We start from the raw sequence: 136,550 nt of genomic DNA on the forward strand, positions 1-136,550 counted from the left end.
CTATCTCAAACTCTTATAATTAGTTAGTTGCATTGGCTTAAGACACATTTTAACCCCATAAACACTAACATAGCTGTTTACAGCTTCTAAGCAATGTTTTCTTGGTTTTAGCATGTTTTGGGACAAAATGGTTATAAGTGGCTTTTAAACTCTCCACATCTATCTCAAACTCTTATACTTAGTTAGTTGCATTGGATTAAGACACATTTTAACCCCATAAACACTAACATAGCTGTTTACAGCTACTAAGCAATGTTTTCTTGCTGTTAGCCTGTTTTGGGACAAAATGGGTATAAGTGGCTTTTAAACTCTTCACATCTATCTCAAACTCTTATAATTAGTTAGTTGCATTGGATTAAGACACATTTTAACCCCAGAAACACTAACATAGCTGTTTACAACTTCTAAGCAATGTTTTCTTGGTTTTAGCCTGTTTTGGGACAAAATGGGTATAAGTGGCTTTTAAACTCTCCACATCTATCTCAAACTCTTATAATTAGTTAGTTGCATTGGATTAAGACACATTTTAACCCCAAAAACACTAACATAGCTGTTTACAGCTTCTAAGCAATGTTTTCTTGGTTTTAGCCTGTTTTGGGACAAAATGGGTATAAGTGGCTTTTAAACTCTCCACATCTATCTTAAACTCTTATAATTAGTTAGTTGCATTGGATTAAGATACATTTTAACCCCATAAACACTAACATAGCTGTTTACAGCTTCTAAGCAATGTTTTCTTGGTTTTAGCCTGTTTTGGGACAAAATGGGTATAAGTGGCTTTTAAACTCTCCACATCTGTCTCAAACTATCTCAAACTCTTATCATTAGTTAGTTGCATTGGATTAAGACACATTTTAATCCCATAAACACTAACATAGCTGTTTACAGCTACTAAGCAATGTTTTCTTGGTTTTAGCCTCTATTGGGACAAAATGGGAATAAGTGGCTTTTAAACTCTCCACATCTATCTCAAACTCTTATAATTAGTTAGTTGCATTGGATTAAGACACATTTTAACCCCATAAATACTAACATAGCTGTTTACAGCTTCTAAGCAATGTTTTCTTGATTTTAGTCTATTTTGGGACAAAATGGGTATAAGTGGCTTTTAAACTCTCCACATCTATCTCAAACTCTTATAATTAGTTAGTTGCATTGGATTAAGACACATTTTAACCCCATAAACACTAACATAGCTGTTTACAGCTTCTAAGCAATGTTTTCTTGGGTTTAACCTGTTTTGGGACAAAATGGTTATAAGTGGCTTTTAAACTCTCCACATCTATCTCAAACTCTTATACTTAGTTAGTTGCATTGGATTAAGACACATTTTAACCCCATAAACACTAACATAGCTGTTTACAGCTACTAAGCAATGTTTTCTTGCTGTTAGCCTGTTTTGGGACAAAATGGGTATAAGTGGCTTTTAAACTCTCCACATCTATCTCAAACTCTTAGAATTAGTTAGTTGCATTGGATTAAGACACATTTTAACCCCATAAACACTAACATAGCTGTTTACAGCTTCTAAGCAATGTTTTCTTGGTTTTAGCCTGTTTTGGGACAAAATGGTTATAAGTGGCTTTTAAACTCTCCACATCTATCTCAAACTCTTATACTTAGTTAGTTGCATTGGATTAAGACACATTTTAACCCCATAAACACTAACATAGCTGTTTACAGCTTCTAAACAATGTTTTCTTGGTTTTAACCTGTTTTGGGACAAAATGGTTATAAGTGGCTTTTAAACTCTCTACATCTATCTCAAACTCTTATACTTAGTTAGTTGCATTGGATTAAGACACATTTTAACCCCATAAACACTAACATAGCTGTTTACAGCTTCTAAGCAATGTTTTCTTGGGTTTAACCTGTTTTGGGACAAAATGGTTATAAGTGGCTTTTAAACTCTCCACATCTATCTCAAACTCTTATACTTAGTTAGTTCCATTGGATTAAGACACATTTTAACCCCATAAACACTAACATAGCTGTTTACAGCTACTAAGCAATGTTTTCTTTCTGTTAGCCTGTTTTGGGACAAAATGGGTATAAGTGGCTTTTAAACTCTTCACATCTATCTCAAACTCTTATAATTAGTTAGTTGCATTGGATTAGGACACATTTTAATCCCAGAAACACTAAAATAGCTGTTTACAACTTCTAAGCAATGTTTTCTTGCTGTTAGCCTGTTTTGGGACAAAATGGGTATAAGTGGCTTTTAAACTCTCCACATCTATCTCAAAGTCTTATAATTAGTTAGTTGCATTGGATTAAGACACATTTTAACCCCATAAACACTAACATAGCTGTTTACAGCTACTAAGCAATGTTTTCTTGCTGTTAGCCTGTTTTGGGACAAAATGGGTATAAGTGGCTTTTAAACTCTTCACATCTATCTCAAACTCTTATAATTAGTTAGTTGCATTGGATTAAGACACATTTTAACCCCATAAACACTAACATAGCTGTTTACAACTTCTAAGCAATGTTTTCTTGGTTTTAGCCTGTTTTGGGACAAAATGGTTATAAGTGGCTTTTAAACTCTCCACATCTATCTCAAACTCTTATAATTAGTTAGTTGCATTGGATTAAGACACATTTTAACCCCATAAACACTAACATAGCTGTTTACAGCTACTAAGCAATGTTTTCTTGCTGTTAGCCTGTTTTGGGACAAAATGGGTATAAGTGGCTTTTAAACTCTTCACATCTATCTCAAACTCTTATAATTAGTTAGTTGCATTGGATTAAGACACATTTTAACCCCATAAACACTAACATAGCTGTTTACAGCTACTAATCAATGTTTTCTTGCTGTTAGCCTGTTTTGGGACAAAATGGGTAAAAGTGGCTTTTAAACTCTTCACATCTATCTCAAACTCTTATAATTAGTTTGTTGCATTGTATTAAGACACATTTTAACCCCAGAAACACTAACATAGCTGTTTACAACTTCTAAGCAATGTTTTCTTGGTTTTAGCCTGTTTTGGGACAAAATGGGTATAAGTGGCTTTTAAACTCTCCACATCTATCTCAAACTCTTATCATTAGTTAGTTGCATTGGATTAAGACACATTTTAACCCCATAAACACTAACATAGCTGTTTACAGCTTCTAAGCAATGTTTTCTTGGTTTTAGCCTGTTTTGGGACAAAATGGTTATAAGTGGCTTTTAAACTCTCCTGTTTTGGGACAAAATGGGTATAAGTGGCTTTTAAACTCTCCACATCTATCTCAAACTCTTATAATTAGTTAGTTGCATTGGATTAAGACACATTTTAACCCCATAAACACTAACATAGCTGTTTACAGCTACTAAGCAATGTTTTCTTGCTGTTAGCCTGTTTTGGGACAAAATGGGTATAAGTGGCTTTTAAACTCTTCACATCTATCTCAAACTCTTATAATTAGTTAGTTGCATTGGATTAAGACACATTTTAACCCCAGAAACACTAACATAGCTGTTTACAACTTCTAAGCAATGTTTTCTTGGTTTTAGCCTGTTTTGGGACAAAATGGGTATAAGTAGCTTTTAAACTCTCCACATCTATCTCAAACTCTTATAATTAGTTAGTTGCATTGGATTAAGACACATTTTAACCCGAAAAACACTAACATAGCTGTTTACAGCTTCTAAGCAATGTTTTCTTGGTTTTAGCCTGTTTTGGGACAAAATGGGTATAAGTGGCTTTTAAACTCTTCACATCTATCTTAAACTCTTATAATTAGTTAGTTGCATTGGATTAAGATACATTTTAACCCCATAAACACTAACATAGCTGTTTACAGCTTCTAAGCAATGTTTTCTTGGTTTTAGCCTGTTTTGGGACAAAATGGGTATAAGTGGCTTTTAAACTCTCCACATCTGTCTCAAACTATCTCAAACTCTTATCATTAGTTAGTTGCATTGGATTAAGACACATTTTAATCCCATAAACACTAACATAGCTGTTTACAGCTACTAAGCAATGTTTTCTTGGTTTTAGCCTCTATTGGGACAAAATGGGAATAAGTGGCTTTTAAACTCTCCACATCTATCTCAAACTCTTATAATTAGTTAGTTGCATTGGATTAAGACACATTTTAACCCCATAAATACTAACATAGCTGTTTACAGCTTCTAAGCAATGTTTTCTTGATTTTAGTCTATTTTGGGACAAAATGGGTATAAGTGGCTTTTAAACTCTCCACATCTATCTCAAACTCTTATAATTAGTTAGTTGCATTGGATTAAGACACATTTTAACCCCATAAACACTAACATAGCTGTTTACAGCTTCTAAGCAATGTTTTCTTGGGTTTAACCTGTTTTGGGACAAAATGGTTATAAGTGGCTTTTAAACTCTCCACATCTATCTCAAACTCTTATACTTAGTTAGTTGCATTGGATTAAGACACATTTTAACCCCATAAACACTAACATAGCTGTTTACAGCTACTAAGCAATGTTTTCTTGCTGTTAGCCTGTTTTGGGACAAAATGGGTATAAGTGGCTTTTAAACTCTCCACATCTATCTCAAACTCTTAGAATTAGTTAGTTGCATTGGATTAAGACACATTTTAACCCCATAAACACTAACATAGCTGTTTACAGCTTCTAAGCAATGTTTTCTTGGTTTTAGCCTGTTTTGGGACAAAATGGTTATAAGTGGCTTTTAAACTCTCCACATCTATCTCAAACTCTTATACTTAGTTAGTTGCATTGGATTAAGACACATTTTAACCCCATAAACACTAACATAGCTGTTTACAGCTTCTAAGCAATGTTTTCTTGGTTTTAACCTGTTTTGGGACAAAATGGTTATAAGTGGCTTTTAAACTCTCTACATCTATCTCAAACTCTTATACTTAGTTAGTTGCATTGGATTAAGACACATTTTAACCCCATAAACACTAACATAGCTGTTTACAGCTTCTAAGCAATGTTTTCTTGGTTTTAACCTGTTTTGGGACAAAATGGTTATAAGTGGCTTTTAAACTCTCCACATCTATCTCAAACTCTTATACTTAGTTAGTTGCATTGGATTAAGACACATTTTAACCCCATAAACACTAACATAGCTGTTTACAGCTACTAAGCAATGTTTTCTTGCTGTTAGTTTGTTTTGGGACAAAATGGGTATAAGTGGCTTTTAAACTCTCCACATCTATCTTAAACTCTTATAATTAGTTAGTTGCATTGGATTAAGACACATTTTAACCCCATAAACACTAACATAGCTGTTTACAGCTTCTAAGCAATGTTTTCTTGGTTTTAGCCTGTCTTGGGACAAAATGGTTATAAGTGGCTTTTAAACTCTCCACATCTATCTCAAACTCTTATACTTAGCTAGTTGCATTGGATTAAGACACATTTTAACCCCATAAACACTAACATAGCTGTTTACAGCTACTAAGCAATGTTTTCTTGCTGTTAGCCTATTTTGGGACAAAATGGGTATAAGTGGCTTTTAAACTCTTCACATCTATCTCAAACTCTTATAATTAGTTAGTTGCATTGGATTAAGACACATTTTAACCCCAGAAACACTAACATAGCTGTTTACAACTTCTAAGCAATGTTTTCTTGGTTTTAGCCTGTTTTGGGACAAAATGGGTATAAGTGGCTTTTAAACTCTCCACATCTATCTCAAACTCTTATAATTAGTTAGTTGCATTGGATTAAGACACATTTTAACCCTATAAACACTAACATAGCTGTTTACAGCTTCTAAGCAATGTTTTCTTGGTTTTAACCTGTTTTGGGACAAAATGGTTATAAGTGGCTTTTAAACTCTCCACATCTATCTCAAACTCTTATACTTAGTTAGTTCCATTGGATTAAGACACATTTTAACCCCATAAACACTAACATAGCTGTTTACAGCTACTAAGCAATGTTTTCTTTCTGTTAGCCTGTTTTGGGACAAAATGGGTATAAGTGGCTTTTAAACTCTTCACATCTATCTCAAACTCTTATAATTAGTTAGTTGCATTGGATTAGGACACATTTTAACCCCAGAAACACTAAAATAGCTGTTTACAACTTCTAAGCAATGTTTTCTTGCTGTTAGCCTGTTTTGGGACAAAATGGGTATAAGTGGCTTTTAAACTCTCCACATCTATCTCAAAGTCTTATAATTAGTTAGTTGCATTGGATTAAGACACATTTTAACCCCATAAACACTAACATAGATGTTTACAGCTACTAAGCAATGATTTCTTGCTGTTAGCCTGTTTTGGGACAAAATGGGTATAAGTGGCTTTTAAACTCTTCACATCTATCTCAAACTCTTATAATTAGTTAGTTGCATTGGATTAAGACACATTTTAACCCCATAAACACTAACATATCTGTTTACAACTTCTAAGCAATGTTTTCTTGGTTTTAGCCTGTTTTGGGACAAAATGGTTATAAGTGGCTTTTAAACTCTCCACATCTATCTCAAACTCTTATAATTAGTTAGTTGCATTGGATTAAGACACATTTTAACCCCATAAACACTAACATAGCTGTTTACAGCTACTAAGCAATGTTTTCTTGCTGTTAGCCTGTTTTGGGACAAAATGGGTATAAGTGGCTTTTAAACTGTTCACATCTATCTCAAACTCTTATCATTAGTTAGTTGCATTGGATTAAGACACATTTTAACCCCATAAACACTAACATAGCTGTTTACAGCTACTAAGCAATGTTTTCTTGCTGTTAGCCTGTTTGGGACAAAATGGGTAAAAGTGGCTTTTAAACTCTTCACATCTATCTCAAACTCTTATAATTAGTTAGTTGCATTGGATTAAGACACATTTTAACCCCAGAAACACTAACATAGCTGTTTACAACTTCTAAGCAATGTTTTCTTGGTTTTAGCCTGTTTTGGGACAAAATGGGTATAAGTGGCTTTTAAACTCTCCACATCTATCTCAAACTCTTATAATTAGTTAGTTGCATTGGATTAAGACACATTTTAACCCCTGAAACACTAACATAGCTGTTTACAACTTCTAAGCAATGTTTTCTTGGTTTTAACCTGTTTTGGGACAAAATGGTTATAAGTGGCTTTTCAACTCTCCACATCTATCTCAAACTCTTATACTTAGTTAGTTGCATTGGATTATTGATGTTCATCCACAGAAAACTTGCTATGAAAAACCGGAAGAGATGATACGTACAGCGGCTGACCAGGGAGAGTGAAGAAATCTTTTGCGTCTCCGGTGAAAGCAGATACAGAGCTGTCAAGCTCAGGGAATGATAAGTGTTGACGGTAGTCCAAAAGCGGAGAAACAATATTTCTCTGGAGGATTCCTCACCAACCGTCGCCTCTGTCTCCGCCTGCCAAGGCTCGGGTGACTTTGGGGAAGAGGAAACGGCAGAGGTGATTGCCATTCCGGATCGATGCTTAACGAGACAAGGGAACTTGATTTCCATCGTCAGTGAAGCTGGATCTGGTTGATTGAGGGAGGTTTGCATCGGTTGTAAAAAGAGAACCAAAAGGGGAAAACAAAAATGAAACAGAAATCTAAGAAAGTAAAGAAAAGATAGAACGGAGCTATGGTCGAGATACCCCGACGCCGGCGAGCAAAAGCTCCACCGGTGTCGGTGAGTTTTGGTGATGACGGCTCCTCGATATTCGGGCCTGGGAGAAAAGGTTTTAGGGCGAATTCCCTCTAATTAATGACTCCATCCAAAGATAAGTATATACTTTTCTTCGCCTTCAAGTAATTAGTAAAAGCACCATTAAACAGTTTTTGATACCGTGAAATTCGATATTTTAATATATCATTACATGAGATTGAGTAATGTTTGAGTCGTTTGACCGAAGTTTTTAATTTTGTGATCTATCGTATCTATCTTAACATGGGTTCAACTTTAAAAGTATAAGTGCGAGTCTTCGACATAAAAAAATGGTGGTATGCCGTATGCGTACTCGCGGAAAATGGTGCATTTGCACATCATTTCTTATTTTTCAACTATAATTAAAACCTTCGATGATTAGATCATTTTCTTATTGCACTAATTTTAACTTTTAATTAAAAATATGTGCATATATTTTGAGACGATTCTGATTGGATATATTATATGGAAGGTATTTTAGGATTCACACAAGATGAACGAACATCCACAAACCCAATACTAGTTTTGCACCATACGGTAGTCGATAAAACACTATCGGGCTGTCAAATCTAAAACCCAAAGATACATTTGAAAGCAATGTGCATACAAGGAAAAATAGTAAAATATATATAATGGATACTGGACGGTAACAAAATGATTAATTGAAAGAGCTCTTGTAATTACATTAGTAAAATATGTATAATATAATGGCACCTTAAAATAATCTCTTTGACCAATGAGATTAGCTTGCATTAAGGTAGTTAACTAAACTCGACAAGACGTGAAAGTAAAGAAGGATATGTACATGCATTGTCGTCGATCTTATCGTATCTTCTTTAATTTCTTGCTCAAGATTACAACATATTTGTCGGCTCGACCACAATAATTCCTCAGATAAAATAATTGATAGTTTATTTGTACTTTTATAAATCGCAATGATTTACAATTACATTGTGAAAATATGCATGATTTGGTAAAATAAACTTAAGTTTAAATCCGATTATAAAAAAATTCACACAACAAATAGTTTCTTAATGATTGCATATTTACAATATGTATATGTTTATACAACCTCTTTTTACATTAACTAAAATTATATTGTATTTTCTATAATCCTTCGATATTTGATAGATTAAAATTTTAATTGTAAAATTCAATATAGTAGCATATGTGAAGAGTATTAATACTTTATTTATGTCACTGAAATACAATATTTTGTTTGTTTGCACAGAAATGCAAGTATTTATTCAGTTAAATTATGAATTTAAAGAAAAAAAAGAATCATCAAAAATTGACTTCTAACAATTAATAATCAATGATATAATAAAAGTGATTTAATTTAAAGTAAGCAAAAACGAACACAAAAAAAAAATATGTGTAATATATGTAGTATATGTATATTTATACTACATTCACCTTAGTAACTTTGTCAAACTGATAACTATGCTAATTTTTTTTTTTTTTGGGTCAATCATTGGGCCACAACTGGCCAGCCCATTAGCCAAATTTCTACGTTCATAGGAGCCGGGACTCGATCCCGGATGTGATGGTGTCTTCTACAAATGGATTTACCTCCTGCCACTGCACTAAGGTCACTTCACTATACTAATTTTTTTTAACTGGACTATTTTTTTTTTTTTGTTAAAAAAAAAACTGTAGTTAATAACTGGACTATTTCAGTTTTTTTAAATAATACTGTAGTTAATAACGTTTCTATTTCTATTTCTTAGAAAATATTTTATCATTCCCATTTTTAAAACTTTTTTTACATAGTGGAGTATCTTATCTAGTATTTTGTTGTGCTGACCTAATCATTGAAGTAATTACTTACTGAATTTGGTTTATGTACTGAGAAACTCAAAGGTTGAGAATTTCATTATTGTTGATATATTTTTCACATTATGCTTAAACGACAAGGCACTAAACTCTCCATGATGTAAACCCTCCAACAATTATGTTTCCAAATTCACCATTGCGGTCACCAAAAGCTAAATTTTCTTCTTCTATTTATCTCAATACTGAAAAAAGAAAGAAAAAAACTTCCAAAAGATTCCACTTCCCTTCAAAAATATATCGACATATCTTCGATAATACTAAGAAAATAAAAAGTAGATGGCATTGAAGATTTTGGGGTTTTGACTTAGATAATTATTTAATTAGATATATATATATAATTATCTAAGTTAAATATAACTTATATTTATAATTATCTAAGTTAATGACATAGTTTTTAACTCTACAATGTAAGAAAACAGCTTAACCAACAATTTTTTAAAAAATCAGACAACGTTATATAAACAAGTTATTAGTTGAATAACATCCGGCTTGACCTAAAGCCTAACTAATTGGAGCTTTAACATTATTGTTTATTAAATATATGAGGACATCAAATTTTTAAAAATATATATGTTGTGGAGTAGTGGTTGAGTTCAACTTTCTTGACTATAAAGAACACATTTCGAGTCTAAAATTTGTAGATTTGAATTTTCTAAAAAATTATGTTTCTAAACTGAAAATGCCTTGTATTAAGTATTATGTGTACGCTTGTTTTCTGGCGAAAGATCAAACAAACATTGCCAAAGCAACCACAACCTTGACCACTATGGCAAAATTAAGATATAAGACTTTAGTTAGATTAATTGAGTTTCAATTCAGAATAAACCATTGAAATTTACTTTGTTCGAGCTTGATTTTGTATACTTTATATGAAATATGAACTCATGAGTCATGACCGTAAAGGATTATTTCAATATGTGCGTAGTCAACAACGATTAGAATGCCTAGAATATCCATGTAACATTTATCAACGACACTCTTCAAAGCTCCGTCGAATCAAAATTTAGAGGTATATTTAAAGGTGTTTAGGAAGAAAGTGAAGTATGGGGCTCAATCTCACGTACGTTCACTTGATGAACATGCATGTAGTAATAGTCAGATAACGCTACAAACATCCCTACTTTGCTTTCAGAACTTAGTGAGACTATAGCAAATATGGAGTCTCCAAAAAGTGTTAACGTGAAGAATGAGCCAAAAAATTCCAGCATGATAGTGTATCTATATATGACATTTTCTTTATTTTTTGTTCATGAAGGAGCAATGAGGTATCACAAACTAAATATACTGTAGGATTTAAATCACATATATGAGACTTATTTTATCCTTTTAGCATCTTTGTTATCAGTTAGTAGTTAGCCAGTTCATTTTTTCTTGATTGTGCCAGTTATACCTCCCAAGTTTGTTTGACCAATAATCGTAGTAGATTGATAAGGGACTGGGACGATACAACAAAAGTTATAAAATAAAATGTATGATATCCACTTATTTGTCCAAGTTGTGGCTTTTGCTCACCAAAGTATAACCAAGTTAACAAAGTGCCTTTGGCCTAGTGGTAAAGGGGCTCCAGCTGGAGCTTCCGCCCTGGGTTCAAATCCCCTTGGCCACCCAGAGACGCCTTAAGTGGTAAGAAAACGTGGATTTCTCGTGGGCTTCGTGGGATTAGTCTTTGGGCCTAGAAAGCTTTTAGGATCCCCACGGTTAACAAAAGAAAAAAAAAAAAAAAAAAGTATAACCAAGTTAACTGATGATTATTGGACCGTCAATCTTGTTTTTTTTTTTTTCTGAAAGAATAAGGATGTGACTGAATATACTTTTTAGAAGGAAAAGGAAGAAACGAAAACAGTGTTACTAGTTTGATTAGGATCAGAAAAAAAAAAATTACCAAATACAATTATAGATTTATATATCCAAATATTATTTGTTAGATTTTATAACATAAATTGTGAACGTTAATGCTGTCGACGAAAACTTCATTGTGAGGTAGGGACCATAACGATATGGAAGTGATCTTCTGCTTAATTAATTGCTATTTTAAAATCTACGACCAATTCTTTCCAATCTAGTTCTTTTTTTCATATTTTTGTTAATTTATTTATATAAATTTCCATCAACCGAAAGAGCTTTTCTTTTAAATTGCTTTATTTCTTTTTTCATGCTCTTTCAACCGTCAAAGTAACGTCTCTAGTCTCTTTCTCTTCTTCAATTAACAGTCTTCTGCTCTCTCCTTTTGTATCTTTTCTCTTTTTTTGTTTGAACCTCTTGCCTTGAGGAACCAAGTGTTGAAACATATAATACTAAGAGATGTATTCCGTAAGATATTCTCACACACACAAATATAGTCTGAACATTGTATTATGATTTTTATTTTTAAGAAAACGAAACGGTGAAGTATATATGATTAATAAATATCGTGAAGGGTTTTCTAAACCATTTCTTTCATTTGAATAATTTTTTGTTTGATGTAATAAAATTTAAAGGGAAGCTAATGATCAGTCTCATGCTGAATATTTTGATCATGAGCGTTGCTTTTTGACTTATATGTATAACTACCTTCTTGGGATGATTTAAAACTATAAAAGAATTTCATTTTAAAAACGGTTTAGTTAGAATTAGAAAGGAGCACATTAATTTAGCCAAACAAAAAATAAAATAGTAAGGAACATTAAGTCAGGGAGAGGTTACTAGAAAAAAAAAAGAGAATAATAATAGGTAATCAGTAGGGTTGTTGTAGAGGACGTTCTTAACTTGACAAATTAACTACCACTGATTTCTATAATTACAGCAAGAGTTGACCTGTTGTAATAATTAACACTCATGATGATGTATGTACAAATTATCTATTGCATGAGCAGTTTTGCTGTTTGTACATGAGATTTCGTAAAAATGACTTATTCAAGGACCCCTTGTAATGATATATACATATAATCTTCTTAAGTATACTTAAACCCAACGGTTGTCACAAAAATATTAAAAAATGTTAACATAAAGTTTTTAATACGGTTATAACATAAATATTTCATGGATTCTAAATCTAAAAAAGTCACGTACGTTGCATATTGAATCATACGTATAATTCTATATATGTTTAATCATATGTTGTCTATTTGTAGATTGTTCAATATGGAAGGTGTTAAACTGTTAATAGTAAATCATTATTTTATAACAGTTTCAACGAAAACGAGTAGCTACCTGCCGATGCCAAATTTATATTTTTTTCCAATTACAGACAAATCAAAGATTTGGGATTGGAGAGGAAGAGATCTATTGAAACCGACACATTCGGTCCAAAACATTACATCTTATAATTAAGTATGATTTTGTTCAAAAAAAAAAAATAATAATTAAGTATGATTTAACGAAATAGTAAAATACGTAAATCAAGCTTTTAGGTCATGTCACTGTTCCTATACGTCTGTGATCATAAAGCATGGAGTAAAATGTTTAAATTATACAAAAAAGACTGATTAAATTCATTAGTGAACTTTAATTTGTCGATGACCAATAAGAATGATGGAAAAGGGGCAAAAGCTACATAAGTGGTTATCGAAAGAGTCGACCGTTTGAAGTTTTGTCGGAAAGACACTCCACCATAATATAAATACAAATCTTATCACTAGTGGAAACTGTCGAGTGTGGAGTTCTCTTTTATGCCTTCTAAATAAAACAATATTATTTTTTTAAATTCTTCCAAAATAATTTTGGATTTTTTCTTTTCTTTCTTGTTGACATGAAAGTTTTGGAGTCTTCTATATATCGACGCCAATACAAAAGTTCACGGTGACTATAGTATGCTCTAGAGCAAATTCCGAATAGAAAACGATATTTATAACATAGCTCTATTAAATACCAGAAATGATAAACACAAAGTTTAGATTTACAACTCAGAGAAAATAGAAATGTTCTCCACAATTCAACGTTCTTCATTTTCAGGCTATATATATATATTTGATATCGAAAGCTGTGGGCGTCTTCTTTTCTAAGTTCTTGTTTATCTTTATTTTTGTCTTTTTCTACGAAAATAATAGCGTGCACTGTAATGTTTCTTTCAACTTTGTTTTTTGACTAGCGGTAGCGGATGACGAGACATATGGTTGCCCCCATTATAATCTTTGTGTGTTTATTTTAAGGTTGTTTTCCTTTTTATAATTTATGACCTTTTATAAACAGTTAAAAAAAATGTTTACAAGTTAGAAAAAATTGTATGGTCACAATTTATAAGAAAACTTCATATTTTAGAAATATGGGAACATGTGAAATGAAAATAAAAAAAGTTTCTTATATAAATGAACTCTTTTTTATGTTAAAGTTTGCACATGGAATTTAACATATAATTCGTTCATAATATTTTTGCATTTAGAAATATTTTAGGTTGTTGTCCAAAAAAAAAAAAAAAAAAATATTTTAGTTTATATTCATATAGATGGACGATATATACATCACACGTCAAATAAAATCCAAAAAAACACCACAATAATCTACTTGATAATTTTGGATGTCTATGAACGCACACAAAAATGTGGCACTTATGAAATGGAACATGCTTTAAATTTTTATGATCAAAATATAAAAGCGTCTAGCCTAATAAGTAATAAGCGTTCAGTATTTTCACTTTGTATGGAAAAATCCGTTTTGATGTTTTAGAATATTAATATTTTGTCTTTTATACTCTCTCCGTTTTAAAATATAAGATGTTTTGGAGAAATTTATTGTTTCATAATATAGGATGTTTTCAAATTTCAATGCAACTTTTAGATTAGTTAGTATTTTATATTATGCAGTATTGTTTCTGATTGGTTGAACTTGTTAAAAGTAAAGACTTTTTAATCTGCGTGCTTTGCTTAAAACATCATATATTTTGAAACGGAGAGAGTATATAATATCAAAATAAATATTTCCGAAGGTTATGATCAAACTGAAAAATTTCGTTGATAAACACTTCCAAATTTTATACCTACTCTAATTCCTTAAAGTTGCTTCCAACAAATCCTCATTTCACCCTTCTCCGATATATTTAAGCAATTGAAAAATAAGTTTTTATTTATTAATAAAAAGTTTGATTTCGAGTTTTTTTAATATGCCCTTCCTATGCAAATTCGAGGGACCACGTAGAAAGCTGTGAGAATCTCAATACACAAAAAATATAAGAAACAATGATTACATGCACAAGCACGAGGCCTTAAATTTCCTTATCCTATACATATATTATATACACATTTTTATATAAAAGAGATGTAACAACATTCCAAAGAAAAAAACCTCCTTTAGCTAGTAGCTCTCTACATAAAAACAGAACCAGAATAAACACAGACAAGTAAGAAAAAAGTTATTATGTATATATAGGTCTATATGTCAATAGAAAGAACTCCAAAATTGAAGTTCTCAATTCTAAACAAATTTCCACGAAAAAAAACTGATAAATATTTCTTATATCTCATTTGTAATTTATTTTAGGTTTGTAATTTGGTAAAATTAAAGACCAATGAGAATAGAGAATAAAACAAATACTCCCTCTGTCTCACAAAGATTGAAGTTTTAGAGAATTTTCTTTGTCCCAACAAGATTGATGTTTTGAATATTTTTAATAAATTTTTGTTTTAATGATTACTGATGCTGTAGAGTGTATGGAGTGTAAAAGTGGGAAGGTGGGAAAATGAAAAAGTATTAGAAAAATAAATCATATATTCTCTCTGTGTGTAAAATCCTAAATTTCAATCTTTGTGAGACAGAGGAAGTAGTATTTGGCGCCAAAAGAAAGAAAAAAAAAGTGGTCGTGTCACGTGATGTTAATTAGCTTATTAACTAGGACCAGAACAAAAAAAATTGAAGTGTTTTCCAAATCTCTAGGTCCCACTCTCAGATGTGCTGACTTTTTTTTTTTAATTTTCTTGTCTTAAATCATTTTGTATTTTTTTTTATATATATAAATTAAAAAAAAAATTAATTCAGTTTTAGCTCACTCTATAAATCTCCACAGATCCATCACACTTCACCCTAGACCCTCTTCCCAGTTCCCACACAAGCTTTTTCTCTGATTTGACGATTGTGTTTTTCAATCCAACGGTCCATAACAAAAAAAACTTTCACAATCCGAAGGACACGTGGGGCGTAGCAACGAGTGATGAAAGAAAGTAGCCGGAAGCAAGGAGCGGCGTCACCGTGTGCGGCTTGTAAGCTTTTGCGGCGGCGGTGCGCTCAAGATTGTGTTTTCTCGCCGTATTTCCCGGCGGATGAGCCTCAGAAGTTTGCTAATGTTCATAGAGTGTTCGGTGCTAGCAACGTCAACAAGATGCTTCAGGTTCTCTTCTTCTTCTTCTCCTAAGAATAATTGAAACGTGGTTAATCATATTTTGGGTTAGGTTAATTAGGATTATTTTCTTGTTTCTTATGTTAGATGAGACATTAGTATCATTTCCATAACTTTTTATTGACAACTACCACATGGTCCGACCCATTTTATATTATAATATAAAACTAATTGAAGGATTTTAAACACTCAATTGTTGAATTTGCATTTTAAGAGTTTAAGAATATGTTTAGTGACATATACAAATTGTTAGCTGATGTAAATTTCAACCACTTCTGTTAGCTGATGAAGTATTGTAACCACTTTAACTTTTGTTAAATAGTGTAAAAAATGATAGTTTTTTTTTTTTTGTGCAACCTTGTAAATGATAGTATGATCTAACATTTTTCTTAGCTAGCTACTGTATAATCTAAACTTGAGATGAATAGTCTTGCGAGATTGGTTGGTTTAAATGGCTAACAAGAATATTTTGAAACTCAACAGGAGTTACCCATCCACCAGCGGGGAGATGCAGTGAGCAGCATGGTTTACGAGGCTAATGCAAGAGTGAGGGATCCGGTTTACGGTTGCGTAGGAGCAATTTCTTCCCTCCAGCAACAAATCGATGTGTTGCAAGCTCAGCTAGCTCTAGCTCAAGCTGAAGTGGTGCATCTACGTGTGCGTCACTCGACTAATTTCCAGGGCCACGGACTGTGCCCGGATAGCCCAAGTAGCAGCGGCTCACCTTCGTCGAAGCAAGTGAGTCCACAGGACAACAAGGGCATGTTTAGCCATATGGACATTGTGGATGAGGCCAGTTTGGGAGAGTCTATGTGGTCTTGCTAGTCAACAGAAAGCTCTCCTTTTGCTACTACATTTCCTAATCTTTTATTTTGGAAATTTCGGGATTTATATATTTAAAGTAGGGGTAGGAAATGAAAATGCTCTGTTTTGACTAACAGAGTTAAATTATTAACATGATATATATAGAGATACATATAAAATACTACTAAGTTTATATTATTATATATGAGTATTTGTAATTTTGTATTTCGGGGGTATTTGGGATTTGGTGTACTTGTACCGTCTACGACTTTGGACCATGATCGTCTAGGGTTATTATGATCATTTCAACTGAGGAGAGAACTTTGTTATTGACCTAATGTATATTTTGTTATTTGTGAAATATATATTTATCTCTTTCATATATACAGTACGATTTTATATTTAAGGAGCTTGTTGGTGCGGGATTTAGCACCCCCATCATACCGAGGTAAACCAGAAATGTTAATTGATTATCTAACCGGGAATCCGGTTAAGGGATCGATTAGGTTTTCGGGAATCAGTTCGGATAAAGAATAGTCTTGGAGAAGAAGGAACCGACATCCACTTCGGTGCGGCGGCCGACTCAAGCAATAGGGCAGTTTTCCATATTTCACTTCGTCTGTTAAGGAAAGTTAATATATTATGAGATCTCTGAACATGTATAAATAAGGGAGACTTCTCCATTGTAAATCATTCAGAATCTAATACAATAACTGAGTTCTCTTTTTGCTCTTTGCAACAAACTCTAGTTCTTTCGAGTTCTTCTTCTTTACCTCTAATTTCAAGGCTTAGATCTATTTTCCAGAGAGATAGCTCTATTGAATTTGTTTCCCTCCATAAACAAATTCATTGTGGAAACCTAGTTTCTACAATTGGCGCCGTCTGTGGGGACGCAAATCGTCTCTAGGAAACTCTCCTGAAAGAAGCCTTGCAATAATATCTTCCGTCGTGAACGAAGTTCCAGAAGAAAACCGCACGCCCGATCTCACGGGCATCACGCCTTCTCAGGATGACACCGCGACACTGGGTGGGTCAACTAGGCCTGTCATTGCCGTGTATTCCCGTCATCGCGTGAACACAACGGCAAATCCGGTCGGAACCTCCACCGAACTCCCAGTCGGGGTCAGATCTGATGGGGAAACCAGCCAGGGTGCAGGACGAACTCTCGAGGAGCCAGTCCACCTCGACGCAGAGCCTTCTACTGAACAAACCCACGAGGAGGCGGATGCTCGCGTAACGGAGCAGCAGAACAGCGCACAGAACGGGAACCTCCCCGTTCATACCACACCAGCGGCCCAGAATCCGCAGCTCGTTTCCATGGAGGACTTCAGAATCCTGTTCGGCACCATGACAAAAGAGATCTACCAGATGATCTCCGAAACCAACCGCAGAGTTGATGCCGTTGTGACCCAAACAACCCCATCACAGATCTCTGCTGGACAATCGCTCAACGTAGATGGTCTCACTCGTCGTCTCGATTTTTCGGAAGCACAACCGGAGCGGAGGAATCCTCCCCCTCGGACCACGTCCAGTATCCGACCAACGAATCCGAACTCACGGATACACGAAAGCACGACCGTCCCAGTCACCCGCCACGCGAACTCCGGATCTTGCTACGAACTCGAAGAAATCAGGTCACAGATTAGTGGCATGAACACTCTCCTCCATCGAGCTATCAGCACCGCTCCGGAAATCGACAGGATCGTTGAGGTAACTCGGCAGTCGCCCTTCACTCAACGGATAGCACGAGCCGTCATACCACACGTCAAACTGAAGCTGCCGGTCTATCAGGGAGACAAAGATCCGGTCCAGTTCATGACATCCTTCATGGCGACCATGTCAAAAGCTCGGTTCACCGAAGAACAAAGGGACGCCGGTTGCTGTCAACTGTTCGTGGATAGCCTTTCCGGCCCTGCCTTGGTATGGTTCACGAGGCTCGAGCCGAACTCGATCGACAACTTTGACGATCTGTCCAAGGCTTTCCTCAAGAACAACCGAATCCTCATCGAACGAGGCGTGACAAGTTCAGACCTCTGGGAGATGGCCCAGGAACGAGGGGAACCTATCGCCAACTACTTGAACAGGTTCAAAGAAAAGCTGACAAAGGTCAACGTCCCGGAAGACGCAGCAATGGCGGCCTTCAGAAAAGGCTTAATCCCCGGATCGCCGTTACGAAAAGACCTTAACATCCGGGAACCCAAGGATCTCGATGATGCGCTACATCGGGCCTCCAGGTTCGCACTCGACGAGGAGGAAGAAGCCCGAATAGCCGCAAAAACTAATGACGAACAGCCGTCGCATCCCGCTAAGACTAAAAACCGGGTCGAACACCACGAACCCCGCAAGCACCACGAACCTCAGGATCGAAAAAAGGGCGTCATCCACGCAGTCTCCGAGGTGGACGGTCAGGACAAGCAGCCATCTGACCCGAAGGAACTCTACTGCGATTTTCACATGTACCCCGGTCACTCCACGCAAGAGTGCGTCCATCTGAAGAACTAACTGTACGCAAAGTATCTTTCTGGCGAAGTCGAAGCTACTTATCAGCCAAAAAGCGCCCGTGGAGGCAGAGGTCGCCGAGGTGGATGGCGCGGAGGACGATCTAACCGAGGCCGTGGCGCAGGCGGCAGACGGGGTTACGATGGACCACCCAACGCAGCCCAGCAACTAGCACCCGTGAATCACCAGGAGGAGGCGCCCCAAGCAGACGAACTGCCTGGCCCTCCCAAACGACAGAGGGGACAAAACCCGGAGCGGGCTAATTCTCCTCCCCGTGGACGAATAACCATGATACTTGGTCCACCGGAGGACTGCGCGGATTCTGTTCGCGCACTCAAAAAGAGAGCACGGCAAGTTTGCGCCCTCCAAACCGCTCCGGGCGAGCCTCCGCTATGTGCGGACCCGATATCATTCACCTCAGAAGACGCCAAAGGAATCCAACACCCCCATTCAGACCCCTTGGTTATCGAAGTCTCGATGGGCGACTTCGACGTCGAACGAGTTTTGATCGACACTGGGAGCACAGTCAATGTACTCTGTTGGCAAACATTGGAAAAAATGGGCGTCACACCAGACCAACTGAAACCCGAAACTCGAACGCTGACGGGCTACGACGGGGTCGCCAAAATGTCGATGGGCGATGTGAAGCTACAAGTACGAGCTGGCGGAGTGACCCGGAAAACTAAGTTCGCAGTCGTTGATGCACCACCAATCTACAACGCTATTCTGGGGGTACCTTGGATATATGCGATGCAGGCCGTACCGTCGACCTATCACCTCTGCCTCAAATTCCCAACTCCTACAGGAATTTGCACACTTTACGGCGACCAGAGGGTGGCCAGAGTCTGCTCTGTTATCGAAAAGAAGCAGAGGAAGACGGAGACCGCATAGCAATTACAGAGCGGGGACCATCTCACCGGTCCCCGAAAGCCGGAGCGGGATCGCCTCAAGTGTCTGGAGTGCAAGATCCTACAGGCGAATATTGACCCCTCCGACCCATCGTGAACTGTTGGCATCGGGGCCGAACTCGATGAAAGCATAAAGGCCAAGCTGATCGCTTTCCTGCAATCTCGGGCTTCCACATTCGCTAGGTCAACAAAAGAAATGGTCGGGATAAGCCCCGAAGTCATGTGCCACAAGCTAAATATCGACCCCACGTTCAAGCCGATCAGACAGAAGCGCAGGCGCCTAGGCCCGGATCGAGCCAAGGCGGTCCAGGACAAAGTGGAACGACTACTCAAGGCGGATCAAATCATGGAAGTCCAGTATCCTGATTGGTTGGCTAACCCGGTCGTAGTCAAAAAGAAAAACGGCAAGTGGAGAGTTTGCGTGGACTTCACCAATCTCAACAAAGCTTGCCCTAAGGACAGCTTTCCTCTGCCGCACATAGATCGTCTCGTTGAAGCCACGGCTGGAAACCAGCTGCTTTCGTTTATGGATTCTTTCTCAGGCTACAACCAGATCGCCATGAGCTCAGCTGACCGCGAGAAAACGGTATTCATCACAGATAGGGGGACCTACTGTTACAAAGTGATGCCGTTCGGATTGAAAAACGCCGGAGCAACCTACCAGCGCTTGGTAAACATGATGTTCGCGAATCTGCTCGGCAAAACCATGGAGGTCTATATAAACGACATGCTGGTCAAGTCTCTGATCGCAGAACAGCACGTCCAACATCTGGCAGAGTGTTTCGACATCTTGGATCAATTCCAGATGAAACTAAACCCAACGAAGTGCACATTCGGAGTAACTTCCGGAGAATTTTTGGGGTACATCGTCACTGAACAGGGAATAGAGGCAAATCCCAAGCAGATCGAAGCCATACTAGGGCTCCCGTCGCCGACCAACAAGCGAGAAGTACAACGCTTGACTGGTCGGATCGCCGCTCTGAACCGTTTCATCGCGCGCTCAACAGATAAGTGCCTCCCCTTTTACCAACTTCTTCGCGGGAACAAGGATTTCCATTGGGACGAGGAATGCGAGATCGCCTTTCGTCAGTTGAAGGAATATTTGACCTGTCACCCAGTATTGGTCAAACCGGAGGACGGCGAAACATTGTATCTCTATGTCTCGGTGTCCAGCTCGGCCGTTAGCGGGGTGCTAGTCCGAGACGATCGCGGGGACCAGAAACCCATTTTCTACACAAGCAAAGCACTAAACGACACGGAGTCGCGATACCCCACGCTGGAAAAATTGGCCCTTGCAGTGATCTTCGCAGCACGGAAACTACGACCCTATTTTCAGTCCCACTCTATCGTCGTGTTTACTGATCAACCACTCCGAACCATCCTTCATATCCCCCTCCAATCCGGACGCATGGCAAAATGGGCAGTCGAACTTAGCGAGTACGACATCGAATACCGTTCTCGCCCAAGCCTGAAGTCACAAGTTCTGGCTGACTTCATCACCGAATTGTCTCCCGAGCTTGACGATCCCACTCCCACGGTGGAGCAATGGACAATGTTCGTCGACGGATCGTCAACAAATCAAGGATCCGGGGTCGGGATCATACTTCGATCTCCCACCGGAGAAATTCTCGAGCAAGCGTTAAAGCTCAATTTAAAAGCGTCGAACAACGAAACTGAGTACGAGGCCGTTCTCGCAGGACTCCGGCTAGCCCAGGGACTTGGAGTTAAACACCTGCAGGTCTTCTGTGACTCCCAACTCGTAGTCAGCCAGTTCAGCGGAGAATTCGACGCCAAAAACAAGCGAATGGGAGCATATCGACAGTTGGTCCGTACATTATCCGGCGAGTTTACGTCGTTCTCCCTGACGAAGGTCCCACGGAACAAGAACGCATCAGCCGACGCACTCGCAGCTCTGGCAAACCGCTCCGACCCCGAGTTACGGCGTACCATTCCCATCGAATGCATCGAGGCTCCCAGCGTTGACCCGGACAGCCAGATCGCCCTCATCAATGACGACCCAATCCCGATGGAAGTCGACGAGCCAATAGAAGATATGGCAGACGTCGTCGAACCCCCCGAGGATTGGCAAACTGAGATCAAGCTTTACATCTCCGATGGCACCGTCCCGGCAGATCGATGGGCAGCTCGACGACTAAAGGCTCGGAGTGCCAGGTACATCCTGTTGAACGGGGAGCTATTTCGCCGGAGTGCTTCGGGAGTGTTCCTTACCTGTGTTACTCGGGACGAGGCCGAACGCATCATGATGGAAGTGCATGAAGGCGAAGGTGGCAACCATTCTGGCGGACGCGCAATTGCTCTCAAAATCAAAAAGGACGGACACTATTGGCCCACCATGATGGCCGATTGCGAGACTTTTGCGGCCAAATGCGAAGCTTGTCAGCGCCATGGACCCATGCATCACGTCCCGCCCGAACTATTAAACACCGTCACTGCTCTGTATCCCTTTATGAGCTGGGCCATGGATGCCATAGGACCTTTGCCGGCATCCAAATCCAAGAAATATGTTCTGGTTCTGACCGATTACTTCACCAAGTGGGTGGAAGCAGAATCTTTCATAAGGATCCAATCCTTAGACGTGACCAATTTCATATGGAAAAACATCATATGTCGCCACGGACTCCCATATGAGATCGTCACCGACAACGGTACCCAATTCACTTCGATGATCACCAGACGCTTCTTGACAAAATGGCAAATCCGTCTCAGCACTTCGACTCCTCGATACCCGCAAGGCAACGGTCAAGCTGAAGCTACGAATAAGTCGATCGTTGATGGGCTCAAGAAACGACTCGGTCGAAGAAAAGGAGCATGGGCAGATCACCTGAATGGTGTGCTGTGGTCATACCGCACAACCCCGCGGCGGAGCACGGGACAATCCCCTTTCTCCCTCGCATATGGTCTTGAAGAACTCGCCCCAGCTGAAACAGGGGTCCCGACACTTCGTCGCACTATGATGGTCGATAATCCTAAACTTAACGATGAGATGCTGGTCGACCGCAACGATCTCGCCGAAGAGTTGCGCGACAAAGCTCTAGTTCGGATGCAACACTACCAAGACGCGGCGGCTCGTATTACAATAAGACTGTTCGTCAGCGGCGCTTCAACGAAGGTGATCTGGTTCTAAGGGAAGTCTTTGAGAACACCAAGGAAGTAAACGCCGGCAAACTCGGCGCTCGATGGGAAGGTCCATATCTCGTATCTAGAGCAGTTCGCCCGGGAGTTTACGAACTCATAACCATGGCTGGGGAACGTATCAAAAACTCGTGGAACGCAGCCCACTTGAAACGCTACTACAGCTAAGTCGTTGTCACGACTCTACTTAGGAGTTTTCGGGAATCCGAACTCTATTTATCTTTCCTTTGTAATATGAACTACGGTTGGCTTGATCCCCAATTCAGGGTACGTAGGCAATTCCTTATCTTTTAAAGACTAAGCAAATGCAGCTAATATATTAATAAAGTTTTTTCCGGTTTAAAAACTTCCTCAACTCGGCGACAAGCCGGCGTGCAAAACAAAATATCCAAAGGTTACTTGCATTTAAATTTCTTTTACACGGTTTGGATAATTCCAAACAAGTTAAAAGCTTCAATAACTAAGTCAAATTCCCATTACATGCTTTGGATGTTTCGACTAATAATAAAAACAAAAAAAGAGAAAAGAGACGCAAAGGGAAAAGGTCCCTTCGACGACTCGGGGTCCTAGATGAGAAAAGAAAAAGACCGCCCGAATTCAGAGTTCGGAACGGTCGAGCTCCCACACTCAGCGTCTAGGTTGATCCTGCAGACGAAGTGGAGGCCGCGGACCCGATAGATCGTCTGCCAATGGTTCCTCCACCGCTACCTCGTCCAGTTCGGCGCGCCAGAACTGACGCCTTCCCCTCAGGGCTTCCAATCTCTCCCTTGGGACTTCGACACCTTTTGACGCCAAGTCTTCTAAGAAAGCACACGGGCCTTCAACCAAGTGCCTCTCGCGGAGAATCGGGCCGGCCGACTCCAGGAAGGTAGCATACCGCCTTAACCTTTCTACGGAAGCTCGGTAGGCCCAGATATCCACGTTAAACGGGTACGCAGTATCTTCGAGAGGCTGACAATCGGCCTCCAAGAGGACGGGCACCCCCATACCTTCCAGCAGTTCTAGGCACGCCGTTCGCGCGGCAAACAGGCCGGTCATACGCCACCTCTCCAAGTAGAAACCATTGGAGATTAGTTTGTTCAGGACCCGAATGGTCCCGTCCAAACGATGAAGCCGACAGATCTCGGCCAATCTTCGGCGTCTTGCCATAAGATGAGCCCCCAGCCTATAGCGGGGAGCTCGACATCTTCGAAGTTCCTGACACACAGGACTCCCTTCTGCACCCGTCATGTCAACGTACGGGACAGGAGCGCAAACTCGGAACGTCTCCGCGCTCTCGTGGGCGGAGGAGCTCTCTGAAGCTTCAGTTCGTCTCGAACTGCTTGCCGAAGCGGCTATCCTCTCCCGAGCTTGTCTTAGCCACGCTGATCGAGTAGTCACCATCTCTTTTCTCTCAGTGATTCTCGCAAATAATGGAAGTGGTTAGAATGATCACCCCTCGTTGACACCCTGGCCAGGTGATCAGCTCGCATAAAGACCCACTATTTTCAGGATAAGCCGAACCGAGAGTCGCCCCTGACCTTCCTACGTAGGGATAAGCCGGACCCAGAGTATTTATTCCGCACCCGCTTTTTGTTTTTGGGGTAAGCCAAACCCAGAGTATTTATTTCGCACCCAAACTTTAGTTCGGACGGAACGGTTAGCCGAACCCAGAGGATATTTTCGCAGTCCGGCATCCGAGCTAAAGCCAAGGAGATAAGCCGAGCCCAGTATCTCGCTCTCCGATTAAACACACTTTATTAACACTTCGTCCCGAATTGATGTTTTCTACCATCAATTAATAAAAATTGTCTGTTGTAAGCCGGGAGACGTCTCGCCTCTGACACATTTTTCAGATAGTAAAACAATGATTAAAGCAAATCTCTTATTATAAAATTTTATTCCAAGCGAAATTCAAGCTCGTCCGTTACATTGCAGCTAGGTATTATTAAATGATTAAATAAAACATCTTAATTCCGAACTGGTGCGCCATTCGCAGCGATCTCACGAATGCTCGACTTGAGTCGTTTCGGCATTGGCCATAGCAATTGCAACCCAATCTTTTCCCAATCCTCCGAACGAGTCTCCAACGCTCTGGCTTTTTGTTCAGACTCGTCAAGCAGATCCGTAGTCCTTTTCCTTTTCGCCTTGAGCAAGACAATTTCGGATCGATTCTGCCTCTCTGCCTCTCTTCATATGAAAGTACTGAAGATCTTGAGTCAGTTCTTGGTGCGAACCCTCGATCTGCATACGCAAAATCAACAAACGTGTTAGTACGAGGAAGACAAGTTTCGATCGCTTACAAGGAAAGGAAAAAGGAAAAGAGGGTAACGGTTACCTGACGGAAAAAGGCGTCCGCCTCGGCAAGTTCGGCATCGGTTGCGCGCCGGTTAATGTAAAACGGTTTAACTTTGCCCGGAATGAAGTCGCCAATTAAGGCGGGATCCATGTGCACTGGCTTCCGATCTGATTCACTTCGGCATTCATTGCAGTATGCAACAAGACATGGCGGCAAATCAGCTATCTTGCCAAACCCATTCTTAATCCAATCCTTTGGGTGAGATTCCAGCATCTCAAGTTTGAGTAGCAGATCTCGCTGTGCTTGTTCTGATGCGGCAAGACGATTGGAATATTCCGCATGGCGATCCTCCACCTCATGAAGAAAATCGATCAGCTCGCGTCTCTCTTCTGGTCTAACGCGGGACATCAACATCCAGGGCGCTCTGATGTTCGGGAAGTACGCCATCCCTCTTTCGATAGCTTCGGCATTCGAGAACGTTGGCACATCGTTGCCAACCAACGGGGATTCGACGCTGCTAATCGAGCTCGACATTGTCTTTGGTTGAAAAGCTTTCTTGGATGTTTAATCCGCAGGCAGCATTGGTTAGATTTATACACGTCTTGGGAGGTAAACTACTTAGGAAAATTGGGAACTTTCCATGCCGAATTGGAAAGTGTGCATCTTTCTCGAAATTTCAATTTTCTTTTTCAACAAAAAGGAAACAATCTTGACAAATAAGTTCCAAAAGAAGAGTGGGCCGAACGAGTCGGCAATGTTCTACAAGGGTATTCAAACCCATACTTAAATAAAATCTGAAGCGAAAGCAAAACCAAGAAAAATATAATTTTAAACGTTCACGTCACCGGATAGATCTGCTTGAAAACTCCCGGCGTTTGAGCCGAAGGGATGCTCAACGGACTCTGGAACCATCGTTTCATCGGTCGCTGGGGGAGGAAATCCATAACCGAGCTGGTCCGGGGACATGGTAAGGTCATTTTCATTCAGCTCAAGGACATTGATCGCAGTGACAGTCTCCTCGGCTTCGGCCTTTTTCTCGTCGATCTCCTTTATTCGCTCCTCAGGAATGACGGCCCCATTCTCAATCAGATATCGTACAGCTCCCTGTACTCCGGTGGCTTCGTTCAGCAGGTCTTCTAGAGGGCGAACTTTCGCCTGTTCAACTAGAGAGGCCTTGACCTTGTCTAATCGGTTTTGCGCTTTCTTCGCTGTCCACTCCACCTTATCCCAACGATCTTTCTGAAGTCTCTTAACTTCGAATTTGAGCTGAACTTTCAGCCCTTCGCATGCCTCTTGCAGGTCGGCTTTCTCTTCCTCCAGAGTAAGCGCTCGGGAGTTCAGTTCGTTAACCTTCAGATCGGTATTGGCAATGATGCCATCTTTTTCTGCAATAAGCGCCTCGAGTTCCTTAATCCTCTCATCCTTCGCCCTGCTAGCGGCTTGGATCTCTTTTGCGCACTCTTTCACCTTTTCGAGTTCGAGATCGGACCCCTTGCTGGTTTTGACCCGCCTATCGTATTTTTGAACCAGCGTATTCATCTTGGCGGCAGTCTGCGGATCCAACGAATATGCGTCAGTCTGAAGCGTAATTGGACAAATGAAACTTTAATAAGAGTTGATAGTAAGACGAACCATTAAGTGCGATTCAGCGACGTCAAGGAATGCTTGCTTGAATTCCAGTTCGTCAGCTGACGGAAGAATTCGGTTGGAAATCTTCAGAGCCCGGAAAGTTCGCCTGAAGCCTCGCGATTGGTCACCAAGGGATAATTGCCGAAGTAATTATAGGCGAAGTGATTCGTCTTGTCATCTTTTCTTTCAAGGCGAAATCGATCGGCGGACTCCAGTCCGGCTTCATCGGCTGAACGTTTGCGGCTCGGTAACGGATGAGCATCGGTGGCTGGCTCGACATTGATTTGTTTGTCTTTGTTCGTTTTCCTCTTCCTCCTTCTAGATCCAGCTTCAAGCTGGGGAACGTCTTGTTCTTGGTTCGGTGGATCGGCGTTCTCTAACGCCAAAGGAAGGTTTTCTTCCTCTGCAACATTTGATGGCTCGATATCTTCTCCGGGAGCCTGAGTAGGGTCGGTGACGGTCTGATCTGGGGTAGGATCTACTTTGGTTAAACCCTGGGATGGACCGATCTCGGCCTCAATGGCAGCTTGAGTTTCTCGGCGAACGATCTGAACATCTTTTGATTCCATGACACGGCATCCGGCAGGTCGTCCTAGCGAACTGGCGAAACTTGGAAAATTCGTTCTAGCTTTGCCCATTGCTGTTTCGACACGGATACGGGTAATAAAGTCCCACCGACGATTGTTCCCGGTTAACAAAGCGTCTCTAACAAGAATATAGTTCGGAGCTAGGCGCGTTGCACAGAACGGACGATCTGGAAGCAGAGACACGAAAAAATTAAAACTGGTCATCAGTGCCGAAGTCAATTAAAATAATAGAAATGTAAATCTACCAGGATTTTCATTCCACACTCTCCGGTAAAAACCCAACGGGTTAGCAAATGAATACTGGTCGACGCGGACGAAGAAGTATTGATTCATATACTTCTTGAATTTATTCACTCGTTTGCCGACGAGGAAATTATGAGCCGGTCTCATGTTCACTTCCCAGCGATTCGGACTCTTCGAGAGCTTGAAATTTGATAGCTGTTCGAAAGCTTGAACTTTAAACTCGACTCCGACTTCGGCTGCCACGGTCAAGGCAGCCATGAAGTTACAAATAGCTCCGGGTACGAACTGCGAGATCGCTATCATCCGTCTTTGAGCATAAATTGAAATCAACTCCGGGATTGGGAATAGGAGGCGACACTCGGTAAAGTAACCCTCATACAAGCATCCATACCCTTCCGGGGGGCTCCAGGGGCGTTGGTCGTCTCGAGGAATCAGAATTGTGACGTTGCTATTGAACAAGCCACACGAATTTAGCATTTCGTTCACAGTTGTGGTCGAACTCACACTCTTTTCGCCTCCAATCCGTCCTGCGTGGTCAAACAAAGGGTCAATATCCTCGATCGAAAATCCTAAAGGTACGAACCGATCTTCCTCCTCTTGACGAACTGATGACGGCAAGGTTGGGCCCACCTACGAAGAAGAGGCTCCTGCTGTACAGCGGACCAAATTTCGCGGGACTTCGGAGGCCAATCTACTTGATTCCCCGATCTGCGCGGAGTGATAAGGGTTGAGCATTCTTCGTCGGGAAGTACGACGAATTAATTGTTCGCTTTCTGGCGAAGAGGCAGGTTCCGAGGTGCTCGCCATATCTTGAGTTCGGAGAGTGTGGAAGAAAAATAACGAAATAAAACGGAAGAGAGATCGGAGCAGATTACCTGTCGCTGTTGGCGAAAAATAAGAAATGAGGAGAGTAGAAGCGTATTTATAGAGCCGAATGGGCGGCAACCCTACGAAAAAGTAATGATGACCTGCGCGACTCTTCGAATTCCGAGCTAGCGGATGTGACGGAAACGACACGTGTCGCCTGGACAGAATGCGGTGAGATGATTCGGATATCTGAATAAAATCAATTAAAACTTTATGGATTAGATCGGATATTTTCTTTCCATAGTTCAAAATATTCGAATTAAATCTCGAATATACTGAACTGGGGGGGACTAATTGTTGGTGCAGGATTTAGCACCCCCATCATACCGAGCTAAACCAGAAATGTTAATTGATTATCTAACCGGGAATCCGGTTAAGGGATCGATTAGGTTTTCGGGAATCAGTTCGCATAAAGAATAGTCTTGGAGAAGAAGGAACCGACATCCACTTCGGTGCGGCGGCCGACTCAAGCAATAGGGCAGTTTTCCATATTTCACTTCGTCTGTTAAGGAAAGTTAATATATTATGAGATCTCTGAACATGTATAAATAAGGGAGACTTCTCCATTGTAAATCATTCAGAATCTAATACAATAACTGAGTTCTCTTTTTGCTCTTTGCAACAAACCCTAGTTCTTTCGAGTTCTTCTTCTTTACCTCTAATTTCAAGGCTTAGATCTATTTTCCAGAGAGATAGCTCTATTGAATTTGTTTCCCTCCATAAACAAATTCATTGTGGAAACCTAGTTTCTACAGAGCTCACAGCTCACAATGTGTGTCAGTGTGTATATGGACATATTGATCGTTTAATGGTCGTGTTTAATACATGCTGGCTAAGTCTAGCTTAGCATTTAACACCTTAGCATTTACCACTTACCACTTACCACTTACCACTTACCACTTACCACTTAGCACTTCGCACCACTTAACACTTAGTCTGCGCTCCTTGGCACTTAGACCATGTTTATCGGTGGTATATTAGGGGTTGTTAGTGGGGTTTTAAGTATTTTTTGGAGAAAAAATAAATCAGAAAGAAATAAAAAACTGAAGAGATCCTCTTATATAGTAGAATCTCTTCGGGTGTAAGAGATGCTGCGTGTCTCTCTTTGGTTGGACGAGAGAATAATAGAGAAGGCAAAAAAAAAATTTTGTGTCGTGATTAATTTTTTTGGTTTCTCTCTTTCTCTCTTTCTTTCTTTCTCTCGTTGTGTCGCGATCAAATTCTCGATCCGACAAAGGAAGTTCTGCATGAATCGGAGGTTAAAGAATCAGTGGATTGTTGGGTCGGAGGCGATTTGAAGCGGCGGAGATCTTATCGGAGGCGACTGCAGGGGTAGGGGAGGCGATTTGAATCGTCATGGAGATGGTATCGGAGGCGAATTGAAGCAGAAGGTGATTATATAAAGGGATTAGGGTTCTTGAGAACCATAGATTGATCTTTTCTGTTTGTGTTGTTCTTTCCCTTGTTTAAATTGATTAATAATTCTCCCAAGATTTCGTTTGATCCGTCTTGTTTGCTTCGTTCTCGAATAGGATTGATATGATTCTGCGTTCTATTTTCTTGTTTGTTTATGGTTTCGATGTCTGATCTTGAATGAATCCCTTTAAAATTTAGTGATCATCTCATACAGGATTCAACTTGAATTTGTTAGGGTTTTTGAGAAATTTTGATCTCGATGGAGAATAGTTTTTTAAAGTTCTTTTGTTCCAATTGATCATGTAAATGACCTATTAGGATCATAGATCATATATGTTCTATTTGGTAATCTTGTTAAGTCATGCTCTGTACTTGATTATATATGTTCTATTAGCTTGTAGCTCTTAGCACTATCTTCTTAATTAGACGACGAAAAAATCGGCTAATTTCTACGGCACATGTACTCCACGCGCATCACCTTCATGTAAGTCACTGATATGCTTTTCGTATTTCCAAGTAAGTATGGGCCTGAATGTATTACCTAAGCTTATGACCCATTTGTTCTTTTTTGCCTGATAGAATCTCACATCAATACATAATACTCTTCACACGAGTCTTTGCCTGATCAAAGACTCATGTACCAAACTACCAATACGACTATGGCCTCTTGCCAACTTCGATAAACCAAAGTTGAAGATGTACTTATGAGTTATGACAATTGGTGAAATGAAATTTACGGTGAGCTTCATAGAAGCAAAGATTTTTTTAACCATGGTTCATTCTAAATGCGGCAATCCAAATATCAATAGTTTTCGACAATGCATTGTTTTTTCAATAGTTACAATGGAAAAGAAAACATAAGAGAGATTAGAGAGATAAGAGTAAACAAAAGCAGAAAGCAAAAGTTCTCTTAAACATCCTTAGCAATGAGATCGCCATTGATGAACTCTCTGTAGGCAGCAACGGGCCAAATGAAACCACGGAAGACGATCCGACTAGCCAAAGGAACATCGATGATGATCTCTTTCATCGCTGGTTTCTTCTCGCCACTAATAGCTCTCAAGTAGCTTCTTCCAACCCACCCGATCCATCCTGCAATGTAAAGGAACAGAATCCCTGGAGTAATGAACTCTCCCCAATGCCTCTGGTCTCCGTTCACTATCAAATGCGGTAAACCATCTGACCCGCACAACAGTCCGTACTTCCCGTAGTTGTCGAACCTAACCAAACCAAAACATTTCTCTTTAGCTATCAGATTCTTCCAAAACAATCCAAACAGTTTCATACTAACTAACACTAGAAACAAGAACAGAGGAAATTAAAAAAAGCTCTGTTTCAAGAAAGAGTACGACGAACCTGCGTTTGGTTTTCTCGATCTGAGCGTTGAGAGCAAGAGCAGGAGCACTCTCAGGAGCGTAAAGCTTGAGAGAAGATTCAAGCTTCTTGACCTGTTGCTTCTCCCTCTTAGCGAACTGTTTCGAGTCCTTGCAAGGAGTCAGACCAGAGATGTCAGCAACAGCTGGCATGGGAGCTGAGAGGAGGATGGAAGAGAGGGCGACGGCCGCGGAGAAGGCTTTCATGGATTGTGGTGTCGATTTGTCATCGGAGCAGACGAATCTTGCGGAGGATTTAGGTACGGATTGAGTGAGAGATTTGTTAGATCTCGGGTTGAGAACGAGATTCGTCGGGATCGTGAGCGACATCTGCGCTTTCGGGTTCTTTCGGATACTACTAGGAGGGGTTTGTTCTTGAGTTTAGGGGGAAGTGTGGAGAGAGGACTTATGGGGTTGTGTGGGAAGCAGAGAGATGAGATTTGGATTCTTAGAAAGAGATTAGTGGATGAAGAGGAAGATAAGAGAAGTGGTTTTGTGGTGATGATATGGCGTGATTTTATTGGTTGGAAAGTAACATGTCACTGGATAAGAGATTTTGCCGCGGATTTGTGTAATTTTGTCATTTGATCTTCAAGATCAAGATATGTGGACTACACACGACACGACTTATCTTTATTTTCAATATATATTATACCTATCAGGACATATAAATATATTATTCAACAATTAGATACATATAGGGATGTTAATATGGGTCAGCAAACCCATTTAATAAATGGGTATGTTGAACTAAAATGAGCCCATTTATACCCATTTATGGGAAAAAATTAAATGGGATTAAATGAGTTTCCCCAATTAGTCCTATTAATTATATGGGTTTTATCATAAATAAATAGGTACCCATTTAAACTCATTTATGTTGATATTTTTATTATATATTTATCATATAAATATTTTTTTTTGCCAAAATTGTAAAATCACATTTTCTCATCAAAAACAGAAAATTATATTTTTTTCAAAACTGTGTTTTTCCGCAAAATTCATAAAAATGCGTTTTTCTACCAAACCGCAAAAACGTGTTTTCCCGCCAAAAACGTGTTTTTTCGCCAAAACCGCAAAACGTGTTTTCCCGCCAAAACCGCAAAACGTGTTTTCCCGCCAAAATCGCAAAAACGTGTTTTCCCGCAAAACCACAAAACGTATTTTCCCGCCAAAACCGCAAAACGTGTTTTCCCGCCAAAACCGCAAAATGTGTTTCCTGTCAAAACGTGTTTTCCCGCCAAAACCGCAAAAACGTGTTTTCCTGCCAAAACTGCAAAAACGTGTTTTCCCGCCAAAATTGCAAAAACGTGTTTTTGCGGTTTTGGCGAGAAAACATGGTTTTGGTGGGAAAACACATTTTTGCGGTTTTAGCGGGAAAACACGTTTTTGCGGTTTTAGCGGGAAAACACGTTTTTGCGGTTTTGGAGGGAAACACGTTTTTGCGGTTTTGGCGGGAAACACGTTTTTGCAGTTTTGGCGGGAAAACACGTTTTTGCAGTTTTGGCAGGAAAACACATTTTTGCGGTTTTGGCGGGAAAACACGTTTTGGCAGGAAACACGTTTTGCGGTTTTGGCGGGAAAACCGTGTTTTCTCGCCAAAACCGCAAAAACATGTTTTCTGTCTAAAAACAAAATTGTTTTTTTATCAAAATGTTTTTTCCCAAAACCGTGTTTTCCCGCCAAAACCGTATTTTCTCACCAAAACTGAAAAATCTGAGTTTTTTTTTAATTAAAAATATTTTCACAAAAACATTTTTTCCCGCCAAAATTACAAAGGCACCAAATTACATAATAATATATTTTCACCAAAATTATATATGGGTTCAATAGGTTAAATGGGGTCATGTATGTTTAATTGGGTATGGTTAATTGGGTTTCAAATATATATGGGTTTAAATGGGTTTATATTTAAATGGGGTGGGATTAAATGAGATGGGTTTAAATGGGGTGGGTTTATCCATTTTAACATCCCTAGATACATATAATATCAAATACAAATACAAATACATAAATAATGTAGATGAAACAAAAAAAAGATGTGTAGTGTTTAATTATAGTTCTGAATGAGAACTTCTGATTTACATTCACACTGCAAACTTGAAGGTGTAATTGGACAACCATAAAATCCGATGAGCTAGTCATATAGTTCATCCTTTAACTTTTATGGGGTAAATTCTATACACGTTTGTAAAAATGAAGGACCAAAATTAAAGACTGAAAGTATTTTTCAATTACTATAGTTATTTTATTTTTAATGTACCAAAAGAAAAGAAAACGAAAAAATAGGTTGAATTCAGACTAGTAGTAAATAAAGATTGGGCCTTTAATACCCACAAAAGCCTTTTAACAAGAATGGAGATTCAGGTATCCCACATCGGAGACTAAAAGAGTTTGACAGTTGAAACGTCAATATAAATGCACTACACTCTCCTCATTATCAAATCACGCAGCCATGTGGTGAGCACAAAGCGAACTATTCTTTCGCCTTTTACTAAAGAATACCGTGTGCTCTCCACGCTTAAGTGGCATACGCCTATTTTTGGAGGGTTCTGCCTTGCGGTAGACCCAACATTATTTAGTCTGAATTTTCTCTATTCTCTCAAAAATGAGAGCTATCACTTCTAACTTAGTACTGGTGCACTAACTAAGTAGTTATAACTAAGGAGTTATTCTCTCAGTAACTTAGAGACCTACTTCTCAGTGCAGATGTTTTCATCTCAATCTTTACCAAACTCGTTACTATGAAACTTGAAAGCAATTATCTCAAGATTTACATACCGGTTTCTGCTTAATGGTAAAACCAGAGACCTTCACCAATGAAGAGAAAACGCTTCTGAACATCCTCTCTAGTGACACCAGTCACTTCTAGACAAGGCTCAGCTGCTTTTAGACTGAAGACAACCTAACTTTATCTTTCTGTACTTGTTAGCTTTGATTATCCACTTCACACTTATTGAAGAAAATTACTCAGATACAGATATAAACAATTCAATCTATAACACAATCCTTCTTAGAGTACTAGAATCCTTAGCACACTTACATCAACCAATTCTAATTACAAAAAGCAATTCCCACAATCTTTCTCTTCAAGATGTTTCAAAATTTCCTACCACAATATCTCTGGTTCTAAGTCAATTCCATGTTACAAGTAAAACATATTAAGAAATCTGCATAACCTTCTTCTTCTACTTCCAGAATTCGAAATCACATTATCACAATTCATGTTTATTTTTCTTTTTTCTGGTAAACATATCACAAGTCAGGTTAACCAGTGAACTGTAAAAACATGAAGTTCTCATAGAGAAATTGAAAGGTTTCTTATAAAATTCATGTTCAAACAAATTATAAGGAACAACCATACTAGGCTTTCTTTATTATTTACATCAATCAAAGAGATAAAGGAAAAATACACAAATTACAGAAACAAAGATTACAGCAATTCACATTGGATCCAACAAAAAGCAATAGAGACGAACAATAAGAGAGAAAAGTATCAGACGTTGTGAGAGTTGTCGGGCTTGGCGTGATGAGGAGACAACGGCGGAGAGGAGGATGCGGCTATTGCACCTGGAGGTGGAGCAGGAGCTCCATACACTTGTGGATTTGTACGGATCTCACGCCGGCCGCGAGATTTTCCTAGGAAGTAGCAGCCGAATCCAAGAAGAAGACAAAAGAAAATTAGAGGAAGAGATATGATCACCACCAAACCCATCTTGAGATCTTAGCTACAAATCTTTTTGTTTTCTGATTGTTTTTGTCTCTTGAACTCTTGGTATTGCTTTGATTCTACTTCTTCTAGATGTATTTATATGTGGGAAGCTCTGGAAGGATCTGATTCTGTCCGCAACGTTTATGTCTTGTAAAGCTTAACGTTTAGATCTCAACGGTCATTTTTTTGTGGTCCCTATAATATGTTTTCTCCCTTTCTTCTATAGTGTTTTGTTTAATTTTGTAATTTGTACGATTAATTTTCTTTCACTGAAAAGGAAAGGATTATTCATGAGCAGCTTTGAACTTAAGATTAACAAAATAAATCCCAAGTAAATACATGCTTTATTATGTTGTGATATTATTAGATAATCAACTTAGGATCATCCTATAAATTACTCCCTCTATTTCATATTTAACTGTCATTTTAAGATTTTTCACACCGATTAAGAAAATTATTAAATTTTCTATTTTACCCTTTATTAATATATTATATATTTTTTCTATTGGTTAATATATTAAATTGGTAGGGATAAAATTAGAAAATTTACCAAACATTTATATTGGAAATACAAAATGACACTTATTTTGTAACAAAATTTTCAGCCTAAAATGACACTTAATATGAAACAGAAGGAGTATAGTTTAAGAGAACTATACAAAGAACAAAGATTGACACATCATAATGCCACATTTAATATTTATTTATATTTAGATTAATACAATTAAAAAATTAATATATTAACTCTCTGTAGTGTTATTTATAAAAAACAATTAACAATTAGCGTCCACCGTGGAGTTCGAACCACGACCACAAAGTTAAGAGCTATCAATTATTGATCAAGTGATCACTTGAACCCAAGACCCATTTGGACGAAACATCTGAAATTTGGTTAGGCGCCAAGTGTTAGATCAAGTGATCGACCTTTATAGAACAAATATTAAATGGGACGAAACAAAGGACTTTTTATTGAGTTTGACAATGATTGGTATGGTAAGGTTACAATAATGTCACTAAATGTCGATCGACTGGTTACAAAACTGTATACACACTAATACAACTTAAGCACTTAGAATTAGAATCAGATAATCTCATGATTCCTACTCCAGTTCACTCCTTCTTCTCGCTTGCTCGGGGCCCTCCCTATTTATAGCTGATAGGAAGTATCACCTTCTTATCTCGGGATCGATGTAGTACCGCTTTATTGCTTTGGTGACAGTCGTTTGTATTCCGGTCATTGTCTAAATGGGCCGAGCTCCCTAACGAGCCTTCTAGGCGTGTTGTCGGTCCAACTCGCTTTATTTGGTCGGTCAACCCTTATAGAAACCCCATTGACTATTTGCTAGATGGGCTGAGTGAGGGTCTATTAAAGTGGGGTGAAACCTATATCCAACAATTAATTGTTGATCAAGTGATCACCTTTATAAAACAAATACTAAATGGGACAAACGAAAGACTTTTTATTGAGTTTGTCAAGGATTGGTAAGGTTACAATGATGTCACTAAATGCCGATCAGCCGGTTACAAAAATGTATACTCACTAATACAACTTAAGCACTTAGTATTTAGAATCAGATAATCTCCTGACTTATACTCCAGTTCACTCCTTCTTATCTGCTTGCTCGGGGACCTCTCTATTTATAGCTGATGGGACGTATCACCTCCTTATCTCGGAATCGATGTGGTACCGCTTCATTGCTTTGGTTGTGGTCGTTTGTATACGGGTCATTTTCTAATGGCCGAGCGCACTAACGGGCCTTCTAGGCGTGCTGTCGGTCCAACTCGCTTAATTTGGTTGGTCAACCCTTCTAGAAACCATGTTGACTATTTGCAAGATGGGATGAGTGGGAGCCTGTTTAGGTGGGGTAAAACCCATATCCAACAATCGTCCCCCCTTTAGTTCGTTGAGATCGGCTTTGACCCGAGCCGACAAGCTAATTTGGATACTTCGCTCAGCTCATCTCAAAACGTCGTTTTAGGTTTTTCCACCTTCACGGGGTGGAAACCAAAGCGTCACACCTCTCAGTGTTGTTTTTCTTGGAAAAAAGATGGTCCGCGACACATAATATAGCTGAATACATGGTCACACATCCCAACTTTAAAAATATATTGCAAACTACACCAAGTAAATGTATTGCATGGTCACATATACCAACTATATGATGACATGGCTTAAAATCACAATAATTTTATTTCGGTACACCGTTTGTCAGAATCTAGCATTGACCAGGTTTCACTGCCATTGACCGATGTTGACCAACAAAATTTTATTTTATTTTCTTTTATTATAGTATTAGAAACAAGAAAATAAAACTGTTTTATAGAATAATTTATGGCCTTTTAATAATTAACAAAATATATTTATTCATTATAAAGATACATTTTATATTTGTTAATGCAATCAATCTTATAATAGTTTTTTCTTCAATTGCAAAACTTAACTATAAATAAATTAAAAATCAATAATAAAATTTTCAGATATTAAAACTTTTATTTTACCATATATGTATGAGTAAATGACTTTTATTTCAGTATTTCTAATGATTTTGATATAATTTGGGTTTGATTCTAACAAGTTCAAATAATGAATATTTTTTTTTGTATTTAAATAAATTGAAGAAAAAGTTGTTGTTATTTGGTTAATAATGTATAATAACTTAATAAGTAATTTCCATATTTTTTTATTGTAACATGAATTTTCCGGTTTTGGTTAAGTTTCAATATCTTAACAAACTGTTAATGATTTTTATTTTCAGTTTTATAGAAGTTTTGAAATTTTTTTAAAAAACTAACTATTATAAGATCAAATGAATCAATTATATATAATATATCTTTATATTGGATAGAAATATGTTTTTTTAGCCATAAATGATTCAATAAAACAATTAATTATTTTTGTTTCTAATATTATTTTTATTGTCAATGCCGGTCAAACCTAGTCAACGCCGAATTATGAGAAACGGTGTACCAGAATAAAATAATCGTGATATTGAGCACATGCCTAGTCAGTCAAACCTAGTCGGACTGCGGTTACACAACTTTCGGTTCATACTATTCGCAACGTGGTTGGCCTTAAGCATCTTGCCGATCAGTGCGGCGTCGAACTGATGGCTTACTTTCTTGAGGTGGTGACGCATTTCACTAATGTGTCGATTAACTATGGCTGATCTCCAGTGAGGCCTCATCAACTCTAGCATAGAAATATTTGTTGTCCCAAGAATGAGTTTTCGATGGTGGATGATAGAAATATTCCTTCTTTCACTATACAGCCGGGTTTTAACGGCGTGTACCACACGCTAGTTTGGTTCCCGAGTTTAAGCTGATGGTATCCACCATCGAAAACTCATTGCTATCCACCATCGAAAACTCATTCTTGGGCCAACAAATATTTATATGCTAGAGTTGATGAGGTCTCGGTGGAGATCAGCCATAGTTAATCGACACATTAGTGAAACAGGTCACCACCACAGGAAAGTGAGCCGTTCAGTTGTATTAGTGAGTGAGTATACAATTTTGTAACCGGCCGATCGACATTTAGTGATTTTACTGTAATCTTACCAATCCTTGACAAACTCAATAAAAAGTCCTTTCTTTCCTCCCATTAAATATGTTCTATAAAGGTTGATCACTTGATCAACACATTGTTTATTTTCCTCCTTAACAAAGAGACACAAAATTAACTCCTAATATTTTGAAAAAAAATTGTAAGCAACTCAAACAATCATGCATTTATCAAGGTTTTTTGAAAAAAAAAAAATAGAGCTAGCTTGTGTCTCTTTGTTGGGAAGAAAATAACAATCTCAAAATGAAAAAAATCATAAATCACATATAATGGGGGACTCCATTCTATGAAGTGAATGTGGCATCTTTTAAAGATAATTGTGAACACGTTCACGGACGGCAGTCGCAGAGGTCACAAACATGCTTGAGAGCATGGTCAAGGAAGAGGAAGATTAATAATTATACAATACATATAGCAAATAAAAGAGCATAAAGAAAGTAACTGTTACAGGTGCATGTGGGAATGTGGGAATGTGGGATGGAAGGTCCCGTCATGTGCTAGTCGCGTTATGAATGTATTATAGAATCAAACTCGGGATCATTGATATAAGATGAGATGTGAGGAATGTAAAACACTATGTGCAAAAAAGGAATCATCCCTATTTATAAAAGATAAACACAAAACGTAACTACTACAAAATTAAGTTACTGATGTTACTCGGGAAATTAAAGTATAAGTTAACTTGCAACTGATGTTACTCGTGGTGTGGACATTCACAGGATTTGTAACCACTAATCAAATTCGTTGTAAATTAAATTTCGTTAATAGTTTTTGCTAAAATATGTTACTACTTTGTTGTATTACCAAGGGACTCGTTATACAACATAACACAAGCAACCAGCAATCTAAATCGGTCTGGTCCGATCGCATATCTAGTTGTTTATCTAACGACCTACGAGCCTCTTTCTTGAAATAAAAAAAGATATTCATCATAAAGAGCTAAATCCAAAAATAAGTAGTGATTCGATACTGAACAGATTATTGGCAATCTAATCCAAACCCACTAAAAACAGCAATTAGTCTTTATCAGCACCATATCCAAATCTAACAAGCCATTACGAGAAACTAAAACATAAAAGAAAAAAGGTATCTTCAAAAGAGATTACTTCTCAGAGAAGACCAAGACCACCCCTAAGAGCAAGAACCAGATGAAGAACAGAGCCTCCTTCAATCGCATAGTCTTTCGCCGTTTTGTCATCAGCCAACTGTTTTCCAGCATAGATCAGCCTGCACAAAAAAAAATCCATAACATCTTCTTATAAGCATCCAACCAAAATACAAAGTTACAACCAAACTTATATGTAACATCCTAGACAGGCAAAGAGTATATAGAATCAGTACTAAACAAAGAACACCTCTCAACTATATCACAACCGAGACAAGAACAAACATAAGAGCTACAAAGAGCTGGAGAACTCAAAACTTTGAAACTAAAAACCTAATAATACCTTTGTTGAACAGGAGGGATGCCTTCTTTCTCCTCAACACGTTCCTTGATACGATCAATAGTATCGGTAGGTTCGATATCAATCTCAATCTCTTTACCAGTAAGAGTCTTGACCTTAATCATAGTACCACCCCTAAGCCTCAACACCAAGTGAAGAGTCGACTCTTTCTGGATGTTGTAGTCAGCTAACGTTCGACCATCTTCAAGCTGTTTACCAGCAAAGATCAACCTCTGTTGATCAGGTGGTATCCCCTCTTTGTCCTGTTTTTATAATCAACAACAACAAAAATTCACATCCAAATTAGAACAACACCATAACCTAATCTTCCAATTCGTAACTTAGATCTGCTCAACAATCTCAGATAACCTAAGATTCGGAGAAGAGAAAACCTAAGATTATCCAGCTAAAATCGAGAATTCGAGAGTCCAAAACACTAAGAGGATGTGGAAATCGAAGAGGGAGGAAGAGATTAACCTGGATCTTGGCTTTGACATTGTCGATGGTGTCGCTGCTCTCGACCTCTAGGGTTATGGTTTTCCCGGTTAAGGTTTTGACGAAGATCTGCATCTTTTTTTTCTTTTTTTTTTTCTTCCTTCAATATTTTTGCGTCTTTGGATTTATATATATTGTATAAATATAAATTTTTGGGATATAGTTTTGAAGGATTTGGAATAAATCGTTTTTTTTTTTTTTGGGAGGATTTATATTGGAATAATTCTTATCGAGAAGAGATTTTTTTATAATTTATATGCGTTTGGACTACGCTATTCACTTTTTTAATTTTTTTTTTATGCCAACTTTAGAATATTTAACTTTTTCTCCATTTTTGTTATAGCTTTGTTTTAATTAGAAAAGGAATAACGAGAATGAATGACCTATGAAGTATGTTAAATCAAAAATTTTATTGTGGCTTTGAATATATTGAGATTTTTTTTTTTGATTTTTTTTTTTAAATATCAATATGTATAGCCACATTAAAAAAAATATTGATATTTTTGGCTTAATTTTAGGATTTTTAGCTTTTTAAAGTTTAGTTTCTGAAAACTAGTTTTCCTAGCTAGATTTTAAAATAACAAGAAATTAAAAAAAAAAAAAAAAAAAAAAACTTTAAATACAGGATGATACATTGAAATTTAAAACCAAAAAAAACTGAAACAACAATGGTTGTCATTCAATAATAGTGTGAGATTCAACCAAGATTTCCCAATATATTCCTCTCTAAATATTATGGAGCATGTTTTTAGCATGGTGGAAGACGTGGTTTGAAGCAAAAACCTTGGAAAGACTATGATCAAAGATAAAGCAACAAGTTGTTTGTTACGTTTCCTTCAACATGTCACAGTTGGTAACCTGAAATGTCAAACGGATGAATCTTAGAAGCTCGACAACATCTCCATCGGACTTGAATTAATGGATTTGCCTCTCTAGCTGACGTTTTCTTTTTGTAGACGCAAAAAGAATTCCCATCCCTTCTTGTGGAGTTGGAGCCTTGGAGGAGCCTTGTTTGGACCATAAGAGTAAGAGCCATCCCAGTCGCATACCAAAATTTAAACACATCGCTCTAGTCTCTCTAACCACTTTCTCCCAACCACTAATAAAACCCTCCACACCATCTTTACTCAAATGTGTTCACATCACTTATACAACCCATGTGTTTTATCACCATCATATGTTTTCAACTATAGATTTCAAACATTAAATGTATATATATATATATATATATATTTTTGATAACCATATGATGTTTGTCTATAGTCAGTGTCTTAATCTAGGTGAATTAGATTGATATGACTACGACCTCAGGAAACAATGGTCTTTCATTTCTTGTTTATGTAACACAAAGAGGTCTTTCAATGGCCCAATGGATCAGGTATTTTTAAACCCAACCCAAACACTCTTTTTCCCAATTCTCTTTGTTTTAAAACCTCATGACGATTTTGTTCTTTTTTTATTTGTTTATTTGTTTGTATACATAGTGATAGTTCTTTCAAATCACTTAATTAGGATTTTCTTTTGATAATATTATTTGATTTTACTGATATTGTATGTGAGCTTTTCTAAAGTTGGTCTATTCAATTGAAATCAATTATTTAATACATTATCAAACTACACCCACAGGCCACAGTCCCACAACAAGATGCAACGAAAAAAACAAAAATAAGTTACACACACGTAGCTTGTAATAATGCATGTATAAGAGAACTTAGAAATAGGTGGTTCTTAACTTCTTATCCATAATTTGTATGTCTACATCTTTGATTTGTTAAATACTATATTAGTAACGTGGCTTGCTCTCGTTTCCTTCAAATTGGTGAGTCTCTCAACGTTGTAGCATCACCACTGGTCAGTGTTGGTATGCTTCGACAATCGACCATTTCCATGAAATCAAGCAGCGCGATAGGTTAAACAACTGTCAACTGATCACTATAAATAATAAATCTCATCAAACTTAAAAATATGAATGGATTCCTCTTTCTATCAATCAAGCTAACATGTATAAAATCTTATTTCTTTCAGATACGAAATTTCTAAGAAAAAAATTGATTATATTTGTGGTGATTCCACCATATTTCCAGAACCAAACAAATAAATAAAAATAACGACAAGATGACACTTTTCCACCAGAAAAACGGGAAAACAAAGAAAAAAAAAGTTTCCGTATACAAAAAGAAAAGAATAAATATCACCAAAAAAAAAACCAATTACATCAGCAAAAAATCCGGTTTACTCATTCTTGGCAAAACATGAACCGAAACCGGTTCAAGCCCTTGAGGAACCTCAACATTCCAAATCATCGCCGGCTCCGCCACAATATCCACCACAACAATCTTCCCATCAACGGTAACAACACAAAGCTTCCCGGAAACCGCCGTAACTTGCGTAGCTCCTTTAAGCAACTCCTCCCCACCTTCAGCCACCACAACTTCACTCCACTCTCTCGTCTCTTCATCGTATTTTCTCACTGTCCCTCTCCTCTCATCCACCGAATAAAGAATCTCTTCTTCCATCGCAGCCACCGGACCTCTCCATCCAGCTACCATCTCCTCCGGCATAGCTTCCCATTCATCTCTAACGACGTTATAAATAGCTCCTTCTTTAATCGCATCTCCTTTTACGTTCACCATTAAAAGCTTTCTTTTGTATCCAACGGCATCTATAGCTTCTCGACTAAACCGTAAATCTCTCATATCTCTCAATTTCTCCCAATTAAACCGCCGGTTATTGCGGTTTTGATCGGTTAGATCTAATTTCTCGGTAGCTTTAGCAACGGACGATGAGAACTGCGAACTTATCCCGCTCGCGATGTAGATAGCTCCGTCGCAAGCTCCGGTAGCGCACCACCGTCTCGGAGATCCGATTTGAGGACCTGAGCTCCATGATGATGAAACTGGATCAAAAATCAACGGGTGAGAGATCGCCGGAGAGAGCTGTTGGTTACTTCCGGCGATGAGAATGAGTTTTCCGGCGGCGGAGACGCATTGAATCGGTAGATTAAATGAGATAAAAGACGGATGACGGTAAAGAATCCGGTGAAGAGGCGGGTCGGGTGGAGGAGGAGGAAGCGGATCCCATTTCGAAGAAACCGGGTCGAAACACATAAACCGAACAGACGGGTTAACCCGACCCGGATCCAAGGTCGAGTCGACGAAAAGCGCGTAGAGAGACGGAAACGGAGGAAATTCCGGCGAGTAAAGGAGACGGCGCCACCGTGTACATACGGCGGAGAGTAGCGACGGACGGCGGACGAGAGAAAGACAGATCTCTGAGATGTGATCGGGAAGTCCTTCGATCAAAGCGGAGTCTTCGTTACCGGTGATTGTTTTTCTTCGTTTCGCCGGCGGTGATTCTGCGGCGGCGGTAGCCATTGAACACGGCGGTTTCAGATTTTTTTTTGAATTATTATTTTTCATTTATATTTTGGTTTGGTTTGTTTATAAATTGGGGAAGATAAAGGAGGCGTGAAGCTGTAATGAATGAGAGGGAAAAGTAGTAGTCATGTGTAAGAGAGAGCCATATATCAAAAAAAATCGAAAAGGCCAAAGTTGGAAAGTGTTAACATCTCTATCATTAATACGTAAAGCTAACTCATATAGTAATAAAATTTATACATATATAGCATCATTATATGATTATATTAATCAAGTGGGTATTAATTTAATTTAATTTAATTTGGTCAGGGAGTTTGGCTACCTAAAATCGTACATTATTACATTTTCTTTATTTTCAGCCATGCAAATCTATATTTATATACTTTTGTTCTATGTTTTTATATAGTTATATTTTCTAACTATTAATTTCAATGTGCATCTCATTCAATTTTTTTTAATCCAAATTTCAAATAGGTCTACACTTAAAACGTGATTTTTGTTTTGTTTGTTTTAAAACCTTGTCCCGTTTCTATATTCGGATGAAACAGTTTTTTAGAGTTTATTTTCCCAACATATTCTTTTTATTTTATTTTTTTTATCCAAAATTTTGAGTGTTAAACACCAAATTTTTGGCATAATTAATTAGTCAATAATTTTTTAAAAAAATTTTTGAGTAGTTTGGAATAAACATGTTTTGAAAATGGTTGTTAATTTTGATTTTTTTCAACTCTTCAGTCTTTACAATATATGAATTTGCTGAATTATTGAATTAATTCAAATATATATAATAACGATTATTTGAATAAATTTCCAATAATCATATTTGTGTATAAAAGACCCATGTTAGTATTATATATGTGTACGCATATTATTGAATAATTTTGTAATCATTTACTGATAATTATGATAAGGTCCAAAACTTCCCTTTAAGAGAAACTTCTATTATTCATTTTTCTATGGAAGATAAAAAAAAAAAGAAAAAAAGGAAAAAAAAAGCGACAGAGACATCCGTATGGTGTCGTTTGGTTCCGTTTGGGTAGTCATGTGTGTGATCCAGATTCAGCATTCTTTCCCCAATCTTCTCAATAATGAATATGCTTTGGGTTTTAATGTACATCAATCCTTTCTTTCTCCTGAACGATAAAATTGGAGTAGTTTCATATGTGATGCTAATTATTAATTATTCCATATGTTTAAAATATATTTTCAAGTCTTTTTCTCATATAAGTTTTGTACTTAACATAAATTAATATAATTTTTTACAAACAAAAACTATATCTAAAGCTATGTTGCATGGAAACTCTTTTTGAGGTATGTTTCCTGTTTCCGAAACGTTTCAGAAATAGAAACTCGTGGAAACATAGAAACAAGTCATGAAAACACGATTCATAAAAATCTTAGTTTGGAAACATGATGGAAACTCCGTTTCTATTTTGGAAACACGATGAAAAATCCGTTTCCGTTTTGGAATCATGAAAAAATATTTTTTTTAGCTTAGAAACTTAATAAATAAATATTTTGAAATATATATTCATGGTACATATAAATATATAATATTATTAGTGTTTTAATTCAACAATTTAATATTTATGTTTTGAATTTGTGTTGTTTCAAATATTACTTTTGATATAGATTTTATGTTTGGTATTTTATTATGTATATACAAATATATATATACACATACGTTTCCAAAACGTTTCCATTTCTTAATTTTAGAAAAACACGTTTCACGTTTCCGAAACGTTTCGTTTCCGTATATCCGTTTCCGTTTTCATGCAACCTAGCTCTAAAGCAAGAAAGTGTTTCAATCTACAAATATTGTATTTGGTTTTAGCTCAAAAACACTTAATTAAGATAGTAGTCAATTTCTAGTGTGCAGTGGGGAAGTAACTTAAACAAGTAGAATATAGTTGAAGAATTGAAAAAGGATACCATGTAATTAACAAGTTAATGTTCATGCATAAATTTCAATTGTATACACTTTTGTTTTGATATTTCCGAAGATCAATTATTTAAGAATATATATATTTGTATCACATGTGATGGTCAAGGCCGGTCCCGGAGGTCTTTTTGACATTAAATCATAACGATTTCGAAAGAGAGATTAAATAGGTTAAAGAAGGTGCCAAAGTTTATTGTAAAGATGGAAACTAAATAAATGTTATGCTTTTAAAAAGTGCATAAAACATGTTTCCCTTGTAAACATAAACACAATCAGTTTAGCAGTTTTGCTTGAGAAAACAGATGATCTACTTCATCTATGATGTTAGTAGTGAATACTGAATAGTTTGGGCTAGTTTTCACATGTTTCTCGTAATTCAGGTAAATTTGATTAATAAACAAAAATCTACGTTAGATGTAGCCAGCCATGTATACAATTGAATAAAACTGGATACAATTCTTTTCTTTTCTTTAATACTATAAAAATAAATGTGAATATATGCAATAAATGTGGGGTTTGTGGTAGCGGCCACCGGGCACGTGAACGAACATACCCGTGGTTTGCGTGAATATTCCGGCGAGAGAACTTCTCAATAATAAGTGTGATGTTTTTTATTTCTTTTTCTTTGGGTGAAGAGTTAAATTTTGAGCTTATATATATAAAAAAAAATATTTTCGGTGACTACTTAAAGGCTAGCTTTTTTGGTAAGACTTGCAAAACCTGACATCACATTTTCCAGCTTAATTTTTTTTCCAGCTTAAATTCAGATTGAGAACCAGGAATTCATCTCCTTGTAGAATATTACAATGTATGTGCACCAAAGCTTTTCACACTGACATTAATATTTTAATGTGTGTTGAATTGGTGTTTTATCATTTCTGTTCAACTGTGAGTTGTAGATATCAAATGAGTTAACTGATTAAACAATCATAAATGAAGAAGAAGAAAAATACTCCAATAAAATTTTTAAATGCTAAAACAAATACTTAAAATTACTAACAAAATACTCTTTTTAAATGAAGAATGTGATTATATGACTTTTCAAACGTGATATTGATCACTCGTCAAAACATAATATATTGGAGTATTATACTCCACTATAAAGTATATATATAGGTGGGAGGTGTCATAATTAGACGAATGATATAAACTACACTTGTAAATAAACCTTTAAGTTTGTCCAAAAAATATTGATTTGACCAATTTATTGTACATACACATGTGAATATGTAATATAAACATTTATAGTTATCTATAACTATATGAATGAGGGAGGGCTCTCTAACTCTAATCATTCTTTTCTCCGAGCAGAGCAATTGCAAAGGAACAAACTTGGGTTCATTAAGCTTTGGAAAACGTTTCGGATTTTGTTTTCTATTTTCATGAGCTTGCCTTCACATCCCTAATTATTTTTAGATCAGCTAGGATTTCGCATTTTGCGTTCGCCGTACGAATCTGTCTCCTCTTGTATTTGTTTTTTTTTTTGTTTTGAAAAGGGGTTTAAAAAGCATTTATTCCTATGACCTAACACATTACCCTCTTTGACTCCACTTTGTTCATAACGGGTTTTTTTGGATTTCTAGGATCCTTACATTGCTAGCCGAAAAATTAAGGATTATTATGGGAGGCAAACATTCAGACTTCGAGTAGTTGGGTTTGTACTACTTTGTTGGCAATTAACTGTACTATGGCCCTAAAAGTTGCGTGTCACGTCCTCACTACTTATTAGTTAGTTTGATCGATAGTGTTTAGTACTTTTTCTTATTGTTGGGTTTGATCGCTAAATAATACTAGGAACTAAATCACATCTGCCGCAGACTAATAAATGATTATTATCCTCTCATTTTGCGATTTTTCTTTTCGAGATGGAGAGTTGAGAGTCTTGAGACTGATAATGTATTTATAACATTTTTACTGGGAAACATATAGTGTGGTTTGGTTACCACTTTTGTTATCATGTTCAAGTTATGTCATATGTAGTTCGTCAAAAGAATAATTATATGACCATTATATTACCTAGAATCTTGGACGATGGAATGATATACGCGTAATTAGATAGATTTTGTGGTCCTCCCCATTGACATTAGAATGTCACGCTGCCCAAATCCGCTGACCAATTGGTTTGATAAATTATTAATGAAAATCATGTAATATAATTTGGTTAATAATTATAGTACATATTTCCGATAGGGTTTGAGAGAACAGACGATTGTGGAACTACGATGTGTATAAATACAGCAAGCAATACATGCATGTTAAATACATGCATGCATTTGGATCGGATGCATCGTCTCCATTATATATAGTATATTTTTTTATATATATGAACAAACAAGTTTTCTGGTGAAGTCTGTAAAGCATTTAATGTAGAAAGCTGCTCCTTGCATGGGACAGCACGCATTTATTAAAATAAGATTATTATTATTATTGCTAGTTGAAAAATACTCATACTCCTCCTAAATTGATTAAAAAAAGTTTGGTGTCAGTGACAAAGACAAAAGAGTGTCGTCGTCTCTTCTTATTTATGATCATCCAATCTAGTGGCTCTAAATTAAAATGCTTCTCTGTCGTCGCCTCTTCTCTTTTTGCCCTTAACTAATTTCTCTTCTTTTCAGAAAATAACAATAATTTGTATTTTTTGTTTTTTAGGTAGATATTTTAACAAGACAAACTTTTTTAATCAGAAAGGAATCCAAAACTACTACTACACATGTACATAAGAATCAGTCTAGTTATTAATGGGTCAACTAAAACACATTTCAAAGCTCTAGATATAAAATAAAAAGTAAGCTAACTGTTTCAGAGATGTTATTGATCATATAATGAAATGATTGGATTTACATATGACTTATGCATATCATCTTTGATAGAACTCAAAGTCTACGTACATAAAACTAAAATAAAATTAAAAAACAAGGTCTACGTACAACGTACGTGTTGACTAGAAAAGAAAGGTCTAAAACCGTGTCGAAAGTAATCGAGTATAGAGTTTTTTTTGTTAGTTAAAGGCTTGAAGCATATACATTTCTTTCTTTGATCAAAAGTATAATACGAGTGTATACTTGAGATAAGTTTATATTCTTTTATGTTTACAATCGAGTTTTGATGCTGGAATTATAAGTCCATTTTTGTTGGAATGGCTAAAATTTTAGCCTCTATAAAAACAATTAAACACGCATGAACAACAAACAAAAGCTAATCTTATATAAATCATCACAGCTTTTGTTTTTGTGTATCAATAATTTTTAACAACCGTACGTATTGAAAATATATATTACCCCATTATATAAAATCAATTGTTACGTACTGCGCTGTGTAAGTCGTGTACTCGTGTTTGTATTCAAAGGGAGTGAGTGGAGGAGAGATAGAGATGAATACCTACCTACATGCATGTACGCCATGTATAGTGATATGACGTCCAAATCGAATCGTGAAAGCGAAGAAACTCTTAGGCTGACTGGTGTAGTACTGTAGACTAGTAGTTAGAGTGTAAAAAATAAAATATAGTATGAATTATATGTTTCGTTTCTTTTTTTTTTTCAAAAATGGAAGAGCAAGAGAGGTCCTACCGGGAGTCGAACCCAGGTCGCTGGATTCAAAGTCCAGAGTGCTAACCACTACACCATAGAACCTCGACATTTGACTGTGTGAAAAACGTAAATATCAGGGTTAGATATATTGTATATACATTATAATACATGCAAGTGGATCGTGTTTTAATGGGATCGCGTTTAGACAGAAAACCTTTAGTGTATATATACAATATCTATTTAAAAGTGGATCGTGTTTTTGGGATAGTACTTGCCTTCGAATGGATATGTTATAGTAATTATGCAAGCACGTGTTTGGTCAAATCTATACGAATAAGAGAATCTGTGAGCAAACCTTCGCTGTTAGTTCAACTTTCAACTGGTCTAAAGGATATGTTTCGATTTTGGGATTTAAATGAGTGATGACACAAGCGATGACGAAATTAGCAAAAAGGTAGTTTTGTCGTTTGGTGAGCTTTTAATCGAGAGGTAGGGGAAGGGGATTGATTAGTGGGATCCGGTATGGCTCGCAGATTTTGTTCGGTCCCGACATGTTTTAATTACAAAAAACTAGTATAATATACTCCCTCTGTCTCACAAAGATTGAAGTTTTAGAGAATTTTCTTTGTCCCAACAAGATTGATGTTTTGAATATTTTTAATAAATTTTTGTTTTAATGATTACTGATGATGTAGAGTGTATGAAGTGTAAAAGTGGGAAGATGGGAAAGTGAAAAAGTATGAGAAAAATAAATCATATATTCTCTCTGTCTTAATATGTGTGTAAAATCCTAAACTTCAATCTTTGTGAGACAGAGGGAGTATATTTTTGATAAAAAAAAACTATAATATATATAGACAGTGGCGGAGGCAGCTCAGAGTCATAAGGGTCAATTGACCCTGGTGAATTTATAAAATTAGGTGAAATATTAGGAAAAAAATCAAATTGACCCTGATAAAATAGCACAAATGACCCCCATAAAAATTTTAATAACACAATTGACCCTTTAAAAAAAAATTTGACCCTGGTAAACTGAATTCCTAGCTCCGCCACTATATATAGAGAAATTTACCTAGAATAATACATAAAAATTGTCTAATTATTAAAATAATACGTTTGAAAATATTTTTACTAAGGTGCTCATTAGTTCTCTTGCTAGCTCCCGCAAACGCTGCATTTGTGTTTGTTAGCGGTTGGGGCCAATCACACAAATCGCTCTGTACCGCTCCCAATCGCTCTCAACAGCTTCCAACATCTGAATTTCAAAAGCTGCGGTTGCGGGCAATTGCGGTTGATTTTTTTTTAAAACAAAAAACAAATTAAAAATACAAAAATATTTTTTTCTTATATCTTCAACCTAACCATAGTACCTATTAACATTAAGGATGAGAAATAATGAAATACAAATACGATTGAAGAGACTAGAAAATAAACAATTACAATCAAATAAGATTCTAACTAACAAAAACCCAAAAAGCATGATGTAAAACTATTGGCACACTGCACATAAGTTCAAAAAAAGCTAAATAAATATGACATTTCATCAGAAGTTTGGGAAAATAATAGTATTAGTGAAAATATTAAAACAAATCACCAATGACTCTTCTCAACTCTTATATAATTAATTTATCTTGGTCTTGTAATTCAATGTGAGGAACTTATTGAGTTTATGAGATTTAGCAGAGAAGATCTATAATCTAAAGCATATATTTTGTCATTTATCACATTACTTGATACAATGTTGGATGAAAAGCCAAATACATAAAGTAATAAATGTTTCAATAAGAAATTTATTTGTTTTTTGAATAATTATTTTAGTATTTTTAATGATTTTTAATTATAAATCAAGTTTAATAAAGTTTTTAGTGTTTTGAAACATTTATATTATTATATATTACATTTATTATGTTTTAACCGCTATTGCAACTGTTGGTCAACCAGTCGTAAAATTCCCGCAAACGCACCCATTTTAAAACGCTAAACCAGCCATTCAAAATGCTTAATAACGCTTGAAACCGCAATCGTCCGCTTCCGCAATCTCTACGCTGTGTTTGAACTAGTCAGACCCTAAGACAATACATAAAAGTTTCCACATTACTTATTACTCAATTCAAGTATGTTTATTTATAGTACTAGGTTTTTACCCGCGGGACACCGCGGAACTAAATTAAAAATTATTGTATTTTAAATAATAATTTTTAATTTATTTAGTTTTCAAATTCTCAAATAATTAACTTTTATCTAATTAATTTATAATTTTGTTTATATTGTTTTTTTATCCTTCTTACGTTTTATACAGTTTATAACCTAATTACATTAAATTTGTTATTAGATCGAATATAAAATTTTAACACTTAGTTTTGTATTCTGTAATTAAAAGGAGGTAATATATGCCTATATGGTATGTTAGTGTATATTTTTATGTGTATAATTTTTTTTTTGTAATATTAAGAATGTGTTGTAGTATGTGTGTAATATTTTGTAGATTATATACTATATAATTTATAAGTTAATTTTACAAACTATAACTACAAATCTATAGTATATAAAATAAACTAATAGTTTTAGTATTAGTTCTATAATCCAAACCCTTCTTGCTAGGCGGATCACGCAACATATTCATAGATTTTTAATCCACAAAAACTCATCATAAGAAACCTGTGAAAGTAATATATAGTATGTGAGGCTAAAAGTCACTTTTTATCAAATCAATTTTTCAAATTTTTAAAGAACAATACCTCTTCACTCACCTATTTATAAAATAAGGAAATAAAATCTGTATACATTTACAATTATGTTTTTTACCTTTTAAAACACTTAGTTTCTATAAAAAAATCAAATATAAGTAGAATTAATTTGTTTATTAAATTAATTATTTAATACCAATAGTATGCATGTAAATAAGTATGAACTTCAGGATTTATTTCATAAATGTCTCCAAAAATGTATATATAGATATGCTATTTATAATAAAAAAAATTAATTAAAAAATCAACAGTAAATCTAAAGAAATCGCAGTATGTTTTTTTACAGATCTAGAGGTGAATCAAAATTTGTTCTTGTTTTGTCTTAAGTTATCTAAGTTTTACTAAAGAGATTTTGATATTACTTTTGGTTTTGGGATTCATATCTCTAGCAAAATTAAGTTCGGTTACCAAGAAAGTGAGCCAAAACAATGGTTAGACCGCTAATGGTTATGAGAGAACTTCATACCCTGCACAGGTACCAGAGGGAGATCCAACCGAAGCAATTCTGTTGGGCGGATTTGATAAAGACTCTGAAACATGGTTTTCATCAGTGCAATCATATTATCCATCCAGGAATATTGTAAGGCTCATAGTTCAACAGGTTGTATCCGTTCAAATGCTTTAGTGGTAAAATTGGATGATGAAATTTACGTCTTTGGAAGTGATGATGGTTGTCGTGGCTGGACCAACACATGTATGCCCTCTCTTTTCTCTCTCTTTTTTTTTTTTTTTTCTCTCAAAATGTGTTAACTATTAGTGCATTAGACCCTGTATAAGGCTCATTATATAAACTTTTTAGATTATCTTAACAAACATCCAAAACGAAATATGGTTAGCAAAAGCATCCTCCTGTGATTTTCAGCAAATTAAATCCTTCTTTTATGTTTTTTCCCCCAATCTTGACACTAAAATGTGAAGATAACAAGAAAGAGATTATTGGAACTCTTTCTCTCGTACTTAAACAGCACAACTGAAAGGTTTGATCCTAGAGAGCACTCCTGGATGAATATTGCATCGATGAAGTCAAGAAGAGGCTGACATTCTTTGCACTTCATGCTCTAGTTCATCACTGACCTCACTCACTCCTCTTCTTTCTTTAAAAATCATAAAAAATAGTAATATAGAACATCAATATTTTCTCATTTATACATGCGTGAATCCATGGGAAATGGATCAAGACCAGCTTCAACCATGGTTCCAAATTTGGAAGTTTTATTTATTTTTATAATTGAAAAAAAATACAAAACTAAAATTGTAATTCCAAAACTTTAGAGTTGGTTCCAAAACCTCTACATTTAGAATTAACTCAATTTTTTTGTTAGATATTTTGATTTAGAAAAGTTGATTTATAACCTTTAAAAATCATTAATAGAGAATTAGAGATGGTCTATGCCTATGGGTTCAAAAGTCAAAACTTATGATATTAAAAACAAAAAAAAAGGTGGTATGATAAATTAAGCCAACGCCAATAAACCCATTTAGATGATTGTAGCCCAATTTAGGCCCAATATATTGGCTTCACTTTCCATCGTTTCCGAGTTACGGGAGTGTCGCCGACGACGAAAGGGTAAACACACCGCCGTTGATCCTGCCGGTGTTATTCAATGGAAAGCGAAGCGATTCAGGAAGAGCTTCAGAATTTAGACGTCGAGTTAAAGGATGTTCAAGGTTTACCTTTTTCTTCTTTTTCACTCGTTCCTGTTTTTGTGTTTTTTTGTCCTTCGAATTCGCGTTTTGGGTTTCTCAGGTTGCTTCTGGTATATAAGTAACCTACAAAAACATTCAAATTCACTATTTTTGTCTTCTTTATATGAAATACATTGAGGTTTTTAGGTTAATTTACGAGTTCATAGCCATAAGAACTTGGATTATGTCTTAGTGAAAGTTTCAGTTTTTGAATTTCGTGTTGATTGAAACCGGTTTACAGGTCAGATAAGTGCTTTGATTGAGCATCAAGATAGGTTATACGAGAGGAAGTCTGAGTTAAAGACACTGTTAAAAGCACTAGCAGCATCAGAAAGCCCTGTTGCGTCATCATCTGGTGGCTCTACTGTTATAGAGAATTGGTCTGAGGCGTTCGAGTGGGATTCTCGTGCTGATGATGTTAGGTTTAACACTTTTGGTATATCCGAGTATAGGGCTAACCAGAAGGAAGTAAGTGTCTTTCTGCATTTTCGGTATATACTATGATGTTATCTGTTTTCATTTGTTGATTCTTATGACAGTCCGCGTTATGATTAGATTATTAACGCTATAATGTTGGGAAGAGATGTACTGGTGATCATGGCAGCAGGTGGTGGGAAGAGTCTTTGCTATCAACTTCCCGCTATACTTCGTGGTGGTACAACTCTTGTTGTCAGTCCTTTACTTTCACTCATTCAGGATCAGGTTAGTATTTGACTTAAGGAAATTGTTTTTGTAGGTCCACTTCATGAAACAGCTCTCATCTTTAGATATTCTTTGTTTATGTGTGTTGAGATCAATTATGGTTTACGATTGTCCAGGTTATGGGTTTGGCTGCTCTAGGAATTTCAGCATACATGCTGACCTCTACTTCTGGCAAGGAAAATGAGAAATTTGTGTACAAAGCACTTGAAAAGGGTGAAGATGACCTCAAGATACTTTATGTAACACCGGAAAAGGTATCAAAGAGCAAAAGGTTCATGTCGAAGCTTGAAAAGTGTCATAATGCTGGTCGCCTCTCTCTTATATCAATTGATGTAAGTGTCTCCTGGTTTTAGTTTCTTACTCAGATTCTAGCTTTCTTTTATTTGGACATACCACACTCTAAGCAAAAAAAAAACTACTCTCTGAGTGTTCAATTTCCAATGTTTGGTTCGTTTGCAGGAGGCTCATTGTTGTAGTCAGTGGGGTCATGATTTTCGCCCTGATTACAAGAACTTAAGCATTCTAAAAACCCAGTTTCCTAAAGTTCCCATGGTGGCTTTAACTGTATGTTTTTGTTTTCATCTATTTCATGCTGTATTCGCCCACTTTTTTGGGATTAAATCAGTCAACACTAGGGAGCTTGCTCTTGTGCTAATCAGAAAATGACCAATAATTATATTTATGTCTATATTGCAGGCAACTGCTACACAGAAGATCCAAAATGATCTGATCGAAATGCTGCATATTCCTAAATGCGTCAAATTTGTTAGCAGTGTTAACAGGCCAAATCTCTTTTACTCGGTACTCATAGTAATGAATTTTATTAATTTATATCTCTCGTTCTGTAGATAATATGTTGGGGTGGACATGAGCAGTGAATTATCTTGCAGGTGCGAGAAAAATCGGCAGTTGGTAAAGTAGTGGTTGATGAAATTGCAGATTTCATACGGGAATCATACTCTAACAATGAATCTGGAATAGTCTACTGCTTCTCACGGAAGGAATGTGAACAGGTTTGTAATAAAAATTCACACATCATCATATGTACTCAAGTTACCATTATATTCTTCTTTTGCAACTTTCATTTCTGAATTCTGACCATTAATATTGTTCTATATTGAACCTTGGATCGGGGAAGAAAAGCTTACATATTTTGTCTTCCACGCAATGTTGATAGATTGCAAGTGATTTACGAGAGAGAGGTATTTCTGCTGATTATTACCACGCTGATATGGATGTAAATATGCGCGAAAAAGTTCATATGCGGTAAGCTAATATTTCTTAAAACGTGTGGTACTTAACTTGAACCTGAGATTCAAAGTCCAACTCTGATGCAGCTCGACCATGCTCTTAAAATCAAGTTATTAATGTGCAGTTTGCAGCACTGACTGACTATTTTGTTGTGTCACGTTGACAGATGGAGCAAGAACAAGTTGCAGGTCATTGTTGGAACAGTACGTATATTCTCCGTTATCATTCTGGTATTTAGTGGTACAGTGATCTGCAATAGTGAACTCTAATTAGTATTTATCGTTTTGCAGGTTGCCTTTGGCATGGGAATCAACAAGCCTGATGGTTAGTGCAGATTTCTTCCTCTTGCAAGTTATTATCCCTTCAGCTATATATTACCAGTAGCTGCTGATTCTTAAAATCATATACAAGTTTCTAAAAACTACCATCCCTTGCATTTTATTTATCACCATTCTTACTATCTTCTCCAACTGATACATGAGACATTGTTGTAGTCAGGTTTGTCATCCACCACAGTTTGAGCAAATCGATGGAGACTTACTACCAGGTTCCAGTCTCTTGTTCACTAAAACTCGATGTAGTTATAAGGTTGCCTCTTATCACCTAACCACCATAATGTAGGAGAGTGGCCGTGCCGGTCGTGATGGCCTCCCATCTGAATGCATCCTCTTTTTTCGCTCGGCTGATGTTCCCAGGCAGGTGAGCTCCAAATTTTACTCTACCCTGCTAATATTTGCTGTATATATCTATATATTTCTGAAATTTCATTGATGCTTTCTTCCTCTTCCCTCCCAAACAGAGTTCCATGGTCTTCTACGAGTATTCTGGTCTGAAGAATCTCTATGATATAGTAAGATATTGTCAGGTAAGCTGTTTCATTTGCTCTTTCCTGAAGAGCGCATCATTGTTATTACACCTGTATATATCTGGAGCAAACTGTGGCAATCAGCACTTTTGTATTGGCTAAAGGCACCAACTTCCAAGAGAGTTATGTACTTTGCTCAGCCTGCGTTAGAGTGACCAAATTACTTTCTTTTGTTTACTCTTTTATCTTGTCTAGCATTAAAGATCATGATCATGAAATGTTCTAATTTGTACGCTATCTTATGAACCATAATTTCTGAGATTCCATTTTTGCAGTCTAAAACCAAATGCCGTCGAAGTGCTTTTTTCCGTCATTTTGGGGAGCCATCACAAGATTGCGATGGTATTCTTGTTTACAGTTTTCTATTACTGATAGATTTTCTACTAGGTTCCCTGATTTTAGATTTTCTGATGTGCTGATCCTTATTCTACTACATTTGGTAAGGAATGTGTGACAACTGTGCCTTGTCAAGTGAGCTTAAGGAAGTTGACGTATCGGGTATGTCCCTACTTTTGCTTGTTGTTTCTCTGAAATACATTCTTGTGCAACTGTTTGAAGTCAGCTTATAACTTATTTTGTTTCAAGGACTATTAGCTCAGTTGCAATTTCTCAACAACTATCAGCCGTATCACGGTCGATAATGTAATCATGTTTTTTTCGGTGTCATGAATTTTTGCAGACCTAGCTAAGCTCGTGGTTTCTATGGTGCAAGAAACGCAAGCCAAGGATCAAAGAGTGACGATGTTACAGCTGGGTGACAAACTCAGAAATAAGCACAAGGATCTAAGTTAGTCTCGTTTTTGTCATTATTAGTTTGAGCTGCATTCAGTTTTTGTTGTTGTTGATTTTACACTCTGTGGTGAAACCTAGGTGCTGAGTTAAAGAGAGACGAGATAGAACATCTTGTGATAAAACTGATTGTTGACTCGGTATTGGTAAGATCATTGTCTATGTTTATGTTTTTGAGTCAGATTTTTATATCGACACTTGATAACCTAGCTCAATTAGTATTTAGCAATGCTTTGAAATATCTTTATAGTTCTCTGTCAAATTGTAATATCGACACCTGATAACTTGTGACATTCGTTTCTTTAGGCCGCAATTGAGTTTTGGTTTTTTTCTGTGCAGAAAGAAGAATTCCAGCACACACCATACTCGACAAACGCTTATGTAACAATGGGACCGTTGGCCAACCAACTGTTGCAAGGTAAGGAATAAGGCTTCAGAATCAGCAAAAGCCGGTTTTTTTCGTTTCAAGTGTTAGCCACTCAGCTAGTTGAACCAATAGAAGTCACAGAAGTAGAAAATGTTTGAAGCATCATGTAGTTTTCTAGCGAGTATAGATGACATTCGTGATTCGACACATCTCATTTCCTTTTGAAACTGTTTTGGCTTGCTCGGGATACTTTCTAGGAGTTGGAACTTTCATAACAAAAAACCTGTCCTTATATTGTGGAACAGGAAGAAAGACGATCAAAATGGAAACCTCAAGCAAACAAATCAAGAAATCGAAAAGAAGTATTTCATTTTCCGGGTTAGAACTTAAGCTTGACGAGCTACGGAAGGAGATATCCGCAGCTGATGGAAACATACTCCCTCACACGGTCCTCTCAACCCAGCAGATTGGCTCGATAAGTTCCCAGAAACCAGATTCATTACAAGAGGTGAGTTTGCGTCGATAAATTTTGCGTTTCATTCCTTTTATTTCACGTTTGATAGCTTGCCGTTAAAGCTTAATTGGTTTGATTTGCAGTTGGAGAAAATTATAGGAAAGTTAAAGACAGAAAAGTATGGAGATAGGATTCTAGAAGAAGTGATGAGACACGATGTAGTCTCTGAAGACATTGTTGAAGATCCAACAAAGGAAGGGGCATGTGAAAGCAGATCAAGAAAGAGAGCTAAGACACAGAAGGATGTTGTTTTGGTAGACAGCAGCGATGAAGATGAAGAAGCTTGATGAATCAAATATCTTCTTATCCAATCATCGCTGCTCTTCTTTTAGTTCTTCTCTGTTAAAGGTTCCAAATTTACACTAATCTTATGTAAGAAACTAAATGATTCTATAATATATCATAATAGTTAATTACTAACATACTTTGCATAAGCAATTTCACTATCTTTAGTAATCTTTTATAAGTTAGTAATATGCAACATATATAAGCATCAACTGAGACACTAAGATCATAAAAGAAAAATAGTGAAACCACAAATGAAATCAAGTTCCAAACGACAAAAACCAAAACACCAATTAGTTCCAAACTCTTATCAGCATATGACAGTTCAAGTCATCAAACAACATCATCTCAAGAATTCCAGCAGAGCCTCCATGTCTGCGCACTTTTGCTTCATGTCCTTCAACTCTTCCTCAATGTCTCGCGCCCGAGTCTGGCCAACCTCTTTCAGCTCCTTCTCCAACCAATCCAGCTTAAACCCCGCTTTTGCTACATAAGATAGTGTAGAATATGCGTTGACCAGATCATTATTGGAGAGTTTCTTAGGGGACTTGCACATAATCTCAGTCAAGCTTAGTAGGCTATTCAAGTATGTTGTTCTCAGATGTGGGTTCTCTAGACAGAATTTCGATGCAATGTCTGGGTACCAGTTAAAGAGGTTGTTCACAGACTCTACCTGCGAGTGAAACATGGACGAAAAGGGTAAAACCCAAATCAGATACAAGTTTTTCGAGACCTGAAAACCATACAGGCAGCTTCTATATATATATTATATACAAGAAACTGAACTAGTTACTTAGTTAGCAACTCTTTACAATAACGTATTTAAAAAGTACCTGTGAGGGAAGAACTTGAAACCCATTGACATCAACGCTTTCATGAACTAATAAAGTTTCCTCTAACACATCTGATCCGCCAATAACTTCAAGAACACCAACCTCAGCAACAACCTTGACTTCTCCATTCACAAGAAACCCATCATTTATGTCAATAAGTTTGTTAAGGGGAAGCATTGCTGAAAAACCACTAGTAGGCATCTTCTGATCAAACCAATATTCTCCTTCTGTAAAACCACGAAACATATATACTACTTTATTCAAGACAAGAATCGCACAACACATAGATATAGAACCTCACAGCAACACAAGTCCCATGAATCCACAAGTAGAACCATACACCAAGAACTTTACTCTGTCAGCCTTTAGGAAAATAATTTAGCAAAATGTAGAAAGAATCACCTTTATGTTGGGAGATTCTCTCCCAAATTTGGTTTACAACAGTTAAGCGAAATTTGGTGTGCCTTTTCCATCCATTAGGCAAACTATCAGAATCAGGGACATCCAGATACAGAGACAAATAATCATCAACAATGACCCCTTTTCCCTTGGGATAGACGAGAAAACGCCTGCCAGAAAAACAAAACCAGTAAAGCAAGGACAATATCAAGTAAAAACCGAAAATGAGCGTACGAAACATTAGAGAACAAGTTTTCTAACCATTTGGAGCCACCGACTACGAATGGAAGAGAATAGAGTTTCTCAGATTGCAAAGAGGAGAAATTCTTAATTGTCCATGTTATCTTCTTTTCATATTGCTTCTCCATTGATCTTGATGATGACTCTTCACTACCAAACTACCAGCAGAACATGAAGAGAGGCACACACACTTAATTGTCTTAAACAACAATTTTAAAGAAAATTTAAAGACGAAACCAATATAAGAGAGAGTAAGATTACACTACAAACTCGAAGCTTTTACAAGACTTGGCACAATACACACGCACAACAATCTTTATAAGTAGGCCACATAACGTTCGAGAAAACGCATGGTCACTTTGCTTTAAAAACATTTAATAGGGTTTGAATGGGAGTCTTGGCGTCGATTACAAAAACTAGAGGAATGTGAATCGCTTTGGCTCCTCATAGCTCATTGGTGGGCTGATAAGACCAATTATTGTGACACTAAGACATTTTTTTTTAATTCCTTTTCCATCAAGAAACAAAGTGAAATTAAATAAACATAGGGAAACCTCAATGACAGCAAGTCTCTTTGAAATTCACCAAAATTAAAGAGTACTGTAAGACTAAAAACAAAGCGATCAAAACACCAATTAGATCCAAACTTTTCACTGTCTATGACAACTCAAATCATCAAACAACATCATCTTATGGAATCCAACAGAGCCTCTTTGTCAACGCACTTTTGCTTCATGTCCACCAATTCTTCCTCAATCTCTTGCAGCCGAGCCTCAGCAACCTCTTTCAGTTTCTTCTCCAACCAGTCCAACTTAAACCCCGCTTTTGTCACACAAGTTAGTGTAGAGTATGCATTGGCCAGATCAGCATTGGAGAGTTCCTCAGGGGACTGGCACAAGCTCTCGGTCAAGTTTAGTATGCTATTCAAGTATGCTGTTCTCAAATGCGTGCACTTAAGACGGAATTTTGATGCAATGTCAGGGTGGTTTTCAAAAAGACTCTTCACAGATTCTACCTGAAAAAAATCGATGTACAAAGTTAAACCATATATACATGCAGCTTGAATAGTGAGCAACTCTTATGACATGTGTAAAGTACTTAACTTACCTGTGAAGGAAGAACTTGAAACCCATTGACATCGATGCTTTCATTTAGTAATGAAGTTTCCTCTAACACATCTGATTTGCCAACAACTTCAAGAACGCCAACCTCGGCTACAATCTTGACTTCTCCCTTAACCGAAAACCCACCATTTACGTCAAGAAGTTTGGTAAGGGGAAGCATTGCTTGGGAACCATAACTAGGAGTGTTCATATCAAACCAGGGTTGTCCCACTGTAATGGCACGAAACATAGAACATCTGTTTTTTCGGTGTCATGAATTTTTGCAGACCTAGCGAAGCTCGTGGTTACGATGGTGCAAGAAACGCAAGCCAAGGATCAAAGAGTGACGATGTTACAGCTGGGTGACAAACTCAGAAATAAGCACAAGGATCTAAGTTAGTCTCGTTTTTTTTTTTCATTTATTAGTTTGAGCTGCATTATGTTTTTGTTGTTGTTGTTGATTCTAAACTCTGTGGTTAAACCTAGGTGCTGAGTTAAAGAGAGACGAGATAGAACATGTTGTGATAAAACTGATTGTTGACTCGGTATTGGTAAGATCATTGTCTATATTTTGCGTTTTATTCTTTTTATTTCACGTTTGATAGCTTGCCTTTAAAGTTTTATTGGTTTGATTTGCAGTTGGAGAAAATTATAGGAAAATTTAAAACAGAAAAGTATGGAGACAGGATTCTAGAAGAAGTGATGAGACACGATGCAGCCTCTGAACACATTGTTAAAGATCCAACAAAGGAAGGGACATGTGAAAGTAGATCAAGAAAGAGAGCTAAGACACAGAAAGATGTTGTTTTGGTAGAGAGCAGCAATGAAGAAGAAGCTTGATGAATCACTTACTTTCTTATCCAATCATTGCAGTTATTATGAGAATTTTAGTCCTTCTTTGTTAAAGGTTCCAAATTTACACTATTTTTATATAAGAAATTAACCGATTTCTTATCAGAAAAAAATAAGTACTAACATACTCTGCATGAGCAGTAGCATCTTCACATGTGTAAGTCAATAATAATATGTAACATAAGCATGAACTGAGACACTAAGACATTTTTTAATTTTTTTCCATCAAGAAACAAAGCGCAATGAAAGAAACATATTAATTAGCAACAATCACCAGGTTATTAATTTATTAAGCGCAATGAATGACAAGAAGTTTCAAAACAAAAACACCAAATCACCAGGTTAGAGCCAAACTCTCCACTGCCTACAACAATTCAAACCACCAAACAAGATCATCGTAAGAACTCCAGCAAGATCATCGTAAGAACTCCAGCAGAGCCTCCATGTCTGCGTACTTTTGATTCATATCCTTCAACTCTTTCTCAATGTCTGCGCACTTTTGATTCATATCCTTTAACTCTTTCTCAATGTCTCGCTCCCAAGTCTGGACAACCTCTTTCAGCTTCTTGTCCAGCCAATCCAACTTAAACCCTGCTTTTGCCACACAAATTAGTGTAGCATATGCGTTGGCCAGATCAGCATTTGAGAGTTCGTCAGGGGACTGGCACAGGCTCTCAGTAAAGCTTAGTATGCTATTCAAGTATGCTGTTCTCAGATGCGTGCACTTAAGACTGAATTTTGAAGCAATGTCAGGGTGGTTTTTAAAAAGATTGTTCACAGATTCTACCTGAAAAAAATCGATGTACAAAGTAAACCATATATATATATATATATATATATGCAGCTTGAATAGTGAGCAACTCTTATGACATGTGTACAAAAGGTACATAACTTATCTTCATGTTATGCTAGTAGTTTGGTTTGGTTTTCATATTTTGGTTTGGTTTTAGTCCAAAAGGAGAGTTTCAAGAACAAAAAAAAGCTTTCATTAACACCGTTTACTTGACTTATATCAAGTGACTAGATTATGACCCGCGATATATCGTGGGGCAAAATTTTATTTTAATCTTTTGTTAATGTACTCCCTCTGTTTCAAAATATAGGTTGTTTTAACTAAAGCACCCATATTAAGAAGTCTTTACTTTTGACAAGTTCAACCAATTAGAAACAATACTACATAATATAAAATACTAAACTAATCTAAAAGTTGCATAGAAATTTAAAAACATCTTATATATATTGTGAAACAAAAAACTTCTCCAAAACATCTTATATTTTGAAATGGAGGGAATATTATTTTAATATGAATTTTGCTAATATACTATTTTGTTAATTCTAGTAGTAATTTAGTATGTAACCCGCAGTATATCGCACAATAATTTTTTTTTATTATTCAAAATCGTCCGTCAGATATATAACCCGTCATGAAATAACTCGTCAGTGTTCTTTAACTTTTAATATTTTTAAATATTTTTAATTTTAAGTTTAGATATATCAATTCTATATTTTGAACTTCTTAAAAATTTAAAATTTACTATATACGATAAATTTACTATATATGTATGTTGAAGACACAGTTTTTATATTAGTTGAGTAATATATGTCCGTTTAAAAAAATTCAAATCACAATATGTATAGAAAAGATACATTTTTATTAATTTCATGTATCATATGATGATTCACAACAATTAAAAATTAAATTCAAACAAAGATTTATATTAATTTAAATTTGGAATAAATCTTCTAAATATCTATATTAAGTTTTAAACATTATATCTTATTATATAAAGTTTGATGTCAAAATTACTAATTAACAAGATCATGACATTTGTCAATTATATTATTCAGATGTTGACACATGTCAAATCTAAATTTATTAAAATTTTAAAAATAAAAATGTAAAAATTCAAAATCTACCGTAAAATTTTTTTATATAAAAGTAAAATAGAGAAAGTGAGGAAAAAACAAAAGAAAATATCATTGGTTTTATATAAAAAAATTTGTGACGTTAGAAAAAAAGTTTTTACTTTCATTAGTTGTCGGAGCAAGTCATTTTGAGATAGCAAAAAGACGTGAACATGTTCTGTCCACACAGAAGGAGGGCAGAACCGAGGTTCTCTCTATGGTGTAGAAGGTTGGACACAAGGTTATCTCTCCAAAGAAGTAAGGTGGAGGAGGTTTGACGCAAGGTTATCTCCCCAAGTGAGGAAGGTGGGGCCAAGGTTCTCTCCATGGTGGAAGAGGTTGGACGCAAGGTTCTCTCCATAAGAGATGAGGGAGGAGCCGATGTTTTTTCCATGGTGGTCATACACTATTGTGATGATACATCATTGATTATAATTAGTATATTATGTAATATATTTTTTATACGAAATATTTTTTGAGGCACAATTTTAGTAATTAAAAAACTATGCAGAAGTGAAAGTAAAATAGTTGTTTTAATGTGTTTATACAAATATTTTATAGGTGGATGAATATATATGTAACATATAGTATATTTAAGTGTAAAAACAAATTAATGGTAACATACATAAAAGATTTGTAAATAAATATAAATCAGTGTATTATAACAAAAATACAATTTATAAATAACATACAACAAATTTTAATATAATATAAAATCATAGATTTACATGTTTATATATTATAGCAAATTCACATTTAGGGGTAAATTTTAATATAACAAATGAAATTATTTTTATTATCTCATCTAACTGTTTAGATTTGTTAATGATCTTAAAAGTTGCAATATTTTGATCCAACAATTGTGTTTCTTCGTCGTACTCCCAACTTTCAATGTTCACATTTGTTAGTTTTCACACATTTTTGTTTCACACCTTTTTGTTTATATATATATATATATATATATATTTTTTTATATTTATGGACCTTGAAAAGAGTTTTTTTGTTATTTGACTATTGTTTAATACCTCTAAATTTAAAAATTCTGAGTATTATTTTCTTTCAATTTATTATCGACATTAATTCACTCATCTTTGTTAAAAAATTTAGATTGTTTTATTTATTGATTCATTAATCTAACTTTTGTTTAATGTCGTTTTCCATCTAATTGTATTGATCATCTCTTTCAAGTACTAATTTAGGTAATTAATGGTGATTTCTAATTTTTCATAAATTTATATTTTTAGTCAATTTGGTTGGTTGCAGTTGCAGCTATGAGCTCTTTCTTCCTCATTCTCTTATTATTTTTTTATAAATTTCGATAGAATAATATTTCAAATTTTATGCTATGTGAATATCTTTTAAAATTGATTATCTGAGTATGATTCAGTAAACCTAAATTTATATATCTTTAATATTATTCTCTTATTGTCACTGAATCAATTTTTCATTTTCATATATAACAAATATTTTATTTAACTAATTGGTTAATTCATCTTAGTCATTATTTATGACTTTTATATTATACATTTAAAAATTACCAAAAAAAATTCACTCGAAATGTGAAATTAACAATGTTAATCATTTCAAGTTTTCACTTTCCCGTGCGGTAACGCACGGGCCGACATCCTAGTATTTAATAATATTAAATGCTCAGACTTTCCAAAACAGATTTAAATGGTAAAAAACTGTTGTAAAAAATACTAGTATAGATTTTCTAGTTTTCGTTATTTTTTTCCTCCCACCAAGTCTGATATAATTGTGGTTTACCTCGTGGATCACATCACATAACCAACTTTTTTATTTTACCTCAAAAAATACCATATTTTATTACTCATGTTCGAATAGGTTGGTTTCAACAGCCAACCACTCCGGAACCTGATAGTCTACATGGGAAAAGAGTTCACCTCGTGCCCGAGCGCCCTTTGCAAGGCGGTCTGCACGGATGTTTACAGCTCTAGGAATATGTGAAATTGTAAACACTGAAAACTTATCTCTTAAACTAAAGAAAGTATCTAACTCCGTGGAAAAATTAGGCCATTCCTCAAACTCCTCAATTACTTTTGGGATACTCGCACAATCTGTCTCAAAATGAACTGACACTAATCCCAGCTGAAGAACAGATTCCATCGCCCATATTAGAGCTGCTAGCTCCGCATGAAGCACCGAAAGGAACTTCCTTGTGCATTTTAACCCGAAATGAGGGCCGGCACTGAGTAAAACAAAACCCACACCCGAGAAACGATCACTTTCATCCCAGGACGCATCTATTTGGCACTTAGTTTCGCCCAAGCACACCTCTTCTCCATCTGCCACATCCTCATAACTGACCTCCGATTCTTCATAAGCTTCCACTATCTGCGCCATCTTCCAAGCCATAGCCTCTGAGGAGGCGAGTTCGAGGGTATCCAGAGGGGTAATATCTTTACCATTAAACATCTTCTCATTTCTCGCCTTCCATAGATACCAAAGACCCAGGGAAAAATCGCTAGCTGTTCATCTGACACTCCTTGTTCTTTTGCTCGCCATAGTAGATGGTCTATATTTGTAAATAGAGAGGAACACGGGAACAAGCCCGGAGGGGAAGGGATGGAACAAAGAGCCCATACCTGTAACGCCGGAGGGCACTCAAAAAGAAGGTGGTTAATCGACTCCTCCTCTCCACATCTGGGACACGACTTGTCAGTCCCGCAATGTCTCTCCGCTAGCCTTCCATTCGCTGCCAGTGCTCCCGATAGTACCTGCCAGAGGAAATGTTTAATCTTTCTTGATGTTTTAACCTTCCAGACCTGCTTCTTCAGTGGTGTAATGCTTGTCTGATCTGATAGTGGCCAATCTGATATATATTCATTTTATATATCACCTAGGCAGGGTCTCTTCGTTTTAAAAGCACCTTGTAGGTTTTGAATGGGAACCGTGTTGATTACGGAAACTTGAGGAATGTAAAACGCCCCTCACAGCTCTTAGGTTTGGCTAATTGGACTAATTATTGATGCGGCTGCATCTATTAAAAGAAAGTGCATTAATAAAAGAAAGATAGGGAAACCCTCAATGACAATTTAATAAGCCTCTTGATCTTCTTCTCCAAGATTAAGAGGACATTGTTTTTTAAAAACTAAAACACACAAATTAGATCCAAACTCTTAACGGGCTAAACTCGACTCAAGTCATCCTCATCGTCAAAACTCTAGCATAAACTCTTCCTTCAAGTCCTTTAATTCCTTCAACTCTTTCTCATGTTGTTGCAGCCGAGTCTTACCAACCTCTTTCAGTTTCTTCTCCAACCAATCCAACTTAATATAGATATTTAGAAGGTAGGGTACAATATGCATTGGCGAGATCAAGATTGGAGAGTTTCTGAGGGGACTGGTATAGAATCTCAGTCGGATTAGTAGCACATTGATTCAAGTATGTGGTTCTCTAGACGGAATTTTGATGCAATGTCTGGGTGCTTTTCAAAGAGATTGTTCACAGTTTCCACCTGCAAGTATCAGATAGGAATTTTTGCAGACCTGAAAACAGACCCACAAACCTGGATATATACATGCAAGAATCTGAACTATAGAGACTGACTCTTACAATTTGTTTTTTGTTTGAAAAACATTTTCTATGTACCTGTGAGGGAAGAACTTGAAATCCATTGACGTTGATGCTTTCATTAACTAATGAAGTTTCCTCTAACACATCTGATTTGCCATGAACTTCAAGAACACCAACCTCGGCTACAATCTTGACTTCTCCGTTCATTAAAAACCCATTAGCAAGTTTGGTAAGGGGAAGCATTGATGGGTAACCTATGCTGGCAGACTTTTCATCAAACCACTTTTGTGATACTGTAAAGTCACGAAGCATAAAGCTTTAGTCTAAACAGGAATTGCACAACTCATAACTAAAATCTCGCAGCTACATAAAGTACCATGCCAAGTATAACACAAAATATGAACTTTCCTTTGTCTGCCTTATAAAAACAATCTAGCGAGAGTGTGTCCAGAGATTCGTCACCTCTATGCTTGAAGAGTTTCTCTGAAATTTGATTAACAACAGTTAGGCGATATCTTGCGTGTCTTTTCCATCCACAAGGCAACGATTTAGAATCAGCAACATCCAGAAACAGAGACAAACATTTATTAATACTATGCCAATTATCCTTGGGATAGGCCAGAAGACGCCTGCATGCAAAAACCAAAACAAATAAAGCAAAAAGGACAAATACCACGTAAACGGTAAACCTATGATAGACGAAAACAATAGAAAAAACAAGTTTTCTTACCATTTGGAGGTCACCAACTACGAATTGATCAGAATAAATTTTCTCAGATTGTAAAGAAGAGAAATTCTTAAACGTCCATGTGATCTTCTCTTCATATTGTTTTTCCATTGTTCTTGATGACGATTAGGTTTTTTCCTAAAACCCTGAGTGGTTCACAACCAAATGTGGGTAAAACACATTTGGCAGCACTTCACAAATCCATCACCAAAGACAAAGACGTAAAGAAATGAACATACATTTAATAAACTAAAAAGATTCAGATATATGAATGCCATAATCAAATAACCGTAACACAAAATTATATGAAAAAGACAACCGAAGAAACAAAAAAAACAACCCGAACTTTATAAAATTACAGCAAGATAAACAAGAAAATTAATTTTCCCCAAAGCACAACTCACATCGAATCGAAAAAATCACTCACAGGACAAACGGGAAAAACAATTACAACAAATAACACAAAACAACTCACAACTTAATTAGGGAACCTAAAGAAGCCAACATATTTTCATATAAACAAATTTGCAACCCAATTGACATTCACCTTTAACAAAATCAACAAGGGATAATCAAATATTCCCAACAGATGCGAAGCGAGCAAGGAATCAACCAAATACGTAAACCCCCCAAAAAAAAATCAAGAGAAAACGATTACGATAGGAATGACTGAAAAAACGATTACGAGCATCAAAGACATAAGTTCAATCCTCAAACAGACCTCTAGATCGGAAAATTGCTCTTCTCCTATCCGTTCACAAGGACATCGGATTTTGAAAAAGATCAAATCAATTTCAACTCAATAACATACAAATAATGGCCCAATAAACCCACAAATTATAAGCCTTACAAAGAAATTGAGCCCGAATGAAACAAACAAAAAATAGCCTAGAAAAGAGGAATGTAAGTTATTTATTTTATTTATTTTTCTTAATAAAATCTACAATATTTTTCACTCCAAAAACTAAAACATTGACAAAAAAATTACTCCAACAGTTTACAAAATACATATGAAAATATTAAATAACAATTCAACCACAAAATGGAAAATAATAATAAATTAATGACAACTAACAGCTACAACAAAACAACAACTTCAACTAAACAATGTTAACTTCTAATAATAATTTTTTAAAAAAACATTATAAACACACAAGATGATCTCAACTTTTCCTTTAAAAACCGCAAACTAAATTATACTTACTGCAAAACATATTTTTATTAAAATATCCAACAAAACAACATAAGCAACCAAAATTAAATACAAAAACAAACGTAAAGATGAATTTACAAAAACCAAAAAAAAATATACACAACAAAATTCGGAATACACCTTAATCTAACTACTGCGCGTAGCGCGGGTCGATTGCTAGTAGTAAATATAATAATATTTTTTTTTGTAAGAACTACTCCCTAGTAAATTTTTTTTTTTTACTTTTTAAGTCCAAAGAAAAAGATGCAAGAAGAACGTTGTGATTTGTGAAGCTCTCAATATTTTGTGAGTCTCTCAATTGTTTTTCTTCCTCTTGGAAGTGAAGCTTTATAAACCTCCAAACCAAATCTTACATGCCCTGTAGTTTCCATGAAACAAAGAATTACGAATTATCTCTGCATAAGCGTCATCACTATCTCTAATCATCTTCATATCCATCGTCAACATGAATTGATGTTTAAACTGACTACCTTCGTGTGCTAGCTGTCACAGTTCAAACTTTAAGGACACTAAGAAAAAAAAATTTGCTTTCTTTTACCATCAAGAATCAAAGTGCAAAAAAGGAAAATATTGGGAAACCTCAATGAGACAATGACAACTTAAGCCTCTTGGTCTTCATCTCCGGTATTAATTAAGAGGACATTGCTCTCAACACTAAACCGAAAAACATAACAGTCAATGTCCTGTATTTTCTCCACAAGGCCAGGTCCTTGGCTCTGCTTTCTTACAGTATCGATCAGAAGCTGGTATTCCAATAGCATCATAGCCTCTGGCTCTGGTAAATGTTCCAAGAACTCGCACTTCTTAAGATCTCTGATGTTAAATTGACTACCTTCGTGTGCCAACTGTCACGGTTCAGCCAACTGTCACGGTTCAAACTTAAGGACACTAACACATTTTTTTAATGTTCTCTTTGAGAAACAAAGTGCAATAAATAAACATAGGGAAACTTCAATGAAAACAAGTCTCTTGATCTTCCCCAAGATTAACGACTCAGTTCCAACTTCCGAAGTAAAGACATAAAGAAATAGACGAAACCACCAAATTAGATCCAAGCTCTTAACTATATACCTACAAAATTTTCAAGTCATAAAACAAGACCATCGTAAGAACTCCAGCAGAGCCTCCATGTCTTCACACTTTTGCTTCATGTTCTTCAATTCTTCCTCAATCTCTTGCACACGAGTCTCACCAACTTCTCCAGCCAATCTAATTTAAACCCTGACTTTGTCACATAAGATAGTGTTGAATATGCCTTGGACAGATCATCATTGGAGACTTTCTCTGGGGACTGGCATAAAATCTCAGTCAAGCTTAGTAGGCAAATAAAGTATGTTGTTCTCAGATACTGGTTCTCCAGACGGATTTTTGATGCAATGTCTGGGTGCTCTGTAAAGAGTTTGTTCACAAGTTCTACCTGCAAGTGAAACCTTCTCAGATATGCAGACTTTAGAGACATGAAAACATATATACGGATATACCCACAAACCAAATATGTAGCTTGTATATACAAGGAAGTGAATTATATAGTTACAAGTACTGAACTTACCTGTGAAGGAAGAACTTGAAATCCATTGACATTGATGCTTTCATTTAGTAATGAAGTTTTTCCTCTAACACATCCGATTTGCCAACAACTTCAAGAACACCAACCTCAGCAACAATCTTGACGTCTCGATTCACCAAATACCCATTGTTTTTCTCATATGATATGATGAAGGGCGTTATTTCAACGGTGGGAGACATCCGATCAAACCAGTTTTGAGATACTGTAAAATCACGAAACATAGAACTTAAGTCAAAACAAGAACTGTACAACACATGAAAAAGAATCTTGCAGCAACACAAGTACAACAAGTCGATGATAAATAGAAACATTCAACATGAGCTTTTGTCTGCCTTAAGAAACACAATCTACCTACCTCTTTGTTGGGAAAAAATTTCCGACGTTTGATTAACAACAGTTATGCGAAATTTGATGTGTTTTTTTCCAACCATACGGCAAAGATTCAGAATCAGCAACATGGAGAAACACAGAGAAAGGTCTATTAATTCTATGCACATTATAGGCCTGAAGACGCCTGCATGCACAAACCAAAACCAATAAATAAAAAAACCTAAAATGAACGAATTATTAGAGAACAATATTTCTTACCATTTGGAGTCACCAACTACGAAATTATCAGAAACAATTTCACAATATTGTAAAGAGTAAATATTCTTAATCGTCCATGTAATCTTTTTTTTCATATTGCTTTTCCATTAATCTTGATGAAGAAGACTCTTCACGACCCAAACTACCAGCAGAATATGAATAGTTAAATACTAAAACCAGCAGTTACACTATGAATAGTAAAGGTTGGAAACGCACACACACAACAACTTTTATAAGTAACGTTCGAGAAAACGCAGGGTCACCTCGCTTTGAATGTGAATCGTGTTGCAAATGAAAACTAGATGAAACAAAAAACTTGACGAATGCGAAAGGCTTCGGCTCCTCATAGTTCATATAGGTGGGCTGATAGGACTATTTATTAATGCGGTATGTTTTTGCTTTAAGTCTAAATCATTACTATCATTTAACACCGTTTATTTGACCAATAATGAAAAAGTGTTGATTACCAAGTGATGTTCTAATTTTCGTTCTCTTTTTTCTTCCACCAGTTCTCATAAAAATACTCCATTTAAAGCTTTATTGGTTTTGATTTACAGTTGGAGAATATTATAGGAAAATTAAAAACAGAGAAGTATGGAGACAGACAAGATTCTTGAGGTAGTGAAAAGACACAACAAATGCAGTCTCTGAGCAACTTGTGGAAGATCCAGCAAAGGAAAGGGACATCTAAAAGCAGATCAAGAAAGAGAGCTAAAGACACATAAGGATGTTGTTCTGGTAGATGAATAAGAAGCTTGATGAACCAAATACCTTCTTATCCAATCATCTCAGCTGTTCGAAGAATTTTAGTTCTTCTCTTGTAAAGGTTCCAAATTTACACTCTATTCTTATGTGAGAAATTAACTGATTTAATAGTATCATAAAATACAGTAATTACTACCATACTCTGCGTAAGCATCATCACTGTCTCTCGAGTCATCTTCGCATGGTCTATTAGTTAGTATGTATCCTCAGCATGTTCACTAAGACATTTTTAAATTTCTTTTCCATCAAGAAACAAAGGGCAATAAAAGAAACATAGGGAAACCTCAATGACAACAAGATTAAGAGGACTCTCTGTTTTTTTCGAAACGAAGGTACCAAAACAAAAAGAGAAGAACACCAACTAGATCCAAACTCTTAACTGCCAATAACAACTCAACTCATCAAAAGACATCATCCTTAAGAAAACTTTTGCTTAAAGTCCTTCAATTCTTCCTCAAGTTGTTGCAGCCGAGTCTCACCTGCCTCTTTTAGTTTCTTCTCCAACCAATCCAACTTAAACCCCGTTTTTGTCAAATAAGATAGTGTTGAATGTGCGTTGGCCAGATCATTATTGGAGAGTTTCTGAGGGGATTGGCACAGAATCTCAGACAAGGTTAGCAGGCTATTCAAGTATGTTGTTCTCAGACGTGGGTTCTCCACACTGATTTTTGATGCAATGTCTGGGTGCTCTTCAAACAGACTGTTCACAGATTCTACCTGCAAGTGAAACAGCATAGGAGTTTTTCTGGTGATCTGAAAACAGATCCACAAACCATATATGGAGCTTGTATAGTGAGTGGGCGACCCTTACTATATGTAGTTAAAAGTAGTTGTACTTTACCTGTGAAGGAAGAACTTGAAACCCATTGCATTCGACGCTTTCATTTACTAATAAAGTTTCCTCTAACACATCTGATTTGCCAACAACTTCAAGAACGCCAACCTCGGCTACAATCTTGACTTCTCCATTCACCAAAAACCCATCACTGTTGTAAACAAGTTTGGTAAGGGGAAGGATTGCTCCGAGTCCCCAGCTGGGAGACTTGTGATCAAACATGTCTTGTCCTACTGTAATGTCACAAAATATAGTAATTACTTTAGTCAAAACAAAGCATTGCACAACACATAACTAGAATCTCGCAGGAACATTTAATTTGTAAGGCTTAGAAAAATAATATATAGCGAATGTAGAAAGATTGACCTCCCTGTTTGGAGAGCTTCTCAGAAATTTGATTATCAACAGTTAGGCGATATTTTGCGTGTCTTTTCCAACCAGAAGGCAAAGATTCAGAATCAGCAATACTCAAAAACAGAGACAAACATTTGTTAATACTATCACCATTTCCGTTGGGATAGGCAGTAAGACGCCTGCATGCAAAAAACCATAACCTATAAACCAAAACCAATAATATAAATGAACGAACACATTAGAGAACCAATTTTTCTTACCATTTGGAGTCACCAACTACGAATGGATCAGAATAAATTTTCTCAGATTGCAAAGAGGAGAAATTCTTAATCGTCCATGTGATCTTCTTTTCATATTGCTTTTCCATTGATCTTGATGTTGATGACTCAATTCACAACCAAAACTACCAGCAGAACATGAAGATAAGTTAAAACCCTAGAACCCGAGTGGCACACAAGTACACAACCAAACTTTTTATTATCAAACAAGAAAATACAAAACCTAGAAAACTGAGAGATGCTGATTACAACACTAGGAGTTTGTTAAGGTTGGAAAAACACACACACAACAATTTTTACAAGTAACGCGCAGGGTCACCTCGATTTGAATGTGAATCGTGTTGGATACGAAATCTAGATGAAAGGCTTTGGCTCCTCAGTTCATAGCTAGAGTGGCCTCATAGAACTATTTATTAATTAATGCGGCCACGTATATTGTCCCAAGAAAAGGGTTCACGAAAACCTAACTTTCCCCTAAATCAATACTATTAAATAAAAACAGACCAAAAGACCCTGTCACGTTATATGCATCCGCGAATGGAATGTTTTTGAGCGTTTTTATTAAAGTTTAGAACAAAAGAAGGAAAGGTAAACAGACGAGCGTTAGCCTCTCAATTGGAACCAAACCCGAGGACCATCTTCAAGCCTGCGTGAGTCAAGAGAATAGGAGATACGCACCAGCCTGTCCAGGAATTTGGTAAGTTGTTCCCGGGAGTTAGGTACTTCACCCGTGTCTGCGTCTCTTTCGTTCGGACCAAATTGAGTGAACAGTAGCTTGGAAGACAAGTTTCAAAAGATAGCGATGCGTGCCCTTGATAGTCGAATCAGTAAGGAGTGATATAACCGTGGTGAAGGTACAAGTGTAACGGTGTTGGAGCAGCTTGGAGCTAAAAGACTCCCAGACACGAGTAGAAAAACTGCTGGTGAAAAATAAATGGTCATGAGTCTCCATCGGGGCCCGACATAGGACACACGATGGATTAACTCCCTTGTTCCAAGACATCATACGGTCAAAGCAAAAAGGAGTACTACCGCCAAAGTCTGAGAAAGTTTTTTTTTTCTTCCACCAATTCTGATAAAATACTCCATTTAAAGCTTCATTGGTTTTGATTTGCAGTTGGACAGAGTATTATAGGGAAATTGAAAACAGAGAAGTATGGAGACATGATTCTTGAGGAAGTTAAAAGACACAGATCTCTGAACAAATTGTGAAGATCCAGTAAAGGAAGGGGACATGTTAAAGCAGATAAAAAAAGAGAGAGCTAAAGACACATAAGGATGTTGTTTTGGTAGATGAATAAGAAGCTTGATGTCCAATCATCGCACAGCTGTTCCGGAGAAATTTAGTAATTCATTGTTAAAGGTTCCAAATTTACACTATTCTATGTTAGAAATTAACCGATTTCACATCACTAAGACACTTAGCGTAAGCATCATCAATGTCTCTAGTCATCTTCACATGTATGAGTTACGTATCATCGTCATGAAATTGAGAAAGACACTAAGACATCAAGAAACAAAATGCAATAAAAGAAAAATAGGGAAACCACAATGACAAACTTGGACAAAAACCAAAATACGAATTAGATCCAAACACTTATCATCAGCATACAACATTTCAAGTCACCAGACAACATCATCTTAAGAATTCCGGCAGAGCCTCCATGTTTGTGCACTTTTGCTTCAATTCCTTAAACTCTTCCTCCATCTCTTGCAGCCTAGACTCACCAACCTCTTTCAGTTTCTTCTCCAACCAATCCAGCTTAAACCCTGCTTTTGCCACACAAATTAGTGTAGCATATGCGTTGGCCAGATCATTATTGGAGAGTTTCTCAGGGGATTGGCACAGAATCTCAGTCAAAGCTTAGTAGGCTATTCAAGTATGTTGTTCTGAGATGTGGGTTCTCCAGATCGAATTTTGATGCAATGTCTGGGTGCTCTTCAAACAGACTGTTCACAGATTCTACCTGCAAGTGAAACATGGACGAAAAGAGTAAATCCCTAATCCGATAGCAGATTTTGGGGAGCTGAAAACGTACCTACAAACCCTTGTGAGCGACTCTTACGATATGTAATATAAAATTAGTTTACTTACCTGTGAAGGAAGAACTTGAAATCCATTGACGACATTGATGCTTTCGTTTAGTAATGAAGTTTCCTCTAACACATCTGATTTGCCAACAACTTCAAGAACACCAACCTCGGCTACAATCTTGACTTCTCCATTCACCAAAAACCCACCATTTATGTCAAGAAGTTGGGTAAGGGTAAGCAGTCCTTGATAGCCCCAGGTCCCCAGCTAAGAGACTTGTGATCAAACCTGTCTTGTCCTACTGTAATAATGTCACAAAACATAGTAACTACTTTAGTCAAAACAAGCATTGCACTACACATAACTAGGATCACGCAGGAACATGATTCTATGAAAAGCAAAACCTTATGTTAAGAGATTATCTCGCCGATAACTGACAAAGAACTTTGAATCGAACACGAACCACACAGCAAACAAAAGAGAATCGAAAAAAACAAGAAAGAGAATAGAGACACCACGAGTTTTACGAGTTCACGCCCAAATCGGAACGCTACTTCTCGCCGGAGGTTTTTTTCCGGAATCCACTAGAACTTCTTTTAATCAGAACCGATTACAAGATCTCTCAAGCTTCTCTCTCTCTTTGTTTTCTTTCTCGCTTTGATCTAACTAACTCTCAGATCATAACAACCTTCTCACTTGTCCAAAACGATAAAACTCGAGAGACTTTAAAAACAGAGTCAACGATGACTATAACTTCCAGTCAACCGTCTCACGTGCAACTCACGTGTTCTTCCGTTAGCTCAAGAGATTGAAGCCACCGAGAGTCTTCTCTACACTTCATCACCCTGAAGTTAACCTGAGTCACTCTCTTCACCTTAAATATGATTTACCTTCCTGTTAAGAGAGTTTCTCCGAAATTTGATTAACAACAGTTAGGCGAAATTTTGCGTGTCTTTTCCATCCATAAGGCAAAGATTCAGAGTCAGCAACAGAAAGAAATAGAGACAAACTTTTATTTATATATATCTCCACCATTTCCCTTGGGATAGGCCAGAAGATGCCTGGCAAGCAAAAACCAAAACCTATAAAAGCAAAGGACAATATCACCTAAGCCTTAAAATGAATGAAAACATTAGAGAACAAGATTTCTTACCATCTGGAGTCACCAACTACGAAATTATCTGAATAAAATTTCTCAGATTGCAAAGAGGAGAAATTCTTAATCGTCAATGTGATCTTCTTTTTTTTTTTTTTTTTTTTTTTGAATCTAATGTTAAATTATATTCAAAGAAAAATAGCGTTTTTACAACTAGTGCATCGGATTTTTGAACAAACTTTTAGAGATTACATTAGATAAAGTAGAAGCTATTCTTAGATTCTAGTTTGAAACCAAGCCTGAAGCCCATTGTCGAACCGCCTATCCCCTTGTCGTTGGATAGCCAAAAGCTGATCTCTAACTTGACGATCAATCCACTTGATTAACTGCTCGGGTGTATTTGGATGCTGACCATGGCGCCTTCCATTCCGTTCCCGCCAGATGGTGTATACCGCTAGTTGAAAGGTGTAGCGAGTGAAAAATCTGGCCAAAGGATCTCGGTGATTGGCTGCTAAAATGGTGAGGAGCTGGTGCCAGTCGGTAGTGTAGCGAGTACGAAGCACCCCCTTAGCCGTCGCTTCCCACACGTCTGAAGTAAAACTGCAGGTAAAGAACAGATGCGACCTGGTTTCAAGACTTTGTTGACAAAGCACACAGGTTCCCGAAGCTCCGATATTCCACCGCAACATGCGTTCCCTTGTTGCCAGCTTGTCGTGAACTGCTAACCAGGTACAAAAAGTATACTTCGGAGTAGCGTGAGGAAACCAAACCACATGGTACCAGGCAACCTCTGCAGAAGTACGACGTATATGATTCCAAGTGTGTGCTGTAGAGAAATCCGCTTTGTAGTCACCCGCCTTGCCTTTCCACAGAAACAAATCAGCCTCCTCTGTTCTGTGTTGGTACTGCGAGCGTAATGCATCCTCAATAGAGAGGAGGATTGGAAGACGAGGTCTCCGCCTACGCCTAACCGACCATGCCTCTGCTACTGTCATTGTGCGCTGAATCCCCAACTCGACAGCACCCCTGTCGCCTACCACATCTGCTAACCGGCCTAAGGGCGACCAAGTATCAAACCAGAAAGAGGTCAACTGGCCATTCCCCACCTCCACCTTACACAAAGTTGTAGCCAACGCTCTATATTTAAGGATCTTTCTCCAAATCCAAGAGCCCACTCCTGTGGTTTCATTGACCGACCATAACGATCGCCCCTTTAATAAATAACGATCAACCCATTTTACCCATAAGGAGTCACCACGAGAGAGAATCCTCCATACCAACTTAAGACAACACACATCGTTCGCCTCCTTTAAGCTACGAAGCCCAAGCCCTCCTTCTCGCCTTGGCTTGCATACATCATCCCACGGCAACTTAGCTTTTTTAGGATTCAAATCAGCCCCAGACCACAAAAAAGCAGAGCAAATTTTCTCCACTTCCCTAAGACAAGCACGAGGTAAGCGAAATGCACTTAACCAGAAGTTGCATACACTCCATATAACCGAACTAACCTAATTTAAACGGCCTGCAAAGGAGAGATATCGAGACGTCCAAGAGCCAATACGTTTGCGTATCTGTTCAAGGAGCGGGGTGTAATCAGCCGTAGTAAAACCTTTAGTGAGCAGAGGCAAACCCAAGTATCTAACAGGCAGCTCTCCCACCACAAAAGCAAACTGGTTCTCTATTATCTGACGGTCCGTAGCAGCCACACCCGCTAGATAAACTGTCGATTTTTCCATACTAATCTTGAGACCCGATATCTTAGCAAAGTGATCAAAAACGGTCACAATCCCCTCAATGGATCGTGGTTTCCCATCAGAAAGTACCATCAGGTCATCAGCAAAGCTTAGGTGTGTCAGATTAATGGCTTGACACTGCGGGTGGTAACCGAATTGGCCTGCACCAGCAGCGGAGTCTAAAAGCTTTGACAAAACATCCATACAAATAACAAACAAATAGGGAGATAGAGAGCAGCCTTGCCGTAGACCCCTATTACTTTGAAAATACCCCGCTAGCTCACCATTCACTTGAACAGAAAAAGATGCAGTTGTTATACATAGTTTGATCCAATGAATAAACTCCGGTGGCAACTGTAAAGCTGATAGGACATTCAAGAGGAAAGGCCATTGAACTGAGTCGAAAGCTTTGGAAATATCTATCTTTATAGCACAACGCTCCGATATTGTCTCCTTATGATAGTTCTTAACCAACTCTGTTGCTAACAACACGTTTTCGATCAACAACCGATCTTTAAAAAAAGCTGATTGATTTCCTGCAATGAAATTAGGCAACACCATCTTCAACCGATTCGCAAGGATTTTAGAAATAACCTTGTATAAAACATTGCAACAAGAAATAGGTCTGTAATCCCTCATTTCCATCGCCTCCAGTTTCTTTGGTATGAGGGCTAAGATAGTAGAATTTATCCCTTTTGGCAAGAAACCTTTGACAAAAAAAGATTGAACTGCCATTGAGAATTCATTACCAATGATATCCCATGTAGCCTTGTAGAACTCAGAAGTAAAGCCATCCGGGCCAGGAGACTTATCATTAGGCATAGCAAATAGTACTTGTTTGATCTCCGCAGTGGTGACAGGCGCAATCAATCGAGCTTGCTCACCCTCGGTACAACGATACGACAAAAGGTCTTGGAGCATAGCAACCTCAGCCCCCTCGAAATCTGTTGGTATCAATTGCAGGAATTCTTTAAAATATCTCTCAGCCTCTAGCTTAATATCCTCTCCCTTAGCCACCACGCCATTTGGACAGGTTACTTCACTCATAGTATTCACTGTCTTCCTTGTTTCAGCAGCCCTATGAAACGCTTTGTTGTTTTTATCTCCAACCTGCAACCAATGAAGCTTGGACCTCTGCTTAAGAAACTTTTCTTCCAGAGAGGCAACATGATCCCATCGCAAATAAGCTTCATTCTCCTCCTCAATTGTCACCGCAGTTGGATTGGTCAAGTTCTGTGTCTGCTTTACACAAAGATCCTCAAACGCAGCCTGAGTCCTTTTCTCCAAATTACTCAACCGGTCTCTCGCCAAACGCCGAACCAATGGCTTCAAACCCTTTAATTTTTTGTGGAAACGAAACAGTGTCGAGGTAGATAAAAACAGAGACTGAGTGGTCTTCCAATAATCATCAACCAATGGCCTGAACTCATCCATTTCCGTGATCTTCTTTTCATATTGCTTCTCCATTGATCTAGATGATGACTCTTCAAAACCAAACTAGAAACTACCAGTACCAGCTGAACATGAAGAGAGTCACACAACTTAATTAATTGTACAGTATTAAACAACAGTTTCAAAGAAAATTTAAAGAGAAATTAAATCAAAATAAAAGAAACTCGAGGAGTGTGTGTATAAACGCTTCCGCTCCTCATAGCTCATTGGTGGGCTGATGACTATTTATTGTATACAGTCTCTTTTTTGTTTAGCAACTAGTCCCAAGTAAAATTGTTTTGCAAGAAGAAACATTAATTTTCCCTACATCATTTTTTAAAACATAATACCTTTTATTTGACTAATAATGAGAAAGTGCCAAGTGATATATGTACGTTTTAAATTTCGTTGAGAAAACTCCTCAGATTTCGTTCTTTTTTTTTTAAACCAAGTCAAAATAATGATTTACCTCTTAAAGCACATCAACAATGTTAGGTTATTGTGTTAGGCGATTTGTGTACGTAGTACAACCTTTTGTTCAGTTCTCTTTTGCTTGCTCAATCTGTATCTTCAACTTTGACATGTTGAATGCACGAGCAATAACGTGAACAATTGCGATCAGCCTCGGCTCTTCATGATTTGATTATTTGTTATAAAGAGAGAAAGAGAACACTCATTTTATTTTTTTCCTTCTTTTTCCCATCAAGAAACAAAGTGCAATTTTGAGAAAAAAAAAAAAAAAAAAACAAAGTGCAATCAAAGAAACATAGGGAAACCTCAATGACGACTTAAAGATTTCGAATAAAGAGATGTTCAACCTTATCTTCAGAACTCCAGCAGAACTTTTCCTTCAAGTTTTTCATGACTTTCAATTCTTCCTTAAGTTCTTGCAGACTAGTCTTACCAGCCTCATTAAGTTTCTTCTCCAACCAATCAACCTCAAACCCTGATTCTTTCACATAAGATAGTGTAGCATATGATTTGGCCAGAACATGAATAGAAAGTTCCTCAGTGGATTGACACAGAATCTCAGTCAAGTTTAGTAGGACATTCATGTATGTTGTTCTCAGAAGTGGGTTCTTGGAACGGAATTTTGATGCAATGTTTGGGTGCTCTTCAAATAGACTGTTCACAGCTTCTACCTGCAAGTGAACCATGGACGTATATAGAGTAAAACCATATCAGACAGCAGTGTTTGAAATCCTGAAAAACATATTAAAAAAAGTACAAAACTTACCTGCGAAGGAAGTACTTGAAACCCATTGACATTGATGCTTTCATGAACTAATAAAGTTTCCTCTAGCACATCAGATTTGCCAATAACTTCAAGAACACCAACCTCGGCTACAATCTTGACTTCTCCATTCACCAAAAACCCATTAATTTTCTCATTTAGTATGGTAACGGGAGACATGTCAACGAAACAGCAGGTAGGAGACATCCGATGAAACCAGTTTTGTGATACTGCAAAGTCACGAAGCATAGAACTTAAGTCAAAACAAGAATTGCACAACTCATAACTATAATCTTGCAGCAACAGAATTCCGATCAGATAAGTCTATGACAAATAGAACATTAAACATGACCTTTTGTCTGTCATGAGAAACACAATATATTCTACCTTTCTTTTCAGAAAGTTTATCCGACATTTGATTAACAACAGTTATGCGAAATTTTATGTGTTGTTTCCAACCATTAGGCAAAGAATCAGAATCAGCAACCTCCAGAGAGGGAGACAAACATTGATCAACTCCAATTCCATTGGGATATATCCTAAGGCGCCTTGCAAGAGAAATGCAAAACCAATAAAGCAATGCAAAATATCACTAAAAACTAAAGTGAATGAAAAAAAGTTTGCTTACCATTTGGAGTCACCAACTACGAAATTATCAGAAATATGAGAAACTTTTAATCGTCCATGTGAATTTCTTTTCATATTGCTTCTCCATTGATCCTGATGACGACTCCTTGCAATCAAACTACCAGCAGAACATGAAGATTAGTTAGAACCTACCTAGAACCCGAGTGGCATACAACCAAACTTGTTCTTTTAAGGAAATCAATAATTTTAAGACCAAACCTATAAAATAAAGAGAGGCAGATTACACTATTGATCCGAAGCTTTTAAAAAGGTTCGAAAACACACACACACACACACAACAAATTTTATAAGTAAGTTCGAGAAAACGCATGGTCACCTCGCTTTGAACGTGACTCGTGTTAAATACGAAAACTTGAGGACTGCGAAGCGCTTCGGCATGTGTATAATCCTTTTTTCGTTTTTTTTTAGGAACTAGTCCCAAGAAAAATATTTTTGCTTTTATTTTCAAAGGAAGAAGATTTCAAGAACACTTGACTTGCCTTTCCCTAAAACAAAAAAAACATTCATTAGCACCGTTTATTTGACTAATAAGAGAAAGTGTTGATTATCAAGTGATGTTCTAATTTTTATTCCTTTATTTTTTTCCACCAAACCTGATAAATTTACCTCGTAGATCACATAAATAACTTAATGGCCAATAAATTTGGATATTGTTAGAGTTATTGCGTGCGTTAGGCGATTTGTGTATGTCTAATGTTACAAATGTTTCAACTTCTTTATTCTTCATCTTCATTCCTCCTTTTCTAACTAAATCTATCTTCACATTTGACATTGATGCACCACTATAATAACGTGAGCAAATGTGATGAGCCTCGGCTCTTAATGACTTGATACTTTATTATAAGGAGTGACAGAAATAAAACTCATGTTAAACTTGCACCTTGTTTTCCACGTGAAATGAAATTGCTCTATGTAAGTAAATCATAGATCAGCCCATAAGGTCGGCACCATGCAGACTTGGGAACGATCAATCACTGTAACATTAGACATACGTTTGCGACAGGAATAACATCGCTGCTCCACCCAAACAGTGACCCAGACATCTCCGACATTGAAAGCTTCTAAACAGTTGTCACTGTCAAACAGTCTAAAGGAAAAGTTGCAAGCAGAACATAACACAATTTCCACTTTTTGTGAGTCTCCCTATTGTTTTTCTTCATATTGAGTGAAGCCTCGCCAACCCAAATCGAACATGTCCTGTAGTTTTCATGAAAAGAAGAATTACTAACTATCTCTGCGCAGAACCGTCATCACTATCTCTTATCATCTATACATATCCATCATCAACATGAATTGATCATGATTAAATTGACTATTTTCGTGTGCCAACTGTCACTGTTCAGACTTTAAGGACACTAACACATTTTTTTTCCTTCCTTTCTTTTCCATTAAGAATCAAAGTGCAATCAAAGAAATTAACCTAAGGAAACCTCAATGATAACTTAAACCTCAATGATAAATTAAGAGGACATTGTTCTCAAAACAAAATCGAAAAACATAACAGTCAAGAACATAAATTTTAGATCCAAACAAGCTCTAAACGGACTAAACTTGACTAAAGACATCCTCATGGTCAGAACTGCATCATAAACTCTTGCTTCAAGTCCTTCAATTCCTTCAAACTTTGCTCATGTTGTTGCAGCTGAGTCTTGCCAACTTCTTTCAGTTTCTTCTCCAACCAATCCAACTTAAAACCTGCTTTTGTCAGACAAGATATGTTACAATATGCATTGGCGAGATCAGCATTGGAGAGTTTCTCAGGGGATTGGCACAGGATCTGATTCAAGGTTAGTAGGCTATTCAAGTATGCTGTTCTCAGATGTGGGTTCTCCAGACGGAGTTTTGTTGCAATGTCTGGGTGATTTTGAAAGAGTTTGTTCACAGATTCTACCTACAAGTGAAGCATGGACGTTATAAAGTAAAACCATATCAGATAGGAACTTTGGGATGTACAAGAAACTGAACTATAGGGAGTGACTCTTACACTATTTGTTAAAAAAAAATAAAAGTACCTGTGAAGGAAGAACTTGAAACCCATTGACATTGAGGCTTTCATTAACTAATAAAGTTTCCTCCATCACATCTGATTTGCCAACAACTTCAAGAACACCAACCTCGGCTGAAATCTTGACTTCTCCATTCACCAAAAACCCATCATTTTGGTAAACAAGTTTGGTAAGGGGAAGCAGATCAGAGTAACCCCAGTTGTTGGACTCATCAAACCAGTTCTGAGATACTATAAAGTCACGAAACATAGAACTTAAGTCAAAACAAGAACTGTACAAAACATATAAAAGAATCTAGCAGCAACACAAAGTCCGACAAAGTCTATGACAAATAGAACATCAAACATGACCTTAATTTTGTCTGCCTTAAGAAACACAATTTACCTTTTTGTTGGGAATGTTTCTCCGATGTTTGATTAACAACAGTTAGGCGAAATTTGACGTGTCTTTTCCATCCATGCGGCAAAGATTCAAAATCAGCAACCTGGAGATAGACTGACAAAGATTTATGATTACTACGCGCATCTCCCTTGGCCCTTGGGAAAGGCCTGAAGACGCCTGCAGGCATAATAAAACCAAAACCAATAAAGCAAAGGACAATATCATATAAACCTAAAGTGAACGAAACCATTAGAGAACAAGTTTTTCGTACCATTTGGAGTCACCAACTACGAAATTATCTGAATAAACTTTTTCAGATTGCAAAGAGGAGAAATTCTTAATCGTCCATGTGATCTTCTTTTCATATTGCTTTTCCATTGATCTTGATGATGAGTCACAACCAAAACTACCAGCAGAACATGAAGATAAGTTAAACCCTAGAAGGCTAGAACCCGAGTGGCACACTACCAAACTTTTTATTATCAAACAACAAAATACAAAACCTAGAGGCAGATTACAACACTATGAGTTGTTAAGGTTGGAAAAACACACACAGAACAATTTTTACAAGTAACTTTCGAGAAAACGCAGGGTCACCTCGCTTTGGATGTGAATCGTGTTGGATACGAAAACTAGATGAATGCGGAAGGCTTCGGCTCCTCATTCATAGTTGGGCTGATAGGACTTGTTAGGATATTGTAAGATATGATTGTACCAAATCATATCTCTTAGCTTGGGAATCAAGGAGAAATCTTAATCACTTAACTAGATTCGGACTTGCACATACTTGCGGGATTAATTTCAAGAATTAATGTTATTTATCAGGTCTACAATATATTATGTATGTGTAAAATTATGTTTATAAACATATTTTTAACAAATATTATTAATATTTATAATCTAAATTCATATCAGTACAATATTCTATTTGTTTTAGTCAAAAAGTAGGATCAGATCTGTTTTGTTATTAGTAGAAACAACTACAGTTAAAAAATAAGCAAAAATAATATATTTATTTCTGGACAGAAAAATTCGTCACGTCCCATACATATCATGTTTTTTCTATCTGAGAATTGTGGTTTTCGATCAAAACTGATTTCACAATAACATTTGGATCGATACGACGATGCATCCAAATCAAATGCGAACCGAAGTGATCGGTTATAAAGATTAACCAAATTGGATTACCTAAATTGTCTAGCTGGGGGAACCCACATTGATAGGCCTACCTTGTAACGATTTTGCTATTTTTTACTCTTAGAAAACCAGTTCTCTAAAAACAACATGAGCAATATCTGCATTCATCCTGCTGAATTTGCAAACCCCATGGGTAACAGGCGTTTCAAAAACAAAATTCTAATCTATAAAATATGTCTTTTTTTATTAACCAAATATTAATTAAAATATAACTCCAAGTGATTTGTCCAAACTTGATAGAAGTTGTTTACAAACATAATTTGACACTAATGATCTATAAAATATGTTTTAAGAGATCGGGTAAAAAATTATTTTCTGTTTTGATAGTCTCAAACTCTGTAATTTTTAAAAGTACCCAAATTTTTTAAATAATTATCCTAAAATAGATATTTATCCATTCAAAACTCTATAAAATCGCATTATATGGTTCACAAAGATTAGAGGGATTCTTTCTTTTTAGTTGGTATGATAAGTTCTACTTATGCGGTAGAATTAAATTTGATTTCCTTATATTATTTGAATTTATAATTATCTTTCCAAACTTTGATTGAAGATTACTTGTTCCTATCAGTTTGGATAGGCAATTATAGCCATATGTTTTGTTTTGTTTGATCGCCCCAATTTAAATAGCACACAAATTAAATGAAAAGAAACGAAAATGTGAATTTACAATTCGAATTTTTTTATAAAATATATTAGTAACATTTTGATTTTTTTATACCACACATATATATACCTACACTATATATGGGGATATATAAACAAATTTAGTATATAATTACATGTTTTCCTCTATATATAAAATCTAAACCAATGTTTTGAAATCCGGACCGGACCGGCCGGTCGAACTGGTTTAACTGTGAATCAGAAGGTATCCCGGTCTGGGTTATGCTAAAGCCCCAAGCATTTAAAAACATTGATCTAAACACAATCAATTAGTGAAATTGATTAGAATCAATAACTTCTTCATGTTTCTCTTTCACATCATATGTAGTAACAACATTTGTTTTTCTTACCGCCTGCAAACATATATATACATATAATTATTATTAAATCATGTGTGGCTAAAAAATATTAAATTCATTAATATTTTGGTACCTTCATGTATCTATTGTCTTCTTATTCCACCAACCTTTATGTTCTTAACTAATATTTAGAAAGTTTAGATAACCATTAGAATATTTTGTGAAAATTAACATCTATTATACTCTCTAAATAATAAAGTTTAAACTTCTGACCTTGTATTAGCTGGAGGCAATACCTTATGGTTCTCCAGCAATATGAACTTCAAGCCCTACATAAACACATCGTCGCTATTAGTCAATGTTTTTAAACCCGGATCGGACTGGCCGGTCGGACCGATCCAACCGCGATCCGGTAGATATTCCGGTCCGGATTACTTCTAAAAGCTGGACAAATAAAAACCCGTAAAAAACCAGAAAAATCCGCTAAAAACCCGTGAACCGATGGTTGAACCGGCAGGTTGGACCGACGAGTCGATATCAAATTAAAATATTTTATTTTTATCACATTTAAAACTCAAACCAAATTAAAAATAAATATTGTTATTTATAAAAAAATCATTTAGTTATTTTATCTAATTATTTAAAAGTTTAATTTTAGCTGTTTAGTACATAATTATATATGTTTTGTTCATATATTTATAGAAAAGTAGATGTTATATTCATAAAATGTAAATAAACCAATAAACTAATTGACCCGTAGTTCAACCGGTCCGACCGGTTGACCCAGTGACCCGAAAGACTTCCGGTTCACCTTTGGTCCGATTTTAAAAACATTGCTATTAATCAAAAGAACAGACAATTATATACTAAAAGAGAGATTAAACTGGAAAAAAAATGTTTTAACAAAGAAACAAAATAAAGAACATCCTGTTTTATTTTTTCGATTTGATATTTTGTAGTAAATCAAAGTTCTCTTTCCTTTGAAAATAAGTTTCTGTTTTGGAGTAAAAGAAATTTGAGAGTTTTTTTTGAATTGAAGATGATTACTGCAATAGTTATACAAAAAAAAATATTGGCCGATTCATAGATATTTTTTTTAGTTTTGATAAGAATAAATATTTTTACAATCTTGTTATTACTTAACATTTAGTTTCACTAATGAATTCTCCTAAGATTATGAGTATTATCTAAATTATATTATTAATATAAATATGAAAATTTGTTTGAAAAACACATGTTTTCTAATAATTTGGTAATATTACCTTGTTATTAGTTTGCAAATTATACTGATTTGGAAAGAATACATGAATTTCACATATCTTAAATGTTGCAATTTGAATTATCGATGATAAGAAGAATATCTTTAGTATTGTGATATTGTAGTTATAGTAGATATTAAATATATGAGATTTTGAATTTATTATAATTTCCTTATGTTGTGTTTTTTATATAACTACATTATTTTTGGCTAAGAAAGATATTAAACACGTTTGGATTATTTCCTTATTCAAGATTTGAAGACTAATGATTTGAATTTAATTATTTAGATATTAATTAAGGTAGTTTGCAAATTTTAGGGATGCTGATTTTATTCTGTTTTTCCTAATCTAATAAATCATTCTGCTTTTTATGGTAGGATTTAATTACACCCGATTTTTATGTATTAACATCATTTAATTTTTGTTTGGCTATTACACAACTAAGGACTATCAATCTGTTTGGTTCCAATTAATATCAATTTGTTTAGCTTCAAGAATTACATATCCTTATTTTAATTTGAGTGGCATTTCATTGTAATAATCTCTAACCCTATGTCTCTTTATTAAAAGTGCTTCTCCTTTAATAGCATAGATATGTGATTTGATTGCATATATTTATGAAGATTTACATCTATGTTTAAGGAGGATATATCTTTGTGTATATATACAGCCTTATGCCATTGATAATAAACAAGAAAAACTTTCCAAATTATGTTTTTTTTTAACAGGACTATTTATTAATGAGTAGGTACATCAATCAGGTTGGCCCGGGGCGGAAACCCTCGAAGCTGGCATAAAGTCTGGTTCGAGTAGGGTTGAGAATTTTTTGAGCCTATATTTTGAAATCCGGTGCAACCCTAACAGGACTACAAGTCTTTTTCGGGGGTTTCTAATTTTTTTTACGAATAAAAAATTAAATTTAGAACATATTTTGAAACAATATATAAAAGTATTCTATGAATTGACTCGATAGAAATTTAAATAACCATTAATATTTATTAAAACCAACTAAATTTAAAAGAATAAGTTTAAACCAAATAAATTGTTTAAACTTATATACCAAATAAAACATGAGATTAAAATACTTCAAAGTAGGTAGTACAATTAAGATTTTAATCGACTTCAATATTTTTCAAAATCAAGATCATATAATAAGAAAATATTAATTTGTTGAATCTACACATATATAAACCATATAAAATATCATAGATAAAGATTTTAAATATATTAAATAAAGCCATTAAGTAAATACAGTATATGAAAACTAAAGTTAGAGTTTTCAAATCTATTTAAAATTAAGCATTAACCAAATCTTCCAATCAAACTAAAAGACTAACAAAAAAAATCAAAATATATTTTCTTTTAATTTCGGGTAGGCCGAGTCCAGTAGGGCTAATCCAAGAAAAAACTACATATTTAGTCCGAACTAGCCCTGGGCATTCGGGTACTCGGATCGGGTTTGGGTAGAAACTGTTCGGGTTCGAGTTTTCGGGTAGAGGAGTTTAGGACCCATTCGGGTAAATGTAAAAATTCGGTTTGGTTTCGGTTCGGGTCTTTTCGGGTTCGGGTCGGATCGGATATGGATTTTCAGAACCGTAAAAAACTGATTATTTTCGGATACATAAAAACCCATAATTTTACCCGAATATCCGAAAATTTTCAGGTAAATTCTTGGTTTTTTGGATAAATACCCGAATTTTCGGGTAAATACCCAGAATTTCGGGTAAGAATTTGAAATTTCAGGTGTAATTTAAGATATTCTAGTTAAAAAATCGTGTATTCGGATCCTAAATTATTAAAATCTATTTTTATTTCGGGTACTTTCGGATTCGCGTTCGGTTTGGGTTCGGGTTCGGATTTTCGGGTAAAGGAGTTTAAGACCCAATTAAGTAAATCCTAGATTTCGGGTTCGGATTTGGGTTCAATTTTTCGGTTCGGTTCCGATTCGGTTTTTCAGTTCCCGTTTTTTTGCTCAGGGCTAGTCCGAACGAACTTACCCAAAAAACTGATTTTTTTCCGAACATATATATAATTAAACCTCAGCTTAAAGTTTTTGGGATCGAGTCAACCTGCATGTGTTAACCCTAATTGACATGCCAATGGGGCCACGGCCTAAATTGTCTCAAGATTCATGAAAACTTAACTTTCCCTAAATCAATTTTAAACAAAAACAGACCTTCCCAGAAAAAAAAAAAAAGATGAAAACATTCTTTAACACAGTTTATTTGACCAAATAATGAGAGTGTGTTGATTATCAAGTGATGTTCTAATTTTCGTTTTCTTTTTTCTTCCATCAAGTCTGATAAAATACTAGCTTTAAAGCTTTATTGGTTTTCGATTTATAGTTGGATAATATTTTAGGGAATTTGAAAACAGAGAAGTAAGGAGACAGACAAGATTCTTGAGGAAGTGAAAAGACACAAATGCAGTCTCTGAGCAACTTGTGGAAGATCCAGCAAAGGAAGGGGGGACATGTAAAAGCAGATCAAGAAAGAGAGCTAAAGACACATATATAAGAAGCTTGATGAACGAAATATTTTCTTACCCAAATCGTCGCAGCTGTTCTTTCTCTGTGATAAATTACTTATATAATATGCATGATTAACTGATTTATTATCAGCACAAGCATCATCACTGTCTCTAATCATCTTCATATGTTATTAGATAATATGTATCCTCAGCATGAATTGAGACACTAAGACATTTTTGGAATTTCTTTTCCAACAAGAAACAAAGCGCAATAAAAAAAACTTAAGGAAACCTCAATGACAAGAAAAGTTCCAAAACACCAATTAGAGCCAAACTCTCAACTGCCTACAACAATTCAAGTCATAAAACAACATCATCGTAAGAACTCCAGCAGAGCCTCCATGTCTGCGCACTTTTGCTTCATGCCCTCCAACTCTTCCTCAATTTCTTTCACCCGAGTCTCACCGACCTCTCTCAGTTTCTTCTCCAGCCAATCCAACTGAAACCCCGCTTTTGTCATACAGATTAGTGTAGAATAAGCAGTGGCCAGATCATCAGTGGAGAGTTCTTCAGGGGACTGGCACAGCATCTCAGTCAGGCTTAGTAGGCTATTCAAGTATGTTGTTCTCAGATGTGGGTTCTTCGGACGGAATTTTGATGCGATGTCTGGGTGCTCTTCAAACAGACTGTTAACAGTTTCTACCTGCAAGTGAAACATGGACGTAGTAAAGTATAAAACCTTCTCAGATGGCAGTTTTTTGGGACCTGAAAACATACCCACAAACCTAATATGCAGCTTGTACCAAGAAAGTGAATTATATAGTTACAGTAGTTTACTTACCTGTGAAGGAAGAACTTGAAACCCATTGCATTCGACGCTTTCATTAACTAATAAAGTTTCCTCTACTACAATTGATTTGCCAACAACTTCAAGAACACCAACTTTGGCAACAATCTTGACTTCTCCATTCACCAGAAACCCACCATTTATGTCAAGAAGTTGGGTAAGGGGAATCATTGCTTTGTAACCCCTGTTGGGAGACTTCTGATCAAACCAGCTTTCTGGTGCTGTGAAGTCAAGAAACATATAACTTTTTAGTCAACACATAAAATTGCACAGCACATATATACATTTTAATCTCGCAGCAACACAAGTCCCATGAGTACATGACACGTAAAGTCTAAAGCCATAAAATATGAATTTTCCTTTGTCAGCCTTAGAAAAATAATTGTAAAACAACCTTTATGTTGGGAGAGTTCCTCTGAAATTTGATTGACAACAGTTAGGCTATATTTCGCGTGTCTTTTCCATCCATCAGGCAAACATTCAGAATCAGCAACAGAAAGAAACAGCGACAAACTTCTATTAATCTCATCACCATTTCCCTTGGGATAGGCAAGAAGACGCCTGCAAGCAAAAAAAAAAACAACACCAAAACTAAAAAAAAAAGCAAAGGACAATATCAAATTAAAAAACAAGTTTTCTTTTACCATTTGGAGTCACCAACTACGAAATTATCAGAATAAATTTTCTCAGATTGCAAAGAGGAGAAATTCTTAATCGTCCATGTGATCTTCTTTTCATATTGCTTCTCCATTGATCTTGATGAAGAAGACTCCTTGCAATCAAACTACCAGAACATGAATCGATAGGTTTATTTATACAACCCAAAAGAGAACCAAAGAGAGAGAGAGAGAGAGAGAGAGAGATAGAGATTACACTAAGCTTCTTTCAAAAGCTCTAAACAACACACAACACAACCAATATATTGTTTTTATAAGTAACCAGGTTTGAATAGAGGAATATGAAACGCTTCGGCTACTCATAGCTAAGTAGATGGGCTGATATAACTAATTATTGATACCGCCACAAACAACCACACACTGGTATACTAGTATTAATCATGATTGCCTTTTGGTTTTAAGAACTAGTCCCGAGTAAAATTATTTTTTGCTTTAGGTCCAATGGAAATAGTTGCAAGAAGATCATTTTGTTCTGTTGAATAACCCGGCTTATTTGGCTAATAATAGTGAGATTGTCAAGTAATAATATGAGTTCCTTTTTTCCTCAAATTTTCGTGTAATAAAATGATGTAAGTACCTATTAAATCACAAAAACTGAATAATGTTTGGTTATTGTATTTGGCGATTTGTGTAATTTTTAGTATTAATACTAATGTTTCAGCTTCTTTATTGCTTTTGATCAATTTCTCTTCTGCTTGCTCAATATATCTTCTACTCTGGCATCTTTAGTGTTTTGATAGGCTAATAACGTGAGCAAATGTGTTTGTACCGGGGATTGCACAACACTAAGTAAATAAAGATTTTTGGGGAAAGAGTGAAGCTGGTTCTTTTATTAACGATAAAATCGTGAGGTCGTCACTAACAAGAATCAAGATTGAGCTCGTCAGTTCACAGGAGAACTAACAAGCCAATAATGACGAGCTCAGAAGCTAGAAGGAATTATACAGAAGACAATAACGGTTTTCACGCAAAGTATTGCTCTCTGTCTCTTGTCCTCGGGTGAGGATGGTGATCCTAATAAGTGATGCTTCCTTTTATAGGCGACTGTTGACCGAGGGTTTTCTAGGGTTTCCATCGTGAATTCCCGAGAGTGCCCCTTTACGAATTATTAATGACTTGCATCCAATTTCGTCGGGCCGAAATCTTAATTAGCTTGTTTTGTTGGGCCGAGTGGCATATTGGGCATAGCCCATGTCCAACAATAGTCCCCCCCTTAGTCCGGAGAGCGTCAGTTTTTCTGCGATCAGCGGACGTGCTTGAATTCTGTTAATATGCCTGCTCGGCACAGATCGTCTCGGGTTGCTTGTGAGATTGCTGATGATCGGTGATCGGCGAGACTCCACAGTTGGAGATCGGCACGGCGCTGATGATGTGGAATCGGACAGGGGTCACCGTGATAACTTGACTTTGAGCGGGTTCGATCGATCTTGCTGGGCGTCATCGAGGATCGCCGCACGAGAGAGTGATCTAGGTGAGATCGACAGATTTAATGATTCCAGGGGGATCGAAGATCGGCCGATTGAGATAGGTTTTGAGAGAAACCGAGATGAGTTGAGCGGCGGTAATGAGTTGAGCAGTAGTAATGAGCTCGGCGGTGAGCTCGGCGGTGAGCGCGGCGGTGAGCTCGGCGAGATGAGCGGAGGTAATGAGCTCGACGGTGAGCTTGGAGAGATGAGCGAAGGTAATGAGCTCGGCGGTGAGCTCGGCGGTGAGCTCGGCAAGATGAGCGGAGGTAATGAGCTCGGCGGTGAGCTCGGCGAGAGTGAGATTTAGGTCTCGGCGATGAGCTCGGCGAGATGAGTGAAGGTAATGAGCTCGGCGGTGAGCTCGGTGAGAGTGAGATTTAGGTCAGCGAGATTGAGAATGAGGTCGCCACCAAGATTGAGGTCGGCGAGCGAGAAAGTGAGATTGAGGTCGCCACCGAGAGTGAGATTGAGGTCGGCGAGATTGAGATTGAGATCGGCAAGATTGAGATTGAGGTCAGCGAGTGAGTTTTGAGGTTGCCACCGAGAGTGAGTTTGAGATCGCCACCGAGAGTAAGATTGAGGTCGGCGAGATTGAGATTGAGGTCGGCGAGTAAGTTTGAGGTTGCCACCAAGAGTGAGTTTGAGGTTGGCGAATGAGATCGGCGGATGAGATCGGCATATGAGATCGTCGGATGAGATCGGCGAATTGAGTTCGGATCTCACGCGATCGAGAATGATTCTGAGATTGGTTCTACGTGCAAGGAAGGAGATCGGCAAGAAAATGTTGATCTTGCGAGTGAGGAGAGCTCAGCGAACGAAGATCGGCAATTGTGTGCTAGATAGAAATTGTCAGATCGACGAGATGAGATTGGTGTTCATGTTGTGCGCTTGCGTCCCACGTCTTCTCATGGGAGCGACAAGGAGAGATTTGATCGTCAACTTGAGGATGGCACTTAAGAGAGCGCGGGAGAAGGTTGTGAGATCAGCGCCAAGCTGGAGAGTGGAGATCGACATCAAACTTGAGAATGCAGGTCGGCACCAGGTAGAAGAGTGAATGTCGCCATCGAAATTTGAGGTCTCCACCGAGAATGAGTGGAGGTCTCCACCGAGAATAAGAGAGTAGGTCTCCACTGAAGACAAGAGTAGAGTCGCCACCATGAATGGAAGTGTAAAATGAGATGGAAGGAAAGCGCAAGAGCGACGAACGTGAGTGCGACGAGCGTGAGGGTGGCGAGCGCAAGAGCATGAGTGAGCAGCGAGCGTCGAGCGTGAGGGCGCTGAGCATCGAGTGTTAAGAGCGCAGAGCGTGAGAGCGTCGAGCGTGAGAGCGGCGAGCATGAAGGCAGCAAGCTTGAGTGCGGCAAGCGTGAGGTAGGCGAGCGCGAGGGCGTTGAGCGCAAGGTCTTCAAACTTTAGGGCGTTTAGGGCGAGAGCATTCGTTGAGCGCGAGAGTATTGAGCATGAGAGAGTCGTCGAGCGTGAGCGTTGAGAGAAGGCATTGAACGCAAGGGTGTTGATTGCAAGGGCGTCAAACGCGAGGGCGTTGAGCGAGAGAGCGTCATCGAGCATGAGAGCGTCGTCGAGCGTGAGCGTTGAGCGAAGGTGTTGAACGCAAGGGAGTTGAGTGCGAGAGCATCGAACGCGAGGGCGTTGAGCGAGAGAGTCTTCGAGCGTGAGAGCGTCAGCAAGCATGAAGGCATCAAACGTGAGGGCGTTGAACGAGAGCGCGTAGTCGAGTGTTAGAGCGTCGTCGAGCATGATAGCGTCGTCGAGCATGAGGGCGTCAAACGCGAGTGCGTTGAGCGAGAGCGTTGAGCGCGATGACGTTGCCGTGAGGGAGCGAGCTTATGTTTCATATGCAACTCGGTTTTATGATCTACCAAAGTAAAGTGGTAGGCGAGACAGACTCGCCGTACCTTTAGGTGCGGCTTTTCTGTCCGGCTTATCCTGTGGGTGTTTAGGGTTGGCAAGAACTTGCAAGCCGGAGCTTGGCTTATTAGTTCAGACGCCCTTAAGCTAGTGCGAGACTTGCTCGGCTTTTTGCTTGGTTTCGAGATGTATTCTACGGGGCGAGACGTCTCTCGGCTTACCCTGTTACGTGTTTCGAATACCAAATTTTAGGTTGGTAGTTGAGATGAGCTCGTCATACCTTTTAGGTGCGGCCCTGGTGTCCGGCTTACCCTGTGGGTGCCACGAGGTCGGCAAGAGTGTGCAAGTAAGAACTTGGCTTATTCAAACTTGACCGCGTGCTAGCTGAATGCGAGACTGGGCTCGGCTTTTTTTTGTGCGGATTATTTCACCGCTGCATCCATGTGGAACGCGTTTTAAATCGTACACCTGGCCAGGGTGACGATGTAGAAGCTGGACACTCGTTAAGACGGACTCGTTCGAGAGAGCTTATTTGACTAAGTGTACTCTTGCGAGTGTAACTTTTTTGTTGTTGCAAATATCTTATTTTGAAGAATAGATGAGCTCGGTATGTCGAGCGTTCTTTTTTTTTTTTTTTTTTTTTTTTTTTTTTTTTTAGCTAATGATATTATGATGTTTAACTCACCGTTGATCTTTGATGCTGAGCTGCGAGTTGGTCGTCGATTTCGAGGTGAACCCGAATCCTACGTGGGTTGTTTGTCGTTGGATTGATGATCGGCTTGCAGGTAGCAGAGACAAGTTTTGAAATTTAGCGCCAGTGACGAGTTCGATAGTAGAGACGAGCTTGGTAGGTCGATAACATAGATAAGTTTGAAAGGTCAATTGTTTGCCAGGTCGCCAAGTATGAATGTTAGGAAGATCAGAGCTACTGAAGTCGTTTCTCGCGATATTGGAGATATCACAGGGTAGCATAGTGGTTTGGGCGAGGTCGCCGTTGAGAAGGATCAAGAAATGATGGGTTTGCACGCAACTGGTAGTGTCGCCGCTATTGAAAGAGACTTGTTGAGAGGTCGGCAGGCTGGGTTTAGTTGCCGCGAGCTTGGCTAGACTTCCCGCGAAGTCGTCCATGCTGGTGTTAGACGAGCTGGAGGGCGGCGTGACCGAGACTTCGCAGATTTGGGTCCTGTTAATCTACGTGAAGGCGGCGAGGGGGAGGGAGGCGCTAACAAGGGTGTCACCATCACATGTAGTCGGATCGGAGGCGATGCACATATGGTCGGTAAATCATTTGTTGAGGTCGGTGAATCGCCTATTCTCGATCGATACATGTCCGGTACATGGTTGTGTGGCGATGACAAAAATGGAGATCGGCTGGCGATTGAGGTCGACACCTCTAGGGTTGGAGGGCGGTGCGAGTTGGAGTGGATTCGATCGAGAGCGATTCAGATCAGGTCAGTAGATCTGATGCTTTTCGTATTGGACCTAGTCTCGGAGGTTGTAGAGCGGCCAGATCTGCTGAGATTGGCATTGTGACCGAGAGGAGAGATCCGGGTGATAACGGTGGTTTTAGAGTTTAACCGTGAGATCGGTAGTGGCGGCGCGTGGCAATTTGGAGGTCGGCACCTTGGTCCCGAGGTCGTCCCTCGTGAGGTTAGCATTGGAGGTTAGGAGAAATTTCGATAAGGAAGCACTGGTTTTGAGCGGGTTCGCGCTGCGTTGGCAAGCTCAGCAGTTATCAAAGTTCTCAGCTGGCTGGAGGTCGGCGAGATTGAGAGAGATCAGCGGAGGGATGCCCACGAGGTCGGCGCTGGCTGCCTTGAGGTCGGCGCTGACTGCCTCGAGGTCAGCACTTCCCACGAGATCGACGCTGATTCTGGTGGAGATTTTAATCTCATGATGGGAGGTCGGCACGATCGCGAGTCTCTAGGCCGCATTGCTGAGGAGAATTGTCGGATGTTTCCTGTTATGAGCGGGACGGAGCTCGGCGGCTCCCTGCTGAGAGTGCCCGGATCTGATGGGAATAACCTCAAAGTGCGGCGTGACGATCTTGAGAAAGGACCTCGTCATATGCGCAATGCCGGACTCGAGGTAGGAGGTCGCAAGGTTGGTTCAAGCGAAATAGAGGAGCTTGTTGATCGCCAATTTGAGATCAATTTTTCGGATATGGGTGGAGTGTGCTCTCAACTCTGGGATCAGCATTGTAGCGAGGTTGAACGATATGACCGGATTCAGATTCGAGTGTGGTTCAGCGAATGAGGATGCGGGTCGGCGAGCTGGAATTGATGCGAACAGGAATTTTCGTGATGGGACTGAGATCGGCGAAGACGCAATCGAGGTCGGCGGGCAGCTCGGCCGAGAGTTTGCCGATTCTGATGATAGCGATGCCGACCTCATGATGGGAAGACGCAGCGAGGCACGACATGGGGGAGCAGCCGAGATCGGCGTTGGATGGCGGCGTGATCTCTTTGTTTCTGAGGGCGGCGCCATTGAGGAGGATAACATCAAGGTCGGCGAAGAGATGACCGAAGGCGTGTTTATTATGGAATTGAGAGAGACCGCAAACGAGAGAGGTCGAGAAGACGGAGATGAGGTTGGTGGTCGGCCATGTAGTGCTCCGGGGGTCGGCTCGTTTTCTACCAGGTGGAGTGACCGAGAATCTGCCGATCTGGATCCGGCTAGCTTTGAGACCGATTGAGGGGATGTGGAGCTGAGCGTTGATGTCGAGTTTGGTTGTCGCGAACTTGGCGACACCTCTCATGAGGTCGGAACTTCTCACGGTGATGCTTTCGACGGTATCAATAGATATTTGGGAAGAGTGGAGATTTTGGTTTCACCATCGAGGGTTTGACCGACGATCGTGATTTTGACGACATTCTTGAGGTTGGTGAAAAGTGGTGGTAAGCTTTTTATGTTGTAGTGAGTGTGTCAAGTCGCTCGGTTGTTCGCCTGTCCTGGCTAACGAGTATGTCCATGATAGTCTCGTTATGGATCGTCGAGGTTGTTTCTGTGTCCAGCAAGCAAGGGAGCTGGGAGGGCGGCACCATCAGTGAAAACTAGAGCCACGGTTTGGAGATGTTGGGCATGTGTGGCAACAAGAGGTTCTGATGGCGTATCGGGCGCTGGTGTAGAGGTTGTGCTCGGCAGGGAGCCTTCGGTTGTGCTCGGCAGGGAGCTCGGCAGGGGGACAATTCGTGTTCTCGTTCACCCCCATCGCTGCTCCGTTGCTTCGTTGAGGTCTTCGCTGGGGTTCGTCATGAGTCTTGAAACTTCGAGGAAGTGAGGACCGTCGGTCTTGATTCGTCAAAAGAAGCGATCTACTCTCGCCCCACGGTGGGCGCCAATTGTTTGTACCGGGGATTGCACAACACTAAGTAAATAAAGATTTTTGGGGAAAGAGTGAAGCTGGTTCTTTTATTAACGATAAAATCGTGAGGTCGTCACTAACAAGAATCAAGATTGAGCTCGTCAGTTCACAGGAGAACTAACAAGCCAATAATGACGAGCTCAGAAGCTAGAAGGAATTATACAGAAGACAATAACGGTTTTCACGCAAAGTATTGCTCTCTGTCTCTTGTCCTCGGGTGAGGATGGTGATCCTAATAAGTGATGCTTCCTTTTATAGGCGACTGTTGACCGAGGGTTTTCTAGGGTTTCCATCGTGAATTCCCGAGAGTGCCCCTTTACGAATTATTAATGACTTGCATCTAATTTCGTCGGGCCGAAATCTTAATTAGCTTGTTTTGTTGGGCCGAGTGGCGTATTGGGCATAGCCCATGTCCAACAAAATGCAATCACTCTCCGCTCCTCATGACATGATACTTTGTTTTGTTACAAGGAGAGACTGAGAGAGAAAGAGAAGACTCGTGTTTTGTTAAACTTGCACTTCGTTTCCATCTTGAAGTTGCTCTATTTAATAATACAAATAATTCTATTTCCACCTTTTGTCAGTCACTCAAATATTTTTCTTCATCTCGGAGTCGAGCTTTTTCCTAAAACCTGGAACTCGAATCGAAACAATGTCCTGTAGTTTCTCCACAAGGCTAGGTCTTTGGCTTTGCTTTTTTACAGTATCAACCAAAAGCTGGTATTCCAATAGCGTAGCCTCTGGTAAAGGTTCCAAGAACTCACACTTAGACAAAATCTCTGGAGGAGGAACACCTGAGATGAGGTTTGTGTCCAGTTTTGATCTGTCTTTCTTTGCTTCTTTGGGTTCTTTAACCAGTGTACCCTCAAGGGCTGAAGGAGATGCACCAGGAATCACTTCCCGTGTGAAGGGTAATGATCTTGTGGGTTGCAAGCAGAATTCTATCCACTGGTGGATTATTGGAGATGGGCCTCGGACTCGTCCTCCTATCTTTTCTGCTTCTTTACCAGAGTCAGAAACAGCCGGGATTGCCTTTAAAATACGATAATGCTTCACGGGGTTAGTGTCCGGATATGTTACATGGTAGCATTCAGAATATTAAGAAAGTTTAAGACTGTCACTTACCCATAGATCAGCCCATAAGGTGGCCCCGGACTTGGGAACAATCACTGTAACATTAGACATACGTTTTGCGACAGGGATAATATCGCTGCTCCACCCAACAGTGACCCAGACATCTCCGACATTGAAAGCTTTTAAATAGTTGTTACTGTCAAACAGTCTAATCTGTATGCAAAAAGGGAAACAAGATCAGCCACCATTGCCATTTTTTCTCAATAACTATAGAGGTTGCGTGAAACATGTTAAACTCATGTTTTCTCTTTTTGTCTTTAGGGTATGGAGAGATAGTAAAAAGGCAAAAACCTGTTTCATAAGTGATGCTAGATTATTTTCCACGGCGATTCTTCCTCCAGCAACTTGTGAATCCAGGTCTGTCGTGTTGTATGATGCTCCCATGTATTTGAGAACAGCACCAATAACCTCTCTAGGAGAATTTACCATTGCGATCCTCCCTGCAAGCTCGGGTCGCCACAGATCATCCCAGTCCTAAAGCCAGGAAATGGTTCAGTGATATTCACTTCTTATAAATAAGCACACAGCTACAAAATCAGGACAGCATTTTAACTTAGTCGATGAGAGAAAAAAAAAAAACGACAATAAAGTATACAAACCTCTATCGGAGCCAATTTGTAATTCTGAAATTTGCTCTTTTTGTATGCTATTACAATGGTCCCCCAGCGATATGGTACCGCCCACATTTCACCGTCAGGAGCTTTTTCTCCCGCATAGTTCCTGCGGAGATAAACCTGAGACTTTCTAAGTCATGAAATGAACCCTAAGAACAATTCCAAGTTTACAGAGTAAGAAAGCTGAAACACATGTAAGATTACGCCTCTAAATTCTCTCAAGTTAGTGTTATTGTATCACCATATATCATCCAGACCTACCTAACAAACCTCAATCTATTTGATCAACGTAGAAATCCATCCCTTGCACAAAGACAGATATATACATATTGCTAAAACCACTGATTTAAATTCTCACCTTCCATCTATCACTCAAGCCTTTATACCAGTCTTGATCTTCTATCCCTTTCATTGGCTCAATCAGCTTTTCCTTAATAGCATAACTAAGCCAAGAATCACCAATACTAATCATATCAGCTGCTGCAGTTGAAGCAGAACCCTTTTTCCCCTTTTTACTAGGCTTAGATAGATCAAAGAAAATCTCTTCAAGATTTGCTAAGAACCGAGTCTTTAACCTCACTCTCTTCCCTTGTGAGCTCATAAATTCCTAAACTCAATCCAAAAAACATACAATTTCAGCTAATAAGCTAAGATTCAAAATAAGAAATGGAACACAGAGAAGTGAAAAACTAAGACAACCTTAATCCATGATGGTGGCACTGAGCCACGCAAGGCAACGAGTTTTAACGGCACACTCAGAGAATACACTTTAGCTTTGTAAGCTTCGAAGTCTGCTTCCAACTTCTCATCTTCAACTTCGTGATTCTCTTCACCTGCAAAACTCATTCTATTAAACAAACAAAATTCAAATCTATTGAAACTCAAAAGAGTAACGAAAATGTTCAATTTCACGCACCAGCTACAGTTTCTGTACTGATTTCATTCTCCGTAGCCACAATCGGCGGAGGTAGTAACCGAGCTGAGGCCGGAGAACAGACGCGAAGACTGCTTAAACCGAGGAACAGCACAGTCGAAGCAGAGAGGCGAACTATACTCTCATGAAACTTTTCGCCTCGAGAAACTCGTGCGACGGTGACCCTCCTTCCTCCGTCGCGTTGGTTCCCGCCGTAAAAGAAGCTCACCGGCGGTTTCAGGGAAAGAGTCGCCGCCGTAGCCATCGATAAAAACTCAAAATACACGACACAACCAACCAAACAACAATGACTTCTAATCTCTACCGGTTTATTCCGGTTTGTTAAAACCGGTGGGCTTATACAAAAATTGGCTCGTCAGTTAGAATAATGGGCCTTAAGATGGGCCCAATGATGATGGTATCGACCGAGAGAGAGATGGCTAGCTAAGGTGTAGCTGGCATAATAATTGGGTTTGTCTATCAGTATAGGAAAGCGTCGGTTGGCACGTGCGGGAGGTCGAGATCGGCACGTGCGAGACCCACTTCGTTTCTTCTCATTGGTCGTATGCTTTGGAGAAGAAAGCATCTTCTCTCTTCTTCTCTCAAACTCTCTCACTTAGTTACAAAAACTAATTAAAATTTGTAAACACAAACACTACTCTTCTCTCTCACAAGTCACAACACTCTCTAGCTTTCTCTCTCTTCACTCTTACCATAAAAATAAATCACACACACAACCAAAAAAAAAAAAAAAAAAGTGATTTTTATTTTTGGGTTTCGTTTAGTTATATATAAATTTTCGTGCTTTACAGCTCAATTAGTCGTCTTCTTCCTCTGTCTCTCAATTTCTCAATTCCTCTTCATCTTCCTCCTCTCGGATCCATTTTGTAGTCTTGGTACTAATTCTTTTGCTTCAAAGTTTTGACCTTTTGATATTGTGTGGGGGGGAAAGAGTTGGGCTTTTGGCTCTTTTGCTGAATCGTTTTTTTTGTTTTGTTTTTCTGATTTTGAGTGTTTTGATCGTTTTTACTGTTTGAATCTTATTGAAGCTTGAGCTCTTTTGGTTAATGATGCTGAATTTGGGAACTTTTCTAATTTTAGGAATTGGGGAAGTGGGTGAGATTCTTGTGGGACAGTTTCACTGTTCCAGGTACTCAAAATGTAGATGAGAGCATGCATAAGTTGATGTGTCATTGAGAAATCAGTTGTTTGATTTTGGGCTACTGTATGATATTTATGTACAATTGCGTATCTTATGTTATGTGCTAAGTGTACTCTTGAACTCTTCAGGGCTCATTAGTAATCTGATAATATAAGTATTTCCTTCTTTTTTCAGGAGTCAAGTTTCTTACTTGGACATAGCAGACACATGGGATCATCAAATAGCTGACTATCTGTTACAAGGACGAGGCTCTTCTCTCAAATGATTGGTAGTAGTTATATTATGCTTGGACAGTGCCATGATGGGCATCTGTGAGATGAAAAGCTGCTGCTCATGGCTTCTTTTGATCTCATTGCTTTGTGCACTATCAAACGAAAATCTAGCCATTAGTCCTGACGGTACACTTACTGCCATATGATTCGCTCACTTATTACCATTCATAGCGTCCTGCGCCGTTTTTATAGAGCTTTAATCCTTTTTTTGCTTGTTACACCATTCAGGGGAGGCGCTTCTGAGCTTCAGAAATGCAGTTAGTAGATCAGATAGTTTCATCCATCAGTGGAGACCAGAAGATCCAGATCCATGTAAATGGAATGGAGTAACATGTGATGCAAAAACGAAGAGAGTGATAACCTTGTAAGTTTTGAATCTTGTTGGGGTTTAAACGTATTATCTTCAGTATTATTGTTTATGTTTCTTGGTTCGCAGGAATCTTACTTATCACAAAATAATGGGACCTTTACCTCCTGAGATTGGAAAGCTGGACCATTTAAGGCTCTTGTATGTACTCTCTAACCTTAAATTCATTTTATTAATTATGAGTATACAGTATACTTAATCTGAGGCTGATTAGTGATCACATGTACGTCATTGCAGAATGCTTCACAGCAATGATTTATATGGATCAATACCTACAGCGTTGGGAAATTGCACGGCATTGGAGGAAATGTAAGCGCTTTTCCAGGATAATTATGCTGAATTCCACATGGTTTCTGAGAGACCAATATCAGTTGTTCATGGTCATCAAAATTGTCCAACTGGTTTTTGCAGTTACTTGCAGAGTAACTACTTCACTGGACCAATCCCAGCTGAGATAGGAGACTTGCCTGGCCTTCAAAAGCTGTATGGTTTTTTTTCCTCTTCCATATATTTGTAGATGCGTCGGTCTTTTGGTCTCTGGAATATCTGTTAGTGTTTGTTTCATTTACTTCTGTCACCATCTAGGACCATGGTAACCTATGGTTGACTGCATAATATCTTTGTATGCTACATTGTATTCAGAACTAGTTTTACCTCTACTCTTAGTGAGCCTATAAAAGTACTGTAATTTGAGAAGCACGATAATGTTACTTTGGTTTCACTTAGTTCAATTAGTGGTTGTTCTCTTCTCTGTTCTAAAACTCACTTTCGACTTTTTTATTATATCTTCAAGGGACATGTCAAGCAACACTCTCAGTGGAGCTATCCCTCCTTCGCTTGGGCAGTTGAAAAAGCTTGCTAACTTGTGAGCACCTTAATCTCTGACTTCCGCTGTTATTGATCATATTCCAGTTTTGTGAATCATTTTGTTTATTTTTGTCTTTTGAAGCAATGTCTCAAACAACTTCCTGGTGGGGGAAATACCTTCTGACGGGGTGCTCCCTGGATTTTCTAAGAACTCGTAAGAAAACAAAATCCCTTTCCTCTTTCAGGGTTAGAAAAATAGAGCCTCTAAACTTCATTTCTACAGCTGATCTTTCAGAGCTTCGGTTATATTTGGGATGATTTTTTTAACCACAGTAATTATATAGCTAGCTTGTATCAGTGCAGCTGAAATAAAAAAAAGGCTTTCAAACTGATACATTACCCCTACAGCTTCATTGGAAACCTTAACTTGTGTGGAAAGCAAATTGATGTCGTGTGCCAAGATGATAGTCGAAACCCTTCTTCAAATTCTCAATCAGGTAAAGCAACTACGTATCCTAGCAATTTTCTGGTCAACATACAGGTTTTGTTGTGGCTCTATCACTAAAGTTATATTTGGTGTCTGTACATTATAGGTCAAAATCCAAAGAAAAACTCGGGTAAGCTGCTTATTAGTGCATCAGCAACCGTAGGTGCGCTGCTTCTAGTGGCACTGATGTGTTTCTGGGGATGCTTTTTATATAAAAAGCTCGGTAAAGTCGAGATTAAAAGCCTTGCAAAGGATGTTGGTGGAGGTGAGCCGTGTTGATTTTTTTTGTAGAAATTATCTTGGAAATTTTCAAATTTCCCTCCATCTCCAAAAGCTTCATTATGACTTTGTCAATTCAGGTGCGTCTATTGTGATGTTCCACGGAGATTTGCCTTACTCGTCCAAAGATATTATTAAGAAGCTGGAAATGTTGAATGAAGAGCACATTATCGGATGTGGAGGCTTTGGAACAGTGTATAAGCTGGCCATGGATGATGGCAACGTTTTTGCATTGAAGAGAATTCTTAAACTAAACGAAGGGTTTGATCGTTTTTTTGAGCGGGAGCTTGAGATTCTTGGCAGCATCAAACACAGATACCTAGTGAATCTACGTGGATATTGCAATTCGCCAACATCAAAGCTACTGTTATATGATTACTTGCCCGGTGGTAGCCTTGATGAAGCACTTCATGGTATGACTAATCTTGTTTTTACGGCTCTCTTCCAATATTATGAATGATTTCATTGAGAATGTTTGGTTTCTTGAATTAGTAGAGAGAGGCGAGCAACTGGACTGGGATTCGCGTGTAAATATCATCATAGGAGCTGCGAAAGGGTTATCATATTTGCATCATGATTGTTCTCCTAGGATTATACATCGTGATATAAAGTCGAGCAACATTTTGCTTGATGGCAATCTCGAGGCACGGGTATCAGATTTTGGTCTAGCCAAGTTGTTGGAAGACGAAGAATCCCATATTACAACCATTGTTGCAGGCACATTTGGGTACTTAGCTCCAGGTAAAGAGGCCTTTTGAGAGTCTTCACTTACATAATAAAGATTTGATCTTCGAAATGCTGAGAGTTTCTCATTTGACTTTGACTTAACAGAATATATGCAAAGCGGTAGAGCAACCGAGAAAACAGATGTATACAGTTTTGGGGTTTTGGTTCTTGAAATCTTGAGTGGGAAGCGACCAACCGATGCTTCCTTCATTGAGAGAGGCCTTAACGTTGTTGGTTGGGTACGCAAATGACATACTTTTTTTTTGATATTGATGTTTTGATTCCGACAAATTTGAGTAAAAGAACTTTTGGTTAATGATCTTTTGCAGCTAAAGTTCTTAATCAGCGAGAAACGGCCAAGGGAGATCGTTGATCCAAACTGTGAAGGAATGCAGATAGAGAGCCTGGATGCTCTTCTATCAATAGCAACACAGTGTGTGTCTTCGAGTCCAGAAGAGCGTCCCACGATGCATCGGGTTGTCCAGTTACTTGAATCAGAAGTCATGACTCCTTGCCCCAGCGAATTTTATGATTCCAGCTCTGATTAATTGCATGAAGCCATGAACCCACCAGCCTAAAGTAAACAGAATCTGGTTTCCGGAGGAAGATCCAGATGCCTTGTGTCTATTCAATTACAGTTTTGCTCCCCCAAGAAAACCTGCAAATGCCAATGAAGATCCATCAACCTCCAGTAATGGAACAGAGTCTTTGTGTTTGTGTTGCCATTTACTTTTGCCCTCCAGTTTTACAAGATTTGAGCCATTCATTTTCAGCCCCTTCCCCTTTTTTTTTTTTTTTTTGTTCAGATTTTTGGTAAAAAGAAACTTTTATTTGAACATGAAAATTGAATTGTATAGTTGCGACCTCTGTAGAAAAACTCTGAATTCTTCTTTTGAAATAATCCATGTTTCTTCTTCCTCAGTCTCAGTCAAAATCTTGGTTCAGTTAAAGAAGCTGATTTCAAACTCATATCGATTCATTAGCTTATATTCATGATTACTTAAAAGCAGGGAAACAAATATTAATGATTTAAGGGCACTCTTTAAAGAATGTAATAGAAAGTTATCAAATTTCAATTTCTTCATGTTCCAAACCAATCATCAGATTAGTCGTTTGATGCAGCATTGAGTTGATCTCATCCATTTTTGGGTGAGATGATGGATCATCTCCAAGAATAAATTCATGACAAACCCCTTCAATCTTGATGGAGCTGCAACCAGGAAACTTTCTGATTCCCATATCTTTCATTTTCCTTCTCACATTTGTTACATCTTCCCATCTATTAGCAGACGCGTATACACTTGCCAGCAGAGTATGAGCACTAGAATCACTTACTTCCACTTTCTCGAGCTTTTCCGCTACCCGTTCAGCTATTTCTACGTTCCCATAGTTCCGAGCAGCGCTAAGCAAAGAACAGTACACAGGAACTAGAGTTTCATCGTTTTCACTTCGCATTTCACTTATCAAGTCCTCAGCTTCATCTAATAACCCAGCTCTGCATAGTAGGTCAATCAGACAGCTGCAGTGCTCTGATTTAGGCTGGATCTTATGTACTTTGTTCATTGAATAGAAAATTCTACGTCCTTCCTCTACAAATCCACCATGATTACAAGCTGTTAAGACCGCAACAAAGGTTATATCATCTACCCTAACACCGATATGTTCCATTTCGTTATACAAATCCAAAGCTCTCCCTGACATCCCATTCATGGCAAGACCGTAGATAAGTGATGTCCATGAAGCCGTATCTCTCTCCTTCATTTCATAGAAAACCCCTAGAGCTGTCTCAATACATCCACATTTTGCATACATGTCAACAAGAGCAGTACCAACTACTTTATCTACTGTAACTCTGTTCTCACGTATGTAACCATGTATCCACTTCCCTTGCTCTAAAGCTCCACTCTGTGCACAACCTGTCAAGAGAGAGACTAACACGAAATTATCAGGCCTAATTCCTTCAGTCTGCATGCACCTGAACAAGTCCAGTGCCTCGTCAAACCGGTTAAACTGAACATAACCATTCATCATAGCTGTCCAAAGAACAACATCTTTTACAGGACTTCTCTCAAACAACTCTCTAGCCTCATCAATCTTACCGTTACTAACATACCCAGAAACCATGCTAGTCCAACACTTGACATTCTTGTCTCTTATCGAATCAAAAACAGCTCTAGCCTTATCGAGACACCCACATTTACAGAACATATCAACCAATGTGTTACCAATCTTAACACTCATTTCAAATTCTGTGACAACATACTTATAAATCTTTTCACCAACTTCCAAATTCTTCAAAACCGAACAAGCTGAAAGAGTGCTCACAATCGTACTCTCATCAGCCTTCAAATTGCTCTCCTGGCTCATCCTTTTAAACACAGCAACGGCATCTTCAAACCTCCCATGCCCAACATAACTAGAAATCAACCCGTTCCAAGATACAACATCCCGTTGAGGCATTTCATCGAACACTTTATGAGTGATCTCCATTTTACCCGATGAAGCATACATCCCCATGAGTGAATTGGATACATAAGAATCGAACTCAAGCCCAGCTTTCACAGCATAACCATGAACCTTCTCACCTTCTAGAACCTTCCTCAAACGACCAATTGATTTCAGAACAACCGGTAAAGTGAAACTATCAGGATACAAGCCTTGTCCTCGCAATTCACCGAACAAAGCCAAAACTTTCGTGTAACTCTTTGTCTCAGCAAGAGATTTGAGCATCTTATTATACATAAGAAGTGATGGAGTTTGTACAGAACCCATACTCATGTCAGAAGGATACAATTGTGATTACCAAACAAGGCGTTACAGTTTTTATGGTTTGGTCCAGAAAAAAAACAAATGTAATGAAAATGTAAAGTTGTGAACTTTCGAGTACATAATATTTGAAAGACATGTCTTTACGATTCAAACTCTGTTCGGTTTCTGAAGCTGATTTCAACTTAGATTTATCTTCATCATAAAGAAGCAAGCTTTAAGAGAGGTACTGAAACAAGAAACTGAAAGATCATATTATCATAATTAGAGTTAGATTACAGAAGATAAAACAGGATTCTCATCATGGAGAAATCGACTCGAGAGTTAAGACTTAAGAAAGAGGAAGAAAAAGCACAATCGTATCTCTTACACAGGTCATATTTACTCGTGGATACATATCTGACATAATCATACTTACGTATGAGCTTATGATGATACGTAAGAGGAAGGTAGAAAAACACACAATCGTAGCTTACACATACTTAATACTTTATGGATGTGTATTTATGTTTAAAGAAAGAGATCACTGCTACTTGACGTTTGATTCCACGATCTTGCTCGCGGGAGCTTTCTCTTGTTTCTCAACGTAAGCAGACGGAAACCATCCGGCTTTGCCCTTGTATTCTCCTTCTGACCAGCCTGTTCCAGCCACCTGAAATTTTGTTTCATCAAACACAACAAAATGGTAAAATCATGTTTCTTTGTTTTGTATGTTGTATTGTTAAACACGGGTGGCAAGAAATGTACCTGCCGCACAATTACATAATCATCGACAGCGAGACTGAGTTCCCCTGGGGCTTGAGCATCAAACGGGTGCACAACCTGTCAAAAACAAGAAAACATAACTCTTTACTCCCCTGAATTTGAAAAGTTGACTTAAATCAGAGTAAAGAGTTTTAAAAGGCTTTACCTTTGCAAGAAAGTAGGAATCATTCTGACTGAGAAGTTGATGGTTGTGATGATCATCAGATCCATTGGACTTCTTGATCTCTTCCTGTGGACTAGACTTGAGTTCTTTCTGGTGAGTGGATTTGGTTTCTTTTCGAGGACTGGACTTCATTTCGTCCTTGGGATTGGGTTTGGTTACTACTTCTTGGGGATTCGACTTGGTTTCTTCTCGACGATTTGACTGGATCTCTCCCGAGGTATTTGATTTGATCTCTCCTGAGGGATTTGAACCCACTTCTTCTTGGGGAAGAGAAGAAGCATCCTCTAAATGTAAAGGTAGTGACTTTGGTGATGATCCTATAGATTCTTCCTCAGCAATCATCTGAATAAGAAAGCAAAACCAGATCATACGACTGATTGTATCTAGTCATAATCTTAAGTATGTAAATAGAGCAAGTTACTGACCTCAGCATGTAGCTTGTCGAGGATATCAAGAGCATTACGATGATATGTTCTCTCAGCTTCAACCTGCGTTGGTATTTTCATTTCATATCTAATCAAAAGAACAAGTAAACAATCATGAGCTGAGATATGATTCAAGTGATGATTACCAGAGCACGGAGGCGCTGATAAGTAACATTTTGCTGCTGATCATCGACTTCCAACATGGCCTTAGTAGCTTCTTTGCCAAGAGTTTTCATACTTGTTTTGAGCTCAGCCAATCTCGATTCGGAATTCTTAAGTTTTATGTAGGCTTCTTCAGAAATATCAGATTCCTTCAACTTTGATCTTCTCCTCAGTACATCAGTTGCCTATTAAAAAAGCGTGTGTTTCCTCCACAAATGGTCAACACCGCAAGAAAATTTCAAATCGCCTCAAAACAAACCAGAGAGAGGTTTAATAAGATTTTTACCTGAGCTTCAACTTCTTGTCTCAGCCTGTCATAGTGATTTACCAAATGCCTAGCATCTTCCAAAGGCGCACTATATATCATTGTACGAATTGGCTCACAAACCTAAACAAACAAAAGTCTAAAGCTTCATTACATGTTCTCGAGCGACCCTGCCAGGTAAAAGAATAGAGAATGAAATGAAAATGTTCCAAAAAGTTTACCTGCTCACTAAGAACTACAAGGAGCGTTTCCCTCTCGCCTTCCACCGACTTGTAAGAGGTACCAAAGTGATGTGCAACTCTTGAGAGAGGAGTATTAGCATCAGGATTCTCATCTCCATATTTCTTAAAATCTTCAGCAAACTTCAACCCTGTGGATATACACAGTACAACATTAAAAATTTGATACCAAGAAGTATATATATATGAGATCAAGTAGAAAACAGAAACTTACCAATCTCAACAACTTTCGTGCCGGTCGCAATGAAACCTTCGAGTCCGCGAACAATATTCCTTTGCAAACGCTGTGAACAGAAGAAATTTTCAATAAACCAAAACACCAATGAAGATTATATTATCACGAGACACCTTAAGAAAAAAAACCTTACCTTTGCAGCCTTAGTAGAGCTATACAGATCTTGAAGCTTCTGATGACAATGAAGCTCTTCTTCATCAACAACAACAGCATCCGCGTTAACATGCCCTAAATGCTTCAGAACCGCCTACACAATAACCATAAATTTTATACAATTAAAGAGACCTACACAAATCTTGTCTGAAATTATAAGGTAACCTATGCCTAAAACAAGCAAAGTCCATACTTTTCACCTAACTACATAACCAATTCATACCTCGACAATCCTATCTACTCCCAAAAGTTATAAATTAAACCATCACCCACTTCAAAGATTCCTCCTTTATTGATACCCACAAAACAAATTATCTCAGTTATCTAAGAAAACAGAAATCTAGAAAAAATATTAAGAAACCACCACCCACTTGCTGTTGCCTGGCGACTTGCTCTCTGAGCTTCGCCGCTTGCTTTCTTATAGCTTCCATGTCTTTAAAACCAAAACTCAAGTTCTAAGTAGCTTCAAGTTCGGTTTCTTCAGTACTACCAACCGATGATAGATCAAGAGATTTGGGGAAAAGGGTAAGTTAAAAAATTCTCAGATTGAGGAAACAGAGGAGATAAAGTAATAGATCCTTAACTCCTTTCTTTACAGGTAACAGTCGGAGAAAAAAAAACAAAAAAGTAACGACAACGGAATGAGTTATAGTGGAGAAAGTTGAAGCAGCTACTCCTCCTTCGGTTTCCAACACTTTCTTTCTTTATTTGAGTGGTCGGTCTTCAATTTTGTACTCATTTAACTTCATTTTTTTTTTTTTTTTTTTTAAGTCTTCACTTTCATATTTTATGAAAAGTTTATTATTCTAATATCTTTTTAATGGCACATATTAATTGGACCGCAGGATGAAAAATTATTATATGTCCATTTCTTTGTTTTATTAGCTGAATATCATTTTCAACATGAGGTTATCATATAACTTTAGAAAATATAATTAATTTTCAAATACCTTAAATAATTTAGTCAATTGCTTTCAAGAATAATAAAAAAAAAAAAATAGTCAATTTCTTCTGTCTGGCTTCACTTGAATGCTTTATTAGACTAAAACCGGAGGCTGGAGCTATTTGTTTTTGAGGTTTTATTTTTAAAGAAGAAGAAATTAGAAAAAGTAAGAGATATTATTAATACTGGAATATTCATTAAATTTGGGATAATTATGAATATCGTCAGATCATCAAAACACTAGCTCTCACAAACGACAACGTTTTAGCTTCACAAGTTACCAGAACAATCCACGCTTTGAAACGACACGGTTTTGGTCTCCAAGTCATACCCGACAAGAAAGTCCATCTGAGCTAAGTTCCCGTAGATAGCAATTTCAGTTGTCGGGATTATACTCATGCAGACCATATCTTCACTGAGTTTCACGAACGCGTTGATCGGACTCAGCTTCACGTCGGCGTTAGTGAAATGCATTGTTATCTCCGGCAAACCGATCTCGTTGTCTCCGGATTTGTAACAGTGTGTTAGAACCCCTTGTGGATCACTCACACGTTTTGCTCCCGTCACTGATTTTTCCACCGCCGCACCAAAATCATCGTAAAACCCTGAGTCGAGAAGCGTGAGCGTAGTGCCGGAATCGATTATGATGTTCCCGGTTGTCTTCTTTGTTTTGGCGTTTAGATTGTATCCTCCTCCGGTGTATGGTAGCTTGGTCTTGCCGACGGTGATTGCCTCGAGAGTCAAGAAATAGTAAGTGTCGGGGACTTTTACGACTAGTGGCGTAGTGAGCGTAGCGGAATCGTCGCTTGGCTTGGAAGGTATCGAGTTGGTTCCTAGGTTTATGACGCTTGTGCCGTTTGTGGTAGATGACGTGTGTGACAAGCAATAAGAGAACTTCTTACCTATCGAAGACCCGAGCTGGGAGACTAACGATAACGGACCGCCTCCGAGTCCAATGATTCCGGATCCGGTTTCTTCGAATGTACCACCGTTGTTGTAACCGCAGCCGAAGGCTGTACCAGGGAAAGAAACAGGGGAGCCAGAGGAAGAATCGATGGAGATTGTTTCGGTTGCAACTTCTCCTTTGGTAAACGATTCGTCTCCATAAGAGTAACGGTATTTGCAGATGTCTCTCGATGCGTCGCACCCTTCTTCGTGTTCAGACAAAGCCTGGCAGGATTTTGAATCACAAGATGCGGTTTTGTAGGTGGAAGATTTGTTCTTGTCGAAGAGTGGACTGTTTTGCTTGTAACATTGTTGACATGGCTTGCACTGGATCCACGTTAGGTCACTTCCCGTGTCAGCGATGGCTAAGACTTTAGAAGGTGGAGTACCGATGGAGATGGACATGAAGTATTCGCCACCATTTGAGACTAAACCGGATTGGAGATCGGTTTTGGTTGTGAAACGGCGGGAACGGGAGATTGAACGGAGGAAAGCTGCGTTTAGACGGTCGGAGACGGTGTGGTGAGGGTTGTAGAGTGGTGAATGAGGAGAGTCACGATGGATTAGCTCGACGGTTAGGATTCTCCCGTGAGCTGAAGAAGTGGAAGTGAACAAGAAGATGATGGCTAAGAGAGAACAGAAGAGGAATGTTTTGGTTACCATTTTCGATTTTTTTGGAATGTTTGTGATGAGAATGAGTGAAGCTTGCAAGGGTTTATAAACGGCACGGATGGGAATGCGAAAAGATTGAAACGGCATGGTGTTTGATTAGTGGAGGAGATGTGGGATGGTTATTGATTAATTGTTATAAATTATGTGACTGATGGGTTTCACTTATGTTTAACGAACGAAACAACAATAGGTTTTGTGCCTTTGGCTTTATCAGAGGAGGAAATTACAATTTAAGTTGATACTAGATTAGGATCCGTGCTAGAGCACGGGTTGAAATTCCTTTTATTTATATTATAATTTTAGAATAAAATATGATTCTAAAGATCATGATTAATGCTAGATTAGGACCTTAAAAACTTTTAAAATCAATCATATAAATTATATTTTATTCGAAAATTATAATATAAATAAAATGAATTTTAACTCGTGCTCTAACACGGTCCTAATCTAACATTAATGTTTAATTTTTAATTTCTGAATACGATCACGATTAATCTTGTTAAATTAGCGAGATTTGATTATTTTTTTATGATTGAGAGTATATTTTTATCCCTTTAATAATTTTTTTATTGATGTGGTTTATCAATAAAATATGTGGAAAATAAAATGGTAATATTGTGATTCTAGATATTTGGAACCATATACGTGATCTTCCGAAATAAAGTTTGAAATATCCATGAACTATCAATTTGGAAAAACCCGTTTAAGATTTTCTGTTACAATTAAGATTTTATTTGTTACAATTAATATATGGATTAATTTATAATATATGTATAACCTATTTGTAACCATTTATTAAAATTATAAAGTCTACCAAAACAATGTTGTGTACTTCCGTTTTATTATAAAGGGGATAACTAAATTATAAATTTATTTATACTTCTGGTTACAATCTTCAAACCGGGAAACTAAATTAACCAAAAACAAATAAACCAGCAAAAACCGAAATTGGACATTTTACCCAATTTTCTCTATCAATCATCAAAATCGAATTTAGCTGAAGCCTGTTTGGCCATTTTGATGATAGCAGCTGCTTCTTTCCTCATCTTCTGCTGCTCTTTGAGAGCTTTCTTCAACATTTTTCTCTGATCTTCGACTGGGAACGCATTCAAATCAGATAAAAACTCGTCGAAATCGAGGTTCCTCTCTCGACCAGAAGAGTAAGCAGCAGCAGTGTTAAACGATTTACAACTTTTGAGAATCTTGTTGTTGGTTGGTGATTTCTTCGGTGAAGAACGCCAAATTGATCCGATGATCTTCGACGGAGATAACTTATCGAACCATGATGAGGACTTGGATTTGGATTTCGATTTCTTCTCTGGTTCTGAATCTGTTGATGGTGGTGTAGCTAAATCATCCGAAGATGATGATGATGATACGACTCTGCGTTTCTCTTTTTTGGTTTGTTTAGCTGGCGAGAAAAGCTTAGTCTCACTGATGTTTCCAGAATCTGAGAAATCTCCACTTCCATTAGAGACAAGCTCAGCTCGCGAACTCGATTTCAAGTCCAGATCTCGTTTCTTTCTCGTGATTTTACTCGAATCTTCATCAGATAAACTCACGAAACCAGGATTTTTACCTTGATTTCGTCGATTTCCTGAGAAATTCACATCCTCTTTCGGATGACTCGCCACGCTCTTGGACGGCGTAAGATGCTTCTTCGTGTTCTTCGACGAAGAAGAGGAAACCGGTTCGGTTCGTGGAGGAGCTGGAAGAGACTTGAGGCGACGGAAACGAGATTCGAGATCATCGGGAAGAGTAGAATCGGTGAATCCAGAACAATTGATCGCAGCTATTTGCTCCAAAGCCGAAAGCTCCTTCGCTTGAGAAACCAGTTCCTCTACTGCTGAATCGTCTGTATCAGAAAAATACCCAAAATCCGCCGCCATTTTTGGTAAAACCAAAGTTTCTTAGGGTTTTTTTGCTTTTTGGGGGAGAAGAGAAGAAGAAATAAAAAGAGTGGTGAGAGAAGAAAATGATAAAAGCCGTCACTCGTCACAACGGCTAATTCATGATTTTGTCAGTTACGTTGGCTCCGATACTATGCGCGTCAAACATGCGTGATTAATTAACTTTATTAAAGACAATTTTATACGAGAACATTCTATGTTTATAATATGTAAAAGTAAAGTAACTCATGTATCTTCCATTTCTGTAACCTATAAAAAAAAAAAAAAAAAATAGAGAATGTGGTTTCTTTCTTTGTGTTACAAATTTGATTTACAATGGATCAAGATCCTTGTATGATGATGATGTTATTGAAACCTGGTCTTGTTCAAGCCGGTGATAAACCGGTTTGGTTCTTATGTACAGCAACAGACTTGAAACGACGCCGAGGATAGACAAGAAACCCCAAAACATAAATGTTTTGAAGTAGCAGCCTCTTCCTAAGCAAACAATTGAGTCAGACACGATCAGTGTTATCTCGGGGCTTGCGTTGGCTTCGTAAATGGAGGCAGCGATGTAACCGTATAAAAGTGAGCCGATTGGTATGTTTGTGATAAGAATGTTGTGGTTAACACCTACGCTATTGGGTCCGAAGAGATCAGATGTTATTGAGACTGCAGCTGCGAATATGAAACCTGAGCTCAGACCGATTAAGGCTGTTGCGGTTTGCAATGCTGTTTGTTGTGAGGATGATACCGCCAGTAAAAAGAAAGCGATTGGAGTTGGTAAGAGTGCGATTGCAAACCAGCCGGTTCTTGTCAAACGATACCTCCTGCAAGATCCAGTATTCTTAATGAGAATCTGTTATCTCATCAATTTCACATTAGACATTACTTACTCTAAAAATGTAAACTTACTTGTGCATAAAATCTGGCGCGGCAGAGAGCAACCGACCGAAGAAGGAGAATGAAGAGTAGATTGTGACTAGGGTTGTGGAGTTTTGACCCAAAGACTGAGCAATCTGTCCCAAATTGTTGCTATAAACAAGACCAATCGTGCCACCACAGAAATACGCAATGTAGTATAACCAAAACTCCAATCTACTAATGAGCAATCGAAACGAGTGTTCATCACCTAGCCTCACTATGTTCCCTTCCTTAGCAGTCCCCATAAGCTCATATCCGGAAACAGACGCTTTTTGGCTCTTGAACTCATCTATGTTGAGCATAACATAGCCAGAGCTTTCATGGGTTAAACGATGGTTAATGAACGGAAGAAAGTAATCCCGAGCATAAACGATAAGAGGAGCACACAAGGGGAAAACCAAAAGGACAATAGCTCCGAGAAGATTCAACCGAGCTGACGAAGTACTGGAACTGGATAGGAGAAGGTGGAAACTAGTCATGACGGCTAAGACATTCAAAATGGTAAACACATGGGAGTCATTTCGTCGAGATTCACTGTCAGGACTAGGGTCTAAAGATGGTTTACTAAGAACAGGGTAAAGGGCAGCAAAGGAAACAACAAGGGGAACCAGAGAGTTCAGCAGAAGGTATAAGTTGGAGGACGATGGGTTAATTGCATTGAAAGCAAGGGAGTATAGAGCTGCACTGATGCCATTGAAGCTTACCGTTAAAGATAAAGCAAGAGCACGATTGTTTGGGAAATGACGAATGCAGAGGATGAAACAAGCTGTGTTGAACCAACATATACTTAATCCAGCCAACAAGCAACAGAGAAACACCTATCATGTTAACAAAAAAGATTCAAATTCAGATTCTTGATTTACAAACAACACATGATTCTTGAATCGAAGTTCAATAAATGTACCAGAGAATAAGGCAAAGTGATGATGTTGGTGATGACAAGCCACTGAACACCATAACCAACAAATCCCATAGCCGCCGCAGCAAAAAGAACGACGGAGAGAGGGAAATAACCTAAAGCGATCCCTGACGACCATCCAAACGCTTTCCCCAAATCGGAAGCCACGGCGAGGTAATTCAACCTCACCTGAGAAACCCCGAGCACCGATTTGAGATGGGAGGAGTAAGCAGAGAAATCGAAGTTGGTTCCGGTAGAAGCTTGGATCCAGATCGCTGCAACGAGAACAGTCCATTTCCGCCATCGACCGAACATGGTCCTGAGAGGCGGAAGGTGTTTCCGGTGAAACTTAGCTTCGTCGAAGGAGGCTCGATTAGGTCGGAGTTTATCTGAGGCATCTCTGATTCGAGGTCTCATATACAAAGAGGATGATGGATAATGATGTTGATGATGATGATGATGTTGACCCGATGCTGCTAAAAAGCGTTTAGTTGTTCATCTACCGCTTTTTGAAGATTGGGTTTTTGGGTTTTTCTGAATTTTTTTTTTTTCCTATTCAATTCGTATACTGTTTTTGTAGTATGAAACAAGTGTCAAAATTTTAAATGCATTTGACCAAGAAAAACAAAATGTTTAATTTTTGGGTTTAGGGAGTATATCTAACTCTTTCTTTTCTTTGGCAATAATATAAACGTAAAAAAACTGTGAATATAAACGTAAACGAAAACAAGGAACTGAGACATTATAAGGAATTTTGCACGTTAGACTAAATGAATCAAGAAACATGTCCATATTACTTGGGTTAGGACCACCAACAAACTTACTTCTTATTGGCAAAGCATACTCCACTAATGAAGAGTAATTTGTAGTGGTTAAGATTAGTATGGCTATCGTAATGAGGTAGTAAAAACCAATTTAGAGGTTTTGAGTTTAATCTGGTTTTGGACTTTTAGTTACTCCAAATTAAGAGATTACAATTTACAAATGTTTACTCACCTACTCATGTTCGAAAACTTTTTTATATAAGTACTACCTACGGCAACATATGATATAAATATGATTCAATTTTTTTTCTTCACCAATTTGGACTAAAAATTAAACAACAATTACAAAATTGGTTTTGGGTTGCGGGAATGCTGACTTGGCAACAAACGTGGCAGCTGTTTAAGAAGATGACACAGTACACGCAACCGCCGAAGCAAAAGTTTTTTAGTTTGTTCGGTCTCTCATCTCGCGAATATTCTTTCTTTCAAGTTTCAACCAAACCAAAACCTTTCGATTCACAATTCGATTTCCCCAGCTGTCACTCTTTTTTTGTTTTTTGTTTTTTTCTTCTTCTTTCTAATTCATCTCTCGCGATTTAGCTTTCATCAAATCAAAAATCTCTAATCTTTCGTCTTGTTTCTGTTGATTTCCATCATAAAGCTTCGTCCTTTAACCACCCTCTCTGTGTCGTGGTATGTATTTGATTCCTGATTTTTCTCTGTAGGGTTTTGTGAAATTCTCAATTTTGATCACCGACTAGATTATAAATTAGACTTCTTTCTTGTTTCTGATTAACTGATTTAGGTTTGTGTTTTCTAGACCAAAGTTTGATGCTTTTATGATTTTTTTTTTTTTTTTTTTTTTTTGTTTCAATTGAATCAGATGGAAGAAGATAGAGAGGCACGTTTAGGTACTCGTGAGGTTAATAATGAAACCTCTCCGGATTTGTTGAAGAATACGCCTTCGAACATTGCGAGGTTGGAAGATGTGATTGAGCAATGCTATGGTAGACAAAAGTATCTTGCTCAGACTACAAGTCCTTCTGATGGGAGTGATGTTCGTTGGTACTTTTGTAAAGTTCCTTTGGCTGAAAACGGTTAGTCTTTTTTTTTTTTTTTTTTTTTTTTTTTTTTATTAGCCTGTTTCAGCTTTCAAAAACAGAATTGCGGCTAGCTTTGAAGATGTCATATGAGCAATGTCATATGAGCAATGCTAGTTTGGTTTAATGTGGGTTGATTTTATAGAAGGGCATTGTTTGTGTATCCGAATTTGTAATGGCTGGATCAAAGATATAATGTGTGTATGCATGTTCTGCAGAATTAGCTGCTTCAGTACCTCGCACTGACGTAGTTGGGAAGAGTGAGTATTTCCGTTTTGGTATGAGGGATTCTCTTGCGATTGAGGCATCTTTCCTGCAGGTACTTCTTCTTCTGCTAAGCTTTTGTTTGTATATCTGGACAAGTTCTTGACTTGTGGATGTTAGGTTTAAATTTTACGTGAATTGTGATTTCTGACAAACAAAAGTTTTATTTTTTTGGGGATATTTGTGTAATAGAGAGAAGATGAGTTGTTGTCACTCTGGTGGAAAGAGTATGCAGAATGCAGCGAAGGCCCGAGATCACAAGTTAATTCTAAAAAGAAATCAGTTAAGCAGTCAATTGAAACTCCTTCTGAAGCTTCTGTCTCCTCTAGTCTATATGAAGTTGAAGAGGAGAGAGTTGGTGTACCTGTTAAGGGTGGGCTTTATGAGGTAACCACCGTGCAGAGATTCAAATAGTGTTTCAGAATTTTCTTGTGAATTTAACATGTTGAGTCATTAGAGTCCTTACATTCAATCCATGTTTCTGACCAAGGAACTTGAATGCTGCAGGTGGACTTGGTGAGGAGGCATTGTTTTCCTGTGTACTGGAATGGAGATAATCGGCGTGTGCTTAGAGGCCATTGGTTTGCTCGTAAAGGTGGCCTAGACTGGCTTCCAATTCCAGAAACTCTTTCTGAGCAGTTGGAGGTTGCATATCGTAACAAGGTTAGATATCTTTTTGTGGTATACAATTCGAATTTATGATTCCTGTTTGCTCAGAACTAGAAGCCATTGATACTTTTTCTGTTAGTTTTGTTTTCGGTTTTAAGATTCATAAATCCACTAAAGCTATCTCTTGTTGCCCTTTTATCTCTCTCTCTTTGATAGTTCTATTCATATATATTACTTATGATAGACAATTGCACCAACTAGTTTGGATTCTTTCACCCAGGTTTGGCGCAGAAGAAGTTTTCAACCCTCTGGGCTGTTTGCAGCTCGTATCGATTTGCAGGGTTCCAGTTTGGTATGTGTTTGATTTCATGTAAGAAACTATAGTTTTCTGTTAGCTAAAAATGGTTCATAGATGATAATATCCAAAGTTGTTTATGTAGGGACTCCATGCTCTCTTTACTGGGGAGGATGAAACCTGGGAAGCGTGGCTTAATGTTGATCCTTCTGGGTTCTCTGGCATTGTTGGATATGCTGGGAATGGTATTAAGTTGAGACGTGGTTATGCTGGCTCCTACTCTTCAAAACCTACGCAGGTCTTTAGATTATTCTGATTTCTTTTCTTAGTTTTCTTGGACTCTATTCTTACCACTCTCTACTGAAAAATCAAATTAAGTCTTACAATTGAAATTTTCTTGTTAGAGTTCTTGTGTATTGATTTATTCTGAATCCTTTAGGAAGAACAACGACAACAAAGGGAGGAAGAAATGGATGACTACTGTTCCCAAGTATGTCTTTGTATGCTCTTGTATTCTATGAATTGCATTTGCATATATAGGATCTGATCTCAATGTTTAAAAGATCACTGGACTGTTCTTTTGTGTTATTTTGTCCAGGTCCCTGTTCGGCATCTTGTATTTATGGTTCATGGTATTGGTCAAAAAGTAGAAAAGTCCAATCTTGTTGATGATGTTGGAAATTTTCGTCAAATCACAGCAGCTTTAGCGGATCGTCATCTAACATCTCATCAGCGCAGCACTCAACGAGTCCTTTTCATCCCATGCCAGGTGTCTATACATATATACATAATTTTTTATATCACCTTATGTTGTATCTCTGTATAGTATGATCTTACTTTATAGATTCTGTTGTTCTCTATTGTTTTTGTAGTGGAGAAAGGGTCTAAAGCTAAGTGGTGAAGCTGCTGTTGATAAATGTACTTTAGACGGTGTACGGCGTTTGCGAGAGATGCTGAGCGCAACTGTTCATGATGTGTTATACTACATGAGCCCCATTTATTGTCAGGCTATCATTGATTCGGTATTGAAACTTCCCAATTTCGTTGTTCACTTTGTCTTAAAGTGCCAAATTGAAACAAATTTGTGATTTAGTTTTAGATTTTGTAACTTTCATTAACTGGTAATCTTGTCAAGTATGACAAGTGATTTGTGCTCCTCTTTTGTTTTACAGGTTTCAAAGCAGTTGAATAGACTGTATCTAAAATTTCTAAAGCGGAATCCTGACTACGTTGGAAAGGTGCCCATTTGGTCTAGTGTTTTTCATTCATCAAACTTTGACTAGTGTAAGCCTGCATGAAATTGAAATTCATCTTACATTTTACAGATTTCCATTTATGGACACTCTCTGGGGAGTGTTCTCTCCTATGACATCTTATGTCATCAGCACAATTTGTCATCCCCATTTCCAATGGATTCAGTATACAAGAAATTTTTTCCAGATGAAGAATCTCCTCCAGTTCCAGCTAACGCTGACAAACCTTGTAGTTCACATCCATCATCAAATCTTGAGCCAGAGAAATATAACCAGTTGAATAACACCGAGGCAATCACTGGTCAAGATAATAACATGATTGCTAAAGAATCAACGGTATTGGAGCATCACAATGTCATCCAGGAAGCTCCTTCATTGATCTCTGATTCTGTTGTGGACAACGTGGGTTTGGAAGGAAGAGGCAGCCAGGAAGACAACCATCATTCTAGTGGTGCTCTTTCCTCACAGGACGGACCAGATGGAGCGGACTGTGAAACAGCTGATTCTTCACCCTTTTGTCAAGATCAGTTATGCGATAAAGAAAATGGCAACTCTAATAATGAGGAGACTATTAAGTTGTTACAAGAAGAGGTAGATATTGGCACTTCCAACTTTTCATTCTATGATGAGATTATGCGTTTAGGTTCTTGCAAGCTTTCAACACTTGTGTTCATAGCATCTGCTACTTTCTTAGTTTTGTGTTCTCTGTGGAAATGTTATCGAGTTTTTTTTGCTGACTGACAAACACAGACAAAGAGTTATGTTTCCATTGATGGTGGTTATTGTTATCCCAGGTTAACTTATTGAGGTCAAAAGTAGCGCAACTGCAATCAGAGAATGCCAGAATGTTGTCTGATGGTATTTGTTTCTGACCCTTGATGTTTTCTTTATTTCCCATATTTCGAGTTGTGTTTGAAAGCATCTTTTATGTACATCTGGGTGATGATATGAAATTGTGTTATCAACAGAAAAAGCCAAGGCGCCAACTGAAGATGCCAAGGCACCTACAAGCTTCACTCCTTTTATCAAGTACCAAAAGCTTGAGTTCAAGGTGTGGGGTTGTCGAACTATTATTATATATATCTAACATTCAGAAACCACACTGGAAAAAACGTCACCCTAACTCTTAACTGCATTTTCTGCTCAGGTTGACACTTTCTTTGCTGTTGGGTCTCCCCTTGGAGTTTTTCTCGCCCTTCGAAATATACGTCTTGGGATAGGTATGTACTTAATGTAGTACGTTTTCATTTGTTTATTAGTTTTTTTTTTTAATGTAACACCGGAATTGGGAAAACAAGAGATCCGTGAATAAGCAATCAAAGTAATTGGCTAATTCTTATTTTTTTCATGTAGGTTCTTTACTCTGCTATTGAATTGATTTCTCACCTTTCTTTACAAAGCCTCTTTATATGCTCTAAAAGCTGTTTAATATGTGTTAGGTAAGGGACAAGATTACTGGGAAGAGGAGAATGCTATTGAAGAGATGCCAGCTTGTCGTCGAATGTTCAACATTTTCCACCCCTATGATCCTGTTGCATATAGGTTAGTCATCATGGAAATAAGACAGTGTGTAGCTAGTTTATGATCCCGCTCTCTTTTTTTACGTTCTTTTGCAAGTGTGTAACTGTGTTCCACGCAGATTGGAACCACTTGTCTGCAAAGAGTACCTTCCCAAGCGACCTGTTATTATTCCGTACCACAGAGGTGGCAAGCGGTTGCATGTTGGATTGCAGGTACTTGTAATTCTGTTGTTTGGTGTTTATGTTTGCTTCATCTTCTAATTTGTTTGCTCTATGTAATGTTCTATAGGATTTCAAAGAGGATTTTGCAGCACGTTCACAGAGAGTAATGAATCATTTTGATTCAGTCAGGGTGCGTTATTTTGGATTTCTAGTTAGATTCTCTTTTCTAGTTAGCTTCTCTATGTTGTAAATACTGACCCCAAGTTGTTATCCTTTTTTGATTTAATTACATATCTTTAATTCTCATGTAGACAAGAGTTCTCACTATTTGTCAATCCAAAAGTGCGGATAAACTAGACGGTAAATATAAGTCATTACTTTGCAAGGTTATTCTATTACCTCTGATGTACTTCTAATTTTACTTGTGTATGTGCTTGAACAGAGATAGAAGAAACTGATGACGAAAAGGATGGAAGGTCCTATGGTTCCTTAATGATTCAGAGATTAACTGGAACTCAAGACGGTCGAATAGATCACATGCTCCAGGTTTAGTTTTGATGCAATTCCACCTAATTTCTAAGTTTTGTGATTCCACTTTTCCTGCGGATGCTGTTGTTCTTGGCAACTGCAATATGACCGAATAAAAGAATCAACACGTACTGGATTTGGCTAAAGCTCGCTAGCTTTCATATAATAATTGCTGAAATATTTGGGTGATGCAGGATAAAACCTTCGAGCATCCTTATCTACAAGCAATAGGAGCTCATACGTAAGTGAAACTTTTCATTGATTACACATTACATTTTTAACGTTCATAACCAAGAAATCAATACTGTTATATATTGTGCAGAAACTATTGGAGAGATCATGATACTGCTCTTTTCATAATTAAACACTTGTATCGCGAGCTACAAGACGAACCAAACTCACCCACGGGATCCACCGAAGGAGATGATAGTCCAAAAGACTCAAGTAGACCTCATAGCTGGATAGACAGAAGAGATGATAATTATGATGATGAAGAGCTTCCTTTAACATTCTCCGACAAACAAATCGTTAGAAGCTTCTCCGCAGAAGCCAAGAAATATTTGAAGAAGCCTTAAGATTTTGACCATAGGTTTGAGTATCTGAAATCCGGCGAAAGCTCCCTGATTTTGTTTTTGTTTCCTGTGCAGAAAGTAACATATAGTGCATAATATGTGAAAAGGAAAAACACCTACATGGTTTTGCCACATTGTAACCATAATCCATTGTAACTTTAATTTCACAAATAATAAAGAAAACGCTGAAAGCCTTCTTTCTTTGGCTTTACTTTTTCGTCGTTAGCTGAGCTATTCTTCAGGTCTGGAGTTGAAGATGTTTTGCAGACATTGGTTGAAAAACTGAGTCAGACTCAAAAGCTTCAGCCAGTTCAGGCCACACGATAGCAGAAACTGACCAAGAGCCATCATTGCAGGCGCTAGGTCGCTGGTTCAGGTAACCAACTCCTATCTTCTCAACCGTTGAACATACAGTTCCTAGGAAAGGAGCACCAAATCCAAAATCCAATTCAGCCACAGGGAACCGTCTTCCGGAAGACAAAACCAAAGCTGGTCCTTCTTGTCCGAGAACCACCCTAGCCAACATCAGTCCAGGTCGGTGACTCTCGATCCAGTCTATCAAATCTGTGAAATGAGTATCGTTTGTCACTTCTGTAATCGATTTATGCACTATGTTTGCTATCTCTGATACATGGTTCTGCTTCAGATTTTCGATAGTGGCTTCACCTACAGCTACAGACAAGACGTTTCCTATGTAGCTCGAGGTAACGGTCTCGAGTCTTCCTCTACCGTCAACAAGCCATCCCATCTTGCAGGTTTTATGACCGCTCTCTATAGAATCCACCATTTTCTTCCACACATAAGCGGAGAATGCTTCAATCTTAGTCCTGCTCTCTCCGTTAACAGTTGCTAGAACTTGCAACGTGTCTATGCTCGAAGCATCGATGTGATAGAGACGCTTGATGAGCGTTTTAGGCATCGGTATATTCTTAATGTCTTCCTCGCTGCATTTTATGAATATTTTGTCCAAGTGAGGGTCATAACGTGGAGGAGACCGTGCCCGGAGGAGGTTTCTCCGGTGATCTGGTACACAAGAAACTGGCTGGTTTCTCGATATCTCTGACCACAAAGTGAGGAATTTCCCAAAGGAGCTCGCGTCTCCTAAAGCATGATCAAATGTGAATGTTATGGCAAGGCCTCCACATTCGAACTCTGTCGCTTGAATCTGTAAAGCGAAATCCGGGTTAACCCGTACCAGCTTTGACTGGAGAAGCGCATCAAGGTTGTGAAAATCCAAACTTTTGAGATCGACACTTGCCCTGGCTTCGACAAGCAAAGCTCCATTGTTGTTGCAGATGATTATAGGCTCCTCTTGAGAGGCTTCGTTGGTAACAATCTGACCCGCGAAAGGATAGAAGTAGTTGAGAGTTTCCGAGAGAGAGGCTTGGAGGGATTTGAAGATTGTTTCAAAGGATACATTCGGTTGCTTGGTGTAGAAGTAAAAGTAGGTCACCGGAAAACGGCCGGAAAGAAGGTCGAGATTTGAGAGAGTAAGGCTGCTAACTTTCTCCGGTTGGTTACCGGAAGCTTTGACTATGAACTCTCCGGTGAAACTCACATCAAAGATCGTCATTTTCAGTTTAGCAATAGGTAAAAGTTCTCTAAGGGAAAAGGTTATGCTCAATGATATTTATTTATAAGAACATAGAAAATATATAAGGAAAACACAATGAACTATTCGGTTGTATGTGATATATATTCAAAGGAATGATCATTATTCGTTTTGAAAAATCATCTCTATGTTTTGGAACAACACATTACATCACTGTCATTTTTTTGGATAAAAGTTTGAAGAAACAATACGATAGTACGACTTTATTCATTAGCAATGGTTCAAATTATCGGTTAAAGTTGAGGACTGTAAAAAAGAATATTCGTTCGTACTCATCACAATTATCATCAATATAAGTTGGTGCCACTGTACTACTTTAGTGGTTGATAGATAAAATAGATCGATCAATGCTTGACTAAAATTTTGTTGCAACTTTATTCAACAAGTTCGAACGAGGATCATTATATTTTGATATGTCATTTCACAAAATCTTCTGTTGTTTTGTCTAGTTGACAACAGAAAAATATATTACAAATTCTTATGATATTATTTTGTGGGTGCAATAACTAAGACAGAACTCAGAATATAGTGTTTTTGTTGTTGGCTAGGTAAGTAAACAGATAGATAGAAAGCGTTTACGAAATGTTTTACGTCTATCATTTAAACGATGTGGAACATGTAATTTGATTATGCAATGTGTTATCTTTCTTTCTCGAGACATCCACTTTATTAAAAAACTTTATTTGATCAAGTAGAGTAGCAATCTGTAATTTGACTTTACATACTTTTTAATTATTATTTGTCTCGCAACAAAAAGTTTGCTGTCAAAAAGAAATAAAATGTTTTAACATCGATAAGATCGATCATGCATTCGGTATAGTTATACCCATTTTTTCGATATTTTTTTTTTTGTCATTTGCTAGCTTATAGTAATACAACGAATGCACGACAAAAAAATAAAAGTAATACAACGAATAGTTACCATTTTATCTTTTGATCCCCTAACAATTAATTTAGTTTTATTTCTTTTTCATGATGGTAGAAAAAAATCACAAGTTCAGTTTTTTTTGGTATGCATCTATTTTTTCAGCACATTCTTCTTATCCTACTATATTAATTAAGAAGTACAAATATAAAACTAACTTTAAAATGTGTAAAAAATTACATTCAATTGTCATTAGAAAAACTTAATTAAGATTAAATAATTAATTAAATAAATATTTCTAATAAAAAAAACGAAAATAGGGGAAACATCAAATAAAATAAATTGTAGAAAATTAAATAACAAATCTGTTAGAATCAAATAAAAAAACTAACAGATAAGATTTTTTTTACATGTTAGTTAAATCTTTTTACAAAGATTTCACAAAGGTTTAAATAATTTTATAACTATAGCAAAGATTTCATAAAAGTTTAAATAATTTTATTCATTACATGAAAATGTTTTATTGACAGGTTTTCAATAAACATTTTTAAAATATAAAAATTATAATATAATAAACAAATTTTTAATCACAAACCATTATAAATCACACAATAACAAAATAATTTATTACAAATTTTCATCAAAAAAAAGTTTAGTCAGCGGTTTTCCGCGGGATAGTACCTAATAATTCATTAATGGAGATGCAACACTACCAGTGTCAAAATGGGGTCAAACCCTCATGAGTCTCGACCGACCCGAACCAACATATCAACACTAATGGTCATACTATTTGGATCATGATGAGTTGGTGCATCAAATGAATTATGAGTCATAAGGGTTGGATTGTAGTGGCATATGGTTAACCATTAATCCATTAAATTATCATACTTAGTAACATCATATCATTATCCTCATACTATCACCATACCATTATTATTATCATTATCTTCGTACTATCATCATCACCATACCATTATCATTATCATTATCTTTGTACTATCATCGCCATACCATTATCATCATCATCATTATCTTTGTACTATCATGATCGCCATACCATTATCATCATCGTACTATAATTTTCTTGCTAAAAACGCGACTCCGTAATTTTTCTACCAATTCAAAAAATGTTGCTATCATTTTTCTTCAAACACCCACGATGGACATCTACCAAAGCCGAGTTAACAGTTGACTAACTTCTATCTAAGTCGACTTCAATTTAATACAAGGAAATTGATCAATTTTCTTCTGTAGAATATTCATATACTCTCAATAACGCCAACGAAGACAATGAAAATTTCAAGTTTATAGAGACGAAAAATGATCCAAGTCTTTCAAGTACTGTGTTGTGTATGTTTACTTTAGTGAAACAATGGAGTAATGCAACAAAACTTTCTATCACTGAAAAATCTCAAACTCAGCTCCTATTGGTAAATGATCACTCGGGTGATGATGATTCGGTAAGAAACCGACAACATCTGGAGACTCCGGTTCAGGTAGTTGGAGGATACTCACAGGTTTGATGAAGTCAGAAGGAGAGAAGAAGATGTAGTCAAGTGTGTTTGTGAAGCCAGGAGTGCAATTTGTGAACTTAGGCTCTCCTCTTGTGACTTCATAGACACTAGACAGAGGAACTGGAGCTTCTTCTTCTATTATGGTCTCTGCAGGTTTTACATTACCCGATACTAGGTAACTATAAACCTGGAAGACGATGAAAACCCAAACTCAGTGTAGGGAATTGAAACAAAACCAAACTGATTTTGCAAAATTAGAGAAACTTAATGTAAGCAATTGAACCAAACCTTATCCCCAGGAATTGAATTGAAGTCACCAGCTAGTAGCAACGAAGGTGTGCACTCAAATTCATCTGATATTAGCGTTCTGAACTCAGCTAGTCGTGATAGTAGATACTTGGCTTGAGCAAGCTTCACATCAGCCAATTCCGGGTCCCTAGAAAGAAAGTAAAACATGAGATGAAAGTTGAAACATGAGTGTAAAAAAAGATCATCTTTAACGTGGTGACAAGTTTTTGTACCAGTAAAGATGTGTGTTTGCCACAATAACAATGTGCTCAAATGGCTTATTGATTCTGAAAGCAGCCATTATTCCAACACAATCGCGTTTTAGTCTCACTAGTGGATCATTAAGGTCACGACTGTCTTTTCGAGAATCTTTTGTTTGGGGCAGATTTGTGGAAACATGTGAAGAGAACAACAGATAAAATGTTGGTAATGATGTTGAGATATAAAAGAAACAGCACAAAAGGACAATTTTACCTTTCGCTTTCTCATCACCTTTTCTTTCGTTGGATGTCTCAATCTTCTGTTCGCTGCAGGTAACACTATCTGCCTTTATTGAGTCCACAAGATCATTATATTCGATCCGTTCCTTGGTGACCAACTCTGCACTAAATTAAAAGAAGAGTGTGTTGTTTCAATCAGATTAATGTTTCTGCATTAAGTTTAAAAGTCTTATCACGCGTAATGTTTTAATCATACCAGCTTGGCTTGTAGAAGATTGCACAACCATCACGCTTCCTCTGTCCTGTTCTCTGAATATAAATCCCAGAATAGCCCAGAGACTCCATGGTTTTTCTGTAAAAGCTATCGTACTCATCTACTTCCTGCAAACATTTTAACAATATAACTAAACAAGTGGAGACACCATTTGATATACACAATTCATAGGCACTATGAACAAACAACACTAACAGTTATGAACGTCTAAAATTTTCTAGTGGATTGAACAAGAGAGTGAAGGAGTTCTGTCTCATTACAATAGGGTACCTCAATTCTAACCAAACAAAATAAAGGAAGAAGATTCACAAGAATAAACCTGCAGACAAAAGAAATCAGCCTCAAGATTTTTGAGTACGCTGTGAATTGCATGTGAACGAGCTTTCCATCTGCAACGCAAGAAAAGGAAGACCAAGTCACATTTACAGCATATGTCATGACCTTTTAAGAAGCACCGTTCTCTAAGCTTTTAACAAAGATAGTTTATGGCTAAATCCAAAGTACATATTGGTCAATGAATAATCAATCAATGTGAGCAACACCAAACACAATAATGCCTGCTTATAACTAAGTTGAAGCACATTCATAGAATCCATTGTTGTTTTCTGAAGCAGATCTTGACTTGGAAGTTTATATAGTACAGACCATTAATTACAATTCACACAAAGAACTCTTGACTAGTATAAGAAAGTTTGATCTTGAAAACTGAGAAATGTAGAGAATAAATTACTTGAGACAGGCAGGTGGAGAGTGTGGGAGAAGGGCGCTCTTCACATAAACCTACAAGAAAGATGAAGGTCGAATATATCAGAAACTTAACAAAGGACAGAGCTAAAAAGAACTGCTTGTATCTCTAAATCATTCCCAGAAAACACAATCCAACGACGGTTAAAACTTACAAACTCTACAAGTATCAAGCTACATCATATCACAAAGCATATGAGACTAAAAAGCTTTATTATATATATATATATATATATATATATATATATATATTACCTGAGCTAAGATGTTATACGAAACAAGACGGAATCTGATACCTGGAAACACAAAGATTCTCAAAACCACCTCACCAAACCATATACTTAATTCACCAAAGTTATATCAACTTTATGACAATAATAACAAACCATCAGATTGACTTGTTGAACTAATATCAGCTCCTTCAACGGATTCGAATTTGCGAACTTTTGGTTCAATTGCTGGATTCGTACTCATTCTTCTTGATACAATTTTCCTGCAAACTCGACAACTGTTGAATCATCAAATCAAAGGGTCGTCAGATAAAGAAAAAGAAAAAAAAAAAAAAAAAATCAATACTTTGACATCAATTTTTAGGCTAAAACTTAAAAACTCATCATTGCCCTATTAGCCATACGAATTCAATTACAGCCCAGATCAAATCAAGATTCGTGAGGGTTGATTCCAGTACAAAGATGGGAAATTTCTCACTAAGTACACAATTTTTTTTTTTGCCTTTCAGATCGAAATTGCCCAATGACCAATTGAACAGAGACTGCATTACTAAATATACGAAACAGTACATTGATACAGAAACGAAGAAACCAACCTGGTGAAAGAAGAACGAATCGGACGAGGAAGATGATGCAGTGTAGTACTAAACATCTCAGTTAGCAAATTTGAGTTTTAATACACTTTGGTTTAAGATAGACTGACTCTCTTTGAAGGGTTTCACAATAAAATAAAAAAAGCAAAGAAATTCATTTTATTTTTTATTTGTGTAATTTATTTAGAAAGAATTACTCAAATATTATCCAAAAGTTGGTTTATTACTCATATCTATAAATCTTTTGAAAATTACTAGAATGTTTAGTGCCCTGGGTGTAATTAAAATTTACCCCTTGGATTTTATTTCTCGAATTTGAGTAAAAAATTAAAAAAAAAATACAGCAAATTAAAATACACGTCAGATATGATTTAACACAGTCATTAAGCAATTTTTTTTTAGATCGCAGTTTTTTTTTAGATCCACAGTTTTGTTTTCTTGTTTATATCAAAGAGAGGGAAAGTGAATAGGTTTTAACTATTCACAAACCGCGAAAAAAAAAAATATCGAAACTCTCGTCGTCTCTTGTCGCCGGCGATACTCTGTTGTTGTCTACTCTTTTGCCGTCAATCTCCCGCTGTCATCTCTCGCCATCATCTCTCACCGTATTTACTCGTTCTCTCTATCTTCGTCGTCGCACTCTCTTTCTTCGTCGTCGCTCTCTCTTTCTCTTCGTCTTCTTCGTCTTCGTCTATCCGGTATGTGTCGACTGTTTAGTTTCGAGTTTTCCGGCTGAATGTGGGTTTTTTCGATAATTTACCGCTGGAGTCGCCGTTGTTAATGACGGCTGATTTGTTAGATCTATTCGATTCAATGGCTGATTTACTTTTTGTTTTATGTTGCGGCTCAGTTATTTTAGGGTTTATGGCTGATTTGTTAGATTTATTCGATTCGATGGCTGATTTACTGTTTGTTTTATTTTGCGGACGGATGAGTTGTGACTGAGATATTTTGTGCTTTAGATCTGAGTTATGTGTTTGTGGCTGAGTTATGTTATGCTTTGTGTATGAGTTTGTTTTATGTTATGGCTGATTTATTTTATGATTTACTTATGAACTATAACAGATGTCGATGGTGATTATTTCTTCTAAAGAACAAGCAAGGGATTACCCCCAAGACTATACGCTAAAATAGAGTCTAGAGATATAAACACAAATTTCAGGATGAAAGAATTCCCTCAGATTAGGGAATCAATAGGACTGGATGCATGGGAAGAAACGAAGAAAGTACTTATTGGAATAATCTCTAAGCTAGTTGATAGCCAATTCGTCTGGTCTGGTAAGGTTGTTCATTTCCTACTATGTAACCAGTTAAGGGTACATAAGAAGGAGCTTTGGTTTGTGGTCGGCGGTCAACCTATCAGGTTTGGGCTGAATGAGTTTCATTATCTGACGGGGTTAAACATAGACCCAATGCCTACTGAACGGTTTGAACTTGAAGAGGAACACAAAGATTTCTTCAGACTTTTGAAAGTGCCTGGTGGGGCAGGTCCAACGCTACTTGAACTCAGGGAAGCATAAAGAGTGTGCCGAGGATGGGTTAACCTTGATCATCGTAAATGGTTGGGGCTGTTGCTTCTTCAACACATTGGACTTTATGGTTTGCATCATAACTCTAGAATTCCATATGAAAGTGCCAAAAGAGTTTTTGATGATGAAGCAATGAAGACGTATCCGTGGGGTCGGTCAGCATTTGAAGCTCTTGTTGATTCCATAAAGATGTTGAACCCTATGGGAAAGTTGTACACCCTCAGTGGGTTTACACCCGTGTTACGGGTTTGGACGTATGAGTCCATCAAATGCTTTGGAGAACGGTTTGGGAATGCATCAGCTGAAGATGGTGGCATACCGATGCTTCAATGGGGTGGAAACCGTACACGTTCATCGCTGGAAACCGCAATTGCTGAAGAGATCAAAGCGCTTGGTGAGGTAAGGTTTATATCTGGTTGAGTGATTGTTTAGTAATGGATGAGTTATGATTTAGTTATGGCTGAGTTATTGTTTAGTAACGGCTGAGTTATGTTTTAGTAATGGCTGATTTATGCTTTAGTGTTGGCTGAGTTATGTTTTAGTAATGACTGATTTATGCTTTCATTAGTAATGACTGAGTTAAAACTTACTGATGGGTTTCATAATCTCTTATGTTACAGCTGCGTGTGATTAATATGGTTATGAAGGAAAATGGCTGCGAGCTATTTCATTCGTGGCCAAAACAAGAAGACGACCCAGCAATCGATCGCCTGATCGAAGAAATACATATGAATACGTTTGTTAAAGGTTTTTGGGATGTTAAGGGGAGTGATAAGAAGAAAAAGAAAAAGAAAGCTGAAGCAGTTGTTGAGTCTGAATCTCCTCCCGCAAAGAAGCGGAAAGTCGAGAAGATGAAAGTTTCCAACAGTCAGGAAACTAGTGAAGGAGTTGCACAGGGGAGGAAGAAGAAATGAAAAAGGTAAGTGAGGAGGAAGATGTTGGGGAAGATGGGTCGGTTAGAACTATCGAAGATGAGTCGGTTAGTACTATCTACGAATTGATCTCTAAGTTATACACAAGGTTTGACACCGTTGATAGGAACATTGAAAATGTATCGGCGAATCTGGAGAAGAAGATGGATGAAAGGATTGAAACCAGGCTTGGATCTTTTGTGACGGACCTCAAACAGATGAAAGAGCTCGTGCTTCCAAAGAGCACGAGTGACCAGACTTTAATTTTCGGACAGGAACTAAATAACCTGGGACATGGACAAGAACTTCAGACATCAAAAGGTCCACCAAAAGTTCCGGTAATGTCTGATTTATATTTGTTTTATGGCTGATTTTTCAGAATGTTTAGGCTGAGTTATTATAATTTTAATTGTCTTCACTATGATAAACAGGAAAAGAACTCTTTGACTTCTCCTAAGAAGTCTTCAGATGCTAAGAAGTCACCAGCTACTTTCAAACAGTTTACCTTCAGGAGGAGGACAGTCTCCAAGGTCCCGCAAAACGTACAGATTGGTGACTGTGGCGTGTATGCTTTAAAGTTTATAGAATGTCTAGCGCTTGGTGTGTCTTTCGATGGAATCTGTGATCAAAACATCCAGGGTATACGTGTTAAAATGGCAGCAGAAATCTACGATGAGTCACCTGATTTTATGAATCAATTCACGTAAAAAACATTTGTATTTCTTTTGGTAGGTAGGACTTGTACTTGGATATGTAAAAAAACATTTGGATTTCTTTTGGTAGGAATTGTACTTGGATATTGGAAAAATTTGGATTTCTTTTGGTAGGAATTGTACTTGGATATTAGAAAAATTTGGATTTCTTTTGGTAGGAATTGTACTTGGATAAGAAAGTCCTTTGTTTAGTATCTTTTCAATGTTACGGCTGAGTTATGTACTTCATACGGCTGAGTTATAATTAAATATTAAATAAACATATATGTTATGGCGGAGTTATATATTTCGAACGGCTGAGTTATCTACTTCGTACGGATGAGTGAGTTATGGCTGAGTTATGTACTTGGTACGGCTTCGTTTAGTCTTTCGTGCCGTTCCTCGATATTAATAAAAGTGTTGTTGGGGAAGCCCAAACAATAATTCTGTGCCTGCTCAGATCCACACGCGTAATCAATTTATAAAGTTAGCTTTCTCACAATATATTATACAAAATAATTAAAAAATTGAACTCAAAATTCTAATAAAAAATCTTAAAATTCCAACAAAGTGACTAAGTGATGGCTGAGTTATTGACTTACACGGCTGACTTATAAAATATTCGTAAATTTACATTATTATAACTCAACATTTAAATGTAAAATTGAATTATGAATATTACAATTATTATAACCAATAAAAAGTAATAATTATAGAGAAAGATTGATTTTTACACATTCTCACCAAAGATGTGTAAAACATACAACACATGACGTTTAGGGGTTAGGGTTAGGGTTAGGGTTGGGGTTTAGGGTTTGAGATGTAGGGTTTAGATTATTTGATTTTTGGATTTGGTTCTAATGTGTTTTAATGTGTATGGTTTAAGGTGGTAATATGGATGTAATAATATTATTACCATTTGAATATTTTTTTAAAAAATCAAAAAATCAAAATTTGTTTTGGTTATTTCCGGTTATGGGTCGGTTATATTAATATCTAACAATAAATAACCCAAAATATATTGTAATTAAGTAGATTAGCCTAATATAACCGAAATTAAGCCGAATATATCTGAAATAAACCAAACATACCAATTCAAAAATATCAAATTGGAAAATTTATTGTATCGGTCGGTTCGGTTTAGTCGGTTATTTAGTCATTCTAATTTGAGGGTTGGCTGAGATATCGTCTATTGACGGCTGAGTTATAATTAATCAGCGAGATTCTCGGGACGCAGCGAAAATCTCGCTACACTCTGATTGGTGGATTCAGCGGCGGTTACTTCCCATAATCCCGTATAAATAGGTTTGAGAGCCTGAGAGATTGAAATATTCCAACCTCCACAACTTTCCAAGATATAGAGAGAAAGAGATGGTGACTACTCGATCTGCGTGGCTGAGACGGGCTCGGGAAAGGATAGCCGCTTCAGTGAGCGGTTCCAGCCGAACTGAAACATCGAATAATCCCTCCGCCCAAGAGGGCGTGGAAACGTTCCGCGTTCGCGCACCTGTTCCGCATGTCGATATGACGGGTGCAGAAGGGAGCCTCGTATGTCAGGAACTCCGAAGGTATCGAGCTCGCCGCTATAGGCTGGGGGCTCACCTTATGGCGAGACGCCATAGATTGGCCGAAGTCTGTCGGCTTTATCATTTGGACGGGACTATTCGGGTCCTGAACGAAATAATCGCCGAAGGTTTCTTCTTGGAGAAGTGGCGTATGACCGGGCTGCTCGCCGCGCATGCGGCGTGCCAAGAGCTGGTGGCGAGTATGGAGGTGCCTGTCCTTTTTAAGGCCGACTGTCAACCTCTCGAAGATACCGCACACCCGTTTACTGTGGATATCTAGGCCTACCGGGCTTCCATAGAGAGATTAAGGCGGTACGCCAATTTACTGGAGTCGGCCGGCCCAATTTTCCGTGAGAGGCACTTGGTCGAGGGCCCGTGTTCCTTTTTGGAAGACTTGGCGTCAAGAGGCGTCGAAGTTCCGAGGGAGAGACTGGAGACCCTAAGGCAAGCTCGTCAGTTCTGGCGAACCGAACTGGACAAGGTAACGGTGGAGGAACCGCTGGCAGACGATCTATCAGGTCCACGGCCTCCACTTCGTCTGCAGGACCAACCTAGACGGTGATGGTGAAACCTCGACCGTTCCGGACTTAGAATTCGGATGGTTTTTTCTTTTTCTCATCTAGAACCCTGAGTCGTCGAAGGGGTTTTATTTTATCGGTCTGTTCGGTTTAGTTAATTAAACATACCAATTCAAAAATATCAAATTGGAAAATTTATTTTATCGGTCGGTTCAGTTTAGTCGGTTATTTAGTCATTCTTATTTGAGGGTTGGCTGAGATATCGTTTATGACGGCTGAGTTATAATTAATCATGACTGAGTTATAATTAATCATGACTGAGTTATTAAAATAGATTGATAAAACAACACAACATAGAAAGTTCATATCAATTCCAAAAAAAAAAAAAAAAAACAACGGAGCTTGACTAATCTCACAAATACTTGTTCAAGCTCTCAAACTTCTTCTCCAGCGCGTCATATTTCTTTTCCAAATACAAGATCATTTCTTCTTGAATCTCGATGCGCTTCTTGGATGCATCCAAGTCCTGCTTCATCTCATTCTTCTCCTCCTGAATAACCCTAAACTCTTCGCGCACTGCATCAGTCCACCACTTCCTGAAACCGCAGCCTTGACCGGGACCCTTACAAATAGTACATAATTCATATTAGACTAAAAAAAAGTCAGAAACAGAACACAAAACTCAAAAATAAGAGTACAAAAATCTTTACATCTGTGATGTCATACGGACAACTGAAATAACGTTCTCCTCTCGTGGTAGGATCATTAGAAGTGGCAACGAGAAGCACCGCACCGCAATTACACCCGATTGGAACGCCCTTGTCTCGCCTCCGGATTTCGCCTTACCTCATTTTCATATTTATTTCATTACGA

The 136,550-nt window shown here is 37.6% G+C and overlaps 22 protein-coding genes, 2 non-coding genes and 4 pseudogenes across 36 annotated transcripts; 5 read left to right on the top strand and 23 right to left on the bottom strand.

Moving 5' to 3' along the window:
- Positions 1–15,365: 15,365 nt before the first annotated feature.
- On the top strand, positions 15,366–16,922 carry LOC104757789 (LOB domain-containing protein 4). The gene is made up of 2 exons (XM_010480580.3): positions 15,366–15,725; positions 16,218–16,922. Exons 1-2 carry the CDS (start codon positions 15,549–15,551, stop codon positions 16,557–16,559), a joined length of 519 nt encoding a protein of 172 aa, XP_010478882.1. The 5' UTR covers positions 15,366–15,548; the 3' UTR covers positions 16,560–16,922.
- A 9,282-nt stretch (positions 16,923–26,204) lies between these two features.
- LOC147924174 (meiosis-specific protein ASY2-like) lies at positions 26,205–28,312 on the bottom strand. The gene is made up of 4 exons (XM_087496652.1): positions 27,838–28,312; positions 27,148–27,759; positions 27,009–27,064; positions 26,205–26,954 (listed from the first exon to the last, which is right to left on the bottom strand). The coding sequence occupies exons 1-4, from the start codon at positions 28,310–28,312 to the stop codon at positions 26,205–26,207; spliced, it is 1,893 nt and encodes a 630-aa protein (XP_087352778.1).
- A 2,422-nt stretch (positions 28,313–30,734) lies between these two features.
- LOC104757790 (photosystem I reaction center subunit III, chloroplastic) lies at positions 30,735–32,160 on the bottom strand. The gene is made up of 2 exons (XM_010480581.2): positions 31,475–32,160; positions 30,735–31,338 (listed from the first exon to the last, which is right to left on the bottom strand). Exons 1-2 carry the CDS (start codon positions 31,819–31,821, stop codon positions 31,029–31,031), a joined length of 657 nt encoding a protein of 218 aa, XP_010478883.1. The 5' UTR covers positions 31,822–32,160; the 3' UTR covers positions 30,735–31,028.
- Positions 32,161–33,942: 1,782 nt separating this feature from the next.
- On the top strand, positions 33,943–34,059 carry LOC147924175 (U5 spliceosomal RNA). The gene has a single exon (XR_015588003.1). It is a non-coding gene; the product is annotated as a U5 spliceosomal RNA (small nuclear RNA).
- Positions 34,060–34,792: 733 nt separating this feature from the next.
- LOC109130048 (uncharacterized) lies at positions 34,793–35,285 on the bottom strand. Its single transcript, XM_019239261.2, has one exon. The coding sequence runs from the start codon at positions 35,204–35,206 to the stop codon at positions 34,988–34,990; it is 219 nt and encodes a 72-aa protein (XP_019094806.1). The 5' UTR covers positions 35,207–35,285; the 3' UTR covers positions 34,793–34,987.
- A 4,383-nt stretch (positions 35,286–39,668) lies between these two features.
- LOC104757792 (ubiquitin-NEDD8-like protein RUB2) lies at positions 39,669–41,397 on the bottom strand. The gene is made up of 3 exons (XM_010480582.2): positions 40,688–41,397; positions 40,214–40,473; positions 39,669–39,992 (listed from the first exon to the last, which is right to left on the bottom strand). Exons 1-3 carry the CDS (start codon positions 40,778–40,780, stop codon positions 39,875–39,877), a joined length of 471 nt encoding a protein of 156 aa, XP_010478884.1. The 5' UTR covers positions 40,781–41,397; the 3' UTR covers positions 39,669–39,874.
- Positions 41,398–42,738: 1,341 nt separating this feature from the next.
- Positions 42,739–44,284, bottom strand: LOC104757793 (F-box/kelch-repeat protein SKIP25). Its single transcript, XM_010480583.2, has one exon. It carries the CDS (start codon positions 44,122–44,124, stop codon positions 42,916–42,918), a length of 1,209 nt encoding a protein of 402 aa, XP_010478885.1. The 5' UTR covers positions 44,125–44,284; the 3' UTR covers positions 42,739–42,915.
- A 5,300-nt stretch (positions 44,285–49,584) lies between these two features.
- TRNAQ-UUG (transfer RNA glutamine (anticodon UUG)) lies at positions 49,585–49,656 on the bottom strand. The gene has a single exon. It is a non-coding gene; the product is annotated as a tRNA-Gln (tRNA).
- A 3,473-nt stretch (positions 49,657–53,129) lies between these two features.
- Positions 53,130–58,895, top strand: LOC104757794 (ATP-dependent DNA helicase Q-like 2). Of its 3 annotated transcripts, none has more exons than XR_015587177.1 (20): positions 53,130–53,969; positions 54,229–54,455; positions 54,543–54,689; positions 54,806–55,021; positions 55,149–55,253; positions 55,386–55,490; positions 55,580–55,702; positions 55,867–55,955; positions 56,107–56,143; positions 56,231–56,264; positions 56,439–56,487; positions 56,562–56,639; positions 56,740–56,805; positions 57,081–57,147; positions 57,250–57,303; positions 57,485–57,592; positions 57,676–57,740; positions 57,934–58,012; positions 58,267–58,469; positions 58,559–58,895. XR_015587177.1 is itself a non-coding variant. In XM_010480584.3 (20 exons), the coding sequence occupies exons 1-20, from the start codon at positions 53,906–53,908 to the stop codon at positions 58,760–58,762; spliced, it is 2,124 nt and encodes a 707-aa protein (XP_010478886.1). In that variant the 5' UTR covers positions 53,130–53,905; the 3' UTR covers positions 58,763–58,895. The 3 variants fall into 3 exon arrangements, 2 of the variants coding, with proteins under 2 accessions (XP_010478886.1, XP_087352129.1); XM_010480584.3 differs by having other exon boundaries at positions 56,435–56,487; XM_087496003.1 differs by lacking the exons at positions 53,130–53,969; positions 54,229–54,455; positions 54,543–54,689; ... (1 more) ...; positions 55,149–55,253; positions 55,386–55,490 and having other exon boundaries at positions 55,586–55,702; positions 55,833–55,955; positions 56,435–56,487.
- A 208-nt stretch (positions 58,896–59,103) lies between these two features.
- LOC109129832 (MATH domain and coiled-coil domain-containing protein At1g31390-like) lies at positions 59,104–60,360 on the bottom strand. Its single transcript, XM_019238693.1, has 4 exons — positions 60,254–60,360; positions 59,996–60,162; positions 59,594–59,820; positions 59,104–59,433 (listed from the first exon to the last, which is right to left on the bottom strand). The coding sequence occupies exons 1-4, from the start codon at positions 60,358–60,360 to the stop codon at positions 59,104–59,106; spliced, it is 831 nt and encodes a 276-aa protein (XP_019094238.1).
- A 557-nt stretch (positions 60,361–60,917) lies between these two features.
- Positions 60,918–61,561, bottom strand: LOC109129851 (TRAF-like family protein). The gene is made up of 2 exons (XM_019238808.2): positions 61,340–61,561; positions 60,918–61,247 (listed from the first exon to the last, which is right to left on the bottom strand). Exons 1-2 carry the CDS (start codon positions 61,544–61,546, stop codon positions 60,918–60,920), a joined length of 537 nt encoding a protein of 178 aa, XP_019094353.2. The 5' UTR covers positions 61,547–61,561.
- Positions 61,562–62,602: 1,041 nt separating this feature from the next.
- On the bottom strand, positions 62,603–68,467 carry LOC109129928 (MATH domain and coiled-coil domain-containing protein At1g31400-like; annotated as a pseudogene).
- A 1,429-nt stretch (positions 68,468–69,896) lies between these two features.
- On the bottom strand, positions 69,897–71,819 carry LOC109129929 (MATH domain and coiled-coil domain-containing protein At1g31390-like; annotated as a pseudogene).
- Positions 71,820–72,906: 1,087 nt separating this feature from the next.
- LOC104757795 (MATH domain and coiled-coil domain-containing protein At1g31400-like) lies at positions 72,907–74,045 on the bottom strand. Its single transcript, XM_087496654.1, has 4 exons — positions 73,939–74,045; positions 73,691–73,857; positions 73,331–73,557; positions 72,907–73,242 (listed from the first exon to the last, which is right to left on the bottom strand). The coding sequence occupies exons 1-4, from the start codon at positions 74,043–74,045 to the stop codon at positions 72,907–72,909; spliced, it is 837 nt and encodes a 278-aa protein (XP_087352780.1).
- Positions 74,046–75,592: 1,547 nt separating this feature from the next.
- Positions 75,593–80,284, bottom strand: LOC147924176 (uncharacterized; annotated as a pseudogene).
- Positions 80,285–80,911: 627 nt separating this feature from the next.
- On the bottom strand, positions 80,912–82,221 carry LOC104759689 (MATH domain and coiled-coil domain-containing protein At1g31390-like). The gene is made up of 4 exons (XM_087496004.1): positions 82,111–82,221; positions 81,870–82,030; positions 81,486–81,712; positions 80,912–81,390 (listed from the first exon to the last, which is right to left on the bottom strand). Exons 1-4 carry the CDS (start codon positions 82,182–82,184, stop codon positions 81,037–81,039), a joined length of 816 nt encoding a protein of 271 aa, XP_087352130.1. The 5' UTR covers positions 82,185–82,221; the 3' UTR covers positions 80,912–81,036.
- Positions 82,222–83,703: 1,482 nt separating this feature from the next.
- Positions 83,704–84,895, bottom strand: LOC104759690 (MATH domain and coiled-coil domain-containing protein At1g31390-like; annotated as a pseudogene).
- Positions 84,896–90,573: 5,678 nt separating this feature from the next.
- On the bottom strand, positions 90,574–92,154 carry LOC104757796 (MATH domain and coiled-coil domain-containing protein At1g31390-like). Its single transcript, XM_010480587.3, has 4 exons — positions 91,899–92,154; positions 91,649–91,815; positions 91,249–91,475; positions 90,574–91,110 (listed from the first exon to the last, which is right to left on the bottom strand). The coding sequence occupies exons 1-4, from the start codon at positions 92,003–92,005 to the stop codon at positions 90,781–90,783; spliced, it is 831 nt and encodes a 276-aa protein (XP_010478889.1). The 5' UTR covers positions 92,006–92,154; the 3' UTR covers positions 90,574–90,780.
- Positions 92,155–99,132: 6,978 nt separating this feature from the next.
- On the bottom strand, positions 99,133–101,751 carry LOC104757797 (uncharacterized). Of its 2 annotated transcripts, XM_010480588.3 has the most exons (7): positions 101,295–101,751; positions 101,078–101,211; positions 100,737–100,985; positions 100,364–100,498; positions 100,056–100,238; positions 99,756–99,917; positions 99,133–99,662 (listed from the first exon to the last, which is right to left on the bottom strand). In XM_010480588.3, exons 1-7 carry the CDS (start codon positions 101,554–101,556, stop codon positions 99,219–99,221), a joined length of 1,569 nt encoding a protein of 522 aa, XP_010478890.2. In that variant the 5' UTR covers positions 101,557–101,751; the 3' UTR covers positions 99,133–99,218. The 2 variants fall into 2 exon arrangements, with proteins under 2 accessions (XP_010478890.2, XP_087352132.1); XM_087496006.1 differs by lacking the exons at positions 101,078–101,211; positions 101,295–101,751 and having other exon boundaries at positions 100,364–100,484; positions 100,737–100,876.
- Positions 101,752–101,816: 65 nt separating this feature from the next.
- LOC104757799 (LRR receptor-like serine/threonine-protein kinase FEI 1) lies at positions 101,817–106,312 on the top strand. 4 transcript variants are annotated; one of them, XM_087496005.1, is made up of 15 exons: positions 101,879–102,187; positions 102,393–102,441; positions 102,628–102,851; positions 102,954–103,089; positions 103,162–103,233; positions 103,330–103,401; positions 103,504–103,575; positions 103,886–103,957; positions 104,042–104,113; positions 104,308–104,396; positions 104,493–104,651; positions 104,746–105,078; positions 105,161–105,406; positions 105,497–105,630; positions 105,721–106,312. In XM_087496005.1, the coding sequence occupies exons 3-15, from the start codon at positions 102,752–102,754 to the stop codon at positions 105,937–105,939; spliced, it is 1,776 nt and encodes a 591-aa protein (XP_087352131.1). In that variant the 5' UTR covers positions 101,879–102,187; positions 102,393–102,441; positions 102,628–102,751; the 3' UTR covers positions 105,940–106,312. The 4 variants fall into 4 exon arrangements, with proteins under 4 accessions (XP_010478894.1, XP_010478892.1, XP_087352131.1 ...); XM_010480591.2 differs by having other exon boundaries at positions 101,895–102,187; positions 105,158–105,406; XM_010480592.2 differs by lacking the exon at positions 102,393–102,441 and having other exon boundaries at positions 101,817–102,187.
- A 34-nt stretch (positions 106,313–106,346) lies between these two features.
- On the bottom strand, positions 106,347–108,380 carry LOC104757798 (pentatricopeptide repeat-containing protein At1g31430). The gene has a single exon (XM_010480589.3). The coding sequence runs from the start codon at positions 108,167–108,169 to the stop codon at positions 106,457–106,459; it is 1,713 nt and encodes a 570-aa protein (XP_010478891.1). The 5' UTR covers positions 108,170–108,380; the 3' UTR covers positions 106,347–106,456.
- Positions 108,381–108,387: 7 nt separating this feature from the next.
- On the bottom strand, positions 108,388–111,355 carry LOC104757800 (SH3 domain-containing protein 1). The gene is made up of 10 exons (XM_010480593.3): positions 110,936–111,355; positions 110,545–110,658; positions 110,391–110,460; positions 110,159–110,307; positions 109,959–110,060; positions 109,657–109,857; positions 109,511–109,573; positions 109,068–109,427; positions 108,905–108,979; positions 108,388–108,809 (listed from the first exon to the last, which is right to left on the bottom strand). The coding sequence occupies exons 1-10, from the start codon at positions 110,993–110,995 to the stop codon at positions 108,687–108,689; spliced, it is 1,317 nt and encodes a 438-aa protein (XP_010478895.1). The 5' UTR covers positions 110,996–111,355; the 3' UTR covers positions 108,388–108,686.
- Positions 111,356–111,664: 309 nt separating this feature from the next.
- LOC104759691 (putative aspartic protease At2g35615) lies at positions 111,665–113,115 on the bottom strand. Its single transcript, XM_010482590.2, has one exon. It carries the CDS (start codon positions 113,113–113,115, stop codon positions 111,778–111,780), a length of 1,338 nt encoding a protein of 445 aa, XP_010480892.1. The 3' UTR covers positions 111,665–111,777.
- Positions 113,116–113,961: 846 nt separating this feature from the next.
- LOC104757801 (uncharacterized) lies at positions 113,962–115,181 on the bottom strand. The gene has a single exon (XM_010480594.3). The coding sequence runs from the start codon at positions 115,011–115,013 to the stop codon at positions 114,099–114,101; it is 915 nt and encodes a 304-aa protein (XP_010478896.1). The 5' UTR covers positions 115,014–115,181; the 3' UTR covers positions 113,962–114,098.
- A 30-nt stretch (positions 115,182–115,211) lies between these two features.
- On the bottom strand, positions 115,212–117,418 carry LOC104757802 (protein NUCLEAR FUSION DEFECTIVE 4). The gene is made up of 3 exons (XM_010480595.3): positions 116,842–117,418; positions 115,929–116,755; positions 115,212–115,843 (listed from the first exon to the last, which is right to left on the bottom strand). Exons 1-3 carry the CDS (start codon positions 117,250–117,252, stop codon positions 115,345–115,347), a joined length of 1,737 nt encoding a protein of 578 aa, XP_010478897.2. The 5' UTR covers positions 117,253–117,418; the 3' UTR covers positions 115,212–115,344.
- A 469-nt stretch (positions 117,419–117,887) lies between these two features.
- Positions 117,888–124,103, top strand: LOC104757803 (phospholipase SGR2). The gene is made up of 22 exons (XM_087495395.1): positions 117,888–118,292; positions 118,483–118,696; positions 118,918–119,018; positions 119,156–119,350; positions 119,471–119,626; positions 119,853–119,924; positions 120,013–120,165; positions 120,307–120,357; positions 120,466–120,636; positions 120,740–120,889; positions 121,040–121,105; positions 121,193–121,711; positions 121,915–121,978; positions 122,089–122,171; positions 122,268–122,340; positions 122,560–122,662; positions 122,760–122,853; positions 122,930–122,992; positions 123,114–123,162; positions 123,245–123,348; positions 123,525–123,571; positions 123,653–124,103. The coding sequence occupies exons 2-22, from the start codon at positions 118,483–118,485 to the stop codon at positions 123,903–123,905; spliced, it is 2,781 nt and encodes a 926-aa protein (XP_087351521.1). The 5' UTR covers positions 117,888–118,292; the 3' UTR covers positions 123,906–124,103.
- Positions 123,569–125,475, bottom strand: LOC104757804 (coniferyl alcohol acyltransferase). Its single transcript, XM_010480597.3, has one exon. The coding sequence runs from the start codon at positions 125,473–125,475 to the stop codon at positions 124,141–124,143; it is 1,335 nt and encodes a 444-aa protein (XP_010478899.1). The 3' UTR covers positions 123,569–124,140.
- A 2,190-nt stretch (positions 125,476–127,665) lies between these two features.
- Positions 127,666–130,636, bottom strand: LOC104757805 (carbon catabolite repressor protein 4 homolog 4). 7 transcript variants are annotated; one of them, XM_087496009.1, is made up of 10 exons: positions 130,466–130,636; positions 130,026–130,147; positions 129,895–129,935; positions 129,626–129,675; positions 129,215–129,284; positions 128,878–129,002; positions 128,674–128,786; positions 128,415–128,550; positions 128,182–128,329; positions 127,666–128,080 (listed from the first exon to the last, which is right to left on the bottom strand). In XM_087496009.1, the coding sequence occupies exons 1-10, from the start codon at positions 130,519–130,521 to the stop codon at positions 127,778–127,780; spliced, it is 1,164 nt and encodes a 387-aa protein (XP_087352135.1). In that variant the 5' UTR covers positions 130,522–130,636; the 3' UTR covers positions 127,666–127,777. The 7 variants fall into 7 exon arrangements, with proteins under 7 accessions (XP_087352135.1, XP_087352133.1, XP_087352134.1 ...); XM_087496007.1 differs by having other exon boundaries at positions 128,656–128,786; positions 130,466–130,617; XM_087496008.1 differs by having other exon boundaries at positions 128,656–128,786; positions 130,026–130,132; positions 130,466–130,608.
- Between the last annotated feature and the right edge of the window lie 5,914 nt (positions 130,637–136,550).

Source organism: Camelina sativa, chromosome 17 (genome assembly GCF_030686135.1).
Source record: "Camelina sativa cultivar CO46 ecotype springtype chromosome 17, ASM3068613v1".
NCBI lineage: Eukaryota > Viridiplantae > Streptophyta > Magnoliopsida > Brassicales > Brassicaceae > Camelina > Camelina sativa.

Coding starts and splice junctions, on each gene's coding strand:
- LOC104757789 (XM_010480580.3), top strand. CDS start 15,549: ATGAAAGAAAGTAGCCGGAAGCAAGGAGCGGCGTCACCGTGTGCGGCT. Junction 15,726..16,217: donor ACGTCAACAAGATGCTTCAG/GTTCTCTTCTTC, acceptor GAAACTCAACAG/GAGTTACCCATCCACCAGCG.
- LOC147924174 (XM_087496652.1), bottom strand. CDS start 28,312: ATGCTAAATTCGTGTGGCTTGTTCAATAGCAACGTCACAATTCTGATT. Junction 27,760..27,837: donor AGTGTGGAATGAAAATCCTG/GTAGATTTACAT, acceptor CTCTGCTTCCAG/ATCGTCCGTTCTGTGCAACG. Junction 26,955..27,008: donor TCGCTGAATCGCACTTAATG/GTTCGTCTTACT, acceptor ATTACGCTTCAG/ACTGACGCATATTCGTTGGA.
- LOC104757790 (XM_010480581.2), bottom strand. CDS start 31,821: ATGTCGCTCACGATCCCGACGAATCTCGTTCTCAACCCGAGATCTAAC. Junction 31,339..31,474: donor ATCGAGAAAACCAAACGCAG/GTTCGTCGTACT, acceptor TGGTTTGGTTAG/GTTCGACAACTACGGGAAGT.
- LOC109130048 (XM_019239261.2), bottom strand. CDS start 35,206: ATGGGTTTGGTGGTGATCATATCTCTTCCTCTAATTTTCTTTTGTCTT.
- LOC104757792 (XM_010480582.2), bottom strand. CDS start 40,780: ATGCAGATCTTCGTCAAAACCTTAACCGGGAAAACCATAACCCTAGAG. Junction 40,474..40,687: donor ATGTCAAAGCCAAGATCCAG/GTTAATCTCTTC, acceptor TTATAAAAACAG/GACAAAGAGGGGATACCACC. Junction 39,993..40,213: donor ATCCCTCCTGTTCAACAAAG/GTATTATTAGGT, acceptor TTTTTTGTGCAG/GCTGATCTATGCTGGAAAAC.
- LOC104757793 (XM_010480583.2), bottom strand. CDS start 44,124: ATGAAAAATAATAATTCAAAAAAAAATCTGAAACCGCCGTGTTCAATG.
- LOC104757794 (XM_010480584.3), top strand. CDS start 53,906: ATGGAAAGCGAAGCGATTCAGGAAGAGCTTCAGAATTTAGACGTCGAG. Junction 54,690..54,805: donor TTTCACTCATTCAGGATCAG/GTTAGTATTTGA, acceptor ACGATTGTCCAG/GTTATGGGTTTGGCTGCTCT. Junction 56,144..56,230: donor TGCAGGTCATTGTTGGAACA/GTACGTATATTC, acceptor ATCGTTTTGCAG/GTTGCCTTTGGCATGGGAAT.
- LOC109129832 (XM_019238693.1), bottom strand. CDS start 60,360: ATGGAGAAGCAATATGAAAAGAAGATAACATGGACAATTAAGAATTTC. Junction 60,163..60,253: donor GTAGTCGGTGGCTCCAAATG/GTTAGAAAACTT, acceptor TTTTTCTGGCAG/GCGTTTTCTCGTCTATCCCA. Junction 59,821..59,995: donor GAGAATCTCCCAACATAAAG/GTGATTCTTTCT, acceptor GTGGTTTTACAG/AAGGAGAATATTGGTTTGAT.
- LOC109129851 (XM_019238808.2), bottom strand. CDS start 61,546: ATGAACACTCCTAGTTATGGTTCCCAAGCAATGCTTCCCCTTACCAAA. Junction 61,248..61,339: donor TTCAAGTTCTTCCTTCACAG/GTAAGTTAAGTA, acceptor GATTTTTTTCAG/GTAGAATCTGTGAAGAGTCT.
- LOC104757795 (XM_087496654.1), bottom strand. CDS start 74,045: ATGGAAAAGCAATATGAAAAGAAGATCACATGGACGATTAAGAATTTC. Junction 73,558..73,690: donor GAAGCTCTCCAAACAGGGAG/GTCAATCTTTCT, acceptor GTGACATTACAG/TAGGACAAGACATGTTTGAT. Junction 73,243..73,330: donor TTCAAGTTCTTCCTTCACAG/GTAAAGTACAAC, acceptor ATCTGTTTTCAG/ATCACCAGAAAAACTCCTAT.
- LOC104759689 (XM_087496004.1), bottom strand. CDS start 82,184: ATGAAAAGAAATTCACATGGACGATTAAAAGTTTCTCATATTTCTGAT. Junction 81,713..81,869: donor TAAACTTTCTGAAAAGAAAG/GTAGAATATATT, acceptor GTGACTTTGCAG/TATCACAAAACTGGTTTCAT. Junction 81,391..81,485: donor TTCAAGTACTTCCTTCGCAG/GTAAGTTTTGTA, acceptor GTTCACTTGCAG/GTAGAAGCTGTGAACAGTCT.
- LOC104757796 (XM_010480587.3), bottom strand. CDS start 92,005: ATGGAGAAGCAATATGAAAAGAAGATCACATGGACGATTAAGAATTTC. Junction 91,816..91,898: donor GTAGTTGGTGACTCCAAATG/GTAAAAGAAAAC, acceptor TTTTGCTTGCAG/GCGTCTTCTTGCCTATCCCA. Junction 91,111..91,248: donor TTCAAGTTCTTCCTTCACAG/GTAAGTAAACTA, acceptor TTTCACTTGCAG/GTAGAAACTGTTAACAGTCT.
- LOC104757797 (XM_010480588.3), bottom strand. CDS start 101,556: ATGGCTACGGCGGCGACTCTTTCCCTGAAACCGCCGGTGAGCTTCTTT. Junction 100,499..100,736: donor GCTTGAGTGATAGATGGAAG/GTGAGAATTTAA, acceptor AGAAAGTCTCAG/GTTTATCTCCGCAGGAACTA. Junction 99,918..100,055: donor TAGCATCACTTATGAAACAG/GTTTTTGCCTTT, acceptor TTTTGCATACAG/ATTAGACTGTTTGACAGTAA.
- LOC104757799 (XM_010480590.2), top strand. CDS start 102,752: ATGATGGGCATCTGTGAGATGAAAAGCTGCTGCTCATGGCTTCTTTTG. Junction 103,090..103,161: donor ACGAAGAGAGTGATAACCTT/GTAAGTTTTGAA, acceptor CTTGGTTCGCAG/GAATCTTACTTATCACAAAA. Junction 104,397..104,492: donor TTCTTCAAATTCTCAATCAG/GTAAAGCAACTA, acceptor TGTACATTATAG/GTCAAAATCCAAAGAAAAAC.
- LOC104757798 (XM_010480589.3), bottom strand. CDS start 108,169: ATGAGTATGGGTTCTGTACAAACTCCATCACTTCTTATGTATAATAAG.
- LOC104757800 (XM_010480593.3), bottom strand. CDS start 110,995: ATGGAAGCTATAAGAAAGCAAGCGGCGAAGCTCAGAGAGCAAGTCGCC. Junction 110,659..110,935: donor AAGTCGCCAGGCAACAGCAA/GTGGGTGGTGGT, acceptor GTTATTGTGTAG/GCGGTTCTGAAGCATTTAGG. Junction 109,858..109,958: donor GACAAGAAGTTGAAGCTCAG/GTAAAAATCTTA, acceptor CTTTTTTAATAG/GCAACTGATGTACTGAGGAG.
- LOC104759691 (XM_010482590.2), bottom strand. CDS start 113,115: ATGGTAACCAAAACATTCCTCTTCTGTTCTCTCTTAGCCATCATCTTC.
- LOC104757801 (XM_010480594.3), bottom strand. CDS start 115,013: ATGGCGGCGGATTTTGGGTATTTTTCTGATACAGACGATTCAGCAGTA.
- LOC104757802 (XM_010480595.3), bottom strand. CDS start 117,252: ATGAGACCTCGAATCAGAGATGCCTCAGATAAACTCCGACCTAATCGA. Junction 116,756..116,841: donor TCACTTTGCCTTATTCTCTG/GTACATTTATTG, acceptor TTAACATGATAG/GTGTTTCTCTGTTGCTTGTT. Junction 115,844..115,928: donor GCGCCAGATTTTATGCACAA/GTAAGTTTACAT, acceptor TGGATCTTGCAG/GAGGTATCGTTTGACAAGAA.
- LOC104757803 (XM_087495395.1), top strand. CDS start 118,483: ATGGAAGAAGATAGAGAGGCACGTTTAGGTACTCGTGAGGTTAATAAT. Junction 119,019..119,155: donor TTGAGGCATCTTTCCTGCAG/GTACTTCTTCTT, acceptor TTTGTGTAATAG/AGAGAAGATGAGTTGTTGTC. Junction 120,358..120,465: donor TGGATGACTACTGTTCCCAA/GTATGTCTTTGT, acceptor TATTTTGTCCAG/GTCCCTGTTCGGCATCTTGT.
- LOC104757804 (XM_010480597.3), bottom strand. CDS start 125,475: ATGACGATCTTTGATGTGAGTTTCACCGGAGAGTTCATAGTCAAAGCT.
- LOC104757805 (XM_087496007.1), bottom strand. CDS start 130,521: ATGTTTAGTACTACACTGCATCATCTTCCTCGTCCGATTCGTTCTTCT. Junction 130,148..130,465: donor ATTCGTTCTTCTTTCACCAG/GTTGGTTTCTTC, acceptor ATGATTCAACAG/TTGTCGAGTTTGCAGGAAAA. Junction 129,676..129,894: donor CGTATAACATCTTAGCTCAG/GTAATATATATA, acceptor TCTTTCTTGTAG/GTTTATGTGAAGAGCGCCCT.